The 123,393-nt window shown below is 34.6% G+C and overlaps 13 protein-coding genes and 1 pseudogene across 19 annotated transcripts; 6 read left to right on the forward strand and 8 right to left on the reverse strand.

Moving 5' to 3' along the window:
* LOC109728934 (protein ODORANT1-like) lies at positions 752 to 4,462 on the reverse strand. The gene is made up of 2 exons (XM_020259489.1): positions 4,008 to 4,462; positions 752 to 1,642 (listed from the first exon to the last, which is right to left on the reverse strand). Exons 1-2 carry the CDS (start codon positions 4,268 to 4,270, stop codon positions 1,180 to 1,182), a joined length of 726 nt encoding a protein of 241 aa, XP_020115078.1. The 5' UTR covers positions 4,271 to 4,462; the 3' UTR covers positions 752 to 1,179.
* Positions 18,042 to 21,614, forward strand: LOC109703693 (annotated as a pseudogene).
* Positions 22,549 to 23,390, reverse strand: LOC109703667. The gene is made up of 2 exons (XM_020224378.1): positions 23,186 to 23,390; positions 22,549 to 22,977 (listed from the first exon to the last, which is right to left on the reverse strand). Exons 1-2 carry the CDS (start codon positions 23,297 to 23,299, stop codon positions 22,726 to 22,728), a joined length of 366 nt encoding a protein of 121 aa, XP_020079967.1. The 5' UTR covers positions 23,300 to 23,390; the 3' UTR covers positions 22,549 to 22,725.
* LOC109703665 (subtilisin-like protease SBT3.6) lies at positions 26,588 to 31,135 on the forward strand. Of its 4 annotated transcripts, none has more exons than XM_020224375.1 (11): positions 26,588 to 27,089; positions 27,203 to 27,294; positions 27,435 to 27,527; positions 27,651 to 27,806; positions 27,896 to 28,007; positions 28,573 to 29,116; positions 29,208 to 29,305; positions 29,388 to 29,627; positions 29,738 to 29,852; positions 29,969 to 30,173; positions 30,370 to 31,135. In XM_020224375.1, the coding sequence occupies exons 1-11, from the start codon at positions 26,998 to 27,000 to the stop codon at positions 30,936 to 30,938; spliced, it is 2,316 nt and encodes a 771-aa protein (XP_020079964.1). In that variant the 5' UTR covers positions 26,588 to 26,997; the 3' UTR covers positions 30,939 to 31,135. The 4 variants fall into 4 exon arrangements, with proteins under 4 accessions (XP_020079964.1, XP_020079963.1, XP_020079965.1 ...); XM_020224374.1 differs by having other exon boundaries at positions 26,589 to 27,084; positions 27,430 to 27,527; XM_020224376.1 differs by having other exon boundaries at positions 26,589 to 27,084.
* Positions 38,140 to 39,097, reverse strand: LOC109728890 (glycine-rich protein 2-like). The gene has a single exon (XM_020259424.1). The coding sequence runs from the start codon at positions 38,972 to 38,974 to the stop codon at positions 38,465 to 38,467; it is 510 nt and encodes a 169-aa protein (XP_020115013.1). The 5' UTR covers positions 38,975 to 39,097; the 3' UTR covers positions 38,140 to 38,464.
* Positions 57,575 to 58,809, reverse strand: LOC109728910 (chaperone protein dnaJ 11, chloroplastic). The gene has a single exon (XM_020259453.1). The coding sequence runs from the start codon at positions 58,538 to 58,540 to the stop codon at positions 57,968 to 57,970; it is 573 nt and encodes a 190-aa protein (XP_020115042.1). The 5' UTR covers positions 58,541 to 58,809; the 3' UTR covers positions 57,575 to 57,967.
* Positions 66,549 to 68,050, forward strand: LOC109703594. Its single transcript, XM_020224266.1, has 3 exons — positions 66,549 to 67,111; positions 67,223 to 67,525; positions 67,610 to 68,050. Exons 1-3 carry the CDS (start codon positions 66,723 to 66,725, stop codon positions 67,872 to 67,874), a joined length of 957 nt encoding a protein of 318 aa, XP_020079855.1. The 5' UTR covers positions 66,549 to 66,722; the 3' UTR covers positions 67,875 to 68,050.
* On the forward strand, positions 73,445 to 75,231 carry LOC109728982 (RING-H2 finger protein ATL66-like). 2 transcript variants are annotated; one of them, XM_020259561.1, is made up of 2 exons: positions 73,445 to 74,017; positions 74,465 to 75,231. In XM_020259561.1, the coding sequence occupies exons 1-2, from the start codon at positions 73,695 to 73,697 to the stop codon at positions 74,577 to 74,579; spliced, it is 438 nt and encodes a 145-aa protein (XP_020115150.1). In that variant the 5' UTR covers positions 73,445 to 73,694; the 3' UTR covers positions 74,580 to 75,231. The 2 variants fall into 2 exon arrangements, with proteins under 2 accessions (XP_020115150.1, XP_020115149.1); XM_020259560.1 differs by having other exon boundaries at positions 73,450 to 74,012.
* LOC109703628 (methyltransferase-like protein 16) lies at positions 75,772 to 80,110 on the reverse strand. Of its 2 annotated transcripts, XM_020224324.1 has the most exons (8): positions 79,769 to 80,108; positions 79,057 to 79,262; positions 78,574 to 78,943; positions 77,994 to 78,201; positions 77,193 to 77,300; positions 77,009 to 77,104; positions 76,827 to 76,896; positions 75,772 to 76,024 (listed from the first exon to the last, which is right to left on the reverse strand). In XM_020224324.1, exons 1-8 carry the CDS (start codon positions 80,029 to 80,031, stop codon positions 75,954 to 75,956), a joined length of 1,392 nt encoding a protein of 463 aa, XP_020079913.1. In that variant the 5' UTR covers positions 80,032 to 80,108; the 3' UTR covers positions 75,772 to 75,953. The 2 variants fall into 2 exon arrangements, 1 of the variants encoding a protein (XP_020079913.1); XR_002213990.1 differs by lacking the exon at positions 75,772 to 76,024 and having other exon boundaries at positions 77,234 to 77,300; positions 79,769 to 80,110.
* Positions 81,846 to 82,640, forward strand: LOC109703589 (dirigent protein 23). Its single transcript, XM_020224258.1, has one exon. It carries the CDS (start codon positions 81,931 to 81,933, stop codon positions 82,486 to 82,488), a length of 558 nt encoding a protein of 185 aa, XP_020079847.1. The 5' UTR covers positions 81,846 to 81,930; the 3' UTR covers positions 82,489 to 82,640.
* On the reverse strand, positions 87,634 to 93,018 carry LOC109703482 (triosephosphate isomerase, chloroplastic). The gene is made up of 9 exons (XM_020224086.1): positions 92,727 to 93,018; positions 91,523 to 91,549; positions 90,640 to 90,709; positions 89,930 to 90,053; positions 89,533 to 89,617; positions 89,271 to 89,403; positions 88,995 to 89,168; positions 88,411 to 88,493; positions 87,634 to 87,901 (listed from the first exon to the last, which is right to left on the reverse strand). The coding sequence occupies exons 1-9, from the start codon at positions 92,934 to 92,936 to the stop codon at positions 87,845 to 87,847; spliced, it is 963 nt and encodes a 320-aa protein (XP_020079675.1). The 5' UTR covers positions 92,937 to 93,018; the 3' UTR covers positions 87,634 to 87,844.
* Positions 95,640 to 99,332, reverse strand: LOC109703632 (transcription initiation factor IIB). Its single transcript, XM_020224328.1, has 7 exons — positions 98,902 to 99,332; positions 98,221 to 98,245; positions 97,160 to 97,289; positions 96,936 to 97,066; positions 96,699 to 96,787; positions 96,262 to 96,338; positions 95,640 to 96,189 (listed from the first exon to the last, which is right to left on the reverse strand). The coding sequence occupies exons 1-7, from the start codon at positions 99,252 to 99,254 to the stop codon at positions 96,056 to 96,058; spliced, it is 939 nt and encodes a 312-aa protein (XP_020079917.1). The 5' UTR covers positions 99,255 to 99,332; the 3' UTR covers positions 95,640 to 96,055.
* LOC109703498 (putative ER lumen protein-retaining receptor C28H8.4) lies at positions 105,035 to 112,507 on the reverse strand. Of its 2 annotated transcripts, XM_020224117.1 has the most exons (7): positions 112,082 to 112,507; positions 107,743 to 107,942; positions 106,862 to 107,002; positions 106,699 to 106,779; positions 105,686 to 105,810; positions 105,525 to 105,610; positions 105,035 to 105,431 (listed from the first exon to the last, which is right to left on the reverse strand). In XM_020224117.1, the coding sequence occupies exons 1-6, from the start codon at positions 112,302 to 112,304 to the stop codon at positions 105,562 to 105,564; spliced, it is 819 nt and encodes a 272-aa protein (XP_020079706.1). In that variant the 5' UTR covers positions 112,305 to 112,507; the 3' UTR covers positions 105,035 to 105,431; positions 105,525 to 105,561. The 2 variants fall into 2 exon arrangements, with proteins under 2 accessions (XP_020079706.1, XP_020079705.1); XM_020224116.1 differs by having other exon boundaries at positions 105,035 to 105,610.
* LOC109703534 (seipin-2-like) lies at positions 116,740 to 119,472 on the forward strand. The gene is made up of 2 exons (XM_020224181.1): positions 116,740 to 117,891; positions 118,253 to 119,472. Exons 1-2 carry the CDS (start codon positions 116,875 to 116,877, stop codon positions 118,706 to 118,708), a joined length of 1,473 nt encoding a protein of 490 aa, XP_020079770.1. The 5' UTR covers positions 116,740 to 116,874; the 3' UTR covers positions 118,709 to 119,472.

Raw genomic sequence — 123,393 nt, forward strand, 5'->3', positions numbered from 1 at the left:
CGAGCTTCGAAGTTTATCTCTTTCGAACGAAAGGAAATATTTTGTTTTTTTTTTTTTTTTTTCAACTTCCAATGCAAGTGTTGTGTGTCACCAAAGAAGAAAATCTTATTATGGTTAAGAGTGTGCAAATAATCTGAAGGAGACATAATTAGCAAGGACAGTGTGAATTAATCATTGAAGGGACATAATATTTAGCTTTATATCGAAATCTCAATCATAGTTTCCATTCAAAAAGCATAATACACAACTAGCCATTCTGATTAATAATTCAAAAAATTTCGGTGGCAAAGCTTACTCTCTTAAGAAAGATTAAAAGAACATAAGAGGAGAATAAAACAAACAAAACCAAAAGAAAATCTGAGAGGGGCAAATGAAATTTAGCAGTAATACAGATGCATGTTTCTGTAACTTTCGACACAAAGATAGCATGAACTCTAACATAATAAGAGTTCGATGCCGCAAAGAAGAGAAAATGCGGCAAAATCTCTTAGAGAAGAGAGAGAGAGAGAGAGAGAGAGAGAGAGAGAGAGAGAGACATTAAACTTTCATATTGTTCAAATCATGGTTTCTCCAAGATAACAGAGTATATTTGTTTGGCAAGTATGAATAGTTCACAAAACTTCACTCAAAAAAATGAAAATATTATACTATGTCACTATTATTAACTTGGTTTCTGTTCCTTTATTTCCTATATTTCACACTCACTTCACATTGGAAGATATAATTTATCTTAGATATATAGGAGAGTACATAATACAAATTGAAAAATTATATTATAAACATTATAGATCTTAACTGTTCATTTAGTAAATCAAGTATGTAATGTGCTCAGTATTATAAAACTTACCCACTTGCAACATTATCTACCTTTGGACACACACTAAAGTTCCACAAGCAAACTCACACCCTTTTTCTTAAAGGGTACACACTACACTATACACCACAAGAATTGGACTCAAGAATACAAGGAACCTTTTAATGAGTGTTGAGCTAGGTGTCTCATGTGATCCAATTCCCTTAAATTATTGTTTGGAATCCATGATCAAACCTAGCTCTCTCATACAAACTTATTAGTTGATAATATACACTTTGATGGTTCTATTCATATTTATACTTAACACAAACACAACTCCACCAATTTGCCTTGCCTTTTTTTTTATCTTTTCTTTTTCCTACAACCTAGTGGAACACTCCTGAGTCCCCTAAGCCAAGATCATGATCAAATTCAAGTAGCCATTCGCAGTTCCCGTCCCACGGCGACGGTCCCATGAGACTACTATAATCCTCTTCACTAGGTTGAAGTAACCATGAGTCATCAACAATAGGTAGATCATCTTCCCATAGAGAGCTAGCTAGTTGGTCGTGGCACGTCTTCGAGCTAGCTTGATCCGGTGGACTCGAGTGGTTTTGCGATGAGCCGGTTCGCCCTTCATCGCTGTGAGAAGTGGACTTTTGATTGTCGGACTTAGATTCGGTGGTGGCAGTCGACCGCGACGTTGTCGGGCTAGCCTTTTTGTTGAGTGGCTGGTGGGTGACAGGGTCTATGCCCATCTTTATGAGCTTCTTCTTGATGTGCGTGTTCCAGTGATTCTTTATTTCGTTATCAGTTCTTCCAGGCAATTTTGCAGCAATTTTGGACCATCTGCAACAATTGACGAGAGCAACTTCGTTAGTAAATGTCTTAGATTTAAGAGTCAGCGAAAAACTAGTTTCTTTGAGATAAAATGCAACGATCCGACCCGCCAGCAATAATAACTCGTTAGGTATAAACAACCGGCCGAAAATGCTTAAACCCAATTATTATTACTAGCGTGCGAGGCCTCATATAAACTGATCGGAATCAGTATCCCATCCGATATGGCACTATTATATAAACTGATCGGAATCAGTATCCCATCCGATATTGGATTATTGGGGGCGTTACAAACTTCCTCCTGTTTAGACCTTGATTTTCGTTAGGTTCAAACCCAGACAGACAGACCAGGATCAGAATAACTCGGTGATGTGAGATTCTAGAGGTGACTTCTACGGGTTTAAGAGGTGGCTCCTACCAAACCCTTTGGTGTAGCATTTTGCCCTGCATAACATTTAGCTTTCATACTTCTAGCTGGTATTCGGCTTTGATACCAAATGCAATGACCCGACCCGCCAGCAATAATGACTAATTAGGCCCGACCAACAGGCCAAAAATACTTAAGCCCAGTTATTATTACTAGCATGCAATGCCTCATATAAATTGATCGGGATCAGTATTCCATCCTCCATCCGATGTGGGACTATTGGGGGTGTTACATAAAATTAGTATGGTTCCTCATAAGGGTAGTTGCATAGGCCAAGAAGTTTACTCTATAAGACTAATGGATGCTTAGCAGTGAAGAGATTCATATAAATTTGAGTTTGGGAATCATCACAAGCTAGAAAAATTATTATAAAGAAACAAAGTCATATTCTTCTTTAGAAAATGGTTGATCATTCATGAAAGAAAGATATGTGAATCCCTTTTCTAAATCTTTAAGAAAGAGAAAGAATTAACTATAATTTTTTACTGGACCCATGACGCAACTCATACGACTAATTAAACAAGTTGTTTTACTTCCTGATCAAGAACTTGGTTGGTATAATTAGTTGTCTTCGTTATAAAGATTCGGAATTGCTTTTGTTGGAATCTTTGAATGAGTCTTATCGCTCCAAATGTTGGCGAAGCTCCGATCGAACTTCGATCACTAAAATTTGGCGAAGAAACCGTCGTTTGGTCGAACATCACATCAGTTTGGTCGCTTGGTTTACATGATCGATCTTCAAATCAATGAATTGATGTATTGGTCATTAATTAGAGTCCAATATTAATTAGTGTTACAAATTAATTAAGAGTGCGCATTTGAAGCAACCATAGACTTTAATATACTGGCTTAAGATCGCATTAATTAATTAATTAGGCACCATATGATGTCGAGAAACTTAAAAAATGTGGACCAATTTTGTTTCCTCGTATCCAACGTCATCATCACGTCACATAGCCGTATGTGTACGAACTATACATGTAGAACTATTTAGGTAACATTAGGTTAGCTAAACCAATCAAAATGAATATGTGGTAAAGAGTTAAATCTATTAGAAATCTATCAACCCCAAAAAAAAAAGAAAAAAAGATGCAGGTAGGCCCAGTTCACGTATTGATTTTCTATGAGGTGAAAAGAATTTTTTTTTTTAAAAAAAAATAAAAATGGTTAGGATATGTTCCCATAAATTACTGAAATTCTTAGAGTAAGGCACACTCAGTGTTCTTAAAAAAAATATTCTAAATTTCTAAGAATATAAAATAATTTTCAGATCGCTAGAACTCTTTAATACTAATTTCTCGATTGATTGTAAATGATATACTTTTTTTTTGAGATACGTCATAAACAATACGGTAGCAAATTTAAAAAAGTAACTTCGGTAATACGGTAATACGGTAGAGCTAGCACAAAAACCTTGTTATTATAGGATAATACTTGTGCGTCAACAATCCGATTGTACTAAAAATACTATCCAACTTACAAAAGCTATGCAGATAAGAGTCATCTAATACTATCAATAGTATCTTTTTTTTTTTTTAGAGAAAAAATTAGCATGCTATTCGCTTCGTTTATTTTATTTAGAAATAAACTTAGCCAGAAATATGGATCAACTAGAATTCGAATTTGAATCTCGGATATCAATCACCAAACCTTTTTGCCACTTGTGTTAGGGCCGGTCGGTTACTATCAATAGTATCTAATTTATATTACTCGTGTTAAAAGGTTCGAGCCAATCTAAAAATCTTGATCTTAGTAAGCGCAAACAAAAAAGAAAACCACAAAGTGACTAAGTTGCATTGCGAAATCGTACGCATCCTATGATCCTACTTTTACCGCACATTACGTACGTATCCGTAAAGAATCAAACGTACGGATGTAAGGAGCTGAAGGAAGGGAAAAGAAGATGAACTGAAATGGAATGAAGAATGATGGCATGCAAATTCATACTTGTTGCCGAGGCGGGCGTGGAGGTCGATGACGAGCTGCTCCTCGGCGTCGGTGAGCAGGCCGCGCTTGAGGTCGGGCCGCAGGTAGTTGGTCCAGCGCAGGCGGCAGCTCTTCCCGCATCGCAGCAGGCCGGCCAGCTTCGGGACGGCGCGCCAGCAGCAGTGGCCGTGGGTGAGCAGGAAGCCGATCAGCTTCTTGTCCTCCTCCGCCGTCCACGGCCCCCGCTTCACCCCCAGCTTGTCGCAGCACGGCTGCCGCCCCATCAATTACGCCCTTCCAATTAACCACTGCCCCTACTGCTTACTTCGTTTTGTATCTTTTGTTGTTGTTGTTGTTGTTGTTGTTGTTTTCTTCGGAATAATATTGCTACTACTACTACTGATTCTCTCTTGTTCTTCCTTTCGCGCACGAACGCATCACCACCACGACGACCACGACCACCACGACTACCTACCCGCACCCAACAACTCGAGTTTTTTAAAAAAGGGGAGATTTCGCTAGGACAGTCCTGACAGCAATCGGAAAGGGGTCCTGAAAGCTGCCCGGCAACCGCAACGAGCTGACTGTTGTGTTTTCTTTATTGGTTTCCTCTGAGGAAAACCTTTTTCCTTTTTTAAAAAAATTAATGTAATTATTAGAGTACTTGGACAAATTCAAAAAAAAGAAAAAAAAAGTTATGTGGCTATCGCTCACGATTTTTTTTTTATTTTATTTTTTTTTTTTGGGTCGCTTGAACAAATAAGACGAAAAATCCTGTACGTATTGCCGACAACTATTGTTTATTTTGTAATGTAACGTGTATTAATTGGATGACAATTCCTGTTGTAATAGTTTGCAAGCAAACTCGAAGTAAGAAAATAAGCAAAATATATATTATATTTTATAAGCAAAAATTTATCCTATTTTGAGGTATATAAGTAACATTGCTTATTTTAAAGATATAAATTTAAACTAGAAACACAAAAAGAATCTATACTATTAATAAATTATAAACTAGTGGGTAATAATAAGGGGCTCGTTCGGTATCAAGAGCCATCTAATTAACACTGCCGGAGAAAAGAAGTTCAAGTGAGAATATTATAAATATATTTTCTGCAATGATGACTTAATTTAGTTGACATATGGGTAATATAAAAATAATATAACAATAATTAAAATAATATATCATTTTAATATCAACTATGCGTCAATATTAATTTAGCCAGGTAAATTAGGTTATGGAACAATAGCAATTCTTAAAGTTTGTACAATTCCAAAAGTTACAATAAATTAAAAGTTGCGAACTAAAACATGATTGGTCTCATAATTTGAGGACCAAAGTGCAGTCTACTGGAGCAATAATAATGTTATACGTACTATTTTATTTTAGAATTAATTTCATACATATTTCTGTAAATATAGTAAATTGCAAATATATTTCTTAAAAGTTCAACTTCTATACATTGTTCCTACAAAAGTCCTAATATTTTTAAATATATTTCTACTGTTAGGATCTGTTAGAAAAAACTAATTACCCATAGGTAAAATATATACTTAACCATAGTTAGTGAATACGGTGAATTGACCTTTTTATCCATCCTTAATTAATAGTTCGGATTTTAGAAAGACATATTTATGATGGCAAAAAAATTATTTCACTTATAAAATAAACAGCATTTTAACAATAACAAATCAAAAATATATATATAAAAATATTAAAATTTTTGTAGGGACAATATATATAAAATTGAACAGCAGCGGTCTGAATGAAATTAATCATTTATTTTATTATAATAATAAAATTATTTATAATTTTGTTGTCTGTCAAAGCTTCCAGAGTCTTTGCTGTTTTCATTTCCGACGATGCAGGCTGGCGTCCTTGCAAATTGCACGCTTACTCAACCATTCCGTCAGCAGTCTCGTCATCCCCGCCCCCATGCTGTTCATATTCTCTGTGTTTTAAGAATAAATAATCTACTACTCCCTGTCCGCCGCGTCAGCCGTGGACCACCCAATGGCATTTTTACTCCACTATCCTTTCAGCTGGGGACGTGGATGGTTACGGATACATTAAATTTTATACGCTTCTAAATCGAGTAAATTTATTCGGTACTAAATGAATATAGTTTTGAATATGAATATTAAAAATAAAAATTTGATGGATTTTCGTTTGGGTATGGATTTTATCTGTGTCCAATTCGAATTCAAACTCGACCTTTAATCCGAATTGATTTTACGTTATAAAATATATATATAAATATTTGATGTTATATTTGAATTTATATTCTAAAAATTTAGATTTAATATAATATGTTTTGAAATATGTTAAAGAAATAATTGTTTCAAGTTCGGATTTTCAGGATTGTGTTCAGATTTCGAATTTTTTCAGTTGGGTTCAGATTTAGATATGAATTTTTAAAATTCGTCAGATTCGGATTTAGATTCTGGCTTGGAATTTAGTAATCGGGTTAAGGTTCAGATTTATAAAAATCTGTCTTGAATCCGACACACTGACATCCCTATCCTCAGCCTTTGCTAGAGTTTTATATTTTTTACACGAAAAATACTGTTTCTACATTCAAAAATAAAATGTAAAATTTATATCAACTTATTTAAGTTGCGAGAGACACTTTTAGGTTTAATACGAAAAATAAAAAATTAATAAAATGTGTGTAAAAATATTGGCTCTCTAATAAACAAGATGTAAGATTTATAAGTACTTTTTTGAATGTATATGTTAGCAATGATTTTTTTCATATTTCAATTTAACAATCAATATTTCTTTATTAGAAAAGTTAGTTAATATTTGAAATAAGTTGTGAATAAATAGTAGTTATGAGTTATAACTTTAGGTATTGTTTGGTTCGGGAATAAGCAAAAAGTGGCTATTTCAGGGATAGGTATAAATTGAGGAATAAGCGCGGATTAGATCAATTTTGCGTTTGGATGAAAATTAGTTATTCCTAGAAATAAAAAAAAAAATAACGTTTGGTTAGATAAGATGGAATATGAAGGAGAGTGAGTTTTTATAAATAAAAAATAATAATATTACCCTCTTATTATATTTGAATTTAAATTTTTAAATTTTTAAATTTATATTTCTAAATTTAAAATTTTAACTTTGAAATTTCAAATTTATCTATTTTATCCATTTTTTTATCTATTTTACCTATTTTATCTATTTTTTATCTATTTTTGAAATTTCAAATTTTAACTTTGAAATTTCTATTTTATCTATTTTTTATCTATTTTATATTATTCTGGATGAAATATTTTTGGAGCTTGAGAGTTGGGGCTCCAGCAAGTTCGTTGGAGTCCGGGCTCCAATGCCACGTGGCATGCATCTGAAAGGAGAGCACACATTTTCTTCTCGAGGTTATTTTTTTAAAAAAACAACTTAATTAATTTAATTTACTTTAATTTAGGGAGGCTGAATGGTTAGATATTTGACGAAATCATATCCTTATTATTCTTTTTCTTTTTTCAGATACAGATTCGAATACAAATATGTGTTGGATACTAAATTTTTATTACTATATCTGCTAAAAATGGATTCGGATATAGTCGAATATTTTTTTCGGATTCGAATATGGATCGTATATGTATTCGAATAATAATATACATTAATTAATATGCATGTACATAAATTTTTTTTATTTTTCTATCTTATTTTCTAACTATATTTTTTCACATAATAAAATATATAATTTTAATATATAACTCATTATAAAATAAAAAAATAATATATAAAATCAATATGTATTAATCATCTTTCCGTATTAGCAATGAATTAGATAAGTAGACAAAAATGATCGACTCTAGAGGAAAGAAATTTGGGTTGACCGGACGAGCGAAATTATGATGGTGAATCCAAAAATACAAAAAATATAAAAATAATACTAAAAGTTCAGATATCCGCATCCATATCGGTTATTTTTCAATATCCGAAAAAAATTAACTCTCTAAAACTATATTCGTATTCGTGTCCGACTGGATCCAGATATTTTCTTTCCAGATCCTGATATTATCAAATATGAATACGAATATTTTCAGATAATATCCGATCCGTTTTCACCCCTACTTTAATTAGAAGAAATATAAATAAAAAAGTAAATAAAAATAAAAAGTTAATAAATAAAATTTAAAAAGAGATTATTTGAAAAAAGTTAATGCGGAAAGAAATTGCATATATGAGAAGCTTACATCTTGTATATTCTTTTTTAAAAAATAAAATTTAAAAATTACACTTAATTATTTAATTTAAAAATAATATTTTAAAACTATCATTAAAAATATAGGACTTAACTCCAACATAAAAAATTGATTAATTAATTATTTGAGAGAGATAAAACTATTTTACTTTTAAATAATTAAAAGAAATAGAGTGCAAATTTTTCTTTTCTTGAAGGCAAAACAGTAGAGTTAGGGCTCATTATTTTTATAAATTTTATTTTATTTTCTTATTTTATCTTCTTTTTAAGTTTTTACTTATATTTTTTAAAATTAAAAATAAAAATGAAACGTACCATTATTAGGGAAGGGACCACCCTCCCTTTCGAGGTTTCCTCGGATCCCAAAAAATTATTTATTGATGCAGACCTGTGCCAATTTTAGTGCTGCACACATGGGGCACGCGCGATGCCGCACTTTTTAGTGGGTCATGTTGAAATTTTATAAGAAACTAAAATCATATTTTCTGTAAGAATTTTAATTTCTGTATTCAATTTGTAAGCGTGATTTTTGCTCGTGTTTTGTTCTCGTTCGCAATCTGTAAAAAAAGTAATGTTTCGAGCCTAATTTTCTTATTTCTAAATATGGAGCTGTCACAGAAAACGTTATTAGAGTTAGACCGGAATTTCTGTATGTTATATATATTCATTATGTTATATTTATATATAACTTAATGTAAGGATGTTTAATTACGTCCATACATTAAGAACATGTTCAGATACATCCTAACCGGTAGATCTTCCGTATCTTTATAAATCGATTTGAATAGAAAGATTGTATCTTTATAGATCGTCTTGAATAAACCATGTGTGCCATATCCAACAGATCATTCATTCTAAAATTATTTTATTTCCAATCCAACTAATTCTTTTAATATTATTGTTTTAACTATCATTCAAAATGTTATAGTCAAATTAAAAAATTTAGTCCTATTATATTTTATATATAAAAATATTTTAAATCTCACAAATGTTGCAAAATGAGTATAGGTTGGATAAAGATTAGATATTTGTATTAAAATAGAAAATGCTACATAGCGGTGCATCTCAAAAAAAAAGTGTATATTTTACCTCACTTATTCTAAAATTCACTAATCTTTTAAAATATTTAATATTGTTAAAAATAAAAATTAGACAAGTTTAAAGAGTAATAATAACTTTTAGATGATGGCATGTGAGATCTACACCCGTTTTAAGTTGTACAAATAGGATTTCTTATATTTATATTCTAATTAAAACGCGTGCTACAAAATATTCTATACACTAGGTGCATGGTAGACTAATTTAGAAAATCATAAAAATTTGGCTAAATTATACATTTGGTTATTTGTGCTAATTTTGAGCTCAAACTTTATAAATTGTTATTATCAAGTCCTATATATAGTCTAATTCAGTTAACTAAATAATACTGTGCGCTGAAGAAATAGTAATGTAATAGTATTGTACTCAATAATATAAGAATAATCTAGGCACCACATAGTATGATATTAACGATTGATATTTCAAAATGCAATCAACTAATTTGACAAACTTAAATATTATAAAAATCTAAAATATTTGAGTCAAAAATTATAATAAATTAAAATATATAAACTAAAATATCACACATTTTCTATTTTGAGAGATAAAGTATAATTTTGCACAAATAATTTTGTACATATGTTTTTGAAATTTGTAATTAATAAATGTATCCTTTAAGGGCCCGTTTGGTTCGAGTTATGTAATATTACAAAGTATCTCGACATATCCAGGTATCTTGGATTTCGGCGTGAGATTACTACTGATGCTACATTAGCGCGTTTGGTTTAATGCAGTAATGTAATACTAGATTACAGTGTTTATAGCATTAATACGTTTGGTTCAGTCTATAAAATTTAGTAATCCTCACATAAAAATATAGTTTTTTTCAAAACTGCCCTTGTTGTGGTTATTTGAATATTATTTTTTGCAAAAATGATGAATGGAGGGAAGGAGATTGTGATGATTACCTGGGAGGACAACGCAATAGAAGATGATACGTGTTCGTGCGAGAGAGAGAGAGAGACGTCGAGAGAGAGAGAGAGAGCGAGAGAAAGCGGTGTGCGAGAGAGAGGGGGGAAGGCGAGAGAGAGATGAAAATAATGTTGTTAATTAGATTAAGGTTGTTGGAGGGTAAAATTGTCATTTTACATAATATGTAGTATTAACGGATTTCAGTAATGCAAGATACACGACCCCCCTCCTATTAATATTTTCGATGTAATCCTGCTCGATTTGTAATGCTACATTAACGACTAGATTACATAGCGGATTAACCAAACACAGTTATCCTGGTAGGATTGCCAGTAATCCTGGCAGGAAAACTCGAACCAAACGCACCCTAAATGCTATCTATCTATATATATACCAAAAAAATAAAATAAAAATCGTACACTCTATCCGTACGTACGTAGTACCGTACAAGGTCCGGTATTTTCTCAATAGTTTGCCTATTTTTTAATACTAAAAATTTAAAAAATAATTTGCCTATTTTTTATATGTATAAATAATATTTATATACCATTTATTATTTAGTTACATGTCACATCGTCAATGCACGAGTTTTGTAGCACCTTCCTTCTCTTTTAACTACACATGTTTTACACGTAAATTCTTAAAAAATTAAATATTTATATTTATATCTCTTAGGCCTTTTTGTAAAAAAAAAAAAAAAGGTCCACTGGTTTTAGTTTTTTGCGAATATGTCCGCTTTTTTTTGGATATTACGGATGTGATCATTTTTTAAAAAAGTACGTACAAGTTCGAATTATATATAATTGAAGGTACTTTTATATTAAAAGATGAGAATTCTCATCAGAAAAAAATTAAGCATAACAGGTAAAGAAGAAATAATACAACATCCTTTTAAATAATATAATATTTTTTATCTTTCTTACTAAAAATTTTATATTTAAAATATGTTTCACCATTTAAAATTATATTGCATTATTTAATTAAAAATAAAATTGTTTATTAAAAATATAAAAATTTTATGCCATTTGAAATTATATTACACATGCACTTTGATAAATAAGTTGAACTAATTGGTAGTTTGTTGGACAACTTAAAAAACATGTGCAATATATTTTAAATAAATAAATAGTGCACTTCAATTTATAATAATATATATAAAAGCTCAAGATATTATAGCATTAAAATAATGTGTCAATTTTTTTTTTTAATAATTGACAAATCATAATGTACATATACTTTTCCTTTGAGAGACAAAAATTTTCGTTTAACACACAAAAAAAGAAGAAGAAGTGCAATATCCTCCTAAATTGTGCAATATTTTTATAAATGGTTCAATATTTGTATAAACACTAGAAATATTGCACAATTTACGCAATATATAGCAAACACAACAATATATTATTTAGTACAAATAGTGTAATATATTGTAATATATTGTATAAAAAAGTGATACAATATTTGTATAAATATTGCAGATATATTGCATGCATAATTTCTATAAATATTATATAATTTAGGAGGATATATATATTGCACCCTTTTTTCTTTATTTATTTATTTTTTTGTTTTTGCGTAAATGAGAATTCCTTTTCTCGAGAATAAATTACATGCATATATATATAATGACTGTCTAAAAAATTTGACATTTTATTTTAATATTAAAATGCAATATAATTAATAACTATTCTCTTAAATTATGCAATATTTATAAAATAGTGCAAAATTTATACTATTTGTGTAAATATTTACATCATTTATATACAATATATCATAAAAAGTACAATATATTGCATAAATTATACAACATTTATATAAATAGTGTAATATTTTACTATTTTTTCTGTAGTCTTTCAAAGTTCATAATTTTAATCGATTGATTTGAATTCTTCAAGTCGACCGACCAGGAGAATAACGCAGAAATCGATTGATTTGCATGTACGCATTTCGAGCGTATCGATCGACATTTTAGAAATTTAGCATATATATGTATGATTACTGAACATTATATTAATTGATTAACTATTAACTCATTGGAAAAGTATCATAATCGTCTCGGACGTATTCCTTCCGTGTAAATAGATAAAATCTACTTATATCATTATAATTCTTACTTTTTTTATAAGTTTTATATTAAAAAAATTATTTTGACTTTTATATAGATGACACGGCCAATTCCTAAATTTATGATTAATAGTACAAAAGGACAAGTTCCAAAAAAAAAAAAAATAAATATCGGCTCGAGATGTGTTTAGCTTGTTAATTTGCTTGTCTATTAATTAAACGGTCACACAAATTGTCCAAAAAAATTTTATTTATTCTTTTCTTTTTTATTTTTGTTTTTGCGAGTTCACTAAGTTTTCACTTTATTTCGATTCAGTTCGTTTCAATTGATTAACTCGGTTTCGATAAAAAGTTTTTAAACAATTGATATTAACATGCTTAATCTCATTCTTAAATGTTTTATCTAATGGTATATTATCAATCGAGACGCAACCGTAAAATATATATAATTTGAAAGTTTAATCACTAATAAATGTTTAACCGTTAAATATTGAAGGGAGGGATGGGTTTAGAATTGGCTTTACTATTAAGGGGTAAATACAATTTGGGTTCTCAAACTATAAGATACATGACACTTTCGTCCTTAAATTTTAATTTATTTAATTTCTGGCTCGAATTTTTTAAATTATTACAATCAAGTCTCACAAACTAATTTTTTAATTAAATATTACTGAATTACTAATGTAAAAGTGATTTTAGTAATGTCATAATTGAATAAATTAAGATGCCACATTATTTCTATATTAATAATTCACTAACATTTAGTAAAAAAGATTAGGTTATGTGATTTGATTATACTAATATAGAAAATTTTACTTAGAAATTATAATAAATTAAAGCTTGAGAACTAAAATGTTTTCCCCTTCATATATATATAACTTAAGAACCAAAACTATAATATTATATTATCTGAAAGAACAATTTACTATGTAATAAATGGATCCGAATATATACACTGTTAAATTTACAAACACATCACATCTATCATTAAAATTATCAATTTTGAGACCTTTGTTCATCACTAGCCAAATGATGTCGAAAAATTATGAAATTTAATTTTTAAATATTTTTAATAATGTAAATCAAGTCTAACGGAGCCGATCGTCGATTTGGGAGCCGCATCATTGAAAATAACTTGGTAGCATGGATGCCTCTGTCCTATCGATAGTATATCAGCCTATCTCTCTCTCTATCTATATATATATAGCAAGATACATGATTAATGGAATCTTTACATTTATGGAATAGTTTGTTAGTTTGTGTTTTTTTAGATAAAAAATTGTTTTGAATGTTTTGCTTGGAGTTAAATGAAATCTTTACATTTACGGAATATTTGTTAGTTAGTTTTTTTTTTTAGAAAAAAAAAATTGTTTTGAATATTTTGCTTGGGATTTGATATCGTCGCTATTGCGTTGTCAACTCCAACAACGACTTCTCACCAAAGCGAGCAACGGAAATCTCTTCCCAACGAGAGAAAAGAAAAAAAATATCACAGAATCAAATATAATAATAATAATAATAAAAAAAAGTAAAAGCCACTTTGTTGGATGTTGTAGTACAACTACTTAAAGAGAGATACGCCGACCATCCCTAGCGCAAGTGATAAAAGACTTAGTAATTGATATCCGAGGTCCCGAATTCGAATTCTAATTTATTCATATTTCCAACTAAGTTTATTTCTAAACGAAATAAACGAAACGTGTAATATGCTACCTATTTCTCAAAAAAAAAAAGAAAAAAAAAAAGAGAGATACAACATTTTATTTTATTTTGTTTCATTTTTCTATCGGATGGTTGTTACTTCTGTTTGTTGTGTAAATACTAATTGAGTAGAAATCTTGGTATAGTTAATGGGACATCCAACTTAGTATTTATTTACTTTTGGGTAAAATATGGATAACCTTTTTTAATATATTGTATATATATATATTGCATTTTACTCTTTTATATATAAAACAAATATGCACTTAATTTCAGTTGAACGATGAAAAATATCTTATCAGAATATAATATTAAAAAAAAATAATAAATGATTAAACATGCCTTCATTGTTTATTCTTTTTCCTTCTCAAAAAGATGAAGTGCATATTTTTTTAAAAGGTTAAATACTAACTCTTCTTATTTTTTTTAGGAGCTAGGCTGGCATACTATCGGTAGCACGAAAGCTTCCGTGCTACTAAGTTATTTTTATTGATGCGGCTTCCAAATCGATGATCGGTTCCGTTAGACTTGATCTACACTATTAAAAATATTTGGAAACTAAATTTCAAAATTTTTCAACATCATTTGGTTAGTGATCAAAAGGTCTCAAAATTGACAATTTTAATGATAGATGTGATGCATTTGTAAATTTAACAGTGTAAAACAATCCAAATCAAATGAAATTTTTATAGAAAATTCTTTTTACTATTTAGAGTAAGATCAGTACCNTATCATTATTTTTTATGAAATTTTTATTTTCAGCCGTTCATTTTTAGACTACTTGTTTGATAGGTAAATGATACAAAAAAATTATGAAATTTAGTTTCCAAATTTTTTCAATAGTATAGATCAAATCTAACGGAACAGTTCGTCGATTTGAAAGCGATATTATTAAAAACAACTTGGTAGCACGGAGACCTCCGTGCTACCGATAGTATACCAGGCTAACTCTTTTTTTAGAAGATTAAATACTAACTCTTCATATGATAAGAAACAAAGAAGAGATTATAAAAAACAAAAGTAGTAGACTGTGCCATTAATAAATAAGAGGTGAAAAGAGTTGCTCTTAAATTTTTTTTTTTAGGAATAATATCTAATACGTTCTTCAAAATTTTAAAAATATTATATTTATTTCTGAAGGACTAATTTAGTTTGTTGATTTAAAAAAGTTCCTTCAAACAATATCCCAATTTTTCCTAAGGTTAATTTACTAATGAAATTGAATTTTAAAAAAATATTTTCGTAATTTCAAAATAAATTTTAAAACTTTTGAATAGTAATAAAGGAAAAAGTAAGCAAAAGCCTTTTTTTTCTTTAAACACACGTAGGCGTAGGAATAAGGGAAAATCTATGCACTGTATGTGGTAGTTGTGCAATTTGACTTTGTAGCTATTTATTTATTATGTCTCTTATATGCATGCAAATAGCCATTAAATTTGTGCAATTTACTTTTAAAAATACATAGTCAAAAGTGACACAAACATAAAACTAATTAGTAAACAAGATGAAGATGCACCAACCCAAGAGAGACCAACAACTCTTGTGAGAAAAAATGGTTTTGACATAAAAACGATGACGAATTCGAGAAAGATCAATAATGCTGCACGTTTGGACTTGAGACTTTTTTATAAACCCGTTATGTAGAGTTGAATTAAACGGGAGAAACTCAACAATGGTAAAGATCTGACGTGACTCAAACTCAGAACCCCTTATTTTGATATCATGTTAAAGAATAGAAAATAATTATTTTCTTCAAAATTTTAAATTGGTTGGAGAATGGTGTTTTTATATATTCTTTTATATTTAACAAACGTTCCAATATAATTTGATCAGTTGCAAGTCGCAATTGGTCAAGATCGCGCCGCACGTATGGCCAGTACAAGTTATATATAGGCTAAATTATAGAAAACCTTCCTGTCAAAACTCGATTTTTCATTTTTTCCCCTGTCATTTAAAAACCTACATTTTGTTCCCTTGTAAAATAAAAAATGTTCACAGGGGGTACAGTGTGAACTGTAATGATAAAATGATCATTTTGCCCCTCATTATTTTGTCCCTCACCATGTTCACAGGAGAAAAGGCAGAGGGCATTTTTGGCATAAAAAAAATATAATAATATTTTATAAACGGAACCCTAACGGAGTACTAACGGTAGGGGGCGAAGTGAACATTTTTAATTTTACAAGAAGGTAAAGTGTAGGTTTTTAAATGATAGAGAGGAAAAGTAAAAAATTGGGTTTTAATAGGGAAGTTTTATGTAATTTAGCCTTATATATATTCATCATTTGTGGTTCAAAGTTTATTATAACATCCAAATTAAACATTGTGGTTCTACACATTTGAAGAATTTGCCTATTTTATTTTCAAATAAATTTCATGCAACATTTAGAAAGAAAAAACAAAGAACATGCGCCTATTGTTGTTTGAACTTGAATTACTTAGGCTTATTTTGGTATTGAAGCATATCAAACGCTATTAGATAAAATAGAGTTGAGAAAAAAGCATATAATAGGGATATACTTTTGCGTTCTCCGGTGGGACCGCAGAAAATATATCATAACTGACTCATCGCGATATGCGGAACGCAATATTATATACGTAAACAAACAGAGTATTTTTCCAACGTACTTTCTCACTGCACGTAAACGCTATCTCCCTACAATTCCAAACGAAGCTTTAATTTATTTATTGGTTATCTGTCATTTTTTTTTAAGTTTTTTTTTTTATCGATATTTATATATTTATTGAATAATTCAAAGAAATATTCAAATAGTTGAAAATTTGTGAACTATTTGCGAGTTTGCAATAAATTGGAAAATGTTGTGTTACCACAATATTTGATTAAAGCCTTCATAATTAATTCATTTAGGCCTATTTGGTTTCAGGGGCGTCTAATGTTACTAATGTTACTGAGAAAAAATTGTTGAGGCAAAAGCTTATCGTTATATGGTTCTCCATTTTCTAATAGAACTACAAAAGTTATATCTTAATGAAATTATTGAAATCTACACAATACGATATCTTTTATAGAAATAAATAAAATATTTTTCTATTGCACTTTTTTTTTAAGTACTTAATGCATTCTTCCTTCAATCCAAGGCGGAGCCTAAATTAACGCACGATGAAGGTAGAGATGCAAACGGAGCGGATCTTGGGCAGGATCCCCGTCCCGCCTCCCGTGCTCACTAGCAAAATCCCACCCCACCCGCCCCAAATCTATGACGGGTTAAAAAATATATCCTATAATCCATCCTGCCTCGTAACCCACCTCCCACCGGGGCCCCTGAATCCGCCCCGCGAATATATTTTTTTCATAAAATTTTAATATTACTAAGTTTCAAATAAATAAGAAATGAAAGCGGATTACGGACTTTTTTTGTAAACATATTATTTTTTAGGAATATTTTTTAAAAATATATATAGTTTTCGGGGCAGATTTGGGAAGAATCATGGTGGGGCTTATTCGGGACAGGTCAAAATTTCTACAGTTTTCTGCCCCGAATCCATTTTCGGATCATAAAAATTACCCCCTTTTCCACCTCGATTCCGTTTATTTTTTTTTCGTTTACTGCCCCCATTCGGGGAGGATCGGGGCGGGAGCTCCACCAACCCAGATCTGTTTGCATCCCTAGATGAAGGTGGGATTTTCAAGCCAAGAAAACCTCAAATCCAACTAGGCTAGTAAAAACAAAAGAGTATCGTGTCGAATTATTGTCGCTAACCATTATTCCCAAAAATTTAAGCTGTTAAAAATACACAACCAATTCTTTTAAAGCGTACAGACACAGTGCCTACTGGTTCGAATTATGACTCAGTCCAACTAGCCCCACACCATTTCAAAGATGACTCGACTTAATCCAATCTCTCGTCATTCAGAACGTTATTCGGTCTATCGGTTCGAATTATGACTCGGTCCAACCAGCCCCACACCATTTCAAAGATGACTCGACTTTATCCGATCTCTCATCATTCAGAACGTTATTCGGTCCAATCTGACCTCCCTCCATTGGGTAGGATGCTGGCACTTTTAAGCCAACATGTAGAGCCCAAGGGGGCCCAACAAAGCGTGTAAATGCCCACTAGAGAGGACTGGGAATTAACAGATGAGCTTAAGGCCCAAGGTTTCAAAATCCAAATTGGTCACCTCAAAAGCTTCAAGAACAAAAAGGTCACAACATTAAATAAATAAACTAATTTTTTTTATAAGGAGCTCCATATAGAAAATGGGATATGAGAGGAGGGATTGATCTCTCATGCTTTTAGGACAAACTTGTTTAATAGTTAAGATTAGATGTATCAATTTGATGAAGAGTGTCTAATACTTTTTGCAAATTTATGTACTTATATTTAGATGATACAATTTGCAACTTCCCACATGTATTGTGAAAGTAGAAAAGAAATAAAATTGTAATTATTTAAATTTCGTCACTTCGAACATGATTTTCAGAATAATTCGGAAAAAGAAAAGTTAAAATTTAATGTACATGATACCGAAAATATGAAGCAATTAGGTGCTGAACTTAAAATTTCATATGCCAACTATTAAATTCTTTGCTATCTACGCTAGAAACGATCAGTATGTACGATAAAATTTTTATTGTTTATTTTGGTTGAAAGTAGAATAAGAAATAAAGTCAACTCGCTGTAACTAAAATTCACTTTTTTTTCTTTTTTTTTTCTTTTTTTTTTTTTTTTTTACAATATTTTTAAAGATTTTTAGAATTAAAAAATTTAAAAAATAAATAGGAGAATGTAGATCTTTGGATGAATTAGGTGTAAATTTTGTACCTATCTGTAGATGCACAAGTAGCATTGCTCTTGTGGTGTAAAATAAATTATAGTAAATTAACCAATCGTTTAAGAAATTTAAGTTTAAAAATGTTTAATTGCCAATACACTTGCATTATATTTAGTTTCTTCAAGCTGAACCTGTCATTATTATTATTATTTAAAAAATAAAATTAATATACTTATATTTTTTTCACAATAAAAAAAAAATTAACTGAGGAGTTCTCCAATAAATAAGACATCACTAAGTAGCCCCGTTTCTAGGGGTGGAACTGGGCCCGGGCCTAACCAAGGCCCGGCCCGATGGGCCATGTTTGGGCCGGGCTTTGGGTATTAAAAAGATAATTTTAGGTTCGGGTCGGGCTTAAAAATTTAGGCCCGAATAAAATTTGGGCCTATTTGGGCATGCCCAAGCCCGGCCCGAGTCCGACCCAAAAGCCTGATATATTAATTATCAAAATAAAATATTTAATTATATATATTATTTATCTAGTAAAAGAAATAAATGATATAATATATCATATATAGTATATATTGTTATTAATGATATGTACTTATATATATGAGGATATGTTATATATTAACAAAATATTTAGTTCTATATTATGATATATTTGATGTTAGATATTAATTTCTTTGATGTGATAAAACTAAAAATAGGTATTTTATTTTAATTTTATACAAATAAAAGTATTTATGTATTATATGATAAATGCATAAAATGGGCCTCCACAAAGCCCGATGGGTATTGGGCATTGGGCTTGGGCTTGGGCTTGGGCCGGGCCTTGATTTTTAAAAAATTGGGTAAAAGCCCGACCCGAAGCCCAACATTTTTTTTTGGGCCGGGCTTCGGGCATAGTATTGCCCGACCAAAACCCGGCCCAGTTCCACCCTACCCGTTTCGCTGTGATGTATTAATTTTATTTTTTATATAAAATTATAATTTTCCCTCTAAATTTAATTTTAAAAAAATATTAATATTAAAAATATTTAGCGAGCTCCTCTCCGGCGCGCGGACCGGCTCGGCGCGGCGGGCGGGAGGTGGGCCGGCTCGGCCGGACGGGGCGCGCCGGGTCGGATGTCACTGTGAGCGCGGAGCGCGCCGGGTGCGCGCCAGCGCTCGCCGCCGAGCGGCACGTGCCTCGCCTAGGAGGACTCGCACGTGGTGGGGACGCGGCGGCTCGGAGGAGGGTGGCGGACGCGGCCCGGGTCGCGAGCGTCGCCATGGCGCTCCTGAACCGGGTCGGACCGGGTAAGTGTTGCGCTCCTTAAAATTTTGTAAAAAAAATGCAAGGAGGACCCTCTACTATAACGTTAACTCTACAAACTGCGAGGTATTAATCAAAAAGTTAAATTTGAGGGTGCCCATTTCATAACTCGCTATAGTTGAGGGGGTCTCCATATATTTATGTCTTGGATGGTTAGGGTGCCAGGTGGAAATTTTGATGGTTGGGTAAATTATTTGCGGCTAAAGTGATGATGATGTAATGAATAAATTGAATTTGATACATTGTTATAGTTTTTTTTTAAATAATTATTTTAAATTTTTGGAGAGATTTTGTACAATTATTTTAAGGGGCAATTGCCTATATACCCCTGAAAAGTTTCCGTTTTTCTTATTTACCCCTCTTAGAAGGTTAATATTGAAAATACCATTCTTATATTCCAAATCTTTCTAATATATCCTTGGAGTTAAGTTCAGTCAGTGAGCTGTTGTTATTTCTGAAAAATTACCATTTTGCCTATTCCAATATACCCTTCTTATGTTCCAAGTCTTTTTAATATACCCCTGGTGGTGGCTGTGGCCGTGCGACACCGCATTCGCGCGCATCGCGACGATGTGCACCGCGTCGCCGCCCTTGGCGGAGCCCTCGTCCTCGTCCTCGTCCACGGGTGGCTCCGGCGCCGCCGTGATGATGGAGCGCTCCTCGTCGTCCTCCGCCGCGCTCGTAGAACTGGGCCCTCAAGCTGTGGGGCGCCCCCGACACCGTCGCCCGCTGCGGCCTTCCACTCCGCCTACGCCAACTCCTGCATCAACCTCGCCATCTTCGACCCCGAGAGCGCCTCCCGCGCTCGCGTCGCCGCCCTTGTCGGCGCCCCCGCCGAGCGCCTTGTCCACCTCTTCTGCGTCGTCCTGCGCCAGCTCCTCATCCACGACGCCCTCTTCTTCCGCTACTCCGACCGCGACCTCCTCGACCACCTCGCCCGCTCTTGCGCCTCCCTCCGCGCTACCCGCGAGGGCGCAGCGTCCGACCCCTTCGAGCCCTGGCGCCGGCGGGTCCGATCTCTCCTCCCCGCCGAAGGAACCACGGTGAAGCACATAAAGACCGGGGACGACGTCGCCGTCTCACGGTGGCTGGCGGTGACGTTCCTGATGATGACGATGGCGGACTTCGGCGACCAGCTGTTCGACTAGCAGGACAAGGTCTTTCGCAACGAGGACAGGCGGCTCGAGTTCGCCGGCGATAACCAGGCCGCGCTGTGGCCTGGGGAAGGGAAGTCCGGGCTTTGGATGAATTCGATATCGCGGATGGCTGCGCTCTACTCGCTCATCGCCAGAGAGGAGGAGATCTAATTGCTGGAAAGGAAGAGCCGAGAAGGAGCAGACTATTTGAATTGGTGGTTCCGCCGGTGTTCGACTACTGCACCAGTCTTAGACGCAAATGATCAAATAGTTGGCAGGGATCTGTACTGGGAGGCAGTATGCGGCGGCAACGACGAAGACAAAGATAAAGATAAAGCAGGGGATACATGGGGGAGGGTGGAGAAGCTGTTGAAGGAGAGCTGCGAGAAGAACCCGTTTGTGGGGGAGCCGCATTTGGTGCTAGCGCAGGAGGCTCCACCGTTTCCGCCCTGACGCCAGCGGGATCGCCACGCCCACCACCCTCGCCACCAGGATCGCCGCCATCGCCACCAGCTTCAGCCATAGCGCCGCCGCGTCGTCGCGGCACCCCTTCTCCTCCGTCGTGCCCCCGTGGAGGAGCCGGGGAGGTGGAGGAGGAGGAGCTCGCGATCAAGTTGGGAGATAAAGAGGATAACTTAAGACATTAGCATAATAAGGTAGGGGTAAAATAGGTATTTTATATAGGTTTTAACTCTAGCGTACATTAAACCCATGTTTAACCTGAGTTAAGCTAACAGGGGATAACTGCGGTGGTATTTTAGAATAACGGTGGAACATATGAGGGGCATTTTAGAAAGAAAAAAAAAGTAGGAGTATATCGAATATTTCTAAACGCATGAGAGGTATATAGATAATTATCCCTTATTTGAAACTTCTGTTGTGCCGCATATGCAGGTAGGATGTCAAAGTGTTGGGTAGAATTCTGGACAAATGTTTAAAAAATTTTATATCCCGATTCCGTCAATATTTTATTTTTTATTTTTTTTATTAAAAAATATATTTATTTTTATATTCAGGTACGGATTTTAAAAGGTTATTTTTATTTAAGAACTTTTTTGTCGGAAAATTATAGGGAGTAAAAATAAATGAGATGTTGTGGCGTTGTCATTTTTTTTTATTTTTTATTATTGTTATTTTTTTAATATAAAGAATTGTCACGCACTATTTCCCATGTGAATGCTTGTCGGATAAATAATAAATAAATAAATAAAATATCTTTTACATTAATTGTAACCGGAGTCGCAAATCTCAATTGCATCCGTGCATAATGTTTTTTTTTTTAAATCAAACGCTAACATTTTAATATTAGCTATCTGAATAATTGAACGTATATCTAGTTTACGACTCGTATAATATCTCTTTTAATAATTTATCCCTTGAATTAACCTTTAAGCATGTGTTCACAAATGAAACAACGTTGCATGGTTCCGTGTACAGCATCACATAGGTTACAATGATGATTGATGCCGAATTAAAACAACAGCCCCAGATTTTGACACCCTTTGATCAAGTTAACAGCGTACAAATGAATGCGGGCGAAGACGTCGCGCAGATCGGATCTCTTTTAACTTTGGGACGGCTTCTCGTCGGGCTTTGTCTCCTCCTTGACGCCGTCTTTGTCGTTTCCTCCTTCTGCATTGGGGGTGTCCTTCGTAGTCTCGGGCTTCTGCTCGCTGGCCTCGACGGTGGCCACCTCAATCTTCGACTCGGAGGGCTCCACCGGTGCCTCCTCTTTGTTCTCCTGCTCTACGTTCTCGCTATGCTCGGCCACCTCATTGTTCTCCTTCTCTACGTTCTCATTTGACTCGATCGCAGCCTACAGGCATCAACATAGAAATTACACATCGCTTTTATGATTTTACTTTTGAGTTTCAAAAACTTATTTCGTTCCGACTGAAACTGAAAACATAGAATTCAATAGATGTCATACTCCTAACGAGCTACAATAAACCAAAACTAGGAGCTTGTACGTGAGTTTGCATGCAAAACAAACCTACATCTCAAGTTAAGTTCTAAAATCTTACGACAGTGGTCGTGGCGACAACAGCAGTGGCATCAGAGGGGGCTACTTGTTCGGCAGTAAAATCGTCAGGAGCCTTGCCGTCAAGCTCCTTGGGTCTGCTCGCACACCCACCCATGGATTCTAGCTGGCGCTGTATAAGACTGGTGGGCGGCGAGGGCTTTCGGAGAGAGCAGAAAGAATTGTTATTACAATGCGATGAAAAGTTAAGAGATGAAGAACTCTTTATATAAGGTGTGAGGAGCTTGTTTAGGTAAATGGATTGAGGGCACTGAGTTGGTATCTAAATTTAGGGTAAAAATGAATGGATAGTAGGGTGCGAAAAATAAGATGCAAAATGACTGAAAGAGGAGACATGTTGACCATTTCAAACAGTTGCTAAAAGTTTTAGGTTAGGGTCAATAGTGGTTGTTACTTTGAATGCTTTTGACCAATCAAATTAAAAGGTTAGATAGTGCGTAAAATACTTTGCTCGTTTTAAGTTCAAGTCGTAAGTTCAAATTTGGATTCGAATTTTGGATTATAAATTTGAATAATACAATTTAATTTTAAGGCTAAATTACATAAAAGCCCCCTGTCAAAACCCGATTTTTCACTTTTCCTTCATGTCATTTAAAAACCTACACTTTGCCTCCTTGTAAAATAAAAAATGTTCATAGGGGGATACGGTGTGTAAAATGACCATTTTGCCACTTACCATTTTCGTCTCTTCCATTATCTTCCTCAACCGCCGCCTCGATCGGCCGCGATTTCTCTCCATTTTCTTCTCCACCTGCTCCCCTTCTCCTCCTGCAGCCTCGCCGCCCCTCGATTTCAGCGACAGTAGGGAGGAAATCGATGTGGGCATTGATGGAGAGGTAGGCAAGGGCAACGAGGGCGAAGGCGAGGTGGCGGAGGAGGGCGAAAGGGATGTGGGCGAGGGCGAGGCAGTGGAGGAAGGCGAGGCGGCGAGGCGGCGAGTCGGAAAGAGGCGAAGTAGCAGGGAAGAGGGCGGATAGGTATTTTTGGCATAAAAAAAATTTTATAACTGAACCCTAATGGTAGGGGGTGAAGTGCACATTTTTTATTTTATAAGGGGGCAAAGTGTAGGTTTTTAAATGACAGGAGGAAAAAGTGGAAAATCGATTTTTGACAGGGGGGTTTTCTATAATTTAGCCTAATTTTAATCCAAATTCATTGTTTTGTATTTTAAGTTGAATATGATTATACTTCTGATTTCTCTTATGAGCCAAACAAATTAGAATTTTATCATTCTCTTTTTCAATTCGGATTTTGATTTCTTTTGAACCAAACATGCTCTAATATTTTTTGTTCCTTGCAAAAAAAAAAAAAGGTTTGAAATTGAAATATTTTTGGTTTTTTGGGCTTCAAATTTCTCTCTACTTTAACACAGAAATAGAAAATTCCAACATTTCAAAGTATTAAATATTTTACTAAAAATTATTGCAACTAAAATAAAAATGGAAGTGAAATAAACACCCGAGGTAGATTACATTGATTCAATTAAAATATAATTCTTATGCATTGTACCTAAATTCGAAAGCATATATAGTAACCGATTGCAGAATCGGATGTTCCATTATTGAAAACAACTTATAAGCACGGAGGCCTCCGTACTTTTGAAAGTATAGAAGCCTAACTATATATATATATCGGTAGCACGGAGACCTCCGTGCTATCAAATTTATTTTTAATGATGCGGCTTCTAAATCGACAATCGGCTCCTTTAGGCTTGATTTACACTATTGCAAGTATTTGAAATCTAAATTTTATAATTTTTCGACATTATTTGGCTAGTGATCAAAATATCTCAAAATTAACAAAGATTTCAAAATTTATAATTTTGGCGGTCGATATAAGACGTTTTCTTATTTAACGGCGTAAAGATATCCAAATCAATTAAATTTTAGTTAAAAATTTTTCTAAACTATTTAGAAGAAGATCTATACTCATGATCTGGATTTTAAGGCTTTAATCATCACTTTTTAAAAAATATTTATTTTCAACCGTTTAATTTTGCGTCTACTTGATGGACAAAAGAACAATGTCCGTTCATTTACTCGTTTCCCGGATTACTCGTTCTCCGGACACGCCCGGACACGCCCAGCCGTTCCCCGGACACTGTCAAGAGGAACGAGTAATCTGGGGCGTGACAATATTTTATATAATTATTTTGTACTTTGAACTATTAGACATATTTTTGTATCAAATTATAGATAATATTTTATACAAATTAAACTATTGATCGTATGATGTTGAGAATTTCAAGCGGCTCGTTTAGGACTCGTGCTCGCTCGATTCGAAATTAGGCTCGCTCGAGCTTGGCTCGAATTAATTTCAAACCAAGCTTGAGCTTAAATTTAGGCTCAAAATTAATTTCAAGCCGAATTTGAGCTGAGATAAGCTCGCTCAAGCTCGGCTCGAGCTCGGCTCGTTTCCACCCCTACCCTCCATCTGGTTTGTTATAATTATAATATAATTCGGCCGGAATGCAGCAAAATTTTTTTAGAGTTCAAAATATAATAAATTTTTAAAACTTTAGTTATATTATCGTCTACTGACTAAACTACAGTTTGGCTGCTACATTACAACTAATCAATTTTAGAAAATAGATACCAATAAGAAGAAATATCAAAGTTGAAAATAAATTTGAAAGAATTCAAAATTCTTTATCTTCTTTTTAATATTATATCTAAAAAACACCTTAAAAATACTAAAAATAGTAAAGTATTTAGAAAAATAAAAAAAAAAGCAGACCCAACTCCAACCATCTGCAGAGACTAACTGATCCAACTACAGTTCTCTCTAATATAGAAACCAACTAGAAGAAAATGTCAAAGTTGGAAATGAATTTAAAAGTAGGTAAGAACGCACAAAGCTTATCTGAAATATGAATCATTCTAAATCTGTTATCCAACGTTTCAAAATTTTGGTTTTACTATCCGACCTTTCGATTTATTTGATTTGAGTCAGTTATCCGTACTTTGAGTTCAAAATTAAAGCTAATTACTTATTTAAATAAATTTATAGTTGGGATAACTCATTACCCTTTTTTTCTAACATTTTATTTTATTAGACGGGAAGTCGTTGAAAGAGAATTCGGCTATAATGGCATCCCACTTTTCTGGAAAAAAAGAGATACGATCAATCATTTTTTAACTAAATAATCAAACAAATTCAGTTTTTAAAAGTTTCATTTTTTTATACTTTACTTTTCATCAATCAAACATGTCCCCCCAAAAAATTCTAAGATCATAATCTTTTATCTTATATTATTTGAAAAAAAATCTTAAAAAAATTATAAAAAGTATGAAAAAAAAGGCAGAACCTAACACAATCCACAAAGAAACTCACTTATCCAAGTCCACTCCTCCCCACTTCCAAGTCAACCCCCCTCTCCTCTTTCACTTCACTTCTCCTCCTCCTTTCCACCATAACCAACCCACTTCCCAAATATAACACTGACACAACAAAAGCTACAAACCACAATAAAAAGTTATAAAAGATCAGCTACAAATAAAAGAACCCAACACCTGCAAGAGTAAAAACAAAGAATAGCAGATGATAAGAAAAGATTCAGACTTTTTTAAGGCCCCAAATAAATTACCATTACTTTTTGAGTTTGAATTGAACCGACAATCTCATGGATAAATCAGCCATCCCTACTGCCCAACAACAACACACAACAACAGATCTTGGGCTCTCTTAATTACTCCTCTATTACTACTACTACTACTACTACTAATACTAATACTAATATTATTATTATTGCTGCTGCTGCTGCTGCTGCTACTAGTGCTTTTTTTGGGGGAAGAAATGGCTTTGGCTTCTGCTTCTCAGAACACTATTTTTGGCCTCCTTCTGCTACAGCTTCTGCTTCTTGGGACATCTTCTGGCAGTAATGTAAGGTTATCTCACTGCCCATTTTCTGATTTTCTGTACTGATGTTATGTAATGCTTAAACATGGGGTTTTGCTGTTGTTGTTGTTGTTGTTGTTGTTATTGTTGTTCTCATGGTTAGGTGTACATTGTGTACATGGGGGAGAAACCCCAGATGCAGCCACAGCTTGTTCATGAACTCCACCATGGGATCCTCACCAGTGTGCTTGGGAGGTCTCTCTTAATTTCCTTCTTTAGTTTTTCCTGTTAAATCACTTTGTTTAATCTGCAAGATTGACAGTAACTGTTCCTTTGAATTTAGCCACACAAATTTGCTGCAATAAAGGCTTATTATTTTGCTGTTTCTAGTGAAGAAGAGGCGAAAACATCAATTCTTTATAGCTACAAGCATGGGTTCTCAGGATTTGCTGCTGTGCTCTCGGAATCTCAGGCGGCCCGCCTTGTCGGTGTGTATTTGGAGGATGACAAGTTGATTTGAATTGTTCTTGTTCTTCTTCTCTTTTTTTTCTGGGTATCATTGTTTCTGAGAATTATTTATTTTCATTTTGTTGCATAATGAATTAATTCAGACTGGCCCGGAGTTGTTCGGGTTGTCCCAAACCGGATTCTCGAATTGCACACCACCAGGAGTTGGGATTTTCTGCATCTGAGTCCAGAGCCCTCAAATGGGCTCCTCTCATTGAGTAGATTCGGCGAGAGGTCGATTATTGGTGTGTTGGATACTGGTGAGTCTAATGTTTTAATGATTCATCACAAAAATTGTAGGTTGGAGCTTCATATTTGTTGAAGTTTGTCCATGTACTTTTACTCAAAGGAATATGGCCAGAATCCGAAAGCTTTAAAGACGATGGCATGGGAGAAGTTCCGTCACGGTGGAGAGGGAAATGCGTCGAAGGCGAGAAGTTTCATGCTTCAAACTGCAATAGGTTGGCTACTTTCATCCTCACGCCTGCTTCGTCGATGAAGCAGAATATGATACTCTTCATTTATTTAGGACTATCTCTTGATGTCAATTGTATCTCTCTTAGTTTGTACCAGATATGTCCCATTTCACCTTTTCAACTCATATTTTAGAAAGCTTTTTTTGTCCGAGCTCTATCATAAATCGACAAATATTATTATCTTACTGAACATTCTAAACAAAGCCTAAGGATTTCTTTCAGATTCGAAGTAAATTTACTCGCCATTTCGATTGCTCTAAGAGTCGTGATATTTCTTTTCTTGGGTTTCATTCAACTACTTGTCGATTAACAATGTTACTGCATGAGGTGTTGTCCTACTAAATATCCTACTACATCTGACCAAATGATGTATGAGTTTCAATGCTGAGGTCTCCTATTTCGTTGTAACATACTTACCCTCTAATTAGATTACCCTTTTCCTAGAGAGTCTTGCTTGCTTATGTCGAAAAATGTGAAACTCAAACCCTTCGAGAACTTGCAATTATCACGGTGGCAACTTGAAAGCTTCATGGTAGGTTTCTTTCCGCAGGAAAATAATCGGAGCACGGTGGTACATCAAAGGATATGAAGCTGAAAACGGTAAACTAAACACGAGTGAAGTGTTTGAATTCCTGTCCCCCCGCGATGCTGTCGGCCACGGCACGCACACGTCATCGACTGCCGCTGGTGCCTTAGTGGCCAACGCGAGCTTCAATGGGCTTGCTCAAGGCTTAGCGAGAGGAGGAGCCTCACGGGCCCGACTTGCTATCTATAAAGTATGCTGGGCCACAGGAGACTGCAGCTCTGCAGACATTCTCGCCGCTTTCGACGATGCCATACATGATGGCGTGGATGTTCTATCAGTTTCTTTGGGCCAAGCGCCACCTCTCCCTACTTATGTCGAGGATGTTTTGGCGATCGGCTCCTTTCATGCCGCGGGCAGAGGAATTTCTGTTGTTTGTTCTGCAGGGAATTCCGGGCCGTACTCGCAGACAGTGATCAATACCGCTCCGTGGATTATAACTGTCGCAGCAAGCACGATTGACTGGACTTTTATTTCGAGGATCACCCTCGGGAATAACAGTACTTTTGTGGTAAGTTTTCAACTTCTTATTTCTTGTTTCATGTTTGTTTTGTTTTATGTTTGTTTAGCACTGGGCATATGAATATGTGTTCTAAATTCAGGGTCAAACTCTATACCCTGGAAAGCATCATAAGAGGAACTACCAAATTGTTAATGCCGAAGATATCGCCTCCAGTGATGCAGAAGATAGTGATGCAAGGTAACATTTATTCCTCGCCACAGTCCCAATTTAATCGAAATCGGGGTGAAATATCCTTCTATTCAAGTTAATGCCCTCGTAGAAGTTGCAATACAGGATCTCTTAATGCTACTCTAGCAAGAGGAAAAATTGTACTTTGTTTCCAAACACGGGGCCAAAGGGTGGCTTCTGTCGCGGCAGACACAGTCAGAAAAGCACTCGGTGTTGGTGTCATCTTCGCTCAGTTCATGACGAAGGATATTGCATCTTCATACGATATTCCGTGCATCCAAGTAGACCTTGAAACCGGAAGTACTATACTAAATTACATCGGCGACACAAGGTACATGTATATATGTGTCCTTCGAACTTCGAAGTCCTTTGTTTTCTAATTTGGTACAAATTTGGTTGTGGAGAGTAAAGCAGCAATCTTCTCCTGACACTTTTCCGCAGAAAACCAGTTGTGAAATTTAGCTCTGCAAAGACAATTCTTGGGAAACTGATTGCTCCTGAAGTGGCATACTTCTCGTCTCGAGGCCCGAGTTCATTATCTCCCTCTGTACTGAAGGTAATTCTCCGTAAGTTTCATTTAAGTACGTACCGGTCAGAAGTGATAAGGCCACGACTTTTGCTGTTAAAGTAATGTCGGCTTTTCTGTGGTTAACTCATGGATACACTCTGCAGCCTGACATTGCTGCACCTGGTGTGAACATTTTGGCAGCATGGCCCCCAGCTTCCATGTTATCTCCCACTAGCAGGCCGGTTAATTTCAGGATTGATTCCGGAACGTCGATGTCGTGCCCGCACATCTCAGCTGTTGTAGCGCTTCTCAAATCGATCCATCCTGATTGGAGCCCCACCGCGATTAAATCCGCGCTGGTCACAACAGGTCTGCTGCAGGAAAATCTACTGCCTCAATCTTTCTTAATTCATTGATTCAAAAAGTGTTAAATACACAAGTAGCTCCAAACTAGTTCCCTGGCTATCTGAAATTGCACAATAACCATTTCAAGCCTATCATTAATAAAATGAGATCGATTTCTCTCACTACTTGATTCTGAAATTGCTTTTCATTTCTTCGACAGCTAACGCACGTGACGAATATGGCCTCAGTATAGTAGCTGAAGGAGCTCCTTACAAGCAAGCCGACGCATTCGATCACGGAGGTGGCCACGTAGACCCAAACAAGGCTTTAGATCCTGGTCTAGTTTACGACACGGGTGTTTCCGATTATATCCGTTTTCTTTGCTCCATGGGATACAATAACTCCGCTATAAGCTCAATGACGCAGCACAACACAGCGTGCAAAAGCTCCCGTCAATCGAAGAAGGACTTGAATCTCCCTTCCATATCCATTCCTGAGCTAAGAAAGACCCTGACAGTATCAAGAACAGTTACAAATGTAGGTCCGGTTAATGCGGTGTATCGAGCTCGCATAGAAGCTCCGAAAGGAGTACATGTAAATGTCGAGCCCAAAGTCTTGTTGTTTAACATGACTGCGAAGATGTTGTCATTCAAGGTAACTTTTCGGCCGAAGCTAGACGTGCGAGGGCGGTATATGTTCGGAAGTTTGTTGTGGGAGGATGGAGTTCACTCGGTGAGGATTCCGTTGGTGGTTCGGACGGTGATCGACGACTTCTACACGGTTGCATGATGGAAACATGATCATGATTCCAGTGGAAATCAACTTCTTGTTTCTCTTTCCTTATTTTGTTTTCCCTTTAAAATTTAAACGCCATTTGTGCACATCATATGTTTTGTTCTCCGAAATCTTGTTATTGTCACTAGTTGACTGACATTGTAATGACATTCTCATATGATTTCTCGTTCGCCGATTTTATATTTGTTAAATCTTATTCACATCTGAAATAATAGAGGATTTTAAACAAAATCTGAATGATTCAAAGGTTGGGTTGTGATTTCTGAATGAACCATTATTGCTCGAAGTGTTGCGGTTCTTAAAGAAAGATAAAGTTTTCGTAAATAATTGTGCATGAAACTCATAATTTGTTGTTCAGAATCTTAAGCTATTATTTAACAAAGAGTAGCTCATGGTCTGAGAGGATTTGTTTGAGATAACTAATTACTTCATCCAAGATAATGGGATCAATAATTTCATCAAAGATAATGCGAATCAATTCTAAGTTTGTTGCTTTGTTTGTTCATTTATTTATCATAAATGTGGGTGCTTAACTAATGGGACCAATTCTTTACTTGTTACTTTCAAATTATTTTTTATTATTCATTGGTAACAGATGCTAAATCCACAAGGATGCTCTTTCTTTAAGTTGTGTTGGTTAAAGTGTTGGATCCACTATTGTTTTGGCTCTAACACTTGTTGCTGCCATGGTAGCTGCAGGAAATTTTTTTTTTTTTTTTTTATAAATCTAGGTTTTTTTTTTTTTCCTTTAGTTTTTCAATAGTCATGCCATATATTAAGAATTGATAAAAAGGTACAAAGCTTTCGTGAACTATAGATCATTTTGATTCGACTGCCTAATCTTTTAAAATTTTAATTTTACTGCCAAATCTTTCAATTGTTTGATTTGAATCAGTCAACAACACTTTGACTTCAAAATTTAAGCTAATTACTTACTCTAAAAATTTATAGTTGCGAGAATTGTATGGAATGTGCTAACTAAACTGTTAAAGATAGACAATATATTTAAATTTTTGAAATCAAAGTGTTGTTTATTGATTCAAATCAAATAAATTGAAAAGTTGGATAATAAAATAAGAACTTTAGGTTGGATAGTATTTGATTTAATATTTAAAAATTATTATAATCAAGTTCTATAATAACAAGAGTTTTTGTTACCAATGAAAGCGACTTTCTCGACAGAAATATCTAATAACTTTTTTTTTACGAAAATTTTGTGGTGTTATTTCAACACAATTAGAAATAGGAATACGTGTTTCAAATTGAAACTTGTTAGATGTGACTCGAAATTAATAATCGACTTCAGTTCGAGATTTCGACTCGCTAACAGTTTCGCGGTGCGACCAATTTGAAAAGTAAAATTGTGAAGGAAAAATGAATGTTTGTGGTTAGTTGTACTCGAACATTGTATTTTTCTTTTTCGATAGTGAAGTTTTCTCCCCCTCGCCCGTAGTTTTTTCCTGCAAAAAATTTTTCACGTAAATCTGTATATTCTTTTTTATTTCTACTTGTGGTTTGATTATTTCGTATTCGTCATTTTCATTTTCGTTTGTGCTTTTGCCGTAATAAAACTCCTCCATTTTTTTGAAATACTTAACTTCTAACCTTGTACAACTCTAGAATCCTTTTGACTTTTTGATTGTCAAACTATTTTTTCTTTTTTTGCAATGCTTTTATTAAAATTGGCTACATTTCCTTCACTTCTAAATATTCTTCCTAATCTTTTCCAAATTCAGTGGCTATTGGTGTTCTAAGTAACTTAGCCTTTGGAAAGAAGAGAGTAGCTAGAGTTAGTAAATTCATTGTATTTAAGGTGGGGGTCACTTTTATCTTTGAATATATCCTAATCTTTTTCAATTTTATAAATTAATTTTATGATCAAAATTAGTTAAGACTAAAAGCTAAGGAGTCAAAATATGTGGGTAAAATATTAAGGCACGTTTCAATATTGAATGTATATATTGAGATATATCGTTCCATACTTTAAAGTTTTTGGAAAAAATTATTACTTGTCGGATCGTTGACGCTAACCATTAATCTCAAAAACTTGAACGATTAGAAATACGCAACCAATTCACTTAAAGCGTAGCGTACACACACAGTGCCTATGAGTCTTAATTGTGATTCAACCCAATCACCAGTTTCACGCCATTTCTAGCATAACTCGACTTAATGCGACTTCCTGTTTTGGCCCAACCTAGCCTCTTGCCACCGAGCAGGATCCAGGCCCTTTTAAACCAAGGGTATTAAGTGCGAGTCTTACCAGACTCCTAGTGTAATTAATTTTTTCTCATTTAATTTAAGCTGTGTCTTAAACCTATCAAAAAGTATATAAATAGTAAAAGCACCACATTATACAATTTAAAACTAGGTATAATTCTAATGTCAACTTGTACATATAATAAGAAATTGATAAAAAGGATGGATTGAAAATGATAAGAAGCGGCAAATCAAAAATGAAAATTTGATGGAATATAAAACTTTTGTTTTTTTAAAAAAAAAAAAAATTTGGAATTATGCTTATCTTTTACTCTCTATGTTGTAACACATCTAATTCTTTGCTTGGATAGAGAAAATTGAGAATAATTGTTTCGCATCTCTTTGCAATTAATGGATAAAAATAATTTTCTTTCTCTTTCTTTCTCTCTTTCTCTTTTTTTTCTCTTTTTTTTTTTTGAAGAGTAAATAAAATGTTCATATCGAAATATTATAACTTGAATTATTTTTGTTTACGAAAATAGTACGGAATTGAAAATTCTAATTTTTCTAGCAACCAAAAGTAAAACTTCTCTTCAAGCTCAAATTAAAAGCCAATGTTTTCCTCAAAATACTCCAAATATTCCGTTGATGAATACTCCAAATTTGAGAAACGAGTTCTCCTATTAAATAATTTGCATAGAAAATTAACTTGTATTTTAAAAGAGAGGAAAAAAGGAAAAAAAAAAAAAAAGAAGAAAAAGTTTAGGGGTGGAATTCAATCAGCTCTTCAGTTAAAGCCAATGTTAAGTTAAATTGCTTCTACAAAAATGTTATTTCAAAAACCCCCCTTATGGTTTCAATTTTTTTCACTTTAGTACCATGTGGTTTAAAATGTATCAAGTTAGTACCATGTAGTTTCTCACTTTATCACTTTTCTCACTTTATCACTTTAGTACCCTGTGGTTTAAAGTGTATCAAGTTAGTACCCTATAGTTTTGCACTTTATTTAAACCACAGGATACTAACTTGATACAAAATTAAAACCACAGGGTTCTAAAGTGATAAAGTGCAAAACCACAGAGTACTAACTTGATACACTTTAAACCACAGGGTACTAAAGTGATAAAGTGAGATACCACAGGGTACTAACTTGATACACTTTAAACCACAGGATATTAAAATGAAAAAGTGTGATACCACAGGGAGGGTTTTTGAAGTTTTTTCTTAAAAATATTTTATTTCGATCGTCAAATATCAATGAGGTGACGAATAACGCAGAACCGACAAATATTGACGAACCCGAACTCGAAAGGATGCACACTGATAGCATGATTCGAATCTGAGACGTATAGTTTTCGCAACCACAAATTTTCACAATTGAAAAAAACCAAATAAAGAAGAAAATTATCAAGTTTTCCTTTCTTTTTTTTTTGGTTAAAGCACGCAACTATGAGTAATTTCTTATATGATTTAGTCTAAAATGCTTGCGTTGTTGCTTATTGTGAATAGAAATCCAAGTACATACATTGGCCCAAAACAAAAATGAACGCTTTATCTGCTGCAGTTTCATTATTTCCTTTCAACCCAATAAATATAAAATAAAAAACTATTTTTTTTCTTACAAACCAAACACTATAAAACATAAAACTTTTTTTCACCAATTTTTTTTTTTTTTCACAATAAATTACTTTTTACAATTTTATGTTGAACCAAACGGGCCCTTAATTTAACTAGACTGGTACGGTTCCTAACTATCTAAATGAATTCACCCGGATATTGATCTTTCCAGTCCAAAACCAAACCGCCTCGGATCTAGGGTTTACTACTCCTGCCTCCGACGCTGCGTCTCCCCCCGCACGATTGCTACTCCGATTAGCAGGGATCACCGCAGGGACAGGGAACTCCACGGGGCCACAGCCAGGTATGGTTTTGCCCGGCGGAGACAGGGAAGAGCCCCTGCCACGGCCCCAGCCTCGCCCCGTTGCCATCCCTAGTCAATAAAGATTGAGACGATTTTAACAGAACTGCCCTAACCGAGAGCTCACCGTCAATCAGGGTGTGGACGCAAACGGATTCAAGGGGCTAAGCTCTCTGACTCTAAACTGCAACTGTTCCAACCTGGGCCACATAAGCTCGACACAAGACGCAAAAGTAGACTCTCACTAAAATTAATGAAATATATACCACTTCATATAGATACTGTATAATCCAAAAACACATCTGGCAATCCTGTTTGAGTTCATCAAGTACACAAAATTTCTCACTATTGAGTGGCATTACTTTCCAGCAATTCAAAGGTCAGAGAGGGTAGCAGGGCAGAACTTAAGACCACAATCTTTTTTTTTTTTTTTGAGAGATAGGTAGCACGCTACCCGCTTCGTTTATTTCATTTAGAAATAAACTTAGCTGGAAATGTGAATCAACTAGGATTCGAACTTGGATCTCAGGTACCAACTATTAAATTCTTTGCCGCTTGCTCTAGGGACGGTCGGTAACTTAAGACCACAATTGATCTCAAATCATTGTTGTTTCTGCTTGTATCAAAAATACTCACTACAGCAACAGTAGTGTTCAGGGAAACCTGAGACATTTTGAAACAGAGTTGAAATCTTCTTGCAGCCACATTCTGCAAACATTCTAACAAAAAACTGGAACCACTTAAATGTCAAGAAAAGAGATAGCACGCACACACACACACATATATATATACATATACACACAATTTTCACCAAAACAGAACTAGGGGGATTGAAATTATCGTGTGTTCATAGGAAGCACATGCACACACTGCATTGACCAAAAAGACTTACATGTTTTAGGAAAGAGAAACAAGTCGTCGTGAAGATAAAGCCTTACAAATGTACCACAATAAATAAAAAATATGGCACGCTAGAAGGCTCAACTTGGAAAAAGGAAAACAAATACAACACAATTTTTTTAAAAAAAGTAAACTTCAAATACCACCCCTATGGTTTCGCACTTTCTCACTTTAGAACCTTGTGGTTTAAAGTTGTATCAAGCTAGTGCCATGTAATTTCATTTTTATTTTTTCATTAGTTTCTCCGTTAATATTTCGTTAAATTATATACAAAAAACCTCAGATACACTACCTAGGTTTATCGAATATTCACTTTAGTACCCTTTAGTTTTAACTTTGTCACTGATTTAACGAAAAAAATTAATGAAATAAATAATAAAAAGATAAAAATGAAAACACAGGATACTAAAGTGAGAAAGTGTGAAACCACAATGATGGTATTTGAAGTTATCCCAAAAAAAAAAAAAAAAAACTGCAACATCCAACTGTTCACAAGTACTGTATCTACGGGGCTCTACGCAAAGCCACTAAAATAGGGCTCAATTATTGTGTCACAATCTATGCCAAATTGGTCAAAAGGTGGAATTGCATTTAGAATTAACTATGGATACTCCACTACTTCGTGGGGTCTACATATTCTATGTTGCAGAGAGCAACAGTGGGGTTTACACCGTACCCTCAAAATTCCAAAAGAAAGCAAAGCTTCCGGACCAGCCAATTATATCCGCATTTTTACACCCTAATGTTCGAAAGCCTCACCATAGCACTTGGAATCACAAGGTTCTTGATAAAGTTCAAAAGCAACCAATTGCCTGTAAAGAAGCATATGTTCTTTACACAACATTTTTTTTATTACAGCACAAAGGGCCACCATGCACTTTCTCCCCTACCTAAAACTATTTACTATTGAGTATCAAGCTACCAGCATCACATTCTAAAAGTTACCTAATAATCAACAATGCAAGAAGAAAGCTTACGTGAAAAATTCCAAGAATCATACAGAGGCAAATTGTTAAAAAGAGGCATTTGAAAAGCAATACCAGCATCACATTCTAAAAGTTACCTAATAATCAACAATTCAAGAAGAAAGCTTACTTGAAAAATTCCAAGAATCATACAGAGGCAAATTGTTAAAAAGAGGCATTTGAAAAGCAAGTAACTGAGCAACCTTCTACCAAACAGTAGAAAAATACAGCTGAAATTTCATTGCTAACTCTACAAATCTATTTTCATAAACTACACCATGAACGAAGTAAGACCAAACTCTACTATTCAGCATTTATCACTGACTACGAGAGTCTATACTCATCTACAATGCAAGTCCTATTATCTTCACATTTCTTATAATAAACAAATATTGGCGGAACTTCATAGGCCTATCTTTATAGAAGATAAACTTTCAATAAAGAAACACGGAATTTAAACCTTCAGAAACTACACAAATCTAAATAACTTATGCCAGCTTATATTTCCCTTTTTCTATAACTTCAGAAAAAAAAAAAAATCGAACAACATCAATAAAATTTAGGTTTGATTAACACTTCTCCACACTTTCAACTTGATCACTTAGCAATGTATTTAGCACTCGACCATGTGAATCCGACAACCAAACCACATTCTTATAACGTTGTAAAAGGATACGAAATCCAGATATAACTTGAAAAATGAAATCACTACAAGATAACACAAAGTTTCCCTTTTTACCTCCAAGCTATGTTCGGTATAAATTTCAAAATTTAAAACAACAAGGTCATTGAACAAAGCACTAATCTCTTCCTTATGAAGGAAAGTGCCGAGCAACTGGCATTACTTCATTAAGAAACTTCTATAAACAGCCATAACATCCTTCAAAAAGCAGTTCCATTACTCACCTTGCAATAAAAATCACGGCCCACATTTACTAATATCGAAGAGCATGCGAATGATACAACATAGAAATAGAGGAAACTCACTACAAAAACATAAATGGCCAACAGAAGAAATTGCCATGGAAAGAGAAGTGCTCTTTACATGTCATCTTAGTAGGAACATGGACGAGTCCCTAGGCCAAAATCAAAATCGGATGCGTCGAGCCTGCAGCAGTTAATCCCTCACCGATCGAGAGCACATTATTTTTACCATATTGCAGAGATTCACCATAGCAACAACTTGCTACGGATACAATCATGCACCATTAGATAACATGAGGCAAAATAATTGAGCCTAGAACCATTTGTATAACGAGAAAAGAGAGTTGATACAGCTTATCAAATAGTGCATACACCATCTGATCTATGTACCCATCTCCCCCAAACACAAAGCCCAACCCTTAACATCAAACCACAGTCCATTGAAACCAAAACACTCGAAAGAAGATGATATAGAAGATAATCCCAAAATTAATAAGACAAAAAACGAGCAACCCATTAAATAAAGCATCAACCATCATCATCCTAAAACTCCAAACTACTAGATAACCAAAACATTAGAACTGCTAAAGAGAGAGGATTTAGGATCGAACACTTCACTTACGGCAATCCCTCGCGATGTGCCCGGTCTCGCCGCAGTTGTAGCAGGACCCGCCGCCTCCTCCGCCACCGTAACCACCGCCGCCACCGCCGCCGCCGCGGTAGCCGCCGCCGCCCCCGCCTCTCCCGCCGCCGCCCCTCCCGCCGTCGAACCCGTAGCCCCCCCTGCTGTAGCCCCCGCCGCGGCTCCCGCCGCCGCGGCCTCCGCCACCGCCGTACCCGTCCCTCCGGCCTCCGCCGCCTCCTCCGCCGCCGCCGGAGCCGCCCTGGACCGGTAGTCCGTCGGGCCCGGTGACGTCCACGGCCTTGGTGCGCCCGTCGTCGCCCTCGGCGACCGAGAACTCCACGGCCTCGCCCTCGACGAGGCTGCGGAAGCCCTCGGCCTTGATGGAGGACTGGTGCACGAAGAGGTCCTCGCCCCCGTCGTCCGGGGCGATGAATCCGAACCCCTTGGTGTCGTTGAACCACTTCACGGTCCCCTTCAATCGCGTGTTGTCCTGCGCCATGGGAGAGGGGAAAGGGGGCCAAACCGAGCAAAACCCTAACCCTAACCCTAGCCGACGAAGGAGATCGAGAGAGGGAGAGAACTGCGGAGGAAACCCTAATTCTCGCCCCCTCGGCTCCTCGTGTGGCGATATTTATCGATGCAGCGCGGGTTCTACGAGGTAATGCATCGGACGGTCGCGATTTCATATGATTAGGAAATGGACGGCTGAGATGTTTCTTAGTTAAGGCGACCATATTTTATCGAGATTTATTTATTTATTGAAGTAATTAATGCGCACGGATTTCGAGGGCTGGGATTACTTTGACTGATTTGGGTATTTATTCCAAAGATGCAACTCGTTGGACGGCTATTATTATAATTATTAATACTTAATTTATACTTAATTATGATAAAATAAAATTAATTAAATCAACCGGGGTATAATTTGGACCGCACGATCGCTGCAATTGTTTATGATCGGACGGCGCATACTGAAGGAAGGGTGTTTGGATATTCGCAAAAGCATAAAATCTATTTTTTAAAAAAAAATTATAAAAAGTTTGTGTTGCCTTTTTACACTTTTTATTTTTTTTGATAAATATTTTAAAAAATAAGAATACTATTTTTTATAAAATCTAAAATTAATTCAGATAAACTTGTTTTTTCCTAAAAATTAAATGGCCAGAAAATATTTTAATAGCTAGAAAATTATTTTTGAGATATTTGTCGGAAAATCAAACTCCCATTTTAATCAAACTGGAAATTTTATTAAGAAAATTCGTCATAAATTAGGTGTTCAATTATTTCGCTCACGCGTAACTTGAAAACTTAATTAATAATAAATATCTTGTTATTTTAATTATCATGATAAATATTTTAAATTATGAACATCATAAATTTTAGACAAGTGGCTTTATATATGCCATTGATTTTTAAAAACTAATTAATGTACGGAAAATAACTATCTAGAATAGATGGTTATTTATGTATGGAAATCTTAGATGTTATAGATTAAATTTTGATTATAAAATGTTGATCATCAAAATATTAGGTGTGGTGTATAGAATATATGTTATAATTTTTTTTTTAAAAAAAAAGGTAAGTTTCAAAGATCATTAAGTTTTTATATTTTGTTAATGATTTTTATGTTTATACTAATTATTTGAAATATCTCAATTATTAAAAAAGCAATTAAGCCAAAAAATATATCACTATCAAATATTAACCAAAGGTGATAATTTTATCAACTAAAAATGGTAAAGTTACTAGATTTATAAATCATTACTAAATTTATATTTATTTTCATTTATCTACTGTAAGAACTTGAATTAATTTAAAACAATTAAGATTTTAGAAAGTTTGAAATCAAAACAAAAAAAATTAAATTTTGTGGAACTACTTTAGGATGGCTAGTCCCCAAATAATTTTATCTTTTTAAAAATATCATGTCTAAATCCAACACATTCAGAGATACTAGAATTTTGAGACATCAAATTCCTAGTTTTTTGAAAATATAATTTTGGAATCATTATTTGGGTATTTTTGAATAATTTTCTTTCAAATATACAATATTAGGTTTCTATTAATTAAATCTGAAGTTAGGGACACAATGCCAAATTTAAAACACATGTATGGTTTCAGTTGTTGATGAAGAGCATGTTCGACAAAACAGAGTTGAAACGAAAGTATGCAAAATATGTTTCTCTATTTTTCGATAGAACTGTAGAAAATATATCATAGCCAATTCATTACTATATATAAAACGTGATATAACATATATGAATCAAACTAATTATTTTCTATCCTATATTTTGATCGCATGTAGCACAATCTTTATACAAGTTCGAACAAAGCTTATATTCTAAGCAATTCCATATCAAGAGCTGGATCCGATCCACCCAATAACTATTTTCGGGACATGTTTGGCTCATAATTGAAATAGGAATAAGAAATGAAATTGAATTGTATTAGAATGAACAATAGAATGACGAATCATTCTAAAATATTTTGTTAGAGAATGTTTTGAATGATTTATTCTGAAATTGGCCAATTCGGGATTCAAAGTCATGTTGCACCATAAATGAATTAGGAAATTTCTATTTTAGAATGAACTAAAAATCGAAATTCGATTTATATAAATAAAAAATTACTATCGGAATCAATAAATTTTATTCCGATTACATTATCTAAAATAGGTGGACAATCTAAACCATTAAAAGCAAACTTTTTAATTTTTATAACAAAGCGTACGTAGCAAGTTAATTTCACGGATTGAATTGAAAATACTAATTGAATGAATCCAATTCTTTGTCACACAAAATTTCGTAAGAAGCTTTTCGTAGAATTTTATTTAGAGATGATAATTTTTAATATGCTTTAAATTTAAATAAATATTTTACACATATTTGTTTTTCTTGCAAATATTAGTTAAACAATATTTGATTGCCATAAAGTCGTCATACAAATTAATAATTTGACATCCAAAAAATAAACTTAATAATTAATTAAAATTTAAGCTACTTCGAATCAAAATTAAATTAAATTTTATTATTTTTTTAAAATAATTATTTGTATTTTAAAAAATCCGTAGGGTTTCCGCAGGGATGGAGATCCCCATGGGGAGTAGGGATTCGGCAGAGTCGAAAATTCTAAGAACAGACGGAGACGGAGAAGGGGCTCCTGTCCCGTCCGAACCCGGTTGCCGGTCCTAAATTCTTGAGGATATTTTGAAGGCAGGGGATCGAATCTCATACGTGCATATTTACGGAGTTTTGATCTTCTTCTCGGAGTTTCGGGTGACGTTGGGTTGTGGTACCTACCCGCAACATTTGCGAAAAATAAAAAAATAAAAAATAAAAGAAAGAGAGAAAAAAAAAAGTTTTGAGTCTACAAAAAGGTGTACATGTGGTCACAATATGTATTGTATTCCAATATTCATATATGAAAGCCCAAGTTTAAAGCCCAGGAAGATTCAACATGGGCAGTTTCACCCCAATGTGCCTAAATGGGCTATTGGGTTCTTTTTTTCAAAAACTCTTCTAAGAAAAAGAACACAAAACAAAAAAAGTTTTAAAAATAACACACATTCTTCAAACATTTCTGCGACGGTAGGGTTTGTTTGTTTCACCGAAGAGTAAATTCAGATTGAAGTAGACTTTCCGGTAAATTAGAATTTAAGGAAATTTTTTTTTTCCTTACTTGTCTTTATAGTTGTGAAATTGAAATTTCTACAGTTATGTTATTTGTTTAGCAGGAAGTAAATGATATAAGAACTGGAGGTGTGAACCAGGGTAATATTTTATTTTTCCACTTTCTTCTTTTACTTTCTTTTGAGAGAGAATGATATCATACTTTGTTTATTTTTTTTAAAAAAAAATGTACCTGAAAATGTGAAATAATTAGTTTTTGAAGTTTGAATTTTCGATACCAACTATCAGACTCTTTGCTACCTACATTAGGAACGGTTGTTTTTATTTTTTTTCTGTAATTGACCTCGGTTTAGAATAGGTCGAAGTCAATCACGATTATTTTGAAGAGTTTGAATTTTGACGAAAGATAAAGTTACAGCAATTCAAACAATAAGTGTTGACATTTATGCCCAAGAACTATTTCATTCTTTTTTACTTTAGGTTAAAAAAAAAAAAGAAAATCACATACCTTTTGCGTTTTGGAGTTAAAAACGTCACTTTAATTTTTTTACTACAACAAAAACTTAAAAGAGTCATCACTATAATAATGACAAATTTTAAATTTAGATTATGGTATTTAAAGATATTTTTTAAAACCTATTTATATGTCCTAAAAAATGGACTAGTCGATTCATGCAATTTGTTATGAATATATTCCACATCAAATGCTGTGGCAGTGACATACTACTAGAGCTCTAATCTTAGCAAGAATATATATAACTCCGAATTTTAGGTAACATGTATTTCATACTTCACTTGTGTAATAAAAAATATATATAAATAGTTTACTTCAATCACTTTTGTTTTAAAATATTTTATATTGTTTTTACTTTCTAAATTCACATTGGATCTCTTTGATACTTATTAGGGCTATCTAATGCTACTAAGCCAAAAAAAAAAAAAAAGAAAAAAAAGAAAGAAAGAACAACAAGTCAACAACGTATATGTGAAGTTATCTTTCTCAGTATTTCAGTAGAATACAAAAATATATCGTACAAGAATTAATACAATTTACGCAACGTACGTAACACATTTTACATTCACTTTTTCACGTTCATAATACACGGTCTCAACGATTCTATTCTGAACGATTCTAAAACTAGCCATTGCATGCTACAGTTGATACAGTACAAGTCTCATATGAAAATTGTGCGCATAAAAAATTTTGAGCATTGTCATTTGCATACCTTAAGATGTAAACAGGGCGGATCCGAGGGCGGAAGAGTTTCCTCACCTTCCACTCCATTTCTTGTCGGGACGAGACGGATTCAAAACAGATTATTTTTTATTTTAATTTTGGCTCACACTTACCGTCCCATTCGGAGCGGTTCGAAATGAGAGCAAATTTTTGACGAATCGAGACGGGCTGAAGGAAGAAAAAAATTTTCCGTCTTTCGCTCCATTTATTTGGCGAATCAAAACAGATTCGAAATAGATTATATTTTTCTATATTTTATGTTTCTACTTACCATCCCATTCGTAGTGGATCAGGACGGAAGCTCCACCAATCAGGATCCATTTGCATCCCTATTCATACCCATAAGTTGGATCTCAATCTAAAATTCTATCCATCTAAAAGCCAAATTTATTTTAGTAATTTTATCAAATTTTTTACCGGAAAAAAAAAATCTAAACAATTTAATTTTTTTTTTGAGAGATAGGTAGCACGCTACCCGCTTCATTTATTTTATTTAAAAATAAATTTAGCTGGAAATGTGAATCAAGTAGAATTTGAACTTAGGTTTTGAGCACCAACCACCAAATTCTTTGCCACTTACTTTAGACACGGTCGGTATCTAAACAATTTAATTGATTAAACAAGTAGCATCTTTTTCCTACAAACATTAACATCAGGTCCCAGCTAGTTGCCAATACACAAATGAATTGTTATTCACTTTATGGCCCCCACGAGAGACTCCTTGAACTTTGTGTGCTAGGTTTCACATGTGTTCTTCTCCACTTGGATTTGACATCTACAATGATTTTCACCTAAAACACATTTTAAAAATTATTATAATTAGGGTGCGTTTGATTTGTACTATCTTTTTAAGATTCCTAATAATCCAACAGAATAAAAAAATATGATCGTGTTTGGCTAAACGCACTAAATAATCTAGTTGGTAATACTGGATTTATTTGAGAATGAGATGCATCCCAAAATACTAATCTCATTACTTTGAGGAAGGGTGGGTATCCTTATATTAATGGATTGGAGTAATTATAATATGTCTAATATCTTTTTTGTTCCCACCCGCCAGCTAATTGGTATTATTTTTCTTTACACTCTAACCTCATATCTTTCTCTAAACTTATCTTTTTTTTTCTCTCTCTATATTTCAACTCTTTTTCTCTCTCTAAATTAAACTATTTCTCTCCCGCTTTTTCTAAAATCTCAACCCTTCATTCTTTCTAACCTCGATTCTATTTCTCTTCTTACTCTTTAATTATGCTTTCTCTTTCTAACAAATATTCTCTCTCTTTTTTTAAAAAAGATGTTGAAATTATTTATAGTATTATTTAAAATTAATTAATTAAATTAATTAATTAATTGTATATTTTTCATAATCTTAAATAATATGAATAAATAATATAACTGTACGAATCAAACACGGAAATACTACATTCTTAGTAATAGAATGAATAGGAATAAGATTCTCGGATTTTTTTACTCCTATTAATATTTCATAGTGCGAACCAAACGCGCCCTTAGAGTAATGCTTCTATACTTTTTTTTTTTTTCGTTACCGTTCATTTATTCCTATTCAACGGCTTAGATTTAATTTTTTTTAAATTGTGATCTGCAAGAGCAGGTCACTTTGGGAGAGGTATCGGTTACCAGGTACCTTAAAAAAAGGGTATTTTTGTCTTTTAATATATGAGCAATTTAGTTATTTTTTCTCTACTATATTATCAAAATTTTTATTCTCTTTTTGTTTTCTTTTCCTCTCTCTTCTTTCCTCTTATATTTTTAAATTTTGAATCTGACCCGAATAATATATAAAGTTTAATATTATATTCAAATTTAAGTTTTAAAATTTTAAATTTAATATAAATATTTTGAAATATGGTAAAGAGAAATAATTATTTCGGCTTCTGATCTTTGGGTTCGGATTTTAGGTTTTGAAAAATTGGTCATATTCGGGTTTGGATATGGATTTTTGAAATCCGTCGAGTTCGGAAATAAGTTTTGTGATTATTAGTCGAGTTCGAATTCAAATTCCTAACTTTTTTTTTTTTCTGACCAATAATCCTATTTTTTAAATTTTTATATTTAAAATTATGTTTAAAATATTTATTAGCTCTAACAGCTAAAATGCCAATCTTTTTAAAATGTTTATTATCTTTAACAGTTCCAGATTGTTTTTAATTTTATTTATTTCAATAGGTTGAAATCAGATTCTTAATAGAATAGATTGAGCTTTGATCAGTCGAATCAATCGGTTCAATCTGATTTTGAATCATTGATGCTAATTTAATTAAAATGAATAATAAAAGTTACGAAGCTAAGTGTAAACAAAAAGTTAAGGAACTAAAATTTAAAAAATCAACTAAAAACTAAAAAAATTTAAATGTAAGAGTCAAAATCAATTTAATAAATTAAATTAATTAGACCGATCAAATTGATAAAATATACAAATAGTCTAGATATGTTCAATATAAATTTATTTGATTTATCTAAATTTCTAATTTTGTTTACTCTAGTAAAACTTTATGATGGAGATTTATTATAAGCTTAAAATTTAAATTATACAATCTAAATTTATTTATTGGTAACTTTAAATTGCACTATACTATTTAGATTTGTTAGAGTTTTCTGTATGCTTTTTAGGTTCTAAACTTCAAATTTAGTTTATTTTCGGCTTATATTTTAAATTACAATACATGATTTTTCTATTTTAAAAGATCAATTTTTGGTATTAATTTTGTCCATAAAATTCTATTTTAAAAATAATTTTGAATTATACCCAATATTTCTAATCAATTATCCATATTAAATTTTTAAATAGTGATAAAGAATTAATATCTAAATTAAAAAAATTCTTAAATTTTTTTAAACATATTAAATATGTTGAATTTAAATATTTGCCCATATTCAATTTTGTAAAACTAGTAATACAAAATTTATGCCTAAGATGAATTCATAATTTTGTTAAACATATTAAATATGTTAAATTTAAATATTTACCAATATTACAATTTTTTTNATTTAAATATTTACCAATATTACAAATTTTTTAAATAGTGATACAAAATTAATCTTTAAAGTAGAACAATTCTAATTTTTTTAAATAGTAATACATATTAAATATGTTGAATTAAAATATTTACCAACATTATAAATTTTTTAAATAGTAATACAAAATTCCTCTAGCTTAAATTTAAAATTTTTAATTTTAAATATTTAATATTTAATATTTAAATTCAACGCATTTAGAATTAGAACTATTTCTCAAATTCTTATAATTTAAATTAATGCCTAAATTTTAAAAACACTAAAATTTTTAAAGTAAATGCCTAAATTAATGCCTAAATTTGTGTAATCAATCAATTTCCCAATTAGTGCAAATTAATGCGTTAATTTAGAATATCAATTAGAAATTTCTTTAAATATTGTATAGTTTAATTACCAAAATAATCTCAAATAAATAACACCTTTACCTGCTAAATGTTAAAATTACATCTTTACCCTCTCTTAATCAATGGTTAAGATCTTTTTTATTTTTTTAAAAATAAAATACTGAATCATTTCTCTTATAATTATACTTTGAATCTAAGGAGAGTGGTATCTTAAAAAGGAAAACCAAAGAACCAATTTGAACTTGGCATTCTCAAATCTCAAACAATCATGTTTCATATGATTGAGGTTGGCATGTTAGGGCCAATCCCCCTCAACAACTAGTCCTTTACAGCAAATTAGGGAGACAAATTTTTGATTGAGACATATATATATATATATATATATAGAGTTGGACTGGGCTACTATTACTAGCAAAATTCTATTGTTGCTACCAGTTTTTTAGCCTTTGGATTAACTCTTTTCATTATTTCTAACCATTGGATTAAATACTATAACCTAGTGGGGACCACTCAACCCTAGGGGGACCACTCAACTCTAACCGACTAATATCATCCTGACCCTACAATTTTTCATCCAAGNGAGCTGTTTTCGATGATGGAGCTTCCGAATCGACGATCGGCTCCGTTAGACTTGATCTAGTATATTTGAAGTATCTAGAAAATAAATTTTGTGACTTTTCGATATCATTTACCTAACGGTTGAATGGGTTCAAAATCAACGGCTGAAAATAAAAATCTCACAAAAAGTAGTGATATAGTATTAAAATTTTTGATCAAACATATTGATCTTATTGTAAATAGTATAAAGAATTTTCTATCAAAATTTCATCTGATTTAAATACTTCTACACCGTTAAATTTGCAAACGGTGTATATCAACCATTAAAAATTATTGATTTTGAACCCTTTTGATCGCTAGGAAAATGATATCGAAAAATCACAAAAATTATTTTCTAGATAGCTTAAATACGCTAGATCAAGTCTAACGGAGCCGATCGTTAATTCGGAAGCTCTATCATCGAAAACGGTTTAGGAGCACGGAGGCCTCTGTGCTCCTAATAGCACATAAGACCTACTATATATATATATATATATATATATATATAGTCCGGCTATGGTGCTTGTAAAAGTACAAAGCACTTGGTACTTGTAAATTTTTTATCGTTAGATCTATGCCTTTGATTATTTTCACCCATTAGAATTATGCAATTCAAGCCAAACCACCCACCTCCCAAACTCCCTAGGGTGCCAACATCATCCTTTAAAAGGTCCGCACATTTCTAATCAAAGGCCAAAAACTTACAAGCAAAGAACTTGAATACTTTTAAAACATAGAGCTCAATATACTATATATATAATATATATATATATATACTATTAATATATATATAATATATATACATATATATATATATATATAGAATAATTAACACACTGGACCTGTACAAATTGCGAGATTCGAGTGTTTGATATGGATTCCGAACTTTTCTACACTTGGTGGAAGGTCGTAGATGGTATTCCGACCTAAAAGTTCGATTTCTGGAGTTTTGGCAATGTCCTAAGAGTTTTCACTCTCGAGGACCGGTCCCTGATAGGAGAGACCGGTCCCCTCGGAGCAGTGTTGCGGCAGCCTGCGAGGCAACCGGCCTCTGGCAGATGAGACCAGTCCCCAAGCGCGACTACGCGAGGAGAGACCAGTCCCATGCAGGGAGAGACCGGTTCCCAAACGATGGATTTTCGGGGCAGGCTGAGAGACCGGTCCCAGGTCGGGGAGACCGGTCCCTCAGTCCGAAAACTGCCCAGATCCGAGCAGTGCACAGGTTGCTTTGTTGGAGGGCCTAGGTGGATATTGTTGCAATAGAGGGCTTTTAGGCCATTTCCCTTCTCTCTTTCCCTCACTTCCTACTCTCTCACACTCTCTAGAAAGAGAAGAAAAAGGAAAAGAAAGAGAAGAAGAAGGAGAAGGAGAAGGAGGAGAGCTTGCTTGGTGGACTTTGGACTTCTTCCTCAACCTCTTCTTTCACCATTGGAGACTTGGGGCTTGCTTTTGGAGCTTGATAGTGGATTAATCTTCAACCCTAGAGAATTTTGAGCTTGGTTTGGAACATCCTAGATGTTAGTTGATGATTTTCTTCCTCTAGATTCTAGCTTTGGTACTTTTGTTGGTAGAAACCCTAGATTTTGGGATTTAGGGTTTATTTTGAAGATTTTCAATTTGAGGGGTTTGAAACCTAATTGATGGATTTAGAACCTTTATTTAGATTGGATTTGAAGAACTCTAACTCCCATTTGAAACTTGAGAGAGGATTTCTTCACTTGAGGTGAGTTTCTCCACCTTAGCTTGAGATGGTTAATGATTGAGCTTAATATTGTTCGTAAGGTTCGTTTAACTCTTGTTCCTACATCTTTAGGGTGCTAGGAGGCTAGTGGACACCTTCGTCAGAGCAAACGAAGGATCGCAAAAGTTGTGGTGGGTTTGGCTTCATGAAAACGGGGCAAAATGACCCTATGCTTTCTATACTTGTCGTAACGTCCTTTTGAATGCAAATCCATGCTAGATAAGATTTATGGAAATTTTAGAATACTTAAAATGCATGCCTTATGTATCATGAAAATTTCACTCTATATAGTAGGGTATTCTGGGCATTTTGCATACATATGGGAAGTGTTCGTGTTAGTGACTTAGAAACATGTCTCTTATGTTAGAATTTGCTCAAATTATGCCTTTGTAAACAATAAACTCATGTTTGGACTTAGTGGACAAAAATGCCATAATTGGCACTTGACATAGTAAACTGTGAAACTGCAACTTAGAGACATAGTGATAGACCATTGAATATCTGCTATATCCCATGTTAGAGACATGATGATATAGAGATAGGCCTTTTAGTCATTCGACGTATATTCCGTGATTTTAGACATAAGGACATGGTACTTGAGACAGATCTTTCGCTTGCTTGCCAGTGTGCTCATTCGCACATGCTTGTGAGGGTCGCTCCCTACAAGCCGGCACTCCGGAGATAGCCATCGCGACATATGCTCGCTTGTGCGGGATTGGGCACCGAAATGCGATGCCGTGGGGGAGGCTCATTTCTAGAGTGAGGATGTTGACTACCACAGGGCCATTAGGCAGAGCGCAGGCCGGACTACCCACGAGTAGGTCCTACAGGATTGGATCATTGATGATTTAGCATACCGACTGGACATCGACTAGAATAGTAAACAAGACATTTTACTATCTAGCTTGTCGACATCATGCTAGTGATACTTTGGTACATTCATGTTAGAATAGTCTTTTATTACTTATACAAATTCATGCTAAGTAGAGATATCATGTTGTAGTAAGTTTACATTTTTACTTACATGTCGGTTATATTACTTTTATTGTTACTTACCTATTTAGCTCTTTTGGGCCTAATAGTGCTTTCACTGAAGTCAATAATTGCCCACTGGGAATTATTATTTAATAGTTCTCACGCCCCATGTTTATGGTTTTTCTTTTAGAGCCCTCTCCACCGGCGGAGGCACGGGATCGCGGCAAGGGGATCGCTAGCTAGATAGCGAGGATTTACTGCTGCTTAGGTGGTTTTCTCTCTTTTTGTTATTGTTGAGAGAGAATGAGGTTTTGTATCCATGTATAAAGACCACCTATGTATTTGCTTATAGCACTGGTTTTGGAATTTCTATTGTGCTACCTTTGATTTACTTATGGCGGATGTTAGCTCCTTTACTTGTTTCCTCTTATAGAATTTAGATACTGTACTATGCTCTGATACTTCTAAATGTCTTTTATTATTGCTTTATTTACCGTTATTTTATAGACACCTTATATGTTTTATACGTATGACGAGTCTGGGCACGTGCCGGGCGGGTTTCTGCTGGGTCCCGGGGCGTGACAATATAATACAAATATATATATACAATCTATATCTAAATATTCAAAATTATAAAATTAAAAATTATATTTAATACAAATAGTCTAAGCTATGTAAAAATTATTTATATATTTTAAAATTTATAGTAATAAATAAAAAAATAAATTGGACTTAAAATATTATAAATTTTTTTTTATATGAAGAGAGAAAAAATTGAAGAGAGAGAAAAAAATAAAAAATTGAAGAGAGAGAGGGATTAAAAAAATTGAAGAAAGAGAAAAAAATAAAAAAAAAATATTTGAAGAAAGAGATAAAAAAATAAAGAGAGAGAGAGAGAAAAAATAATAAAAATTGAAAAGAGGAAAAAAAAATGAAGAGAAAGGAAAAAAAATTTGAGAGAGAGAAAATAAATTTGAAGAGAGAGTAAAAAAAAACAAAATTTCCCTCCTCTCTCCCCCGCTGGGCCCCACTCACACGGGGCCCACCTTGCGGCGCGCCCGTGTCGGCTCGCGCTAGCGCCGGCTCGCGCCCACGTGCGCCGCGCACCACGCGCCCACCCGCGCCCGCTCGCGTCCGGCACCTGCGCCCGCTCGCGCCACGCGACTTCGCTCGAGCGCGCCTGCGCCGGCGCCTCGCTCGCGCGCGCGCCTGCGCCAGCGCCTCGCTCTCCCGCGCGCTAATATAATAACCCTACCTTGTTTAATGTTTCTCATCTCTCTCTCTCTTTTTCTCTCTCTCTCTCTCTCTCTCTCTCTCTATCTCTCTTCCGATCGATCCAAAGGCTCACCATTTCTCTCTCTCTCTCTCTTCCGATCGATCCAAAGGCTCATTAATGGTGAGCAGCTACCCCTCTATCTCTCTCTCTCTCTCTCTCTCTCTCCCTCGCTATCTCATCTGAAACCCTGCTTACACATACACATCAGCTTCAGGAAATTGTGTAATACTTTTGAGTTGTACCACCAATTTTTTGGAAATAAAATAACACCTTGTTTGCTCTCTTTTACAGAATTTTCATATCCTCTGATCTACTCCTTTTGTCTCAGTAGACACAGCTTGTGCAATAACTCTCTAATATATGGACTCAATATGATTTTATATTTACAGCTTCAGATGATCATGTATGATAATATTCACCATAACTATTTATCAATGTGAACTATACACCTATTTGAGAAAAGAAAGCCAAGCGGCCAACTGTTCTGAGAAGCAACTTTCATGCCTACTTTTGAAACAGGGAAAAATAGAAGTTCCATGGTACTGAAAATACAAATGAATTCACCATTCAACAAATATATAACAATTACGTCACGCAAAGCAACAATCTATTGTATGTTTAACTCAGCTTAGCAAACTGCATGGACAAAAGTGGAAGTTACAATGTTTTACTTCAAATTGGAAGACACCCAAAAATTGGCCCCAAAAGCACCTAAGATAAAGCCTAATTTGGCCTCAACATTTCTACTCTCTCCCTAAAACACTATCACAGCAGTAATGTAGTGAAGTATAATCGAAAAAGTGATAACAACAGATGGTCCTATCAGCAAGAACTTTGTTCCTGCACTGCACTGAACATTCGCTCCGCTAGAACAGCCGCTTCTTTGCGGTTACATATATATCATGTAATGCCAAAAGAGAAATGATTCGGTACTTTTTTAAAAAAATAAAATAAAAAAGATCTTAACCGTTGATTAATAGAGGGTAAAAATGTAACTTTAATACTTAGCAGGTAAAAGGATTATTTTATTCAAGGTTAGTTTGGTAATTAAATAATACAATATTTAAAGAAATTTTTAATTAATTGAGGTCCTAAATTTATGCATTAATTAGCACTAATTTAGGAAATTAATTGATTAACCAAATTTATGCAATTATTAGGCATTAATTTAGGAATCTACTTTAAATATTTTAATGTTTCTCAAATTATGCATTAATTTAAATTATAGAAATTTTAGAAATAGTTTTATTTCTAAATACGATGAATTTAAATTTTAAAAATTAAATACTTAAAATTTAAAAGTGAAATTTAAATTAGAGGAATTTCATATTACTATTTAAAAACTAAATTTCTACCAAGATTTAAAATACAGTTTATTCGCACCAGTTTAAAACGTAATGCATAAAAAACTTAGAGAGTAAGATTTCTACAACTAGATTTCTCTAGAGGAATTTCATATTACTATTTAAATTTTAAATTCAATGATTTAAAAACTAGATTGAACCGATTGATTTGACTGATCAGACTTTGACCTATTCTATCAAGAATCTGATTTTAACCTATTGAACCGAATAACATTAAGAACAATTTGGAACCGGTAAAGATAATAAATATTTTAAACAGAATGATAATTTAACTGTTAGAGCTAATAAATATTTTAAATATAATTTTAAACATATAAATTAAAAAGATTAGAATTATTGGTGAGAAAAAAAATAGTTAGGAATTTGAATTCGAATCTAACTATAAATCACAAAACTTATTTCCGAACTCGACGAATTTTAAAAATCCATATCCAAATTCAAAACTGACCAATTTTTCGAAATCCAAAACCAAATCTAAACCAGAAGACTAGAATTCAAACAATTATTTCTGTTTACCATATTTCAAAGTATTTATATGAAACTTAAATTTTTAAAATATAAATTTGAATATAATATTAAATTTTAAATTTAAAAGTGAAATTTAAATTAGAGGAATTTTATATTACTATTTAAAGTTTAAATTCAATGATCATATTGTCAAATCATTTGAAAATTTTCTTATATGAAATGCCAAATTATGAAAGGAAAGATAGAGAGAGAAAAAGGAAACAAAGAAAAAATAAAAATTTTAAAAATATAGTAGATGTAAAATGACTAAATTACCTATGTATTAAAAGACAAAAATATCCCTTTTTGAGGTACCTGATAACCGGTACCTCTCTCAAAGTGACCTGCTATTGCAGGTCACAATTTTAAAAAAACTAAATCTGAGCCGTTGAATACGGGTGAATCAACGGTAACAAAAAAAAAAAGTATAGAAGCATTACTCATGCCAAAAACACTCCCTAATAAATGTTTTGGTCGGCAAACACAAATCTATTTTGAGATAATGAATGAAAGACATCAACTTTTTAAAGTATAAGGCTTGCTTACTAAGTGTTCATCAGCTTAAGCTGTCATAGAAGTTAGGGGTCGAATTGCTGCTTAATGCATTTCAAAATTAGGGATAAGAGTCATTGACTCTTGTGTATTAAGTTACTATAAATTCTTGGTATACTTTTGGAATGATAGAGCAGTGTAAAAGTCTTTATTTATATTGGTATATTAGATTAAAAGATTTGAAACAGAAAAAAAGAAAAGCAGTATTTCTATAAATACATGTCTGAATTTTTAATTTTGATAAGTAAATCTTCTAAACTTCATATTTTAAATTTACTGTTTAAATTCAGTATCAGATTTTAAATTCTGCTTAAGACTTCAAATTTATGATTCTAAAATTTTAAAATACAATATAGTCAAAAAAATATTATTTGAAAATAGTAAAAAAAAAATTGACAAAACGACTTCATAAAAATTATTTTAGAAAAAACGCTTTCCTGCTAAATTCAGCCAAATACTGCATAATATTTAACCAAAATTAACTTTTTATATGGAAATTAATTCTGCAGAATTATTTTTTTTCAAGATCTAGGCTAAACGGCCCCATTATTGTCCAAAATGATCTGAACCGCTCAATTTTTTAAAATAAAATAAAAAACTCTCTACCAATAGAAATGCGCCACATTGTATTGTCCCTCTAAAAATCTAATTATTAATGAGTAGATCACCGAATCGGTGAGCACCGCATAACCTGAGACCCCACCTTAATGTATGGTGTGGTGGCCCTCCTAACCTAAACACGCTTCGCGGATTCAGCGAGCCAATTTAGTTCTTAGAATCTGCAAAATAAATAAATAAATAAATAGATTGATAAAATTTTTATTTTGAGAATCTTGATAGGGCTGATTAGTTAAGCAACAAAAAATAATTCACTAGACTAGATTTGGCTTATGACCTGCATGTGGACGGTGCAGTTAATAGAGCCATATCCAATGGATCTTCAATTATTATTATTATTATTATTATTATTATTATTCTTTTTCAACCCTAAAAAAGAGCTCTAAGCATTCACATTATCCGAGAAGCCACGCACAGTATTTGACTCTCCGACAATTTGGACAACATTACTGACCATCCCTAGAGCAAGTGGCAAAGAGCTCGGCGGTTGGTACCCGAGACCTAAATTCGAATTCTAATTGATTCATATTTCCAGCTAAGTTTATTTCTAAATGAAATAAACGAAACGGATAGCGTGTTACCTATTTCTCAAAAAAAAAAAAAAAAAAAAACAATTTGGACAACATTGAATTAGTGAAAGATGAAGCAAAATATATAAATTTGATGAAGAGTAATATTACGTTTAAGGCACTGTTTGGTTGCATATAGTTATAACTGTTTTACAATTATAACTAACTACATGAAAAGATCTGAATTTGATGTTGGTTGTAATAAACTTAAATTTAACTGTTGGTGTTAAAATTGTATCAGAAGGTCCAACTGTAATAATTGAAATTATATCCAAATTAATGTACCTAAATTAGCCGCAATTTTGCCTGCAGCAGCAGCAGTTAGCAGTTGGAGGGAGCAACTTTATAGTAAGCACCCGTACCTCTCTAATTACTGTTTAAACAGAAAATATCTTTCTTTTCCACAATAGAAATAATCTCATCATCACCTACAAAAAGTAGAAAAATTTTAAACAAATTATTTACCATTACAATACTATCTACTAAATCCAACTAAATAAGATATATATAGTTATAACTCTTATACTTTTAACTGTATGTATTTTTAATTATATTAAACTGAGCAGTCCCAAAAATCCATGGGGATAACTAAAGCTGTATTATCCAAGGTTCGGCACAAATGCAATGAACTTCATTACCATCCAAAAAATTAATTTAATCTTAATTTAATTTGTCTAGAGCTACTGTACTTTCGAAAGCTATATTACCGAAGGTTCTGCACAAATGCAATGAACTCCATGTACCATCCCAAAAAAATTAATCACTTTAATCTAAATTTAATTTGCGTAAAGCTACAATACTTTCGAAAGTATAAGAGAGTGGTGCTTCCGACTTTTTTGACTTTGGATCAAGAATTATACGGTCGAAATGATAGTAGTCCCTCTAGAGTTGAGTAGCCCTCCTAGAGCAATAGTATTAATGCAAAGATCAAAAATTATTAAAGAAGTTGATCCAAGGGTCAAAAAGTTAGAAGCACTAATCTATTATATTTTCAAAAGTATAATATTTTTAAAACTAGGCTGGAATACTATCAATAACACCAAACTATTATTATTATTATTATTATTATTTTTTTCGCTTCGCTCCGGAAGCCGAGTTGCTTCCCACGTTTGCTAAATTCAACTACTCTATAAATGAAACGGTAGCATGCTGCCTTTTCTCAAAAAAAAATATCCCAGCCGGACTAATAGCTCTACTCATTTAATTTTTATTGTTTTATGCGAGTACACACAGCATTATTTTTTTAATGAAAGGCTAAGGGCATGTTTGTTTCAACATAAGTAGACTTGGAGTGGAAGTGGACTTTGGTTGAAGTGGAGTTTAGGTGAAAATTAATTCACTTTCGCTGTTTGTTTCTAACTGTGGAAGGGCAATTTTGTGAGTTCTGTTGTTTGTTTGGTAGGAAGTAGATGACGTAAAAAGTGTAGCTCTCCACCCCCAATATACTTACCTCCGAAGTGATATTATTGTCTATTTTGTAACTTAGTGAATAATAAATTATAATAAATAAAAATTAATGTAATTATATATGTATATAATTATATATATGTATAATTATAAAATAAAATTTTAAAAAATTATATTATTTGTTTGCATATAAATTATAATAATGCAACAAATAAAATTCTAAAGTTAAAAATTTATTAACATTTAACAAATTCATTTTTCATCATTTTCTAAATATACAAATTAGACAAAAAATATATTAAAACTTACCTATCCAAATTTGATCGCATTACCTAACCAAATTTAACAAACTCCTTTGCCTCTTTGCACTTCACCACCGGAATTGACTTCGCTCCGTGGGAAGGCGAAGTCAATTGCCTTATTTTGGGTGAACTCGACTTTCGGCTGTAATAAAATTACGGCAAAACAAACAACGAAAGTGATAGCTTACGGCGTAAACAACTTCCCTCCTCTCCACTTCCCCCTCACTTTTATCCAAACAAACACACCCTAAGATGCTCTTAAGAAATGTCCTTGCTGATAGAAAATTTTGAAAAAATCAACAATTCTTGAAAATCATTGCGTCCATGATCCTGCTCTCTCTCTCTCTCTCTCTCTCTCTCTCTCTCTTTTGCAGTTGGCATGCAGTTTAGGGGGACTCGTGGTTTTCTGCTTTATGAAAAACTGTGGGAGTTTTTCTTAAAAATAAAAAGAAAAAAGAAGAAGAAAAACTGTGGGAGGCGCCGTTAGGTTAACAAATCGCGTGGCGCGACAATTTTGGATTTCTAAGCGGGCGTTTGATTCTTTAAAAAAATATAGAAATTTTTTAGGAAAACAGTGAAACGGTGTTTTTTTTTATGATTTTTGTGCTTTGATTTTTCGCATGTTCAGTTTTGAAGAAAATTATACTTTTAGAAAAACATTTTCACATTTTATAAAAATCAGTATTTTTAATTTTTTTAATAAAATCTAGTAATTTTTTTGAAAAAAAGTAATTTTTAACTAAATAGATGAAAAAAAAAAAAATTTCCATGTATATTTTTTCGAAAAATAATTTATTAAACTTTGACTGAAGAATCCAAACAAAACCTAATGCTAAATTCAAGAGAGCATTTATCCAGAGCAAAACAATTAAAGATCCCAAAAAGTTGAGGGAAAGAAAGAAAGGTAAAAAAAAAAAGTAAAAAAGAGAGAGGGCGCCGCGCAAGAAGATGAAACTAAGATCATAATTCCATTAATTCGATTTCTACAAGGTTACACAAAAAGAAAAGAAAAGAAAAAAAAAAAGAGAGTTATAATTAGAACACCACAAGATCAGCGTATGATGAGGAGGGTTGTGTCTACTAATATGCACATAAACCCTCCTCCTCCTCCTCCTCCTCCGTCCACTAATCCACCTCTCAGAATAATAATTGCATATAGTACAGTAAAATCATCCATCCAGATCCTTCTATAATGTTCTTCTGAGATCGGAATCGAAAGATCGGATCATCGTGTACCCTTTTTCGAATCGATCGCCGTCGATCCCTGTCCTCTTCGCGAGGCGCGGAAAAACCCTAAGATCGGATCAGGATGCTGACGATAACCCCCCACCCCCCGGCCTACCAGCACTGATCCGTTTCCCACGTCCTGCGCCCGGATCTGGCAAAGCTCGGGGCCGCGTAGGAGGAGGAGGAGGAGGAGGAGAAGGGCCTCCGATCGCCGCGCGGTGGCGCCGCGGCGGCGGCGGCGGCGGCGGCGGCGGCGGCGGCGGCGGCGGCGGCGGAGGAGAGGGACGTGGAGCGGTCGTAGCGGGCGCGCTGGTCGGGGTCGGAGAGGGTGGCGTAGGCGGCGTGGATGCGGATGAACTCGTCGGCGGAGGCGCCGCGGACGACGTCGGGGTGGCGCTCGCGCGCGAGGCGCCGGTACGCGGCCTTGATCTCGCGCCCCGTCGCCGCCGCGCCGATCCCGAGCACGTCGTACAGCGTTCCGCCGGCTGCGGCGGAGGGTGCGGCGGCGGCGGCGGAGGCGCGGAGGCGGAGGCGACGGGGGAGAGGAGGGGGACGGGGAGGGTTCCGAAGCCCGAGAAGGGAGTTCGGAGAGGAGAGGGAGAGCGATGCAACAGCAACCATGGAGAATACGGAGATGGGGAGAGATTGGAGAGGTTGAAGACGATGGTTTGGGGGGATTACCATTATTATAAGCAGGGGGAGGGGGAGGCGATATCCGCGCCTCTCTATCTATGGACGGAGATACTCTTTGACTCTTGAGGGTACAGAAGATCATTGCGTAGACCTGCTGCACTCTTTTTATTTTTGGACCGCTCCCTCTTTTTCCGGCATCTTCCCGAATGATTCAAGAACTTTTCTCTCTGCTGGCCAAGTGAAAAGAAAATCTAGAATAAGATGCTGTACAATGCTGTTCGATAAATATACTGTAATTCATTCATTCATGTCTCTCCGAACAAAATATATTGTATTTAGGAGCAAAGCTTGTGTGCTTCTAAAAGCACGGTAGTTTCTGTGCCATTAAATCGTTTTTGTTGTTGAAACTTTCGAATCAACGATCGATTTTCTTAGATTTGATCTAGAGTACTGAAAATATGTAGAATATAAATTCTATAATTTTTCATTATCATCTGTCGAAAAAATTCAAAATTAAAAATTTTAATGATTGTAGTGAGTTATTCTTAAATTTAATAATGTAGAAATATTTAAAATAAATGAAATTCTAATAGAAAATTATTTATACTTATAAGGCAAAATAAATATAAACTTTAGTATTATATTTTGTTACATTTTTATTTTTTGAAAATATTCCAAATTAAATTCAAACAAAACTAATCGCTGATTTAAAAATTCTAAATATTATAAATCCTGTTATAGTACGGAGGCCACCGTACCTTCAAAAATAAAAATACACAAATAAGGTCCGATATTTAATCTTTAAACTAAAAAGTATTTTGAATGAGATAAAATATTTAATACTAAGTAAAATATAAATTATCTGAACAAATTAATTACAACAGCATCAAGACAGTCTCCTTCCTTGGGGTGATAAAAATAAGCAGTCGACAACTGAAGATCGAAGGAAGTCTGGGTAGAAAAGTTTCCAATTTGGCCGGGGGTGCTTATCCGCTGGGGACGGCGGGGTGAGTCAGCGAGGGGTCGGATTGGCTGTCACGGAACGGAGAGTGCAGTCTGGAGTCTGGACCGCGCAAAAAACAAATCACACGCAAGAGCCAGCGGAAGACTGGCATCGGGTTGGAAAACTCGGAAGCGGGGATAGCGAGGGTGTCGCCTTAGTCATGCTCGAGCTGGACTGGTACGATGTCACCGGATTGGATTGGCCCCACACCCCTCCCCCACCACAACCGGGTCCGGATAGGGTTGGCCCCACACCGGACGTGGCAGTGGATAGATTAATTCCAATAAGTCATGTCTCTTCTTTTTTTTCTTTTTTTTTTTTGAAAAAATTTTTCTCAATATAAATTTTAATATTTGGTGGGGCACATAACTCTAATGTGAAGTTGAGGATGATCTCATAAGAGGATGGGATCCGAAATGAGAGGTTCGGGGGGATGAACTTTAATGAAATATGGTAATGTTCCTTGCGAAAAAAGACGCTCTTAAAAAAAGATCTATAAAGTTACGGTTATGTATTATTATTGATGTATTGACAATTTATGTCGCACATGCATGAATCAATCAAAAGCCTTCAAATCATATATTAAGAGCAATATCGTACGAAGTACAAAGAAGTTTTCTCTAGAAAATGAATTTGAAAGAGAATTGCTTTAGATCCACCATAATTTTGTCCTTCTATATAGTTTTTGTGTTGAAATTTTATGTGGTATTTTTGGAGTGCATTAATCAACCAATCATCTCTCTTCATATTATAATAACAATAAATCTATTAAATATAAAAGCTAATAATGAAATGGACCAGCAGCAGCAGGGTTCAAGAAAACAATGTATGATAATCTGCAGTATTATAGAACATTTTAAAATAGACGTCTCAATGTTACTTTTTGTTAGTCAATATTTTCTTAATTTCTAACTCTTCTTATTTAAGATATTTTATTTTTTAAAAGTTATCATTTTCATATGTTATGACTCAATTAGCTGGTAGTCAACAATTTTTTTTTATTTTTTTACTAAAATATAATTATAAATATTAATTTGACGAAATTAGTAATGTATTTGAGAGATTCAACTTAGTTGCCTAAAATTATTTGATTCAAAAAAAAAAAATAAAACTAAAAAAAATTAACTGAAACGCCTATTTCAAAATGTGTATGTACAGTTAAGAGGTCTTCATATGCATAAATATATATAGAGAGAGAGTGTTCGTCTAGTATACTACTGATAGTAAATGAATAATATTGCGATCAACTTTTTCACCTTTAAATTATATATATATATATATATATATATATATATATATATATATATATATATTCCGACTATTATATTATCAATATCACCAAGCGTTTGGTGTTATCAAGTTTTCCGCCGTTAGTTAGATGTATTCCTTTGATCATTTCTATCCGTTAAATCATACTATATATTCAACTAACCATCCACTTAACTCTAGAGGATCACTATCATTCTAACCATATATCCTTTCATCTAAGGTTGCTATTAATAGTATAGTAACATAATTCTATATATATATATAGTGTGACACCACATTGCTATCCAAATCATATCCATTCTAATCTTTAGTGACCGAACCAAAGCCAAATTCAAACTAAACTAGTAAATCTAAATTTGGACATTTAAATTTACAGATTAATTTTAAATTTTATTTCAGAACACCCGGAAAATTTACTGTGTCCAAACGACCTTACTGGGTCGAGCCAAATATAAAAAGACCATATCAGTAACAGAAATCAGAAGTCGGTCTGAATCCGACCCGACTTTTCACGGGCCTGAACTTTTGAGACATGAGCTGGTCCAGTGAACTAGCTTAGTCCNTATATATATATATATATATAGTCCGGCTGCTATACTATCGATAGCACCAAGTAGTTGGTGCTATCAAGTTTTCTGCCGTTAGATTAACCCCTTTGATTATTTTTATCCGTTAGATTATACTATTCAACCAACCACCTACTCAACCCTACGGGGCCCACATCATCCTAACCGCACATCTTTTAATCCAAGGGGGGAAAACTTAATAGCACAAAGTCATTGGTGCTATTAATAGTATTCCAGCCTAGTTCTATATATATATATAAAAATAGAGTCCGGCTACTATACTCTTATGAGTATAGAGCTTTTTGTACTCATAAATTTTTTACCGTTTGATCTACCCTTTAATCATTTTCATCCGTTAGATTATAGTATTCAACCAACCACTCACTCAACCCAAATGGGGCCACTATCAATCTAACCGTAACCACTCTCATCCCAACCACACATTTTTTCATCTGAACGGCCGAAAATTTATGAATACAAAAGACTCTATACTCATAAGAGTATAGTAGCCCCAGCCTATATATATATGTATATATGAGTATAGTAGCCCCAGCATATATATATATATTATATATATATATTATATATATACTATGGTAGAAAGAGAGAGAGAGAGAGAGAGAGAGAGAGAGAGAGAGAGCGCGCGCTAGGCTGGTATGCTATCGGTAGCACGAAGGCCTCCGTGCTACCAAGTTGTTTTCAATGTTGCGGCTTCCAAATTGACGATTGGCTCCGTTAGACTTGATCTACACTACTAAAAGTATTTGGAAACTAAATTTCATGATTTTTCAACGTCATTTACCTATCAAACGAGTAGTCTAAAAATGAACAACTGAAAATAAAAATTTCATACAAAATGATGATAAAAGACTTGAATTACAGATCAGAGGTAGTGATCTTACTCTAAATAGTGAAAAAAAAATTTATAAAAAATTCATCAGATTTGGATTGTTTTAAATCGTTAAATTCACAGATGCATCACATCTACCATTAAAATTGTCGATTTTGAGACCTTTTGATCACTAGCCAAATGATGTCGAAAAATTATAAAATTTAGTTTTCAAATACTTTCAATAGTGTAGATCAAGTCTAACGGAGCCGATCGTTAATTTGAAAGCCGCATCATTGAAAACAACTTGGTAGCACGGAGGCCTCCGTGCTAGCTCTCTCTCTCTCTCTCTCTCTCTCTCTCTCTCTCTCTATATATATATATATATATAATTCTTATATTTTATTTTTGACAAAATTATTTATGCAAATCTTGTAGAATATTCTTTTTTTATGTTATTAGTATGTTGAATTTATGTGCATATTTTACTGTATAACTTTGTAAATATTAATAATATATAAAAATAATATTACAACAAAACTTAGTAAGATTTCACAAATTAAAAATTAGGATAGGATAATGTGTTATTATTTCCTACAGAGTAATTCTATAAATAAGGATGCAAATGAGGCACATCCGGAGGTGGGATGGGTCTTCCACCTCCCGCCCTACTTTTTTCGTGGGTGGACGGGTTAAAAAAAATTTTATTTTAAAGTTTACTGTCATTTATCACTCCATTTGGAAAAAGACGGAAAAAAAGCAAATTTTTAATATATTTTTAGCGAAACAGAACAGATGAAGGAAAAGAAAAAGAAAATTCCGCCTCTCGCTTCATTCCTTATTTGATGGGAGTAGATTTGAGATGAAACCTTTTTTCTTTATGTTTGATCACACTCAAAAGGATTTATTTTTTTTTTTCCTTTTATTTTTGGAATTGGGTTTGTGGTGCGAATTAGTGATGCAGTGGGGCTTCTTTCCCATGAGAGGAAACTTACTATGACCAGGACCACAGAATAGAAATTGAGTGGTCCAGTTTTGGGCATAGTTTTATTGATACACTCCAATTATTATGGGATGAAGAGCACCAAGGGATAAGGAGGAAGACTTGGAAGAAGTGCAAGAGACATTATTTCCACGGTTGTGGATAAGGTTAGTGGTTAAATTTTTCAGAAAATACGTACGGAATATAAAATTATTTTGAGTTGACTATCCAATCTTTTAAAAATTTTAATTTTATCATCTAATTTTATAATTTGTTTGATTTGAGTAGGTAAATAGTACTCTGACTTTAAAATTTGAACGTATCGTTTATTTTTATAGATTTAATTAGTTATTTCGTATAATTTTTATAACTATAAATTTATTAAATAGATAATTAGTTTAAATTTAGATGTTAAAATACTACCGACTGATTCAAATCAAATAAATTAGAATGTTAGATAGTAAAATCAAAATTTTGAAAAATTGGATAGCTTGGTCCGGTTCACAGAACTTCTGTATGTTTTTATCTAACTTTTCTTTTTAACCATGGATAAAGATTTCTGTTTGAATATGTTTTGTAATAGCTTAATTTTTATTAGGTATTGTTTTGATGTATAGACATCATTTCAGTAAATTTTTTTAATTTATTTAAAAAATTTATAGTATTTTATAGATGAGGAGTGAAATTTGATTTTCTAGAACGACATTTAACATTTAGCATTCAGGTCATTAAGAAAATTCTCATGCTTAACAAATTATTTCCCAATAATCTAAATTAGGCTTTACATTAATAAATTGAAAATACTAGTAATTACGGTAATCCCAAAAGTTTGGGCAAATTACAGAGTAAAATGATACTGTTATCTCTGAATTCTTGTGGGATAGATTACATGCCATCCAAATCTAAACTCCTATCGAATTTGAATTTAAATTCACTTAAATATTGGCGTACATACATTACAGCTGTTTAAGATTATTTTTTCCATTTCAAACTAATCAAAACAAAAGCACTCAGAAATGGACAGGATTTACTGTTATTTACAGCAATAAAAATTCTGCGCACTGAATAATCCTGCCAATCAGTCATGTCAGTATGTCCCAGTATACTGGGTCGGGCTGGATTTGCTTTCATTCGTCCCTTTCAATCGACATCAATTAACCTCAAGGACAGTTTTTTCTCCGGTGCACTACGACTTCCCTCGCCACTTCCACGCCCCAGAAAGGCTACGAAAGGCCAAAATGTCCCAGCTCCGCTAGGGATGTCAACAGATTGGATTCGGGGTGAACTTTCAAAAATCCAGACCCGAATTCGACTACCAAATCCGAAATCGAACCAAGTTAGAGCCCGAACTAGAATCCGACGGATTTTAAAATTCCATATCCAAACTCGAACCGACCGACGGATTTTAAAAATCCATATCCAAACTCGAACCCGACCAAAAATACGAAAACCCAAATTTGAGCCTGAAGCAATTATTTTTTTTTACAATATTTCAAAATATATTACAATTATATATATTATATATAATCTAAAACAATTTCGGGTTCAGGTGGGGTTTGAGTTTGGGTTTAGGTCGGATACAATCTGAATCCACACCCGAATCCAAATTCGTCGGATTTTCATTTCTGATATCTATATCCAAAACTATATCTATTTAGTATCGGATAAATCCACTCCGTCAAGTTCGGATAAAATTTTAGGTATCCATATCCATTGACATCCCTAAGCCGGGCAGCGCAGCATGAACCCGGAGAAAGCCCAAAACAATTTCAATTGGGCCTTAGTCATTTGAGCCCATACCATAGAGAAAAGCCCAAAACAATTTTGTTCTTTTTTTAACCTTTTGAGGAAGAGGAAAGGGCATGTTATCCATTCCTTCCACTTTTCTAATACACCTGCATTTTCCGTGCTTATATAAAATACTTTTTTTTTTACCCCAAAAGGCACTAACTATTTATTTTCAATTCCTACTCAATAAGCAATAAATTTATAATTTTATATAAAATCTGTTAAAATTTACTATTTAAAATTGGAGAGCATATATTCAACTCACTTTCAATATAGGGCATATTTGGTTGCCCGTAAGTGTAACAATAAAAGTGGTATTTTGGCGAATTGGGACTATTTCGGTTGTTTGGATTATAAAAGTAAAAATATAAGTGACTTTTGAAAAGTGAAACCATGAAGTGGATTATAATTAAAATCTACTTTTTTGACTTCGGCAAAAAAATTTCCTAAGCCTACTCCACACGACTTACGAACCACATGTAAAAACCTTCTTTCATACCATTTACAAAAAAAAAAACTATGCATCTAAAAAAAATTATTTTATTTTTTTATTTTCTTATATAGAACCAAATAATAGAAATCATAAAAATTATATTTATTTTCTTTCACTTTTTTGAAACCAAACACTTGAGCTAAAAAGTGACTTTTATAAAAGTCACTCTAAAATAACAGATTTGTTAACAGTAATATAAAGATTTGTAAGAAAAAGGTTTAACACTATTTATGAAAAAAATGCAAAATAAAAAAATAAAAATATATCTAAAATACAATATAAAAATTAATATAATATAATAAAATAATAATATATTTGAGAAAATTTTGATAGTTGATATTCGAAGCTGAAACCTAAATGTTTAATGTGATGGTGGTATCTGCAGTTTAATCCGGCCAATAATATATTCCGGATAATATGAAGGGCATGCTTGGTTCACTCACCTTAGATTTTGAAATCAGAATAAAATTTGAATCAATAATTGGTGTTTATTTTACACGAATCGAATTTCGATTTTCATTTCACTCTGGATTATAAATAGTCTAATCTATTTATAACTCAATCTAGTTTTGAATCTCGAATCGACTTATTTCAAAGTACACTACTCAAAGACCTCTCTTAGAAAATATCTATCCGTTCTCTTTTTTCAGCACACTTTTCTCCCTTAACGGAAAATCTTTTTCAAAATTTTAGATATCTTTTCTCATTTTCATGTCAATAATAAAATAAATATCCTTAAATAATTTATTATTCTATAAATTATTTCAATATAATTTTTTTAAAAATTTCTATTTCAATCAGGAATAAAACATGCCCTAATTGTGGAAGAAGCTTCGCGAATGCAACTTGCGATGACCAACCACATCATATATATCCAGTCCCAAATAAGACAACACATCCGCGAATAGCGACTATCCACGTGTCCCACTTCCAATTATAATTATTTTATTTTATTTTCCACCATACACGTCACCCCCTCTCTCTCTCTCTCTCTCTCTCTCTCTCTCTCTCTCGTGTCCCCCACAAAGTTTATATACACCAACAAAAAAAAAAAAAAAAAAAAAAAAAAATCGCCGGCCCCCACCAACCGCGCCAACTCCGCCCTCTTCAATCACTAATCAATTACCCAACACCCCAACAAACACCACAAAACAATCACACCAATAATTAATTAAAAAAAAAACATTACCCAATTCCTAATAATATATATAACAATACAAGGAGCTAGTATGTGTCATCCAAATCCTCCAACATCACCACCGTTGTTGCCACCATTGCAACACCCGCGGCCGCTGCCGCCGCGATGGGCGCCCAATTCTCGAAGCAGGTCGAGCGCCGCAAGGCGGTGGCGGCCGAGCGGCGGGCGCTGGCCGACCTTCTGGAGTCGGCGGGCGACCAATTCCCGGGCTCTGACTTCCGGCCCGCCGACCGCAAGGCGTGGATGTCGGCCCTCGGCCCCGACAAGCTCCGGATCAGCCAGATCGTCTGGCCGGGCACCCACGACTCCGCCACCAACAAGATCGGCGTCCGCTTCGTCTCCCGGCCCTTCGCCCGATGCCAGGACTGCTCCGTCTACCGCCAGCTCGTCAACGGCGCCCGCCTCCTCGACATCCGCGTCCAGGAGGACCGCCGCATCTGCCACGGCATCCTCGTCGGCTACTCCGTCGACGTCGTCATCAAGAACCTCAAAAAGTACGTGACACGGCCGTTTCGCATGCATCGTCATAAATAAAAGCTTAAGCTGCTAGAGAATAGCGGTGCAATACTATACTAATCTTAATATTTTATGTTGGCGGAAGCTAGGTTTCTCGCGGAGACCGAGAAGGAGATCGTGGTGCTCGAGATCCGCACGGAGTTCGGGCATGAAGACCCGCCGGAGTTCGACAAGTACCTGGCGGAGCAGCTCGGAGAGGTGCTGATCCCGCAGGACGAGGCGGTGTTCGGGAAGACGGTGGCGGAGGTGCTGCCGAGGAGGGTGATCTGCGTGTGGAAGCCGCGGAAGTCGCCGGCGCCGAAGCACGGCGACCCGCTGTGGAGCAGCGGGTATTTGAGGGACAATTGGATCGACACCGATCTCCCCAAGACCAAATTCGATAGCAACATGAGGTGCGTAGCACAATTGTTATTTCTGTTTGTTAATGTTTAAGCTGTTAGAGAACGATATTTTTAATAATTAATGTTGCTGAGTAGGCATTTGGGTGAGCAGCCGCCCGTGTCGGAGAGGAGGTACTTCTACCGGGTGGAGAACACGGTGACGCCGCAGGCGGACAATCCGGTGGTGTGCGTGAAGCCGGTGACGGGGCGGATCCACGGCTATGCGCGGCTGTTCATATCGCAGGCGTTCGCGAAGGGGATCGGCGACCGGCTGCAGGTGTTCTCCACGGATTTCATCGACGACAACTTCGTCGACGCCTGCGTGGGGCTGACGCATGCAAGAAGTGAAGGGAAGGCATGAGAGATCCGGCACAGGAAAGGAAGGTAGTGTAAGGGCGTGTATGTAGAATGTTTTTTTTTTTTTTTTCTCTCTCTTTGGGTGTATATTGTGGGCTTTGTTAAGTTCTTAATCAGTTATTTTTAAATGGGTTAATTTGTAATTATCGTGGGTTAATAATGAGTCGTTTTGTTTAGTCAGAGTAGCAATTTGCACTATTGCTTGCACGTTGAAGGAAGCTAGGTTTGTTTTCATGATTTTTATGAACGTATATATGGTAGTAAAATTTAGGTAAAAACGCATAGAAGTTATAAAAATTATAGATAATTTTAAATTGGCTATCAAATATTTTAAAATTTTAATTTTACTATCTAATTTTTAATTTGTTTGATTTGAGTTAATCAACGATGCTTTTATTTACAAATTTGAATGCGTTATTTATTTTTACAGATTTTATTAGTTAGTATACTTTATACAATTTTTACAGTAATAGATTTATTAAAATAATCAATTTGTTTAAATTTTGAATTTAAAATACCATAGAATCACCCAAACCAAACAAATTGAAACGTTCGTTAGTAAAATAATTTTTTTTTGAAAGACTAGGTAACTAATTCAAAATGATTCATAGTTCAAATAAGTTTTGTATATTTTTATCTAAAACTTATCAAATTTGAAAGGAATTCACAGTACTGCAACAAGTACTGAGAATTCGCAACTTATTATAATTCTATTGATGAAAGTTTTATCAACATTTTAACATTAAATTTTAAAAGCTTATAACAGAATCAATATTTTGCCTTTACCTTGTTAACTACAAAACAAATAATTATCTATTTTCTGGCATCTTAATTTTTACCGGTAAACAATCGTTTTACATTATTTTGTATGATATTAGAACACAAGGTCTTGAACTCGAAATTTATCCTACTTCTAATAGCTTAAAATTTATCTAATTTCTTCTAACTTTTTTTTATCATTTTCTAGAAACTCAAGCTGCTTAAAAAAATTAAACTTTTAATATAAAAACAATGCTATCTGTATATATATTTATAGGATGTATATCTCACACTCTATCTATTCAATGACTAATATTCTTTTACAATTCTTATTAAATTTTTTTTAATACTAAAATTTTAAAAATTATTTGGTAGGTGATTATAAAATATACAGTATATTTATAGAGTGTATAGATAGTATTGTTTTTGTAATGTTAGAATTGAGATAACAAGAATCCAAAAGTTGCTTGGAAATTTCTCCCCTGGCATCTTCATTTGGTCATCTCTCCTCCTCACTCTATGTTAAGTGGGGGACAACACACATGGACAGGGACATGTGACATTTGACCTAATACCAATAATTGTTCTCCCATGGAATATATATACAACTCTTGTGATGGTCATTTAACATGCCATGTGCATAAATATTGGCCAACAGTTGGGAGGGTACTAGGAGCTTGTTTGTTTGCATGGATTAAATGATAGAGTTTGAATTCAAATATTTGAAACTTGAGGGAGCTTAGGGTCTACTATGATTAGGGGTGGCAATCCAGCTCGCCGTTCGCCAGCCAACCCGTGTTCGACTTGAAATGAGCTCGAGATCGAATCGCTCGTTTAGTAANTTATTTAATTTATATTTATATATATAAATAAATAATTATATATATAATATATATTTTTATTATTTAATTTTTAGCAAAATAAAAATATAAAGATGAGCTCAATTATAAAAAGACTTATTTATATGTAAAATTTCAACTATTAGATCAAAGTCTAATGAATAAGATTTTGTAAATTTATTTTTTATGTATATTCAATATAATCCTTTTAACTTATTGTTCGTTGGCCAGCTCGTGAGCCGGCTCGTGTTCGGCTCGTTTACACCCCTAACTATGGTACATGCATGTTATTTAACAAAGATAAATTTTATTAGAATAACTCACTAAACTAGTCTTAATAAGGAGAAGGTGAGTAGCTTTGCCTTCTCACGATCCACATTCAAGCGGCAAAGGACTTGATGATTAATTCACATTTTTAGCTAAATTTATTTTTAAATAAAAGAAACGAAACGAGTAACGTACGTGCTACCTATCTCTCAAAAAATGATTCACATCCAAGACTTCAAATTCAAGACTTCATACTTTAAAAATCGTTTCATTTTATTTTCTTATTTCCGATAGAAAATTATTACCTGCAGTTGGTTCATCCACACTTTACGTTCAATGACGCTCCGACTATAAAGGACTGTTTGGTTCCTCGAAAAAGTGAGGAAAAAAAATTTTCGAGAAAAATTTTTTCGATGAAATTTTTTCTTTAGTTTTTTTGTGTCTAGTTTCAAAGAAAACTAGTTTTTTGGAAAATATTTTGACGTTTTGAGTGGTATATAGACAATTATACCTAATATCAACTAAATATATGTTTTTCATGCTGAATAAACCACCATACATAAATTGATTAGTTTTTTTAGCTAAACAGTACTTAATAATATATGACACAAGTCCAACATACATGTTAGACACATACCATGTTAAAAACTCAAAATCAATTCAAACTTTATATGCAGTAGATGGAAACGCCCCTGAGCATTTTATGCAACCTAAGATTCACATTAATTTAAGCAATGTTCGACAATTAGTGCGCGTACGTGTACAGTTCACCTACTATACTATTGATATATAATAAAAGAATAATTAGTACTTATTATTTATTTTTTAATTCTTAGATCAATACTATTTCACCTACCTCTACTAAACCCAAGACGTCCTCCGAGTTCTAGTCCAAAGCCACTAAGAATTGAGGGTATTTTGAAATTTTGGGATCCATATTTTGAGCATTATTATTATTTTTTTCTTTTATTATTGATATGTAGTAAAAGAAAAAAAAAATATTCAAATTAGCTCTTAATTAAATATTCAATACACGCACAACAAAGTCAAACCCAGCTCAAACCTATCTTTTCCCTCGGAATTTTCTACTAACAATGTGGATATTCAAAAGATTCTTCCTTTTTCCTTTTTTTTTTTAGTTGAAGTTACATAATAATATGCATATATTGTGCAGTTAAATATTGGATGTGGAATAATTAAATAAGATTCGACTTTTCTAATTAATTGGCGAAATATGATCTCTTGAAATCATGCTTCTAATTTTAAACTTCAAAAATCACCCCGCAGTTTCGCACTTTCTTATTTTAATACCCTATAGTTTAAAGTGTATCAAGTTAGTGTCCTTAATTTGGTTTCATTTTTATCTTTTCATCAGTTTCTCTGTTAATATTTCGTTAAATTATATACAAAAAAAATTCAGATATTCTATTTAGATTTATCGAATATTCACTCTAGTATCCTTTAGTTTTAACTCTGTCACTGATTTAACAAAAAAAATTAATAAAATCGATGATAGAAAGATAAAAATGAAACCGCATGATACTAAATTGATATACTTTAAAATATAGGGTACTAAAATGAGAAAGTGTGAAACTGGTGGTATTTGAAGTTTTTCATTAAAATTAATATGCTCAAAAGTCAAATATAATTTGGCCCACCTGTCACGGGATAATTTTTTTTATTTTTTAAATAATATATATTATGTTTTTTTAACTCAAATTCATGTTCTCACCGTGCGTTTCGAGCAGATTAATTAAAACTGTGTTTTAGAAAAGCTACCCTTTCTCAATTGTGCAAAGGTGGATTAATTGTGAACGTTTTGGGAATATATAAGAATAATTTTTAAAATAATGGATAAAATTATCCTCAAACTATTACTAATTTAATTTTAAGAGTTCTTCAATTTTTTTATTTTTAAAATTAATTTTTAACCAACTGAATTAACTAGCTAGTTTATTTATCAGATTTATTAGCGATTCCAAAATTTCCATTAAAATGCTCTACTTTAATCACCGTTTAGCAAATATAAGTTAAGAACATGTCAATTACAAAAAGAATTTTGAAATCATGAGTAACTTACCTATAAAAATTTTTATTTAATTATCTGATTTTAAAATATATTTGATATAAATATATCTTACGAAAATTTTACCAGTTACTTTAATTTGATTTCTTCTAATGAAAAATTTTGCAATCTAATATAATATTCTTAGCTTATAGGAATATTCTCCTATCTTTTTACTATAAGAGTCTAAATTATAATATATTTTAACAGCTTGTTCTCTCAAAAAAATATATATTTTAACAGCTTATAAAATTTTGAAATTATTAGAAATATAAAGTTAGATAATAAAATCAAAATTTTAAAACCTTAGGTACAAATCTCAAAATGCTCTTATGGTTTAGATAGGTCAACAGTTTTTATAATTCCTACTCACTTAATTTGTACACCCTTTATAGAGGGTTTATATTTTACACCTTTGATCCAGGAGTTAATATGTAACCTCTTAATTTGGATATTAGTTAAGGAAAAAAAAAATGCAAGTAAATTAATATAGGTCACAAGATGATTATTGCTGTAAAATTGACACTATACATACATAGGGTGTATGGATAATATTGCTCTTTTATTAACGTTTTGACTAGATCTATTTATTATGTACTACTTGTATTCTTACCATTTTAGTTAATAAAATTGTATGTAAATAAATAATTATCATATATAACTCTTTGTCATTTGGTGATTCAAAACAAGTTTTTTATTTTTTTTATCAAACGTGTTACGAATCACTTTTAAATATGCCTAGTAGTAATTTTTGATATTTCGTAGTCAAACACTAATTGTAATAAAACTGTTTTATTTAGAATTAATTTTAATCGAAAAAATCAATTTCTATCTGGTGAAATATAAAAATATAAAAATAGTGTTCTCTACAAGCTTAAAATTTTGAAGATAAATGATTATTTTATAGAATTTAATATGATATCAAAATAAAAAGTCAGCCACTCTAGAATCTTCGTAGGTTTTGATTCTGATATGTTCTAAAAAAATTTCTTACGTAAAATGGAGAATTTTGTTTTATTTTTCTAAAATTATAGAGATTTTTCACTTCAATCACAAGATATTATTACGAAAGCATCTAAATATTTATTTAGAAAACTTTACTTTCAAAACATAGAAAAAAATAAAAAATAAAAGGCCTTACAAAATTTGGGGCCATTCCAACATGCTTAAGATGTAAAATTTATATCTACATTATAAAGAGTACCATAGAAATTTCTGAATATTAGAGATGTGTTGATATATTCATCATCATTAAACTCTAAATTTTAAACCTCACATCTCGAAAGCAATAATTAAATACAAAATTTTAAATCCTAAACCCTCTATATATATACCGACACATCAACAATATGATGTAAAGATACTATGCTATCAGAAGTATAGAGAATTCGATACTTTCAATTTTTTGACCTTCAAATTAAGAATTCTATAGTTGGAATAATTGCGGTCCCTTATTGAATTGAGCGGTCTATATAAAATAATAAATTAATTCAAAAATTAGAAATGACAAAAAAAGTTGATTTAAGAATTAAAAAATCAAAAATATTATATCCTATATACTTTCAATAGTATAGTAACTCTGCTCAACAATACGCTACCAACAACATGTTGTGCAAAATCATGTAAAAATAAATAAATAAATAATATTGCTGGAGCTAATCAGAAGCCTTTCCTATAGTAGAAACTTCTACAAACATTGTACTCTCTCTCTCTCTCTCTCTCTCTCTCTCGGTTACTAATTATTCCGAGACAAAGAACCTTCCAAGATGTTCCTCCTCGTACCAAATCCCCTTAAAATTCCCTTCCCAATTCTCCACGTACTCACAACAACAACAACAACAACAACAACAACAACACGCCCTTCTCTCTCAATTCGTCTTCCTCCTCCTCCGCCATGAGCGGCCGCATCCTCCTCCTCCTCCCTCCGCCGCCCTCCGCCGCCGCCGCCGCGGCGGTCGATCGCCGACACTCCCACCTCGATGGAGTGCTTGCTGTCTCCTTCGCCGCCCTCTTCTCCCTCTCCCTCGCCTACCTCCTCCTCAGCTCCCTCCACCACTGCCGCCGCCGCCGTCGCGGGACGTCGTCGGACCGAATCCCTGACAAAACGCAGGCCCCCGACGCCGCGTGCTCGGCCCAGCTCCAGGCTATCCCCATCACGACCGTCCGCAAGAATGTGGCGGCGGCGGCAGCAACTACCCACGGCGACACACAGGCACAGTAACAATATTTCCTCTCTTACGCATCACTTACTAAGCTAAAAATGTATAGAACTTAGGAATCCGACTACCTTTTAAAAACTTACAATAACAAAGTATCTGTAAATTTTCTATGTTAGTTCTATGTTTTTGACTATTTTTATTTATTAAATTATATTATTTAATTAATTATATATTTAATTTTTAAAAAAATGTTATTATTCTAATCGCTTATTTCTTAATTCAAGATTTATACTTTTAAAATTAGTAGTCGAATTGTGAACCTTTCGAATCAGTCAATAATATTTTTATTTTAAAATTTATATTAATTATTTATTTTAATAAATTTATAAGTTATGAAAATTATATAAGATATACTAATCAAATCTATAAAATTTAAATAATAAATCAAAAGTTTAAATTTTTGAAAATTTAAATTCGTGACGTTGCAATATTTTTGGCTTAATAGGAGGAGGAGAGCACGTGTGCGGTGTGCTTGGGGCAGTACAACGAGGGTGAGGAGATCCGTACGATGCCACGTTGTGGACACGTGTTCCACAGGGAGTGCATCGACAGGTGGTTGATCCGACGGTCCTCCTTCTGCCCCGTGTGCCGCGGCCGCGTGATCCGACGGTCGGCGGAGCCCACGATCACGAGTTGTTGGGTTGAGACCGGGCGAGTGGGGCCGGTTCCGCTTCCGAGCGCGAGCGCGGTTTCGACTCCGATCGCGTCGGTTTTGTGAAATAAAAAATTGGCTAAAATAATAAAATATCGCATCGATTCCAAAAAAAAAAAAAAAAAAAAAAAAAAAAAAAAAAAAAAAAAAAAAAAAGCAGTTTTGAGACTCAAATATTTGTCGCATGCGTTACTCGTTATGCACTTCGAGAGGTCTCAAACTGATGAATCTGCATGTATTATTCTATCTCATGATTCACATCATCATAAATTCATTTACATGTATCAGATATTTTAGTCTCAAATTACTTTAGTTTGAGACATAAATAAATGTGGTTTTGAGAGAGGGGACATTGCATGTGGTTAGGTGTAGGTTTAGGGGGGGTATTTTTTGTTTTATTTTTTCTGAATTTCTTAGTTACTAGAAGAAACGACTGAAAATAAAAATATTATTTATTATTGTGCCCACTTGAGGAGTAGATAGGAGTATGATCAAGGATGTGACATTATTTTGTTTGGAAATTTTACCCAAATTAAGAAATATTGGGGTAAATAAATGTATGAAATTTTTCTCAATTATAACTTATCTTTATCTGGCTATTCGGCTTTTAAAAATTTTGATCTTACTATCTAACCTTTCGATTTATTTGATTGGAGCCGATTAGTGATTCTTTAAATTTAAATTTTGAATGCTTCGTTTATTTTTACAGGTTTAATCAATATATTTTATACAATTTACACAACTGTAAATTTATTAAAATAAATAATTAACTTAATTTTATATTAGAAGAAGCATCAAATTATTTAAATCAAACAAATTAAAAGTTTAGATACTAAAATTAAAATTTTAAAAGGCTGGACAATTGAATCAAAATAAGTAGAAGATAATAATCCTTGGATGAAAAAGATGTAAGATATACATGCAGCATTGCTCTTCTAAGATTTGCCTACCAAATGCCGTAACGAAACAATGACATACTTTTTGGTTCTTCCGCACTTTGCACGGAAAATGTTTACTGAGCAACGAAATCTCAGAATTCAACATTTCAATTGTCTGCAAGATCTAAGAGTGAAAACTAAACAAACCATTCATGCAGTCAATTTACCGTTTAAGACCAAATCTTCTATTGGAAATGTTTGAATACCATTTAAATAGCACGGTCGCCGCTACAATTGAAATCTTTTACAATAAGACATATGTACAAAACAAAAAGGCTGTATTACATTGCGACTCTCATCTACAAAACTAATCCGCGTCCGACGGTAGTTCCGCTGATTCAGTTTCAAGGGGACTTATGGACAAACTCCGTCTTTAAAGCTTCCTCCAATTGTGAGAACAATGACGAGAATAATCCTGTTGAGAAAAGTAGGCTGTATAAGATTAACACGACGTACAAGAACATGGTAAAAAGTACCAGTTTGAGATTGAAAATGCCACGGAAAATGCAATTTGATCGAAGCATCCATATGATTTTAGAAACAATGGCGAAAGCAGCAAACCTACAGGACAACTTGTCTCGAGATAAAGCTGGAAATTTTGCTCGGCATTCATACATTCAGCACAAGATCTTACAACAGTTTACCGATTTAGAAACTTCACAACCATGAGGGTTTCAGGCTTATAATTTCCGCGTACTACGTAAAGGAACAATGCAGTAGATGATCTGAGGGATACACATTTGTTTAACCTCAAATACCGATTGTATTTAAGTAGAAAAATACAATTTCTACTCTTATGGCATTAACTATTCCTTCTGCATCAACAAGAAGGGTGATGATATTAGGGCTCATATTCCGGTCGAATCAGGAGAAGTCCATATCCACAACTAAAAGAATGACGAAGAGCAAGTACTTGTTACATTTTAGATCCCCTTCCTATTCTCGTGCTGAATATGAAAGGATTCTTATCACCATAGAACAGAGTAGCTCTACCCTCATCTTAAAGCACATCTATTGAATCATGTGAAAAAAAAAAAGAATGTAAACCTACAACGGACCCTCCCTCAAGCAGCAGCTGGAAAAAAAGCAGCACTATGACAGAAAATCCATAGAAAAGTAATTAAATCAAACAAAATAATCCTGTCTAACGGGACATTCAGTAAATATTCCTATGGAACATTTTTAATTTCAAAATATTAAAATAAGCAGAGAAGTACCAGAAGGTAAATTCTCTTTCTGCAGTGATGATCCTTTCACTAGAAGTGTGCCAGGAATTTGCTCAAATACCTACAGATAAAAAATAAAACCATGTAAGCCAAGTCAAAAGACTCACAACATGCATTACACTAAAAAGTTAAAAAATAAAAATAAAAAATTCAAAGAATAAGAATTTACATACTGAAACTCGGAAGGAGATTCCATTAGTTGCGCAATCTGATTTGTTTGATACATCACTGTTAGAAAGATTACAAGTCTGCTCATCTGATATTGTGACCTATGAAAATACCATAGACTTCCAGATTAGATAATGGCAAATAATGACATTTTGAATGGCCATAAACATAAAAAATATGTGACCTTACATTAACACAAAATGTCGACAAATCAGATTTACAAGACGCACCAATAGCTATGAAAAAGGACTCCACTGACTTCAATATTTGAAATGCACCAATCTGGCGTTGGAGGCCCTGAAGCATGAGAACAGTCAAAGTTAGCAGGAAACAAAGTAACAAAGAGAAATTTTACTCAGAAAAGAATAATTTTGCTCATTAGAAAGTTCACATGTAAAGTCCAGATGACAAGGATCATGCTTACAATTTCATTATGGCCAAAAGGTGATATTAATCAAAAAAAAAAAATGGATAGCTCAAACTCATATTGATTAGAGATTGGGGTTTGTATGAGATCATTAGGTTACAGCAGAAAAGGAACAAGCAAGTAACCATAAAAGGACCAAACACATACAATGGGTTGCAAGATATGAGAACATAAAGCTCCACCAAACCATTCACACGGCACACTAATAATAGAACATATGTTCTGTTGGTCAATGGTACATGATATATCAGTTGCAGTAGGAGCATACTAACAGGGCAAAGATGTTGGAACACTGCAGGACACTAAAATAGTTCAACTCTCATGCACTCAGCTCAAACATCAAAAGCTACTACATGATCAAGAATCCAACTTTTAACAGGATATATTTAGGTGCAGTCAATTCATCCTATGTAACCACACCTTTCATAATCAATGTTACACATTGGATGAATTAATTCAAGTCCAATTGACAAATCAAAGCTAGTAGTTAGCTGCAAATATACTTCGAAATGGAAGACAGCAAAGTATTACAGGATGAGATGAAGAAGAAAAAACAGAGCAACCTCAAGCATGAAAGAACTATGATTCTTCACTTGTGCACTTGCTGCAATAAACTTTTTGGTTGGAGGGAGAAAAGACCATGCAAGACCCCATCGAGCCGTTTGGCCTTGAACAAATTCTGTAGTCTTTACAACGGAGGCCCCAACTTCATGAGCTTTCGACACTAAGAATTTTAAGTTCACTTTCCTCCCAACCATTGATGTAAACCACCTAATAGCCACAATGAACATCAATTTAATGATACACTAAGAGCAACATCAAATAATTACCAAATTCCGTTTGTGAAGTTCCACCTAGACTTCTATTTCGCTATTAAGTTTCAATTCTAATAGCTTAATCCTTGTAGTTTTATCATGATTATGAATTTTCTTCAAAGTTTCAATTTTGACAAAGCAAAATATAGCTACGATGTTGACATGTTGCCTTGTCAAATAGTAAAGCAACAAAAGGACAAAAAATGTTATGAAGAACGAATTTCAGGGACTAAATTATTACAGTTTAAACTATCACTAAGTTGAAATCAGAGACAAACTTCAGGGACTAAATTTGACCCCAAAAAATGTAGAAATGCTCAAATCACACCTGAAAGAATGCTTTAAAGAAACACTATCTTTGATGATTCGAGTGATGAAAGCCCGCTCTCCACCAGAGCAAACCATCTCAGCAGCAGTTCCCCCACATGAAGTCTTTGGGTTAAGTCCTGCTACTTCTATGCTCTCAAAAAATGGAGGATTGCACATGCAAAAGTCGAAACTTTCACCATCTTTGACAACACCCAGAAGGATAGGTGGCCCACAATAGCAATCCTTCTTCGATTCCAACTCCAGTGATTCAGTGTTGTCTATGACAGAAGAAGATGAATCATTCGCATTTCTGACTTCGATTAGTTCTGCAAGATGAGGATTGCTCTCCACATTCCTCTTAGCCCATTCGAGAGCCACATCAGTCACATCTACAAAACAAAAGCCGCCGCAATTCTCTTGTCATACTGCGATTCAAAAGGCACTATGCTAATTACATCACAATAATTTTAGGATTTCCTATGCAGAAAACTCAAAGGATTACCTGATCCAACAAAGCTCCAACCGAGCAAAGATGCACCTAAGAGCGGGTAAATACAATTGGCTCCGGTCCCAATATCAAATCCCCTAACCCTACCATCCGAGACCGAGCTCTCTGGGATGAGATCAGAGGCAAGGAGATCCTCGATCCAGTGGATGTAGTTAGATCGGTTCGGCACGGTGGGACATAACTGCCCATCAGGTATCCACCTGAAAACCTAGTTAGTGAATTCGCAAATAACTCGCAAACTTTACCCTCACATTTGTATAAATGAATAGTTCGTTACATTTTTGTATTTTCCCAAAAGGCCCTAAAAAATTTCGTTGCATATAGTAAACTCCGACCGTATAATTGGTCCTTGATAAAAACCCACTTTTTCTTCAATAAAAAAAATAAATAGTTTTTTTAGGTGATTATATAAGTTCATAGATTCATTAGGATAAAATTATACTACTGTTCATCGCATATCACTCCATCATCAATGCATATTAACATGTTGCGCAGTAACTATCATATATATATATATATATATATATATATATATTGCTGAAATTTTAACATCAATTTCCAACTATTTCCGTGTGATTCCGCTGTCGTATTATTGCCGAATCGTGTTAACTAACAATTTGTCCGAAACCCTATTAGATGTTCAACTACGAAGTAACGAAGAACGGAACGAGGCGAAGGGCGAGGGGATCGGGGAGAGGGTGCTCACCAGTGGACGCCATGGTCGTGGAGGAGGAGGACGCGGCTGAGCTCGCGGGTGGCGGCGGGGTCGGTCCAGTCGATGGAGGCCCGGGACGAGGAGGAGGAGGAGGAGGAGGGGGAGGAGACGAAGGGGCGGAGGGAGGGGTAGAGGGAGGCGAGAAGGGCGAAGTCCGGGGGCGACTCCGTGTACCTGTTGCGGGGGTGCATCGCCGGGGGCTGGCCCACCCCCCGCCGCCGCGGCCGCGGCCGCGGCCGCTTCTTGCTCGGCATCGCGGCGGCGGCGGCTCCGCCCGGTGTCGCTAGGGTTTTGAGGAGGACGACGATGAAGAAGAAACCGCAAGTTAAATTATGAATTCTATTACTAAATAAAAAATTAAAAAAATTAAAACTTTTTCCTCATAATTTGAAATTTTTAATTAGTAAAATTTTATTTTATATACGCAAACTGACTCACCAAGAACGAGCTAGATTGTTCCCCTTAGATTTTACTGATGTGAGTTAGGACTGGAAACGAGCCGAGAACGGATTGACTTGTTAAAATATCACGGACTAGCTTATGAACAACAAATTAAATTGTAAGCTTCGTTATTGAGTGAAAAAATTAAAAAAAAATAAATAATTAAAATCTTTTCCTAATAATTGAAAATTTCAACTAGTAAAAATTTATTTTATATAGATGAACTATATCATGCCGAATATGAGTTAGCTTATCCCAACCATATTCAATTTTTGGATCATGTTCGGCTCATTTATTAAATTAGCGATCTCGAACTCATTTCAAGTCGAACACCAGCCGGCTGGTGAGCAAAAGATAAAAAGTTGAGAAAATAAGCAAAAATAATGCCACCTCCACTGCATTTGTACGGTTGTATACAACACATTTATCAGCCTTTTATCCATCTTATGTTGCAAAAATTAATTATGCAGTTTTGAAGTGTGGATAAAATTACAATTCAATGATAGTCCGAAGTTAAGGGTCCATTTAGTATTAAAGTTTATCTAACACTAATATGCAAAACAAATTTAAGTGAAAGTATATAAAAATATACTCTTTTACTTCTCTACGAGACTACAGAAAATATATTATAATCGACTTATTATTATATATGGAACGTAATATTATATATGAAAATAAATATGATATTTTGAACTCGATTATAATATATTTTCTGTAGTCTCGTAGAGANATTTTTCGTTATTAGATCTATCCCTTTAACAATTTTTACCCCTTAAATCATATTATTTCACTAACCAACCACTTAACTCTAGGGGGCCATTATCATCCTAATTGTATATTTTTTCATTCAAAAATCGAAAATCTAATAGCACTAATGACTGAATACTATTAACAGTATAGTAGTCTAATTTAGATATTTTTATATTATACTTTCTCTCTGCATATAATATAGTCCTTCAGTAATTAATTCCAAACAAAGCCTAAATATAAGACACGATGATGGGACGAATAAACTTTTATAAAGAAAAAAAAAAAGATAACGTGAATAAATGAAACAAAAAATACTTTTAAAAGTTGATTTTTTTTTTTTTTTTTTGAAAGAGAGAAAGGTAGAATGCTATACATCTGTTTTGTTTATTTCTTTTAAAAATAAATTTTGTTGAAAATATAAATTAATTAAAATTTAAACTTGAGATTTCGAGTACCAACCAATCTGTCTTTAGCCAGAAAAGTTGAATGTTGAATGAGAAAGATGAGTAACAAAGTGAAACTTCACTCAAGATTCTACAACCATCAAACACTGTCCAAGAATTTGTTACATATGGTTAAACTTAGGCTGATCAAATTGGAAAGGTAATTGGAACAAATATGCAAAGAGGGCTGTGTTTGTGTAGTTAAATAGATCACCTATGTCAATATGCATCTCTTGCTTTAAAGTTCAAAATTTTCCATTCAAAGTGAAAAAGGATCACTTGGTTTTCAAACCAAATCTCAACTTTTTAGTGACCTACCATCACCACAACATCAAACCAATCAACCACAATTTCTTTCTTTGGCCATCTCCTCAACCACATAGCCCCCAAAGCCCAAGCCTCCTTAGTCCTTACTATATAGTAACAAAATAATTTCAAATGTATAGGCATATAAATTCAATATTTTAATACCTTATACATGTTACCAACTAATGCTTTGTAGTCACAAAGGGCATCAAGATGGCTAAGACTATCATAGCTTTCCTCGCCATCCTCCATCTCGCGGTCGTCGGTCGAACCCACGATTTCGAGGCCTGGAGTCAGGGGCTCCGCCTGACCGGCATAAAGTCAGAGCAGGTAACAGATCTCCACTTCTACTTCCAGGACACCGTGAGCGGGACTGACCCGACTGCGGTCCGCGTGGCCCAGGCGACGGGCACGGACCGGTCGCCGACTCTTTTCGGTATGGTGATGATGGCGGATGATCCGCTAACCGAGGGGCCCGACCCGACATCTAACGTTGTGGGCCGGGCCCAGGGGATTTACGGGTCGGCGGGCCAAAATGAGGTGGGCCTTATTATGTCGATGAGTTTTGCGTTCACCAACAGGGAGTACAACGGGAGCTCGATAAGTGTGTTGGGCCGGAACCTAGCGCTACACCCGGTCCGCGAGATTCCGGTCGTCGGCGGCACGGGTGCGTTCCGGTTGGCCCACGGAGTGGCGTTGGCCCAAACTTATTCTCTGAATCCTGTAACTGGGGATGCTGTTGTAGAGTACAATGTGACCGTGGTGCATTAGTACTCTTTGTTTTGTAAGTACCTTTTAAATTAGGTTATTATGCATGAGTATCCGATAAAAATTGTTGAGAATAACTGACCATCCCCAGCGCAAATGGCAAAAAACTTGGTGGTTGGTATCCGAGATTGCAAGTTCGAAGCCTAATTTCTTTATATTTTCAGCTAAGTTTGTTTCTAAAAGAAATGAATAAACCGGGTAGCATGCTATCTTCCCCCCCCCCAAAAAAAAGTAGAGAATATGCAGTTGCCTTGAGATGTGTGCAAACATATTATAATGATCCAGATTGCTAGTACTAACAACTCGTTGGGCTCAAATTATCGGTCCAAAATAATTAAATTCGAGTATTTGTAATAGAATTTTAGTCCCTGTATATCCCAATTACCCTTGGCATAAAGGGACTAGCATCCTTCCGTGTAGTGGAAGGTCAGGGTGCGCCGAGTCACGTCCAAAATGGCGGGAGTTCCAGCCGGACCAAGTGATGTTTGAAGTGGCAAGAGACTAATTGGACCGAATCACAATTGAAATTTAGACATTGTGCCGGTACGCTTTAAGTAAATTAATTATATATTTTTAATATTTTAAGCTTTTAAAATTAATGATTAGCATACTTTTTTTCTGACAATTTTGTCAGGGAATAGTTGGTTTTAAAATCTGAAATTATTTTTTTCATTTAAGCATTGAAAATTAGAGTAAAATTCAAGGAGCAACAGATTAACTTATCATGAGCAATAAAGCTGATTTCATATATCTTTGTCACACATGAAGAATAAAAAAATTTAGGCTAAATTACAAAATCCTCTTTTGCATTTTGTTTCGTGCCACTATCATCACCTTGCATAAAATTTTACTTCAATTTAAACTCTGTATTTTACCACTATTACAAATAAGGTCGAAAATTTAAAATGATTATTAAATTCGAATGTAAAAACTTCACCGAAATGATCAATATTTGACGTGTACTAATTCCATAATTAAGCAATTATTTAGGTTACAACTTATATAATATATCTAAAACTTAAATAAAGGAAACGTTCTGCATAATTAAAGTTATGAAAATGAGCTACTTATCGAGTTACTTATTTAATTTAGATGATTATTGAATATAATAATGGATATCAATCAACTCATGTTTATAAAATTTTACGGTCCAATTCAACGACCATCACAAATCTTTGAGCCCATTCGATACAGTGATAAAATAGTCGAATCGTTAGCACTAATCATTAATTTTAAGAACTCAAATTATAAAAAAAATACAATTAATTTACTTAAATCGTACATATAGTGCCATGGGTCTCAATTTGAGATGTACGTGGCCGAACTACAAATATAATTCGGCTCAACATGATCCCCTGTCATTTCAAACATGACTTAGTCGGTCGGTCCTATCTAACTTTTCGACACAAGACAGAATGCTGGTCCTTTTAAGTCAATAAAAAATTCAAATTAGGGCAAAATTTTATACAAGGTAATTAAGAAAGAAAATAAAGTGCATGCAAGAAGGGAGTTTGTAAATTTATCCACAAACAAGAGGGAATATAAGATGAAAAACGCAATAAATTTAAAATGCAATAAACATATAATTAATATATATGATTTGCTTCACTTATAATTGAAGAAGCATATATGCACGTAGTACAATTCGCTACTTAATTAGTAGCAAAAACAAATGATAAGCTCATAAGCAACATGATGATCATAAAAACCCAATGCTAACCAATAATCGCGTACGTAAACAACATATATATATATATAATACATAAAACACATCAACCATGCATAAAACATCACACCATCATATATATAAGAACACCACAAACGAACACAGCATCATAACCACTCCCTCTCTGATTCTCTCACACCCACTGTCGTAAGGAGTGTTATCCACCAACGGTAATTGGCTCCCTCCGTTCAACCCCTGCAGCTGCTGCTGCTGCTGCTGCTGCTGCTGTTGCCCGAAGCCCGATAACGGATGCTGCTGCTGCTGCTGCTGCGGTTGCCCGAAGCCGTTCGACGTCGGTTGCCCGAACGGAAGCGCAGTTCCTGATCCGCTCCCGCCGATAGTCGGAGGGAGAACGCCAAATGGCGATGGCGGCGGGGGCAGGTCGATACCGGAGGGTGCGGAGAATGGAGGGGTGTATTCGATTTGTTCCGACGGCGGCAGCGGCGGCGGGGGAAGTAGCTGAGTTGTGTCGCCATTGTCGCTGCCGTCGCCGCCGTCGTCGGTTGGTGGAGATTCTGCGGTGTCGGGGATGGGCGGGGGGAGCGGCGGCGGTTGGTCGAGCGGGAGGCCGGTGTCGCCGCCCGCGAAGTCGTCGAAGTGGTTGTAACTGGTAATGGTGGTGGCTTTGGAGAGTGGGGAGAGGAGGAGGAGGAGGAGGAGGAGGAGAGAAGAGGAGTGCTTCATGGTTGGTTAGTTTTGTTTCTTGGTTCTTGAGTTGGGGTATATGAATAATGGAGCATGTCACACACACACACACACATATATATATATATAACTACACACATATGTATATGGGGATTAAGAGGAGGTTTGGTGCATGTTTCTGATGCTCTATAGTGGAGTAGGAGGTTTCTGTTGTAAAGGAGAAATTGTTGCTTATACCCAGTGTGCTCGTATATCCTGTGCACCATATGAAAAAAAATATATGAAACAATTAGCTTAAGTTATCGTGTACACCTGCTCATATATATTTTCCATATTAATATTCAATGCTTCATCTTACGTCAAGACGTGAACTTGAATCAGATAAGATTGCAGATCTAATAGAATTCGAATTTAGAATCTTTAACTCTGACATATTATAAAAAAATGTAAAACAATCGATAATTTTCAAAAGCTTAAGCTATGAGGGAATCATGCCTTTTACATACATATTGAGTCATTCATTATATCTCGCGCTTTAATCTCTATTGTCCAACCACAATCAAATTATATTGATTTTTTTTTTAAAAAAAGGATATATTTTAGATGGTTGAGATTGAAGTGTAAGATTAATTAGGCAGATAGAGCTGCATCTGGTGCAGGAAATAGTTTTATCTTCTGAAAGAGACATTAGTAATGGGAGAGGTGCATATTGGTGGGATGGATTTAGTGGGGCTTTAAGTGGATCTGTTGAGAAAGGGGGTACATGGCATGTATGTATTTGTGTGATTGGAGTGAAAAACCTGTCCCATTAGCTAAGGGGATTAGGAGATAATTAAGAAGCCCTTATCTTAAGTATTTTAATGTGTGTATATATATATATATATATATATATATATATATATATATATATATATATATATATATATATATATATTATAGTGGGCTGGCATGCTTCAGGAAGCACCGAGCTCTCCATGCTTCCAAGTTGTTTTCGATGTTCAGACTTTCGAATCGACGATCGGTTCCTTAGAGTTGATCTAGAGTATTTGAAGTATCTAGAAAATAATTTTTGTAATTTTTCGATATCATTTGCCTAGTGATCGAAGGGGCTCAAATCAATAATTTTAATGGCCGTAGTAAGCCGTTTGCAAGTTAACGGTGTGTAGAAATATCCAAATCACATGAAATTTTGATAGAAAATCTTTATACCATATAAAACAAGATCAATAACTTTGATCTAAAATTTTAATGTATATCATATTTTTGTAAGATTTTTATTTTCAACCGTTAATTGAGCACTTCGGTATCACTAGGCAAATGATATTTGAAAAATTACAAAATTTATTTTCTAGATATTTCAAATACTCTAGATCAAGTCTAACGGAAGCGATCGTTGATTTGAAGTCCGAACATCGAAACAACTTGGAGCACGGAGGCTCCATGCTTCCAGAAGCACTACCGGATGCACTAATATATATATATATATATATATATATATATATATATATATATATCATCATGGGAATGATTAACTAGACCTGCACAAATCCAGCCCCATGCATCTCCCAATATATGATTGCGCAGGTTTAGTTGAGATATAATTTTTTCTATTTATGTTCGATAAATTATGCAGGTTCAGCTATAATATAATTTTTACGATCTTAAGAAAATGATAAATTATATCTTTACGTGCCGTTTTGACATTTTATTTGACTATGACCCTACATTTATTTAGAAATTAGGGTTCAATCCATTATAAATCTCACTTTTGACTCGGTTTTGTTTATACGCGCTCAAAAAATAAAATTGGAGACTCAAATCTCAGTAATCCATTAGTTATTAAATAAAGAAAAGTAATAAACTGTGGCATGAATGGTTATAAAAGAATATAAAATTTCTCAGAAACGTAGATGCTGCATTTTAGCCTTGTCCTGCTTGGGTATTTGAATTTCTTGGTTCCTGCAATAATTTCTTTTATTCGGAGTGTATACTTGGTACAAGGTCATTAATTGCACACACTAAGAACATCTAGGGCATTTTTGTTAACTTATTTTAAACTATAGAATCAGAATATAATTCATTGATTCTGATAATTGTTGTTTATTTTACAAAAATTGAATTTCGACTTTTATTCTAGTCTGAAATGAAAATGGCCAAATCCATTATGACCCAATCTTTCTTTAAATTTCATATTAATCCATTCCCAAAAAAAACTACCGAAAATTCTCTATCACAAACGTCTCCCCCTGCACTTCCTTTATCACTATTCTTTCTCCTAATCAAAATCATCTTTCAAAACTTCGAATTTTCATTCTGATAATGGACCAAATATTTTTCAATGATTCATCATTCCATTTCTCATTCCAAAACAATCTAGCCCCCTAATTCTCTTCCCTATAAAAAAGAAATAAAAAATAAAAAATCTATTTCGTTAATTTTGGATTATCCAAACTAGTCACATCCATATGGTGCTGCTGCAAAAGAGCTAAATTGCTATTTACAAAACAGATTCATCAGAATCTTAATCAAATTTATAGTATATATACACACTCTAATCAGACTCAATGTATCCTCGGATAAATACTCAACAATTTCATAATAACACTTTCATTAGAGAGGGCTGTAGAAAGAAAGGTGTTGCACACAAACAAAAGCAGTGATCCAACAATTCAGAGCTTAATTGGTATGTCATCATTAGATCGAAAAAACTTATTGCACACACCAAATCAAATTTAAATCATTCGAAATGTTATATCTGATAAATACTGCACAGAGAATTCTGATAAACGTCCTCCGATCAATCGAGGAAAAATTATTATTGATTGTCCCTCAGTTATAGAAATAATAATGAGTACAAAATGTCTTATTCTATAGATGGCTACAAAATTAGCAAAAATAATAATGACCGATAATACAGAAATGCTCGCAAACATTCAGATTGCCTGCTTTTTCGATCTTATTCATGGTATTCACAGATCAGGAGGATCATCAAGCAGCAATTTTCTTTGAGGTCACCGAGTTCACAATAGTGGCAAACTCCGGGCCCTGCACAAACGCAGGAAGACATTTGAATAGGTGAACTTCTAGGTGTCAAATTTCTGGTATTATGGCATAATCTCATGGGAAAAATGAATCAATTATGGCACCAAACTCAACAGGAACACTATAAAAACAAAGGAAATTAGTAATACAGATGGCGAGATTTTGACAATAATTAGTTCCAATTTGTGAGACAAAAGGTAACACAAAAACATTGGAAGTAAGTGTTCTTCTTTTTTAAATAAGAGAGCTGAGCATCATTAAAATCTTGTTTATATCTAACTTATTAATATCTTAGTCTTAATAAAACTATATTAATGTGGAATAAAACTATATTAAAGAAGATGTTGTGCTTCTCAGAGTGCTAAATTCTAGTGAACTGAAGGCCACTTTCAAATTTCCAGAATTTGAGTGTGCTCTGAAGTCTATGAAGTCACATTCTAACTTAATTAAGCTGTGAATCACTATAAAGGACGAGGTAAGATCATGATTAATTTGGTGCTACATTACAATACCTTCAATGAGGCCCCTCCGACAAGAAATCCATCAATATCTTCTTGTTTTGCAAGCTCTGCACAATTGCTCCCATTTACTGAACCTGTTAATAGAAGCATAAATTATCGCTCGGTTCATTATACAATTATAATGTTAGCATAGCATAGAAAGCAAGCAAAGAAGATACATATCACACTATTCACTCAGGTTTACATGCATCGTGAATTTCAACGTAGGTTTGGAAAGGGAAAGGTTGATGAACATTCCTTTCATATTCCTTTGAATAGTAATACTTTAGTAACATGAAATCTCCCATATGCAACTGATAAGTTACTTTTCCATTGGCTTGTGTATCGTGCCTTGAAAGTAAGATGTTTCAGTGAGCGAATAAGTATCACTAAAGGCTTTTTGGGTGAATGACACTGATAATCATGCTTGCTAAAAAATGGTACTCAAAAAGCTTCTGGATCGTTTCTGACATTACAATTAACAAACTAACATGAATACCTAAAATTTTAGAATAAAGTGGGTATTCTAAATATAACTTTCTCACCTTATAGAATATGCACCGACGGAGATAGAGAAAGAGAGATGGTAGACTTACCTCCATAGATAATACGAGTAGCAGAAGCAACCTCAGGCGAAATGTTCTTTTTCAGCCAATCGCGGACAGCAACATGCACTTCCTGAGCCTGCAGGGGAGTGGCCACTTTTCCGGTGCCAATAGCCCAAACTGGCTCGTACGCAATAACAACATCTGTCCAGCTTGAGATACTATCTGAACAATAACTCAAAAGGCGTGTATGAGAATTGATTTTCATTAAAAAAAATTTCTTCACTAAAGACAAGCTACTTCACAATAAAATTACAAAATCATTACCTGCAAAAGCCTTCAACTGCTGAAAACAGACCTCAAAAGTTTTCCCGGCTTCCCTTTCTTCGAGCTTCTCTCCTATACACGCAATAACCTTAAGATTCTGACTCAAGGCATACGCAGCCTTCTTACCAATAAACTGCACATAGAAAAGGCCACACCATATTATGACCACTTCAAATATCTTAGCACCTAACCGTATTGATATGTTTAGATTGCTACAATGTGGGCTGTATATGAGAAAAGAGTAGTGTTCAGGATAGTGTACCTCATTATCTTCACCAATAATATGCCTGCGCTCAGAATGCCCCAGAATAACCCACTTGCAGCCAACATCAATCAGTTGCTCAGCACTGGAAGTAAAAAAGATTGCATATGGATAAACTATAAGTAATTCAAGAAATCGAAAGTCAATGTTGTTGTTTCAGGTAAAAGAAGAGGAAAAAAAAAAATTTCGAATCTAGTGTTAGTTCGCAAATTACAGATAGTTTGATGAATAAAAAATATGTTAGAACCTATAGATAGAAATTATGGACTACATATCAATAAGTAGGTGCAATACTGGGATATAATTAAGAAAGAGCAAAGTAAAAACTTAATTCTTGGTGCATTCCAGTAAAAGCTCCAGTAGAAATACAATTTAGATAAGTTTAACAGGTTTTTACCTGATTTCTCCAGTAAAAGCTCCACCTTTTCCAACCCAAGCATTTTGACCAGATATCTCAACACGATCAGTCAGTGAAGACTTGACCTGGTCAATATATACGAATGGAGGTGCTACGACAACATCTGCATTTCCACCGTAAAACAGAGACCTAAGAAATCTTGTAAAACCAAGCATGCAAATGAACAAAGGAAAAAAAAAAAGCAGAACGCAAATAACTCTTTCTTGGTACAATCGAGAGCTTTAAAGACCAAATTTTGAGATCCAGATAATAATATGAACATACTATATCTAACGTATGTAGCCTACAACGAAAAAAAGCTAAAAAAGATGGAGAGTCAACTGGAGAGTTTGAAACGAAGTAATGCTCTGTTCAGTCATATGCAGTGGGATGATAGACCTGGAATGTGCTTATAAAAGTTGAACAATTGGGGGTCATAGAAAGCAATGCATTCAAGAGGTGGGGGGAGGGGGGAGGAGGAGGGGAGGGACGCTACATTCCCCAAGGTTCCCGCCCCCCCCTTCAAAACACAAATCTCTGTTTGTAGGGTATTTTGCTGTTATACGGTGACAATGTGTCCATGTGCGTACGCACCTGAGAAGTCAAGAATGTTTTTTAATTTTTCATATGCTACAAAAGAAATAAAGCGATGCAGATGAAAATAGGAACTTCATTTGATAGGGACAACAAGAAGCAGCTGATAATCATACCAACATCATTTTCCAATGTAGCTCCATTCAAATCAGAGACAAGTTTGCTGATAGAGTCCTTTGTTCCATTCTAAACACACAATATATCAACAATATATCAACTAGTCAATTAGGTATATACAAAAAAATTAAAGAAAAGGGTACGACAAACGATCAACAATTTGAAAGATGAAAGCATAAACATAACGTCACAGTTCAACAGCCTTTATGATCGCTTTACCAGGTTCCAAAGTGTGAACAGGGAAAGAACAATATGAAAATGATGTGAAATGTAGTAATACCGGCACTAAAAGCGGTCAAAGGTAACCATGCAATGAAGTCTGCATATTCTCATTCTTATGGCATAATGGAAAATCCATTGTCATTCGTTGAAGAGTTAGCTTTCTTCAGTTGCCCTATAACATAAAACATACTGAACAGTCTCTCCCCCCACCCCCATGTGTGTCTATCATGTGTGTGTGTATAAACCCGCCTACGGGTGTCCCCTATTTACTCTCTCCCTCTCTCCCTCCTTCCCCCGCCCAGGTATTCTCTTTCTCTTTCTCCATGTGTGTCTATGCGGTGTGTGTGTATAAACCCGTCTATGGGTGTTCCATGTATGTTTATATACAAGCACCATATGATATTAGCGTAACCTAAAGAAAGGACCAATAACAGAAAGAACATCAATCTTCATACATAAAGCTAAGCATATCTGCTGAGCATTTCAGAGTTAACTTGCAAAAAAGCTTCAACTCTTTCAGTTAACAAGCTGGTTTCTTGCTCCTACTGTCACAAAATCCACAATATCCCTTCCCTACCCGCGCCCTCGTGATGAGACCGTATCATTGGCACTTAGAGAAGTACAAAGAGAAAATATTGTAAAGCAAGACAAAGTACTCACGCATTTCCAGTTGCCTCCAACAAAAAACTGCAAAAAAAAGGGAATAAGAGAGGCATTAGAGAGCATACAACAGAGAAAAATCAGACAAGTCATCTATATTAGTACATGAGAACCAAGATGTAAATATTGCTCCAGAGGAGAGCACATGTTCAACATGGGCAGCATTGAAACAGGGCAAAAGACAGCCTCTCAAGCACAATCTCATTCAAAAGGCCGAACACAATAGTCAAATAACTGAAGTAAGACCCAACAAAAAACATGATCCGCATCTCCTGCTACAAGAAGAAGTAAATTACATATAAGTTTTTAGTTCATTATTATCAGATCTCCTGTTGGGCCTCTACTGTTTGTTGTTAATGGCCAAGTATACTTATATCTTAAACACTGCAGAAAGGTTATCTTACTTTTAACAGTTTTCACCAACTTTAACAGTAAGTAAGATATCAGATTTATAACCAATTCATTTAGACAATGTTGGCTTTGCCAGGAAATCAGAAAATTTGTGGTTATTGATCAAGAACCAGGGTGATGGAGCAAAGGAAAGAACTCTCGGTAATTCACCAAGACCCCAAACATGCTTTATAAGTGGAGAAATAGCAGATATTGTTACAAGATACATTTTTTCCCCCCTAAAACAAACAAGACAAAAGGAAGATAAAATGTAGTCTCTTTTCGCATGCACTAATTAATCAAGCCCCAGCCAGATGAAGTGCCTTGCTTAAGCTTTCAAAGATTAAACCATAAGGTAAGCAACACAAAAGTATCTGACAAGATATTTTAAAAGGAAAAAACCAACATTGATAAACTATTAAACTGAGACACATTCTATTACAGTTTTCTACTAAAAAATGTGATTTTGATCTGGGAAAAACAAAGAAAGGAAAGAAAATCAGTTAATATAGTGGTTTGGATAAATCGATAACAGCAAACAATGTAGAATTTTTAGGCTTTAAGAGGAATAATGGAAAAAAAATCACTAGCTTTTCTTTCTAAATACTATAGTTGATATGTTGTATTAACTTAAACTCATACATTATACTACACATATCTTCCTAATCAGATCCAAGTTTTCAAATTTATCATAAAATCTCCAATATCCATCTATCTATTCGCCAAATTCCCAAACAATATACACTAATATCCACCAAAAATCGACCTTAAAAGATCAAAAAGAAAGCAAAAATCGCGAAAAAAAAGGAGCCACCTTTCCCGATCCGGCCATGGCGACGACCCCTCTCGGAGGCCTCCGAGAAGAAGAAGCGACGCGGAGACGAGACGCCGCGCGATCGAAGAAGAGGGCGTTGGTGGAGGGAGACGACGCCGACGAGGGCTCGCCCTTGGAGCCTCCTCCGCGGCGGAGCCCCGCGAAGTTGTGGGAGATGTGCGACGCGAGCGAGGACGACGACGCCGCCATTGTTGTCGCCCTCGATCTCCTCCTCCTCCTCCTCCTCCTCCTCCTTGCCCTAGAAAAGCTCCGCCCCTCTTTTTTACCTCGCTCTGAGCTACTTCTTTGTGTTTGAAGGTAGAGGATAAAGAGGAGAGCCCTTCTCCTTCGGACACGTGTCCGTCGTAGATCGCGAGGGGTGGTGGTTGGGTCGGATGGTTTGGTGGGGTCGGTGATCGGTACATAACAGCGAACAGCCACGTGGTTCCTGCGTCGTGGCGCATTTTTAGTGGTGGTCGTACGGATTTTCCTGTTCGGAGATTACGCTGAATCTTGGTGGTAGTTGGAATTTGATTGGAAAGAGATTTAAGAGGTGGCGATGAGAACCATGAGATAGATCATAGGATCAGAGTGATTCTTAACAACACCCTCTTGGATAAGGTTAAGATACCATATTTACTTTTTTTTTTTAATAAAAAATGAATTGTATTTTTGGTCCTCAAATTTTTTAAAAAAATGCATAATTGTTTCTTTGGTTTAAATTTTTTTAATTATTATAATTAATTTATAAAATCCAATTTAATTAACTGTATATTAATATTTTACTAATGTAGTAGAGATATAGTATTTTAATGAATATCATATTATCCGTTACAACATTATTGTATTAGCGCCACATTATTATTTACACAATTAGATTGGACTGTAGAAATTATTTAGAATAATTTAGTTAAAAATTATATAAAATTAAAGTTTGATAACCAAAAATAGAATTTAATCTTTAAAGATGGAAAAATATTAAGTTTGCAACTCAGAGATTGTAATACCTATAACTCCTTATCTAAGAGATTGTAGAGTTTACCATCGACTAGTAAAAAAAAAAGGGTCATTGGTTGAGCAAGATTGTAAGATTATAATCCAAAATAGGTGTAGACTTAACATTGTCCTTAATATATAGAGAGAGAGAGAGTGCGCGCTAGGGTCTTAAACTATTTATAGTATCAAGACTTTGATACTATAGTCTCATTTTTGATCTTAGGGTGTTCAAATTAATGATTCATACTGTTCAAACTGATTTAAGGTATTTAAAATTTTTTGGAATAAACTTTTATACTTTTTCGACATGGTTTACTTTATGATAAAAAATTTTCAAAATTATTAATTTTCAATAACTACTATAGCGAGTCTTTTTTTTTTTTTTGGAGAGATTACTATAGCGAGTTTGTAATTTAACAATATAGAAAAATTTAAATTTACTCAAATTTTGCTAGAAAATACTTTAAACTATCTAGATCAAGAACAGTATTTTTTTTATCTTAAATTCAAAAGTCCTATCATCAAATTTTAAAAATTGTTTAATTTTTTTTTGAGAAAAAAGTAGCGCTACCCGCTTCGTTTATTCAAAAGATAAATTAAGCTACAAGAATGAGGCATCACAGGCCTCGTTTGTGGCAAAACGAAACAGAAAAAAAAAAAAAAAAGCTATTACATTGGTGTCTCCTCTCCACTGAGCTAAGTTTCTCCTACTAATTCGTCAACTGTTTAATCTTGTAGATTCCAAGACTTGGGTCTGGGTTGTCATCCGAAAGATGGCCCTAGTCTTGGTCTCCCAAATGATCCACCAATAATCTATTAGTCCAATATGACCGTTACTCATCAATTTTATAGTGTGAATCCTAAATCTGAAAATTTGTTCAATTTTTACTGTTCAATTTGATATGATACACTTACTAAGTAAACGACATCGAAAAAAATTAAAATTTTATTTCTAAAAATTTCATATACTTCAGATTATATTTAACAGTGTGAATTACTAATTTGAACACTCTAAAATCAAAAACAAAACTATAGTATTTAAACTCTGATACTCTTGATAGTATAGTAGCCTGATTCTCTCTCTCTCTCTATATATATATATATATATAAAAGATACCCTAGTTTTCTTTCGGGTTATTTGGATAAATTACATAGGAGTTCTCCCATCTTTTACCCAAGTTTCAATTGTATTTGTATCTCTAATACTCCAATTGTTTTGTTTTTTTTAAACGAAAGATAATATACCTAAGATTTTAAGTGCCCGTCGACACGGACCGTATCAACTGTACCATGCCAACAAGATACTGAGACGATACAGACCTTATGCTGATCACAGTTCAAAATTCTCTATTCTTTAAATTAGTAAATAATTTTTTTAATAAAATTCAAAAAATATGATAAAAAAATATAATAAATAATTAAAATATTTTGTTGCTAAAGAAAATAAATATTTCATTCTATTATGTGTCAACATATAAAAAATTTTTTGACCGGCACGCATTGGCACAGCTCGGCACGCACCGTGCCGGCAAATTTCCGACACGACCCTATACCACGGTACTTAAATCCTTGAATATACTATTCCCTGCATTTATTTTTTAGAAATAAACTTAGCCAAAAATATAAAACAACTAAATTTCAAACTTAGAACCTCTGATATCAATCACCAAACTATTTACCATTTGCACTGAGAACAGTCGGTCTAATGCTCTAAACAGCCTTAAAAATAGAGGAAAACAGGAAATACACGAAAACTAAACACCAGATTCTTTCATATTTCAACTGGCAAAACTGAATGATCCAGTTCCCAATTCAAATTCAATTAAATTTTGTCAAAAAAATCAAATCAAATTCGGAAAGATTCAGAAAATGTTCGGAAGTTTTAGCGGAATTGAGGGTTAAAAAATGTCCTTACGGTAAGACATAAAAATAAGGACCACAAGCAAGAACTTGAATTATCTTCTTCTTCCCCTATTTTTTTTCAAGTTTTAAACATATGGAACATAGATCTTCTTTGATAGTAGTGTTATCGACTCGGAAACGCCTCCGTTGAACACAAGGCCACCTTTGAGTTTAGCCCATATCGTTCACTTAAACAGATTCCAGTTTCCCAACAGGCCTAATGAAGCGATGGTTTCATAGCAATCTTTCGACGCCACTCCGTCTAATTCGGGCTCGAAGGTCCAGGTCGGTAAAAGTACAAATTTACATCGGCCCGTTGGAATCATAAGAAAAGAATTTGAAATTAATCTATCACGTGGTGAAGTGCAGTACCGCCTTCGAGGACAAATTCAAATTTCTGAATCATTCTGCTGAATATTCTGACAACCTCCTCAGGGGGTGCAGAGGTTCTTTAAGTCTTCCTCCTTCGCGTAAGAGGCCGGAATGATCCTCGATGCGTAGGGATAGAGATCTTTGTAAGAGTTTCTAATGGTGCCTTCGGCGACTCCAGTGGCCACGGATATATCTGCGAATTATAGCGATGTTAGTGCAAGGAATAAAGCAACTGAACCAAACAGGAGATTCATAATTGTAGAACCTTTGAGGGGCTTCTTGTCATCAGATAGCTGAGTTATCATGTAAATTATAGCTGCCGCAATCGATATTGGACTCCGCCTGCATAAGTGTGCAAAGAGCAGAATGTAAAAACATTTTCTCCGAACTAATGTTCAGGAAAGAATCATAAGAACTGCTGATACTTTACATCGTTTTTCGAATTTCAAAGAAAAAATGTACACTTTCTAGTAATGATGCAAAACAATGTACAAGCAATTTACGTCACCCAAACACTTGCTCGATGGTAAGGGGTGCAACTCTGACAGGTTGGGCCAGTTGAAGGACGAACCCGTACCCAGCTAACATATCACAGTTCCAACCACAATTCAACCCAACCCACCCGTCTCAAGATGAAATAATCAATTATTATACTTTGATGACAAGATAAAAAACCCTTTGTCAGGGCACTGCCAACAGTACCGTATATCAAGTTCTTCAGACTTTTGAACTGCTTCTTGAGCTGCTTTAACTGCTTGGTTTGTCATGCCAAGATGTGAACAGAAACGTCTCTGCAAATTCAAGAAAGCCAAAATAAGAAAAGGAAGTCAGAGACCAATATACTTTAACATACCATATAGAATACGAAAGCAAAAAAAATCGATTCCAAAACAATATGGAAAAATAGAAAGAGATGTAGAATGAATGCTTGAAACTAACCAGGAAATCTCCTGCATGTATGGTGCCCATCTCCATCGATTGGCCCATCTCACCTTCAAGCTGCTTTACTATGAACTCCTTTGCTCTCCCAATTTCTTTCTTTGTTGCTCCATTAGCAACAGAACAGATTTCTGGTTTGGAGTGAAATAAAAAAGAAATACTTATGGGGAACAAGTAAGAAAAGTGACATATATCCAGAGTTTAGATTAGCTATATACATCTACCTTTCACAGTGCGGGGCCTATCTTCTTGCCTACAAGCGATGTATAGACAAGCAGCTAAGATCGCATCTTGGTTTCTCCCTCTAATGGACTTGAGATCTTCCACTTTCTTATAAATCTCATTCGCTCGATCCTTGAGAAAAGAAATAGGAATTCTTGTTAAGTACACAACAATTAATTCAAAGCATTATATTAAATGGAAGCTCAGACACCTGGGTCCAGCATGATCACCCAGGAACCAACTTAAATTGGCTCATTTACAACATAAGTACAAACTCCATAGTACTCATGAAACAAATTGTTGCCCACATATATGACACTCAATAGGACCAAATCCAAGGTGTTGTGTCCAAATATAAAGCATTTTTAATAGAAACTACTGAGATCTCGCAGATTAGGAATGAATTGTAAAATTACATTCCAAACAAATTTCACAGTTAAGATGTCTTTATAGGGATTGCATCTTTCAATCAAGTTGCATTAGAAAGTGTTAGCTCGCATATCACAAAAGGAATAGCATGTTACATCTGGTTGTATTTGATCATAACGTTGTATGCGTGGGTTTGGTAGGAGATTACAAGACCTACTGACCAAATAAAACGAGAACTTGATGAATAGAACAACATTAGCAGGCACAATAGATGCTTTCCTTCCATTTAGAGGTTGAATGCTATCACAGATACAACGAAAAGTTGTATATTTTTTTAACAGTCTTAAACTTTAATAAAAGATGACATTCGAGAAGAGGAGAATCTTAGTGGAACTTATATGATTTCAAAGAGAATTATAACCCCTAATTTGTGGTTACCAAAAAAAAAAAAAAAAAAAAAAAACTTAAAATATAGTTATTGTATGAAGAGAATTGTGATATTTTCTCATAACTAATGGTGAAACTTGAAATTTCGATACCTTTTACATTTACAATTAACTGCTAGTCGATCATTAACTTAGACGGAAAATGGAAGAAACCTAGTCAGAATCAGCATCTCATACTAGTTTATGTCAAGTGATAAAAATTCACGCAATACTTACAGTTCAGAATGATTGAAGTGCAAATTTCTTACCTTAATAGTGGCAACAAGACCCAACCTGGAACAAGAAAAGGTACAAGATAAGTATTTGCTTTATAAACAACATTATTTGGAAAGAACGAAAAAGACAACGAGGGGTTACAGCTTCTACACCTTCTATCATATATGTATATAATCGTTCTTAATCTCTCTCATTTGGAAATGTATTTCATCATTCGACTATCAAATAACCGCTTGACGAAACGAGGAGAACTATGTAGCAAGCAGAGCACTGAGGTGCTATAAATACAAACCGCCACACCTCAATAATGTTTTAAATCATCTACCACAAATTCGACAATACTTCACCAGGAAGCTCCGCGAAATACTAAAGCAGCAAAGGAAACATTTTTCTTTTCCTATTCCCAAAACTTATATAAAAAAAAAAAAAAAAAAACATCTTTAACACTAACGATATGCTGAAACCCTAAATCCTGCGATCATAGAAAGCGCTCATCCTAAGCTCGCTAAAATCCCAATCAGATCAAACCCAAAACCAAACCCCTCAACCCCCTATCCCTAATTCTGAATCACGAGCACCGTGAAACGACTTTAGACGCCCAAATCGAATCGAAAATCGACCGCGTTCCGACCAAACCCTAACCCTAGTACAGCGCATTGCGCACGAAATCGAGCCGCGATTGAAGCACGGGAGAGGGCCGAGGGAGAGCTCACCGATCGGCCATGGTGGCGATGGTGCGGAAGGCGAGGATGAGGGAGCGGTCGGGGTTGGCGCCGCGGTTCTGCCAGCGGCCGAGGGAGGAGGTGAGGAACTCGCCCTGGGTGCCGTTGGGCTTGGCGATGACGGTGGAGAGGCCGCCGTCGGTGAGGAGGGGGTTGGCGGGGCCGCCGACGCGGACGGGGTCGTTGTCGCCGGACTCGTTGGCGAAGGTGCGCCACTCCGAGGTCTCGTCGATGGAGTGCGCCTCGAGCACGAGCCCGCACTCGTAGCACACCGTGTCCCCCGCCGAGTGGTCGAACACCACCTCCGTGCTCCGCTTGCAATCCGGGCAAAACGCGTCCCCCATTGTTGCCCCCGCACCTCCCCCCCGAGCTCCGTGGGAGAGGAGAAGAGGAAGAGAGAGAGAGAGAGAGAGAGAGAGAGGAAGAGGAAGAGGAAGTAGAGGATCGAGGAGTTATTATTGTCGTGTAGTAAACCAGTAAAAAGAGTAGAGAAGAGTTGTGAAATTTTATGGAAAAGCCCCTGTTCTACCACTTTATTTGACTTCGACTATTTGAATTTTCAATTTGCTCCTGCAGTTTCTGGAAATTTTTAACTTGTTGTCCAGGGAACTTCCAAATGTTGCACCTAGTTAGTTAACTATTATCTGCTTTTGGCATTGCTTCACTGTTAAGAAGATAGAAGCCATTATCCTATCAAATTATTTTAAATGATCGGAATTTCAAATTGATAATCAGCACCGTTGAAATTGATCTATACTATTAGAATCATTTAGAAACCGAATTTTATAATTTTTAAAAATTATTATCAAGTCCATCAAAGAGTCGAAAGATGAACAGCAAAATCAAATAACCTTTTGAAAACAGAGCTTGGACTTTCTCAATTTACGATCAGAGTTATTGAACATTATTTAAATAGTATAAAGAATTTTCTATCAAAAATTCAACCGGTTTGGATTACTCTATATCGTTAAACAAGCAAACGGCTCATATAGGTTGTCAAAAACTGTCAATTTTGCAACCCTTTGATCACTATGTAAATAAATTTTAAAATTTATAAAATTTAGTTTTTAGATAATTCAAATACTCTAGATCAACTTCAACGGTTCCGATCATCGATTCAAATTCTTTATCATAAAAAACGATTTGATAGGACGAAGGTCCCTATTATCCTAAAAGAATAGCATCTGGATTATATATATATATATATATAGAGTGAGGCTACTATGCTTCTGGAAACACGGAGCCTTCCGTTAGCCTCACTCTATATATATATATATATATATATATATGTATATATATATATATATATATATATAGAGGGCTGGTATACTTCTGGAAGCATGGAGCCCTCCGTGCTTCCAAGTTGTTTTCGATGTTCGGACTTTCGAATCGACGATCGCTCCGTTAGAGTTGATCTAGAGTATTTGAAGTACCTAGAAATAAATTTCGCGTTTTTCGATATCATTTGCCTAGTCATCGAAGGGGGCTCAAAATCAATAATTTTAACGGCCGTGTGAGCCGTTTGCAAGTTTAACGGTGTAGAAATATCTAAATCACATGAAATTTTGATAGAAAATTATTATTACCATATAAAACAAGATCAATAACTTTGATCTAAAATTTTAATATCATATCATCATATTTTGTAAGATTTTTATTTTCAGCCGTTGATTTTGAGCCCCTTCGATCACTAGGCAAATGATATCGAAAATTCGCGAAATTATTTTCTAGATACTTCAAATACTCTAGATCAAGTCTAACGAGCGATCGTCGATTCGAAAGTCCCAACATCGAAAACAACTTGAAGCACAGAGTGCTCCGTGCTTCCAAAAGCACCCCCAGTACACCCACTAGTTATATATATATATATATATATATAGAGTCCGGCTACTATACTCTTATGAGTACGTTCATCTTCGTACTCATAAGTCGTTTTTGATGATAGAACTTCCGAATCGACGATCCATACCGTTAAACGTTATCTACAGCATTTAAAACTTCTAGAAATCAAATTTTATAATTTTTTGACATCATTTATCTTACGATCAAAAGGTCACAAAATTGACAATTTTTAACGGTCGGTATGAAATACTTGCTAGTTTAACAGTGTAAAAGAATCAGAATTGGTTGAATTTTTGATAAAAAATTCTATTCACTATCTAGATAAAGATCAATAACTCCAATCTTAAATTAAAGGATCCGATCATGTATTTTTAGGACATCGTTCGATTTTAACCGTTCATTTTATGCCCGCTTGATGGACTTTATTATGATTTCAAAAATTTACGAAATTTATTTTCCAGAAGTCTCAAATACTCTAGATCATTTTTAACGGAGTGGATCATCAATTCGGAAGCTCCATCATTGAAAACAACTTATGAGTACGAAGGTTTCAATACTCATAAGAGTATAGTAGCCCTACTATATATATATATATATATATATATATATATATATATAACATGATAGCTAGGTTGCACCTTCTGCAAACTACACGGTGGTATAATACATCAATCTATAATTTTATTTCTGTGATTTGTAAAAAATATCGTGTTGTGTTCAATAGTAGGTTTAAACATAACATTTTAAACCACAAAACAGCAAAGTAAAATTATTTTAAAGTAAGTCCGCTAAAGTTTACATAGTAATAATGCAATAATTTTTAACTCATTTCTACATTTGACTCTAGATGGAATAGATAAGATAGAGTTAGAATACTCTTATAAGCACTAAAAAAATTGATACTTTCGATTTTCTAATGCATGCATGCAAAGATCAAAAAGTTAAAAAGACCCAAGATATTTCTTCTGAACTAAATCCATAAATCACAATCATCACTTATGAAATGAAAGAGTTGTTTGATCATCGGCACACAACACCCTACACATTCCAAGGCGTAGTTAATTTGAAAATAAGCAGCCAAATACAATGAAAAATTTTAAAAATACTCTTTAAATTTGTTTCCTTCAATATTACAGAGATAAAGATCACTATGGAAAAAACTCCTTATTTTGGCTGAGAAAAAGAGCGAAATAATAATAAATAATAATAATAATTCTTTTTCATAGCTTTTGTTAAAATGACAGGTTTTTTACTGTAAGCTCGAGCCCATTAACTAGAGCATGCATGAATAATGAAACTAATAAAGTCACCCGCGTATTGCCGCGAACTAATATTACAAAATACAAAGGATTGATGAGGTAAAAAATTTTAACATTTTTTAACTTGTCATAAAATATTAATAAATATAAATAATATAAGAAATATATATAAGAAGATCTTATTTTAATCTTTTTTTTTTGTGAAAGTGAATAGACTATGCAAACGCATTAATTTGAAAGTGAGCGAGTAGAAAGACGAAATATCATATAAAGATGCGAGGTGAAAAGACGAAACATTAGAGTGGAAAGAAGAAAAAAAGTTAAAAATAAAAAACTGTAATGCTGCAAATTTTATAGGACATAATATATTGAGAGGCATAGATTGTGTGAGGTACACACTTGGTACATGAAACAACTACTTTGGTAAGCATTAAAACAATATTTAATGAGAAAACAAACTTGTTCCAACCTCTATCTAGGCATGCAAACGGCCGGATCTGAGTCGGACAAAATCCCGTCCAGCCTCTCGCCTCGAATCCATGGCAAGTTAAAAAATATATCTCATAATCCGTCCCGTCTTGTAACCTATCTTTCGCCAGCGCCCTGAATCCGCCCCGCCAACTAATATTTTTTATAAAATTATAATATTATTTATATTTTGTAAAATATAAATTAATAATTTTTAATAACATTATATATATAATTAACAACATCAATTATAAAAATTAAAAATATCAACCACAATTCAAAGCAAAATTCAAAAGTATTAAATTATTTATATTTTAGATTTTTTTTTGAAAATACATTATTTTTTAAAAGATATTTTTTAAAATATAAATAATTTTTGGGACGGATTCAGAACGAATCATGGTGGGATAGATTTGGAGCGGGTCAAAATTTCTTCTGTTTCCTGTCCTGAATCCGTTTCGGATCATAAAAATTACTCTATTTTCCGTCCCGAATCCGTTTATTTTCTCCCATTTACTGTCCTATTCAAGACAAATCCACCAACCGTTATCCATTTGCATCCCTACCTTCATCTACATAAATGATTTTGTGTGGTATTTATTAAAGGGAAAAAAGAAACTATTTCCCAACACTAACATTGATATTTCACTCCCTAATGTCCCTTGCACTAAAAATTCAAAATCTAATTATTTTATATAAAAAAATAATATACTATTTTTCTCCCAGAATAAAAAAAATAAAAAATCATATTCCATACTCAGGGCGATATTTCAAATTTAATTTTGAATTCGAGAGAATAATTAAAACCCATAAAAAGAAAATTTATTTTATCTTGAAAACTTAGATTTTACCTAGTAGCTATGAATATATAAAAATAAGTTATCCCCATTGTCACTTCAATTTGTAAGTTGTTATCATGGATCATGATCTATTAAATACCCTTCTTGGGAAGACAAAAAATTTACTAACTAATACTATTGATGAAATGGGCGCCAAAAGTCATACATATATATCAGAACAAAAATTATATGAGCATCGTCTCCAAACTTCTAGTTCAGGGACGATGCGAATGGGCGCCGCGTGGTGAGCGCCCCGCGTTTTTCTTTAGGGGCTGTTTGATTTGACGTAAAATTGGAAAAAAAAAATTTCGGTGGAAAAAATTTTTTCGGAGGAAAATAAATTTTACGCTCTCTAGCATTTGGTTTGTAGAAAAAAAAAAAAAATAGTTTTCCGTTACGGTTGTTTGATTGTTAATTGAAAGAAAAAAAATTTATAAATAAAAATTATCATATATATATATATATATATATATATATGATCATATTACATATATTAGAATTATAATTTATACTTATAAAAAATATTTAAAATATATTATACATTAATTAAATATATAATATAATATATAATAATATATATTNAATAATATATTTAAAAAAATAAAATTATATATATATATATATATATATATATATATATAATGAAAGAGAGAGAGAGCACGGGTCTGCTTCCCGGACTCTCTCTCTCTCATGCGGTCCACGAGGTGAAGGGCACCTCATAGACCGCGCGCAAAAAAGCCTCCTGAGCCGCGATTTTTTGTGCGGTGGTTTTCATTTTTCGCTCACAGCGAAAAACAAAAACTTCGGATTTTCTGAGAATGCGTAAAAAAAAATTTTCGTGTAAAATTTTTTACTGACCACCAAACATCAAAAAATAAAATTTTACATGAAAAAAAAATTTTCGACTAGTTTTACAGAGTACCAAACACGCCCTTACTTTTTTTTTTTTTTTTTTTTTCCTCGTAGGGGAGGCTGAGGATGGGCGACGTCGTTCCCAAACTTTTAGTTTGGAGACGATACCCGTATAACTTTTGCCGATATCATGTCTAAAAACTTTTCGCTCCGACAGTAAGTACATATTCTCCGACAATAGTACATATTGGTTTATTGCTTTATCAACATTAAATGGCAACGCAACAAAAGAGAATAGACATGTAAAAAATAAACGAAGTAATGTACTACACTACGAATTTTGCTCCAAAATACATTGAGAAATTTGACAATAGGGAGACCTAATAATTCCTCATCAGATAAAAATAAAATTATCATTAAATATATAAAAAAATTTTACTCTTTTAGTAATAACTAAACTTAAACATTTTAGGACGGTAATTTTGACCCAACGAATTATTATTGCTAGCGATCGGATCGTAGACCCATCTGAGCCAGGATCGATGAATGGCAGACTAAGTCAGGATCAAAATGACAAAACTAACAAAAACGAGTCTCACATCGCCGACTGTGTGCGCGTTTAGGAAAGATTGATAAGAACGTCAAGATCCAAACAAAAAGCATCTGTAACACCTTAATAGTTCAACATCGGATGAAAATAAAATTATCATTGGATATATAAAAAAACTCCACCATAATAATAATAACTAAGCTCTTTTTGGGTCGATGATTTTGACCCAACGAGTTATTATTGCTAGCGGTCGGATCGTTACAACAATTCTGACCATTTTATGAACATATTCATATCCAATCCGGCCAAAATCATACAATAGAAATCTTAGAAACTTCATTTATCAATGGATTCTGCCGTTTGTCGAAATTTGTTTAAATACAAACTTGTTTAAATGCATCTCCCCTCAAAGCGTAACAACTACAGCAACCAAAGTTTGTTTTCGATATCCACGAGAATAAACATCAAATAGAATGCTGAATGACCACCAATATTTATTAAAAAAAAAAATTGAAATCTCAGAAACTCATGATATGAACATGACAAACAGTGGTTAATTAACCAACCAAACAACCAGGAGATTTTCATTAAGAGAGCAACGGCACGCAGAGAGCGATACCGCATTCCATGGAAGTTTTGCAGTCCTAGGGCGACCGTCGGGTAAAAGATTCTTCTGTGAAAACTACATTTTACGATTATTTTCACTACAATCTGATACGAGAAAACAGATCAGAAAAACATATCAGGCCTTATCATGGTGAGAAGACGATCAAAAGGTCAAGCATTTGAGTTAAATTAGTTAACCGAGTAAATCCGAGAAGTTTCCACGCCGCGCTTTATTTTACACCACTCCGGAAGGAAGGCGTAGCACCAGTTGCCCACCTACAAGACTGTAGTGGAGGGGCAAAAAATGAATACAAATTTCAGTAAGATTTTAAAATTATTTATAAGGAGCATGACGATACCTCTTCACGTAATAGTAGCAGAAGTCTGCGAGGATGAAAGTCTGAACAATCTCCGAGAGAAGAACCATAGAAGGCCACCAACCATAGCCCAAAGCTGTCAATAAGCGCCCGCGAGTATCCAAAACCTATAACAAAAAGGTTTCACTTAAACTATAAAGCACACTAACGTAGTTCGTAGTTCAAGAATTTGCTATATTTTCTAAATGAATGATAAGAACAACAGTGATAGAAAGAATATTATAAAAAGCCCTAGTTTAGCATACGTAAAGTTGTTTGGTCAAAAATATATTTGTTGCAAAAATGCATAATTTGTACACTATAGGAAAGTAAAAAAAAGAGGCCCAGTTGCTACAAAATATTTTATGTTGCAGACCAAATCAGCTCATAACAGTGGCAGGATAAGTTTCATTGGCTTGATGCTGGTAAACCAGAAAATGTCCAAAAGACAAAACAGAATGCCTTATCCAGTAATGTTTAAAACCTCGACTTTAGTCACGTAACCAGCAGGCCAATTTTCCTCCGTAATCCTGGAGGGATTGCATTATTCCCCTGTAACTTTTACTACAAAGGCTGTCTGCTTCACTTATTCTACCTAGTTTAGTGTTCATGCAAATTGACCTTTTCTAGAACTAGTAAGAGAACTCAAAATCATTGCTATAAGCTCCTAAATGAATATCAAGACGTTTTTATCATACACGTGCACAACCAATCAGATTCCGTGACAGCCTAAACTAAATAGCAAAAGACAAATAAAAGCGGGAAAGTTGCTTACCAGTTTCTTGTCACTAATATCTAAAGATAAATGGTCCGTAAATTCAAAAGTAGAAGGCAATCTTCAAAGTTGTAGAAAGTCATGGCATGAAGTAAGGAACCAGCATAAAGTCAGGTTTGCTAATATGCATTTATATATGAATGAGAGCATGGAAAATCATGCAAATCATAAATTTGACATGAAAAGAAAAGTTTCTCAGCAAATACACACTTTGAAAAGTTACTTCAAAAGAAGAACCAACCTGAAGGACCCAGTGCGCACAACTCAAAAACCTAGCTACTCCCAAGGCGAAAACATAATGAGCTGTGAAGGGCTCAACAATCTGCGAAAAGAATAAAAAAAAAAACACTAAATTGAGGAAAATCAGCTCCTAACTACACAAGGGTTTGTGCTTTCAGATATACCTTCGTGTTTTGCATCAGTCGCAATTGAGGTAACACTGAAACAGCTTCTAGGTAAACACAGAAAGCCCAACAAATCCTGTTCACAATATTATGTGATGTGGAAGGATGAATAAGTACTGCTAGTAAAGCACAAGGCAAGACCTGAAAACGATACAAAGACCAGTAAGTCAATGCTGTTAAGACCTCATTATTAGTTCAAACTTTTGGTGTATAAATATAATCAAGAAATACTTCAGATTTTAACCACCAAACTTGAAGGTTTTTCTTGAAAACATATGGTGAAAGTAATTTTCTTCTCCATAAATTAATCACTGCACTAAAATGTAAGTATCTAAATACCAACAAGTGTGGAATATTGATAATGCCTCCTTTCTTGATTCGATTCACCATTTACCAGTTTTTACGGCATACACAAAAATTTTGCACTAAGATCATATCATGAGACATAATATGAGACGAAGGGCCTGCACAGATGCATGAATAACTAGTCCAGCAAATCTCCTTCGTGTATTCAATAGGCATGCCGTACTTTGTTTACAGGGGCCATGGAAAAATGCTTTTATCCGCATAGGACAAAATGCCTCTAAATCATTTTTCTTGAAATATAATAAATCACCTCAAATGTGGAAACATACTGAAAATTCAGGACTATCATTTCCCACTAACTACTATCCTAAAATAATTCAAACAATCAAATATACTCAATGGTCATCATTTCATTCTAAACATGTATTTTCTTTCATCATCAAACAAAAATTGCAGGAAAAAAGAAAAAGATAAGACTCCGAAAGGTAACTCAATTTAGGTGAAACAGATGATAGCTCTGAAACTGTGAGCTTTGCCTACTATGGCAGGGTTCAAGAAACTTAGAGATGCTTTACCACATAATGGATTGCAAAGTTGTCCTTGTCCTCCATATAAGATGACTTTAGCTTAAATCGAATCATATATATAACCCAAAGAGTAGTCACAAGTGTAGCGGTGTCCAGCAGTGTGTGGATGTCATACTCCATGACAAAACTACAATACAATCTAACAGCAAGAAATAAAGCTGTTAAATCCTGAGATTTGAGGGACAATCCTGCAAATATTTAAAACGCAAATGAAGAACAAATTCGAATTAGAACAATTGATAGAAAGCAGAAATTTGAGCAGATTTGAATAAGAAAAATCAAACACACCTAAAAGCCAAATCACTGAATCCTGATGTCATGGTACTAAATCATAGCTTAAAAGTCGATATTATTACTTCATTAAATCAAAAGAGACTATTTGAACAGACAGGTAACTTAAATTCTGTGTTTCCTTCATCGGTAGAAGAAGTGTGTATGTTGATATTCAGATTAACTATTTGATGATATTCAGGCTTACAATTTTTGCATCTCAATCGACTGCCTGGAATTGATAAATCACCTTCTTTAACGTTGAAAACTCAAAATTCAGATGCCTACAGTATCTGCAATCATGGATCCCAGTTGCAGAGTCTTTCAGCACAGGTTCATTAACCAGATAATATGGTCCTATCTCACTATCTTCAAGAGGATTTGGCATATAGGTAATATCTTTTAGTTCCCAAGCTGAAAACTATGAACAGCTTTCCATTCTCATTGCAGACTTGTAGATGGTGGTATTAAGATTAATTTGGTTGCAAAGTGAAGTTTCAATAGTACAGCAAGGTTATGCTTGTAAGAAGAAGCTACACCACGCGTATTGTCCACTTAAAATCCTCTTGCCCACAGAAGTCCAAAAAAAAGAAGAGATAAAACAAATCGAACACATCAAAGTGGGGATGCAGTGGAGCTTCGAAGGAATAACAACTATGCATGACTTGCAGTGTAATCGTTCAAACCTTCTGAACAACACAAGGAAATTTTTTGCTTAGGCCAACTGTGCTCGTCATGGCTGAATAGAGTCTCCTCGAAAAGTATGCTTACTGTTTGGTATCTAGTAATTACGTCCCAGCAGTAAAGCTTAAAGAACACTAGAAGGCATGGTCTGGGCAGTAGAAGCACTAAAGCTTCCAAATTTATGAGTTAAGGGAAATTTGGCTGTCACACTTGACATCTTTCATCAATGAGCAAACAGAAGTATAAGGAGGATGATCAGTTTTTTGCATTCATAAATTAAGGCAGACAACATCTGAGAAATTTCCCATTATCAATTGACTGACAATGATAGGAAAAGAATAGAGAGGAGATACAGCTTTTTATTTTGTCACATAAAGAATCCAATGACTGTGTATCTTCCGGGCAACACAAAGTTTTTTTACAACGACATATATGGAAAGGTGGACTTAATCCTCCTAAACAACTCTCTATGCTGAAAGACAAAGGTGAATTAGATCTAGAACAAATGTGAACTCAATCAACTAGATCTACTATATTCTACTTTCAAGAGCCAATATCAACTTCCAACCAACTACTTTATTGTTGCTAAACAACTCAAAAATCGACAATAACAATTTACTTCCCTGCTTTTCTTTCATGTCTCCTGTCTATGCTACTCTACTTGTTGAAGGTGGATCTCTGGCAAGATTACCAAAGGGCTGGAACAAGGATCGCCATGCCATTGACACAGGATGTGCCAGTATGCAATTGGCACAGCACGGCATGGCATACCAGCACGTCATACCATGGTACACACCCTCTTCTATATGTTGGCACGGGCAGTACAGCCTTCTCGGCATAGGCAGTATGTGATTGCTGCGCTAGACCATGCCAATTATCACAACAATCCTTGGGTGGGAACATTTCAAGGGACAATATAATGAAGACTTCAAGCTTACTTCGCTTGAATGTACCTTAAAATGCTCCTATTCCACTCATGCACTGTAACACCTACAGTACTCAAATTGGTACTTAAAAAAGCGCGCCTTAGGTGCCTAGACGCTAGGCTCGTCGGCCAGCGCCTAGGTGGGTGATATTGCCTAGGCACGCGCCTAGGCAGCCTAGGAGCATGCCTAGAGCTAGGCGCAAGAAACGCTCAAGGCACGCCTTCTTCATATCTATCCTAACGGGTTTGGATTTAGATCTATATGCTCTAATGGGTTTGGATCCATATATTTATTGGTCTATTGGGTTGAAACATCTAAAAATAATCCGAAATCCTAAACTAACATAATCTAAAACCTTAAACGATCATCAAATGACAAATCTGGCAAAGGAGAGGAGTATTCTTCATCAAGTGATGAAGATGATGACTGATGATTGATGATTGATGACTGATGACTGATGACTGATGATTGATGATTGAGGAATTAGGACTAATTAACATTTCTTGTGTGACATATTTTGGCTTGGAGTCTTGGACACTTCGCTTTCATATGATGCCTTTTTAATGACTTTTGGCTTGAAACTTTAAACTTTTATGCATGTTACTTTTTTATGATCTTGTGCTTATAATTACATATTTTTTAAATCAAAGTTTGGTATATGTTTGTGAATTACTAGTTTACCTTTATGATGGCCTTTATTTGAAGACAAAAAGGTAATTTGTTCTTTATTTTTATTTGTGTTATTTTATTTTCTTTAATTATCATATATGCTACTTGGATTCTTTTCTTTTCCTCATTTTTTTTCTTCCGAAAACATGGTTATTTGGTTAGTTATAGAATATTTATTGTGATAATATGATTTTAAAAAGTATTTAGTGCTACTTAACAATTATTAGAAAGCATAGTAAAGAACTTATTGGATATTTCAAAATTCTATTCAAGTGTGCGTCTTACCTCTCTCGGGCGCGTGCCTGCGCCTTGTGCCTTGGGTTTTTGTAAACACTATACTCAATTTAATGGTTAATGCAAGTATCAAAAAAATTAAAAACTGAATTGAAATATATTGACTCAATCGTTGTTTAGTCATTTGATTTCATTGAGAGCCCTATTGCAAGTTGCCAACAAACAGATCTATCCTGACAAGCTGGCTTGGAGAAGATAATCTTGTAGTAGATTTCTTTACATTAAGATGTTTTCTGTACGATTCATGGTCTTTTGCATCAATTACTCCAATGTGAAGATAAATTTTGTTCAGCTTTCATCATTTTGCTCTGGGAAGAAACAACATTTTGCTCTGGGAAGAAACAACACTTTGCTCGCATCTCTTTGTACGCATCAAGAAGTAAGCCACCGAACTCGACTAGATATACAGATTTCAATAGATTTGCAACCCAAACCAAACATTCCGATGCATTTTTTGTGTTAGCATAAATAACAACATTTCAACAAACTCCTTAGGTAGGTCATTCAAAGCTTTTCCCCTATTTACGGGTTTACCCAAGAAGGCATGAATTCTCCTACTTTTGACTCAAGGTCTGCAAATTTTCCTGATTTTGAATCACAGGATTCCACAGAGGAAGTTCCAAAAGAAGACTACTTTATCCCATAAATATATCTAAAAAGTAAAATACACCTAATAGAACCAAGAAACTAAGAAATATAACTTAAAGACCATCTATCTAGATGGCCAAAATCTCTATTATGATCTACTGCATCCACCATTTTACCTTTGCATTAAAAAAACAAAACTCCCGAGCCGTCTGAATTTTGACCCAATTACAGATCACCATTCAAAATTTCAAAAGTTGAAATTTATCACATGCACAATCAATTTGTTTCAACTAAGCACTCGGCTTAAATTTCTATCAAATACTCAAACTGCCATCAGCACGTGACTATCACATAACAAAAAATAATTTGTAAAAGCTTTCCAGTGGCATCCAAAGATTAAATTTCAAACAGTGACCAGCAACCTGTCTGAAGATCTATAATCAGGCTGAAGTTTAGATGTATTTCGGCATATTTCCTTCGTCAAGTGACAGTCACGTGCTAACAGCAGTTAGAAAACTTAATAAAAATTCAAACAAAATAATTGATTAAAATAAATCGATTATTCACATAATAAGTTCCAAATTTTAAACTTTATGTGGCGACTTGAAATCAGGAAAAAGTTCACACGGATCTGAGGCTTCTTTCCAAAGGGAAAAAAAACCCTAATTTCTTACCTACCTACTTTCAACTTTCTAAAAGCGCATAAAAATTTAACTTTTAGCTTCCTGACGCTCATCTTCTAACGAATCCAGCAACGAAACAGCGCGATAACCCTAGGATCTCACCCGAAACCCACGAACACAACGAATTCAACATCGAAACGACTCAAAATAGAGGAAAAGGAGAGAGAGGGATCGAGGAGGGGCATTTGGGTGGGGGGGGATCGGATGGCGAACCGGCGCAGGTCTTCTCCTTGGTGAGCTTGTAGATGAGGACGGAGATGCCGAGGGCGTGCGCGGCCTCCGCGGCGACGAAGAGGTTGTCGTGGTCGTGGACGATGAAGCGGATGAAGGCGAGCGCCGCCATGCCCGCGACCACGGCGAGGAACGCCTTCACCTTCGGCGGCTGCCGCCGCACCCACCCCGCCACCACGCTCAGCGGCCGCCGCGGCCCCCGCATCGCTTCTCCCCGCGGCGATTTGCGCGCCCGCGATCGCTATATACCCTGGGACGAGGAAGAGGACGAGGACGAGGACGAGGGAGAGAGCACAAAGATCTCTACTTTTTCTCTTTTGGCCTTTTGGGGTCGCAGCGGAGCGAGAAAGCTCTTTTGGGAACTGGGGCGTACATAGTGGGTTTTGGATTCCTAATTATTTTGGACTCGGAATGTGACGAGGACACGGGGTTTTGTTTTTGGTGCGAGCAGGTGATCGGCTCGTAGCTGCCGTAGACACTGAGGAGCGTTTTAGTTGGGCTGAATTAATATAATTCGATTAAGACTTAGTTTGCGTTAAGTGCGGTCAGAAATGGCTATAAAAAAATACTCTATTTATTTTCATATATAAATTATATTTAGTCTGTTATGATATATTTTTTATGATCCCACCGGAGAACGCAAAAGGAATATGCTTTTTCTCAACTCCATTCTATCTAATAGCGTTAGATAAACATTAATACCAAACTAAGCCTAATTACATACAGCTACCTATAAATATATTTAGTTATTATCAATATATTTTTTAAGATTAAATTATAGAAACTTTTTTATAAATATTTATTTTTTACTTTTTCTTCCTAACTTTTAAAAATTTATATTTTACCACATCAATATTTAGTTGGTGCAATCAACCCCCTCCCTCCCATTAGGGTTTCATTACTATTCCGTCTATTTTTTATAATTTATACTGAAGATACCCTTCAAAATAATAGAAATATATTAAAAATTAATTTTTTCTTATAGAATAAATAGGAGTAATTTGATTATTTTTTTCTCTTCATTAATGCCATATTTTTCTAAAAATATTTTTGAAAATTTAAAGGGACAAAATGTAGCTTTTTGAAAGTCAGAAAAGAATAGTAAAAAATAAATATTTATAAAAAATTTTCTATAATTTAGCCATTTTTTAAATTTTAAATGATTAAATATATTCCTACAACCTCTAATTTAGAGTAGTTATTACTTATTTTTAATGGTTAATAAGTAAAATGACAATATTATCTTTTACAAATATGTCCTCCAAATATTGCTAACACGTTGAGATCTATATAGGGATGTCAATGGATATGGATATCCAAAATTTTATCCGAATCTGAATCCGGATGAAACGGATATATCCGATGCTAAATGAATTTGGATTCGGATATGGATATCAAAAATAGAAACCCGACGGATATGAATTTTAACTGTACCTGACCCGAATCCGAACCCGAATTTATTTTGTATTATATATAATATATATAAAAATTTGATGTTATATTTGAATTTGTATTTTAAAAATTTAGATTTAATATAATATATTTTGAAATATTGAAAAAAGAAATAATTGTTTCGGATTCAAATTTTCAGGTTCGGATTCGTGTTCGGGTTTCGGATTTTTGGTCGGGTTCGGATTTGGATATGAATTTTTAAAATCCGTTAGGTTCGGGTTCGAGTTCGGGTCTCGGGTCTCGGGTTTGGAGTCAGGTTCGGGTTCGGATTTTTGAAAATCCGCCCCGAATCCGACCCATTGACATCTCTAGACGTATATGAATGTTCTATCCTAAAAGCACAATAATTATCTTTGCAAATATTTCCATCCAAATGCTAGAATTATGTAAAAATGTCCCTCCAAATGTTGAGTTAGTGATCACTTTTACAAATATGTCTGTTCTTAAATGTTGAAATTATATAAAAATGTTCTTTTCGATGGCCTTCTTCTTCCTTCTTCAAATGTGTTCCTATCTAATTTTTTCTTTTGTTTTCTCTCAAACTAAGAGTACATATTGGTAACATTTATAATACTTTTATTATACTCATAGCGCAATGGCAATTTTATTCATTTGCCACTCATACATTAAAAAAAAAAAGCAAAGTTAAATGGTGCAACATTTGTCTTAAAGAGTGTAACCTCTATTTTATATGGTACAGCTTAATTTTAAATAGTTTTAAATTGTGCAATTTTCATTTTAAAGAGTACAATTTTTATCCAAACAGTGCAAAATTCAACTTTCGTCTCAAATAGTATAATTTTGTTTTTTCCTTTCTTTTCTACCTTTTTATTTTGTCTATAAAGGCCAAGACACATATTGGTCTTTTCTAGAGAAAAAAATATTTATTTATTTATTTATTTATTTATTCTTTCTTTTTTTTTCTTTCATCCTCTATTTTTTTTTTTTCGCTATCACACACCCTCCCTCGCTCTCTGCCGTAGCCACCGCCCCCGTCCGACATGTTCTTGCTCCTTATCGTCCTCAAATCATGCGCCCCCCTCGTTGTCTTGACTATCTGTGGCCATACGCTCCACTACAGCCTTATCTTTATGAGCCATGCTAAATCTGAACTGCCGTTGGCGGAGATATGGGCATAATAAAAGAATGAAAAGCAACATTGATGTGGGGCCGTGGAGAAGGAGAAAAGAGAAAAAACAAAAATGAGAGGAAGAAATAAAGTGGAGGAAGATGAACCAAAAGCAAAAGAGGGAAAACGAAAGAGCGAAAAAAAAGGAGAGAAAAAAAAAAATATTGACTTCAGTCGTCTAAAAATGGGCATCAACAAGCATATTATAGAAATATTGAATAAAAAAGCTAACTATACATTGTATTACTAAGATATAAATCTTACACCATAGCAATTCAGGATTTTAAAATTTTATTCACATTTTTAGTGTTAGCAAAATTAATAAGACTAATAAAAGAGTATCAACCATTTTATAGGTGGAGCATATAATTAACATCCTACTAGCAAGCATTAATGAGAAGGTATCACTCATTAAATAAATCTATCAATATATATACATAAACAAATAAATATTAAAACATATAAAATTTACGTGAGCTATAAATTATTTTGATTCGACTATTTGGTCTTTCAAAAATTTTATTTTATTATCCCAAACTTTCAATTTATTTGATTTTAGTTAGTCAACAACACTTTGACTTCAAATTTTGAATGCATAATTTATTTTACAAATTTAGTTAGTATATTTTATGCAATTCTCGTAATTATAAATTTATTAAAATAAATAAATAATTTAAATTTTTAAAGTCGATGTGTCTTTGACTGGCTCAAACTAAATAAATAAAAAAATTGGATAGCAAAATTAAAATTTTAAAAAGTCGAATAATCACTTCAAAATCGTCTATAAAGTAGATAAATTCTATCAGTGTTAAATTGGTGTGGTAAAAATGTACAAAAGTTATATGAACTATTGACTATTTTGAATCAACAATCCAAACTTTCAAATTTTAAGTTTATTATCCGACCTTTCAATTGAGTTGCTTTGAGTCACCAAATGATATTTGACTTCAAAATTTAAGCTAATTATTTATTTTAATAAATTCATAGTTGCGAGAATTATATAAGTGAAGAGATATGCTAATTAAATATGTAAGTTAAGGAATGTATTTAAATTTTAAATTAAAACTAGTGAAGAGGCTCGCGTTTTGCAGCGAATAAAAACTATAGAAATAATTAATAATAAAAGAATATCAAATACTTTTTGTGTATATCATTTGCCACATCTGCCAAAGGTTCTTCGTTGTTGGCGGTGGGGATGGAACCGGTGATGCCTTCTCTGGCGACAATGATAGTGATGATGACGACGATCCCTTTGGCTGCAGCGGAGAGGGAAGGTGCGCGCACACATTAGTGAGGGAGAGGGAGGAAGGGAAGGAGGCAATAATTTAAGGAAACGATGAGAGATGGAGAGGTGAGGATTGTAGATGACGACAAATCGTTTAGATGGATTAATTGAAAGTTTGATGAAGTAAAGGGAAAGGTCGTGATGAATTAATAAGAAATAGAAATGTGAGGATCATAAATGACAGTGAAAGGTGGAAGAAGGGGAAAGGGTCATGATGAATTAATTAAAAATAGAAATGTGAGAATTATAGATGGCTAGGAGAAGGTTATAATGAATTAATTAGAAATAGAAATATAAGGATTATAAATGGTGGTGGGAGGTGGAGGAAAGGGGAAGGGGAAGAGTTACGATGAATTAATTAGAAATAAAAAAGTGAGAATCATAGGAATGTTTAAGGGAAATTAAATACATTAATTGAAGTTTTAATAGTAGAATCATTTATATGTATCAATTAGATATATTAATTAAAAACTTGATAGAGGGAAGGGTAAAGATCAATACGGTTGAGCGTTAAGAAAAACTTGACACTTAGACAAAGAAATATTGAAAATTCATATAAATAAATTAATAATAATTAATTAATTGATAATTAATAATAATAATAATAATAATAATAGATTAATAGATAGATTAATAGATAATAGATATTATTATTGCCTGATTTATAAATAAATTTAAAAATTAAATAGTAAAATTAATTTTTTTAAAAAAAATTAATTAGCCAAATTAAAATTGTTAAAATTCAGATGAACTCTGTGCCGATTAGTACCCGGTCCCCTGCCCAGTTGCTTGTTCCGCCACGTCTCCTCTTCCCCTTCTCCCTGCCCACGACTTTCTCCTGAATCCCATGACCCGCCTCTTCCTCCTCTCCTCCTCCTCCTCATCACCCTCGAGTACCCTTCCTCTCCCATGGAACCCTCCGACCCCGATCCCGACCCCTTCTTCGACGCCATGGACGACCCCGACCCCGAACCCTTCTTCGACGCCCCCGACGAGCTCCCTCCCTCCGACCCCTCCGAAACCCTCGCCCCCGCCACCCCCTCCGCCGCCGTAGCCGATACCCCCCCGCCTCCCTCCACCCTCCGCCGCCGCAGGTCCCGACTCGATGGCGGCGGAGAGCGGCGGCGGAGCGGGATCCTGCGCCTCGTTAATGTCGACGGCGCCTCCGATTATACCGCCGATCATGCTCCGGCGCCGAGCTCGACCCTCACTTCGGAGCGGCTCAGCTCCGCGAGAGATCGCTTTCCCCGGACTCCGCTTGAATCGGCGGCCACGAGCGCTCTCCGCGACGCGGAGCCCTCGCCCGACGCCGCCGCGGCGGCTCCGCCGCGGACCCTGCTGGAGTGTGTCGCAGGTTTCGTGATCAGAGCTGTTCTTTTTCAGCTCAATTTAGTCGTTAACTGCATCACATTTCCAATTTGTTTGCTGCATTGCTCTTTCCTGCTTGTAATCGACCCTTTCGGTAGCATAAGACGATATAAGGATCATATGAGAGCTAGGGTTTCATCAGCGTGGAAGATTTTATTGGATAAAGCGGCTTCTTTTGCGCACGAGAGGCTCGGGAGCCAGCGCGAGTTGTGGGGATTGGCGGTGAGATTGATCATCGGGGGCGTCTGGGCGTTCTACATTTGCTTTGTTTTATGCGGGCTCCTAGCGACCGCGTTCTTGGGCGGGAGTTGGCTTGCGGGGAAAGTTCTGGAGAAGCCGATCCAGTTGACGGAGGAACTGAATTTTGATTACACGAAGGCTAGCCCGGTCGCGTTGGTGCCGGTGATATCATGCAGTAACGTTTTTGGTTCCGAGGGAAAGGGCAGAGCTGGGGCCTTCTTGGATAGAAGGATGGTGCCTGCGAATCACAAATTGCAGCTTACCATTTCGTTGACGTTGCCAGAGTCCGATTACAATCGGAATCTTGGGGTTTTCCAGGTATCTTTTGTCCCCCCTTTTTATGCTCGAGGTATTATAGCTTGGATAGTTAACTGTGAAATGTTTTTTCAATTCTATAAGATTTAGGATGTTTGCCCTAATTTTATTTGTGCTTTGTTCCGTTAATGTTGGCATTATATAAATATGTAGGTGGAGATGTGAAAATGTTCAATTTTTTCGTGCTATTACATATCTTTTTGATGTCGATAGTTAGGTTTTGCAAGCAACACCGGATAGTTGTTGTTTTTCGTTAAAAAAGAAAAAATAAAATTTCCCATACCATTCTATTATTGTGGGTTCGTGCTCGTTATTCTAGTGTTTTTCTTTGACAATTTGTGTGTTTTCTTTTCCCTGAGTTTAGGTCAGGGTGGAGTTTCTATCTGCAGAAGGCAAAGTAATCTTCAGTTCGCGCCAACCATGCATGTTACGGTTTAAGAGCTCTCATATGCACATCATTGAGACCTTTCTCAAAAGTGGTTCTTTACTAGCAGGCTATTCGTCAGAGTCGCAGACTCTCAGATTAAAAATGAGGGGATTTACTGAAAAACCCGAGCCAACTGCATGCATCAGGGTCATTCTTGAACAAAGGGCCGAGTTCAAGCCCGGTGCTGGCATTCCCGAGATTTACACTGCTTCTTTGAAGCTCGAGTCCGAACTTCCTCTGTTTAAGAGGATAATTTGGAACTGGAGAAGGACACTGCTTATGTGGTTAAGCATGGGAATTTTCATCTTTGAATTGCTGATTCTTCTGGTTTGCTGTAGGCCTGTTATAATTCCAAGGACTAGGTCTCCTATAGCTGCAACAGGGAGGAGTTAGTCTCAAACCATCGAATATTGCAGAATTTTATGTGTAGACATGGTTTAATTAAGCGTAGAGCACCACAACAGCACAGACTTCCTCATTTCAGGTAGGTCTTCCAATCTTTCCTAACTTTGGGAGGCACAAGTGATGCATCTTTTACTTGGATAAAAGATGCAATGAAGTACGTACAATTTACTGCTTTCAGTGCACTCGACAAAATAGTATTTTGAGGTATTGGTGAGTAATGACAAGGACGGTCACCGTTATCTCATCAAGATATCTGCGATATCTTCAATAGATAAATTAATTGAGTTCATAGCTGAGGAAACAGTAAACCTTACAGAGGAAACAGGTCTGCGCATGTATATTTTTCTGAGCAGAGAAGCATCATCCGGTAAGAACACACAACAGAGAGTTCCTCAATTCTCTTATATTGCGAGACACTACCTGCACGAAACTGTCTTATGTTGCTAAAAATAGTAGAAGTCTAATAAAATTAGCATTTTAAGGTTTGTAAAGTTGTATCAAATTCTTTGTTGTTGTTTGGGGAAAAAAAAAAGAAGAGTGAATGAGCAACCCTTAGATTCTTTTTCTAAAGGTTGCGACTAGTATGACAGCTAGAAAATTGCAACTTGACTTTTAACCTTGTAGTGCAAGCTTTAGAACTGAACTAAGTATGAGATGGGTTTTATCAGCATTGCTTGTTGTTGGGTTAGGTGTCATTATCAGTGAACAAGTTTACATATGGAGGATAGTTTGTGCTTATTTCTTTCTAGGTATGCATTCTAAAAAGCTCTATAGATTGCTTTGTGAAGATATATCAATTCTCTGCTACTTCAACTTTTGCCCTTTCAGAGTAATTAGGCCTTGTGTGAATTTACAGTTTGCCAGTACCAGATCTTTGGATGCATCATAGATTTTATTAAAGATCTTAGTAGGAGGAATATATGGAATGGAGAAGATGGATAGAAAATTGTTGTTGCTTATGATTATCAGATTTTGGGATTATTATCATGGAGTCTAAAAGAGGAGCATTAATATTTTCATGAAATTAAAAAGATCAATAATATTCCCCTCGTTGTTAGGAGATAACAATCTTAAAAGGTTTGAGAAGAGATAGAAAAGATTTCATGATGTCTTATGAAAGAACTACCAGGTTTTTTGTTTTTGGAACTTTTTCCAGTTATAGTCCATTATTATGTTGATAATAAAGGTATATGCGCAATTGTACCATGTCACATGTAAATGATTTTCGAATAGCTTGAGATTTTGGAATGGGTCGACATTCTGTCCCGTGGCAGATGCCGGGTTGGGCCGACTCATAATCAAAGTCCACGAACGCTATATGTTTATACACTTTAAGTGAGTGGATTGCATTCTTTCTAATAGCCCGAATTTTTAGAATTAGTAGTTAGCGCCTTCGATCTACGAGTAGTATCAGAGTCAATCGCGCGGGTTTGGTTTCGGCATGCTGTATATGTGTTCAGGTGCTGGGAGGGAAGGGGGGATTATTGGCTGAAATGGGTTTGATTTGCTCATGTTCAGATTTTTCGGTGTATTAAAATTTAGGATCTTTAGAAATGACCTAGAGGGCAGAGTGTGTTTCGGAGCAATGGTTTTGGAGAATCTAATGCTTAACATAGAGTCAATACAACACATTGTACAGTTCACTTTCTGGCATATTGTTTGTGATATTGTATTCAATTCAACACCATGATGGAATGTTTGGTGGTAGAAAATGATTCATTGCAGGTCACAGTGAAAGTTGTTGTGAAGTTGTGAGCCGAAGTGTGGAGAACGGGTTACTCGGAGAAACCATCCGCTTAGAGTTGAATCAGTGGAGTTGCATCGGAACTTCGCAGATCAGTAGGTCCCATGTGTGATTTCTCTCAAGAGGTCGCAAAGGGGCGGCCTCTCGAGGCAGCAAGCTTCGGGCACTTCCTGCGGCAGCGACGTGTAAGTCGAGTTCTACTAACTCATCAAATCCGTAGACTGCTTTTCCAATATATCAAAACATGTCGTTGTCTGGTTACGAGGCTCCATGCTAGTTGAAAGCAAAAGTTGTAGGGCTTATAGCTTTCTATTCAGTTTTTTCCAGTAGCTTGCTATTGCCTGCTTGTTTCTCCTTAGTTGCCGTAAATAAAAAGATGAGGACAAATAGGCACTTCATTTGCATTTAAGGACAAATAGGCACTTGGCTAATTGAATAACACGAGTTTATGATTTTCCAAACATCACCTCTAAATATATCTATATCTATATCTATATCTATCTGTCTATCTATATCTATATCTATACCTCTATACCTATATATTATTCTTCTTAAATTTGCCACAAGGCAAGATTCCTTTTATTGTTGGGAGTGGGCTCGATTCCGAACCGATTCAAATCCTCCATATATTTTTCTATTTTTCTCTTTCTTTGGTTAAACTCAATTGAATTTTTCTCTTTCTTTGCTTAAACCGAACTAATCATTGGTGATTGTGGGCTCCCTGAACCGGCTCAAGTTCTCCATATGGTTTTCTCTTTTTTTGTTTGAACCAAACTAGTTTTTTATTTTTTTGCTCGAACTGGATCGGGTCACACCTCTGCATTGGGCCGGACTATTCCTCTTTCACTTCCTTCGGCTGTTGCCTTCCCTCATCGGCATGATGAATTTCACCCATTATCGTCGCTTTTTCTACTGTTGTTTTCTTTTTCCTGTCGCCGTTTTTTAATTTTTTTTAAAATTATCTACTCGTCGCATTGCGCGAATTACTACATTACTATTCATAAAAAACAGAAGGTGTTGGAAAACAATGCCAACCAACAGTCCCCTTGGTCTTCCTCTCTTAATTTTGGAGTTAGATTAGACCGTTTGATGGAAGAAAATCACATTTCCAATCCTATCATAATAATGCGGAAAGAGTCTAATCTCCCAATATTGATTCTAGTCCTAAAGAATCCGGTGTGGCATTTAGGGCTTATTTGTTTCACATATTTTAAACTCTAGATTTGAAATTGGGTATAGGATTTACTGATTTGTTTTACGATTATGATTCTTATTTCACTCTCAAATAGGAATGATCCAATTTATTTATAGTCCAATCTGACTTTAAATTTTGGATTGGTTCATTTCAGAATAAATCATTCAAAATTTTCTCTCACAAATATCTCTACATCCTCTTCCCTCGTCACTTTTCTTTTTCTCAATTAAAATCTCTTTCTAAAAATTCTAAACGTCTATTCCAATTTTCATTTTAGTGATGAACCAAATATTCTTAAATGATTCCATTTTTTATTTCAATGCAATCTAATTCGTTTCCTATTTCTATTTCGCTCATGAACTAAACATATCCTTCTTACTTTCATGCCGAATTGGAAAGAAATTGTACATAGAAATACTAGGACTAAGGATTCTATTAGTAATAACTGAACTTAAACAGTTGCACTAATGTTTTAGACTCAATGAGTTATCGGTATTAGCGGATTGGATTATTAAAGCAGAATTGCCAGTCGAACATGTAATTAGGACTGGTGAGAGTTTTGGAAGAAAAATGTATTAAGGAATAAGGATTCTACAAGCAATAATTAGATACTAGTATAGTAGCCCGTACGATGCGACGGATAGAGAATTGGAGAAAAAATAAAAGACGATGACAAAGGAGAGAAAACAGTAATAAAAGAAATGATGATAAAAGGTGAGATTCATCTTGCCGATGAAAGAGATTGAAGAAAGATGAAGAAGAACAGTTCGGCTCAATATAGAGGTGTGGCTCAGTTCGGTTCAAGCCAAAAAAAAAAAGGTTGATCTGGTTCGATTCAAGTAAAGAAAGAGAGAAATCAAGTTCATTTCACGCAAAGAAAGAGAAAAATATGTAGAAAACTTGAGCCGGTTCGAGAGAGCCCATACTTAACAATAATCAAGTCGGTTTAAGCAAAGAAAGAGAAAAATTCGATCTGATTCAAGCAAAAAAAGAAGAAAACATGTGGAGAATCTGAGCCCATTCTAATTAAAGCCCACACTATTGCCATGTGGCAAATTTAAGAAAAATAATGTATAGGTATAGGTATAGGTATAGAGGTACAGATATAAATCAGTATTTTGGATGGGTGATTCGGTCCAACAAGTTATTAAATTCTAGTAGGCTGGATCATTATAATGCTAATCCCTTCGGAACGCATTTTCAATTCCAATTCCAATTGCGAACCAAGCATTCAGGGGATCAGGAGAATCCTTTTATCTTCACATAATAATAGAGTATTAATGGTGGGTGGTTGAGGGAGAGAGGTTGGTGGGTTGGTGTGCTTTAACAATCAAGGATATATTTTCTACCTGCAGTGAGTTAGATATTGACATTTAAACCTGCGATCTGCATTGAGTTTGAAATTTAGCTTAGGACGTGTTTGGTTCCCGAAAATTTTAAAAAATATTTTTTCTAGAAAAATTCTTTCTTTTTTAAGACTTCATAGAAGAGTCTTCTTTTTGTTTTCGGAATTTTTTTTTTTTACCAAGAAACTGAATACTATGGAAAGATTCTTTTTTTAGAGATTGATACTCAAATCCTTGGGGGATTAAATTAGCGATTTGGATCTCGTCCAATTTGGAGCTAATCTCTATACATATTTTATTTTCGGTGATACTAATGCGTCACAAAACGTAATTCTTGCATCTCCACTTAAAGAGTAAGGCAATCCTACCTCAAGTAAAGAATCTCCAC

Source organism: Ananas comosus, linkage group 25 (genome assembly GCF_001540865.1).
Source record: "Ananas comosus cultivar F153 linkage group 25, ASM154086v1, whole genome shotgun sequence".
NCBI classification, from domain to species: Eukaryota; Viridiplantae; Streptophyta; class Magnoliopsida; order Poales; family Bromeliaceae; genus Ananas; species Ananas comosus.

Coding starts and splice junctions, on each gene's coding strand:
- LOC109728934 (XM_020259489.1), bottom strand. CDS start 4,270: ATGGGGCGGCAGCCGTGCTGCGACAAGCTGGGGGTGAAGCGGGGGCCG. Junction 1,643..4,007: donor CACGCCCGCCTCGGCAACAA/GTATGAATTTGC, acceptor CAATTGTTGCAG/ATGGTCCAAAATTGCTGCAA.
- LOC109703667 (XM_020224378.1), bottom strand. CDS start 23,299: ATGGGTGGGTGTGCGAGCAGACCCAAGGAGCTTGACGGCAAGGCTCCT. Junction 22,978..23,185: donor TTGTCGCCACGACCACTGTC/GTAAGATTTTAG, acceptor TGATGCCTGTAG/GCTGCGATCGAGTCAAATGA.
- LOC109703665 (XM_020224375.1), top strand. CDS start 26,998: ATGGCTTTGGCTTCTGCTTCTCAGAACACTATTTTTGGCCTCCTTCTG. Junction 27,295..27,434: donor CTCACCAGTGTGCTTGGGAG/GTCTCTCTTAAT, acceptor TTTCTAGTGAAG/AAGAGGCGAAAACATCAATT. Junction 29,306..29,387: donor GCAGAAGATAGTGATGCAAG/GTAACATTTATT, acceptor ATGCCCTCGTAG/AAGTTGCAATACAGGATCTC.
- LOC109728890 (XM_020259424.1), bottom strand. CDS start 38,974: ATGGCGCAGGACAACACGCGATTGAAGGGGACCGTGAAGTGGTTCAAC.
- LOC109728910 (XM_020259453.1), bottom strand. CDS start 58,540: ATGGTAATCCCCCCAAACCATCGTCTTCAACCTCTCCAATCTCTCCCC.
- LOC109703594 (XM_020224266.1), top strand. CDS start 66,723: ATGGGCGCCCAATTCTCGAAGCAGGTCGAGCGCCGCAAGGCGGTGGCG. Junction 67,112..67,222: donor GTCATCAAGAACCTCAAAAA/GTACGTGACACG, acceptor GGCGGAAGCTAG/GTTTCTCGCGGAGACCGAGA. Junction 67,526..67,609: donor AAATTCGATAGCAACATGAG/GTGCGTAGCACA, acceptor GTTGCTGAGTAG/GCATTTGGGTGAGCAGCCGC.
- LOC109728982 (XM_020259560.1), top strand. CDS start 73,695: ATGAGCGGCCGCATCCTCCTCCTCCTCCCTCCGCCGCCCTCCGCCGCC. Junction 74,013..74,464: donor CTACCCACGGCGACACACAG/GCACAGTAACAA, acceptor TTGGCTTAATAG/GAGGAGGAGAGCACGTGTGC.
- LOC109703628 (XM_020224324.1), bottom strand. CDS start 80,031: ATGCCGAGCAAGAAGCGGCCGCGGCCGCGGCCGCGGCGGCGGGGGGTG. Junction 77,105..77,192: donor TGTCGACATTTTGTGTTAAT/GTAAGGTCACAT, acceptor GTATTTTCATAG/GTCACAATATCAGATGAGCA. Junction 76,025..76,826: donor GAAAGAGAATTTACCTTCTG/GTACTTCTCTGC, acceptor TTTTCTCAACAG/GATTATTCTCGTCATTGTTC.
- LOC109703589 (XM_020224258.1), top strand. CDS start 81,931: ATGGCTAAGACTATCATAGCTTTCCTCGCCATCCTCCATCTCGCGGTC.
- LOC109703482 (XM_020224086.1), bottom strand. CDS start 92,936: ATGGCGGCGTCGTCGTCCTCGCTCGCGTCGCACATCTCCCACAACTTC. Junction 91,550..92,726: donor CCATGGCCGGATCGGGAAAG/GTGGCTCCTTTT, acceptor TTTTTTTTGCAG/TTTTTTGTTGGAGGCAACTG. Junction 87,902..88,410: donor TCGGAGGGGCCTCATTGAAG/GTATTGTAATGT, acceptor GCGTTTGTGCAG/GGCCCGGAGTTTGCCACTAT.
- LOC109703632 (XM_020224328.1), bottom strand. CDS start 99,254: ATGGGGGACGCGTTTTGCCCGGATTGCAAGCGGAGCACGGAGGTGGTG. Junction 97,067..97,159: donor TAGGCCCCGCACTGTGAAAG/GTAGATGTATAT, acceptor ACTCCAAACCAG/AAATCTGTTCTGTTGCTAAT. Junction 96,190..96,261: donor TGACAAGAAGCCCCTCAAAG/GTTCTACAATTA, acceptor TATAATTCGCAG/ATATATCCGTGGCCACTGGA.
- LOC109703498 (XM_020224117.1), bottom strand. CDS start 112,304: ATGCGGGGGCCGCGGCGGCCGCTGAGCGTGGTGGCGGGGTGGGTGCGG. Junction 105,811..106,698: donor GTGCGCACTGGGTCCTTCAG/GTTGGTTCTTCT, acceptor TTTTTGTTATAG/GTTTTGGATACTCGCGGGCG. Junction 105,611..105,685: donor TGCTACTATTACGTGAAGAG/GTATCGTCATGC, acceptor CCTCCACTACAG/TCTTGTAGGTGGGCAACTGG.
- LOC109703534 (XM_020224181.1), top strand. CDS start 116,875: ATGGAACCCTCCGACCCCGATCCCGACCCCTTCTTCGACGCCATGGAC. Junction 117,892..118,252: donor GGAATCTTGGGGTTTTCCAG/GTATCTTTTGTC, acceptor CCCTGAGTTTAG/GTCAGGGTGGAGTTTCTATC.